The 113,440-nt window shown below is 52.2% G+C and overlaps 6 protein-coding genes across 8 annotated transcripts; 4 read left to right on the top strand and 2 right to left on the bottom strand.

Annotated features, from left to right (window-relative positions):
- The first annotated feature begins 7,833 nt into the window (after nucleotides 1–7,833).
- On the top strand, nucleotides 7,834–23,571 carry EFHD2 (EF-hand domain family member D2). Its single transcript, XM_079776895.1, has 4 exons — nucleotides 7,834–8,230; nucleotides 19,830–19,977; nucleotides 20,980–21,114; nucleotides 21,991–23,571. Exons 1-4 carry the CDS (start codon nucleotides 7,914–7,916, stop codon nucleotides 22,120–22,122), a joined length of 732 nt encoding a protein of 243 aa, XP_079633021.1. The 5' UTR covers nucleotides 7,834–7,913; the 3' UTR covers nucleotides 22,123–23,571.
- Nucleotides 23,572–26,064: 2,493 nt separating this feature from the next.
- CTRC (chymotrypsin C) lies at nucleotides 26,065–33,114 on the top strand (the record flags this gene model as incomplete). The annotated part of the gene is made up of 8 exons (XM_079777881.1): nucleotides 26,065–26,921; nucleotides 28,356–28,447; nucleotides 28,548–28,645; nucleotides 29,790–29,915; nucleotides 30,713–30,849; nucleotides 31,576–31,721; nucleotides 32,338–32,490; nucleotides 33,100–33,114. Exons 1-8 carry the CDS (start codon nucleotides 26,834–26,836, stop codon nucleotides 33,112–33,114), a joined length of 855 nt encoding a protein of 284 aa, XP_079634007.1. The 5' UTR covers nucleotides 26,065–26,833.
- Nucleotides 33,115–39,879: 6,765 nt separating this feature from the next.
- LOC307103536 (chymotrypsin-like elastase family member 2A) lies at nucleotides 39,880–51,738 on the top strand (the record flags this gene model as incomplete). Its single annotated transcript, XM_079777880.1, has 8 exons — nucleotides 39,880–39,919; nucleotides 40,182–40,270; nucleotides 41,277–41,374; nucleotides 42,973–43,101; nucleotides 45,041–45,177; nucleotides 47,109–47,254; nucleotides 48,248–48,400; nucleotides 51,721–51,738. The coding sequence occupies 8 exons, from the start codon at nucleotides 39,880–39,882 to the stop codon at nucleotides 51,736–51,738; spliced, it is 810 nt and encodes a 269-aa protein (XP_079634006.1).
- Nucleotides 50,958–63,566, bottom strand: CASP9 (caspase 9). Its single transcript, XM_079778002.1, has 9 exons — nucleotides 63,385–63,566; nucleotides 61,002–61,368; nucleotides 60,602–60,636; nucleotides 59,563–59,739; nucleotides 58,931–59,020; nucleotides 58,701–58,848; nucleotides 54,649–54,828; nucleotides 53,936–54,045; nucleotides 50,958–53,073 (listed from the first exon to the last, which is right to left on the bottom strand). The coding sequence occupies exons 1-9, from the start codon at nucleotides 63,514–63,516 to the stop codon at nucleotides 52,981–52,983; spliced, it is 1,332 nt and encodes a 443-aa protein (XP_079634128.1). The 5' UTR covers nucleotides 63,517–63,566; the 3' UTR covers nucleotides 50,958–52,980.
- A 2,304-nt stretch (nucleotides 63,567–65,870) lies between these two features.
- On the top strand, nucleotides 65,871–95,985 carry DNAJC16 (DnaJ heat shock protein family (Hsp40) member C16). 2 transcript variants are annotated; one of them, XM_079777746.1, is made up of 15 exons: nucleotides 65,871–66,042; nucleotides 68,099–68,292; nucleotides 72,985–73,051; nucleotides 74,273–74,603; nucleotides 76,829–77,013; nucleotides 79,498–79,602; nucleotides 80,293–80,451; nucleotides 87,077–87,207; nucleotides 88,048–88,231; nucleotides 88,965–89,147; nucleotides 89,298–89,374; nucleotides 90,246–90,326; nucleotides 90,429–90,527; nucleotides 92,092–92,259; nucleotides 92,697–95,985. In XM_079777746.1, exons 2-15 carry the CDS (start codon nucleotides 68,126–68,128, stop codon nucleotides 93,079–93,081), a joined length of 2,322 nt encoding a protein of 773 aa, XP_079633872.1. In that variant the 5' UTR covers nucleotides 65,871–66,042; nucleotides 68,099–68,125; the 3' UTR covers nucleotides 93,082–95,985. The 2 variants fall into 2 exon arrangements, with proteins under 2 accessions (XP_079633872.1, XP_079633871.1); XM_079777745.1 differs by having other exon boundaries at nucleotides 65,873–66,042; nucleotides 92,089–92,259.
- A 330-nt stretch (nucleotides 95,986–96,315) lies between these two features.
- On the bottom strand, nucleotides 96,316–104,896 carry AGMAT (agmatinase (putative); the record flags this gene model as incomplete). 2 transcript variants are annotated; one of them, XM_079778411.1, is made up of 7 exons in its annotated part: nucleotides 96,316–96,928; nucleotides 97,627–97,711; nucleotides 99,246–99,425; nucleotides 100,131–100,326; nucleotides 101,342–101,414; nucleotides 103,027–103,229; nucleotides 104,625–104,896. In XM_079778411.1, the coding sequence occupies 7 exons, from the start codon at nucleotides 104,894–104,896 to the stop codon at nucleotides 96,855–96,857; spliced, it is 1,083 nt and encodes a 360-aa protein (XP_079634537.1). In that variant the 3' UTR covers nucleotides 96,316–96,854. The 2 variants fall into 2 exon arrangements, with proteins under 2 accessions (XP_079634537.1, XP_079634538.1); XM_079778412.1 differs by having other exon boundaries at nucleotides 101,342–101,390.
- Between the last annotated feature and the right edge of the window lie 8,544 nt (nucleotides 104,897–113,440).

Here is a 113,440-nt window from a genome sequence, read left to right as displayed (position 1 = left end):
AGCCTGCTGCTGTGGAAACCAGTCCTGAAGTGTCTGCAGGAAAAACAGCTTCCAGATCGCATTCCAACGTGCGCTCCTGGTACGCGGCGTGGTTTCCAAGTTTTGGGGGTCTCAGGAATGAAAGCAGCGCCCTAACGCTGAGAGGAAACCCAAACCTGCCCATGCTAATGGGTTCCTCTGTTCCGTGCGGAGGCCTCCGAAGCAGGAGTCAGGTCACCGGGGAGGGGAAACTATTTCGGCTTATCAGCTTGGCCTCTTTTCCATCAAGATGTGCCGCTTGCATCCGTCTGCTCAGTGTCCCAAGTTATTTTGGGCCAATTCATGACCTTATGTGCCTGCTTTTGTTTTTAGGCATTTTTTTCTTGGCCTACCTGTTCCCCAGGAATCCATCACCCTGTCCTGTCCTACAGCGGGAGGTCTCAGCAGCCTCCTTGCCTTGAGTTCCCTCTCGGCTTCAGCACATTGCTTTCATCCTAAGACCCTAAGATATTGGAGGCAGAACACTTTATCTTCTGGCTAATTGTGGTCTTCTCATCGCAGGAGCCAGAGGTGCTCTTTGACTGATAAATCGTTTTTGTGGTTAAACCACCAGCCTTCATTCATTCAGGCAACCAATACTGGGGACCTACTATGCACCAGGTACTCATGGGTACTAGGCTAGACCTCAGGGCCTTGACCTTTGCTCCCCTTTCTTTTCCTGTTCGGATCTGCTGCTCTCCTGAAAAGGGGATCATTCGTTTACTGGGTATGTTGCAGGGAGAGCCCGCCTTTGGCGTTCACATCCTGCTTTTCGGCTTTCTACGGGACCACTGCTGGGTATTCTGTAGCGAGAGCTGCATGCAGCAGTGACCCTTTTCTGGAAGTTTCTCTCTGCCTTCCAACAGTTGAAGTTCAGTAGCTAATAATAGCAAACCTTTTTTTCTTTTTAAATATATTTTTACTAGAGGCCCGGTGCACAAAATTCATGCACGGGAGAGGGGGGTTGTCCCTCAGCCCGCCTGCACCCTTGCACAATCTGGGACCCCTCAGGGGATGTCTGACTGCCAGTTTTGGACATCCCTCTCACAATCGGGGACCGCTGGCTCCTAACCGCTCACCTGCCTGCCTGCCTGCCTGCCTCATTACCCCTAACCACTCTGCCTGCCTGGCTCATCAACCCTAATCATTCGCCTGCCTGCCTCATCACCCCTAATCACTTGCCTGCCTGCCTGATAGCCCCTAACCACTCTGCCTGCCTGCCTCATTGCCCCTAAACACTCACCTGCCTGCCTGATAGCCCCTAACTGCCTCTGCCTGCCTGCCTGATCACCCCTAACCACTCGTCTGCCTGCCTGATCACCCCTAACTGCTTGCCTGCCTGCCTGATCTCCCCTAACCACCTCTGCCTTGGCCCCCACCACCATGGCTTCATTTGGAAGGATGTCCGGAATAACATCCAGAAGGTCATTCGGCTGTCCGGTCTAATTAGCATATTATGCTTTTATTATTATAGATTGATTTCAGAGAGGAAGGGAGAGAGAGATAGAAACATCAATGATGAGAGAGAAACATTAATCAGCTGCCTCCTGCACATCCCACACTGGGGATGGAACCCACAACCCAGACACGTGCCCTGACTGGGAATCGAACCGTGATCTTCTGGTTCATAGGTCGCTGCTCAACCACTGAGCCACGCCAGTTGGGCAATAGCAAACCTTTTACAGTGCCCTTGGCAAGCCCTCAGACACTGTGCTAAGCACAGTCCAGACTTGGGTCGCACTCACTATGGGTATGATTCCTGTTCTACCTATGAAAACGATGAGTAGGATGTAACCGGCTCAAGACCAAAAGCGTCAGAACCCAGGCTTCGTACCCTTAACTGCTTCACTATCTCTCTTTCTTCAGTGAAGTCCAGGACCCAGCAGGTTATCTACTACTCCATGAGGATGGGGTCAGAAACCTTTCCTGTAAAGGGCCAGGCATTTAAAGCCCTTTTCCTGTAAAGGGCCATTTCGCTTTGAGGACCAGAGAGTCTCTGTCATCACTGCTCAACTCTGCCATCGCAACATGATACCCAAACAAATGAGCATGGCTGTGTTCCAATAAAACTTTATTTATAAACATAGGCAGTAGGCCAGACATGCCGGCCTTGTATTAAACTCTCACCCTGACTAGATTATTAATGTCTGCCCAGCTAGAGCCTGCTGCATGGCTACCTGGGAGGCAGGTTATCAGCATCTCCACCACTGAGAGCATTTTGAGATTTTACATAAATGTTTTCATTTAATCCTCTCAAGTGTTCCAGGAGGAGGTAATTATTGCCATTCTATAAACAATAAAAGGTCACCCACTGGGATTTTCAAACTCCTAACCACGACCCCACATTGCCTTTCACCACACCGATGCCCGGGCAATTGGGAGTTTGGCCAGTGAGTTTGAACGCCTGCTTTCCGCTGGACCCAGTGTGAAAGAGCTGAGTCTTCACAACACACATCCTTCCTCTAGGCCAGTGGTGGTCCATGAGGTCCGAAAGGTTGGCAACTGCTGCTCTAGGCAACCTGGTTCACTAGCCCCCTTCTGAGAGTCACCTGCTTTCCTTAGTTAAGACCTCAGGACAGGTGTCCCTGGCCTAGGTTCGGGGCTCCCTCCCTCTCATCTGACTTCGCCCATCTCTGCATGGTGCCGATTTTACGATTTCCCTGTCAGTTTCCCAAATTCTCGGGTGCCCCTGCAGCGGCCACATGCGGTGTTTATCTGCACCTTCCACTTATTCCTTCCACCCTGTCTGCTGAGCAGAGAGCTCCAGATGACCTCTGGGCCACCCTGATGCCCACGGACCAGCAGTCACCGGCCTCAATCTGACGCCGCTGACACTGTCCTCAGAGGAGTAGGGGACGGACACTTGAGAGGCTTGTTTTCTCAGAGCTCCTGTTATCTTTTGTGTTGAGTCATGTGGGTGCATAGAGGTGTCACTTTAGCAGCTTCTCTTTCTTGGCAGTGACCTTGAGACCTAAAAATGGGCCACCGATGTTCTGGAGGGGACACTGAGAAAGCACCCAGTGTGACCCCAGCCCCTAGACAGAGCAGACCATCTTGCATTCATTCATCAGTGATTTCTGCCAGGCCAGGCCCCATGCTGGGCACTGAGGAGCCAACGTTGAACCAAAGGGACAGCTCCCTCCCCCAGGAAGTTGTGTTGGGCTCAGTGGGGTGGTATCAGATTTTCTTTTTAATCCTCACTGAAGATATGCTTATTGATTTTAGAGAGAGGGGAAGGGGGAGAGAGAGAGAAACAACGATGTGAAAGAGAACATCAATTGGTTGCCTTCCATATATGCCCCCAACCAAGGATCAAACCCACAACCTAGGTATGTGTCCTGACCGGGAATTGAACCCACAACCTATCAGTATACAGGACTGACACTCTATCCAACTGAGCCACCCGGCCAGGGCAGTGTCAGGTATTTTATTAGCAGCTTCATTGCAGGTGTAATACGTGCTGAGTCCCAGTTCCAGCCACAGGCCGTAGCCTCGCCCAGCTCCCCAGCATGGGGTCCAACAAATCTCACTCTTCCAACTGCCAGGTCCTGCTCCTCCCCCACTCCTGCCCATGACCAGAATTCCAGGACCAGCGCCCGTGCCCAACACACCGAATAAATATGGCTTGATTGCCTGGATGTGGACGCGCAGTGCTTTCACGGTGTAATATAACAATCATAATCGGCTGCGCATATCATTGCCACTTCCGGAAGGGGTCCCCAGGGCACCTCAGGTGCAGCACTGCTGGGTTTTAAGCCACACACACACACACACACACACCCTTTGAGAGTGTCTAACCACTCACCTGCCTGCCTGATAGCCCCTAACTGCCTCTGCCTGCCTGCCTGATCGCCCCTAACCACTAAAGCCCAGGCTGTTAACCTTGGACAGTGAACTGCCTGGGGTTTAACAGAAGCAGAAAACACTCAGCTTTTTCCCAGCCTGCCCAGCTGAGCATATGCAACTAATTTGAAAGGGGAATCTCAGTTTTCAGGTAGATTCTTCCCTTCCAAGATAACCACAAAAGGAGAGCTCTATAGATAGATGCCCGGTTTCTAATGACCTGCCAATGGGGCCACTGCAGCTGTCCCCAGCACGCCCTTTCCCTCCCGCCCCGCTCAGCGGGTCCCTCAGCGCGAGCCTGACATAGCTCCTTCCCCGGGGCACCCTTCCCACGGCTTCCAGACTCGGCAGGAACTGAGAGCCTCTGAGACCCACCAGGCTGTGACCCGTTCCCTGTCATCTCCCCTCCAATTGCTCCAGATGCGGACTTGGACTGTCCCTAAATCTGGACCTCTGTGCGTCTTCTCACTCCCTCAAGGGTTTCCTGGTGACCACAGAGTGCCTTCGACGATTAATCAGTAAGCTGGTATTTACAAAGTGCTGAGTGTGGACTGCACTTTGAGCCAACTTTATCTCGGCGGCCTCCCTAATCCCTTCTTATTTCCCAGCATCTCAGGGTGGAGGGACCACCCAGTTCTGATGGGGCAGATTGCAGTGAATATCTGCCCCATCAACCACCATTTCTCCCCCCTCTTTTTATATATAGAGATAGAGATAGAGATAGAGATAGAGATAGAGATAGAGATAGAGATTGATTTCAGAGAGAAAGGGAGAGGGAGAGATAAAAACATCAATAATGAGAGAGAATCATTGATCGGCTGCCTCCTGCACGCCCCCTACTGGGGAATCGAGCCTGAAACCCAGGCATGTACCCTTGACCAGATTCAAACCTGGGACCCTTCAGTTCACAGGCTGACACTCTATCCACTGAGCCAAACCGGCTAGGATTCTCCCCCTTCTTTTTCAAAGTGCTGTTGTGTTTTTTAATACGGCTTTACCCCTCCCCAAAAGACAGTTACACAAGTGGATGTGGGAGGAAGAAGAGAAACAAGTCGATGATGACTAAGCCAGCCAAGCTGCCTCGCTGCTGGGACGCTGTCAGAATTGGCTCGCGCCGGCCCCGCCTCTGTAAAAATCCTTTGCCGAGGGTGTGATTTTTCCTGAAGATCATTCTTTCCACATGACCACATGCTGTAACGCGTAACCAGTCCAGATCGTCTCTCTCTGCCCAAATCCATGCTCGGGGTGCGCCGCCAGGGTCACTCAAAAGCGGTTTCCCTAATGAAGAGGCCACCAAGAGTTCCTGGGAGATTTACAACCTAGTCAGTGCTCAGCAGTTAGCCCTGCCTTTCCTTTCTTCACCCTATCTTTGATTTCTAAATAAGTGACTTCAGTGAAGTCCAATAGCTCAGAATGTTCACATAAAATGTAGCCCTCCAGCCCCCCACCCTGGCCAGCATGGCTCAGTGGTCAGTGCCGGCCTGCTCACCGGAGGGTCCCGGGTTGGATTCCCAGTCATGGGTACGTACCTGGGTTGCAGGTTCATTCTACTTCAGGTTGAGGTACGTGCAGGAGACAACTAATCGATGGGTCTTTCTCACATTGATGTTTCTCTCCTCTCTCTCTCTCCCACCTCTCCCCTCCCTTCCACTCACTCTAAAAATCAGTGGTAAAAAATATCCTCACTCCTTGGGTGAGGATTTAATTGATTGATTGATTGATTGATTGATTGATTGATTAAAATAAAATGCAGCCCCCAACACGCATCTCTGGCTTTAGAGCAGATCAACAGTTGTCTTTTATAGGCAGAGCCCAGCCCAAGGCCTGCAAATGGGGCCGAGCGCTGGCGGCGTGAGCTCTCACCCTGCAGCCACAGAGCCTCGGAACTCGAAAACCCAGGGAACCTGTGCAGAAATCAATCCCAGGTGTGCCAAGGGCTCGCCCTTCCAGGCAGCTTTTCCTGAGCTCTGCCTGCGTAAAACGGCAAGTCTGCGCGTACCACTCCCCCGTTACAAGATGAAATAGGTAATGGTCGGAACTCCCCAACCTGTGCACCATGGAGCCCGCGCTGCCTCCTGAGAGTGGTGTCCACACAAGCCAAATAGGTAATTGATTGGGGTGTTTAAGACATACAGCCCGTGGGAATAATTCAAACTAAACAGGTTTTTCACACACATAAGTTGTTTTTGAAGAACTCAAACCCTCTTCCCTGTTAAAAGTGTGCTCCCACATCAAGCAGATGCAGAGCATTTCACCATAAAGGCAGCCCTGCCTCATGCAGACCCATTGCAAATCATAGGTTAAGGCAAGTCGAGGTTCATCCGATTTTTTAAAGCTATTAGCCGCTTTGTGAGGAAGGCTAAGAATTTGGCAAACCCCAGCCTCTGTAGACACACTTTTTGAAGTTTCAGTCTACACCCTGTCCCTAGTCTTGTGCATTCAATATCAAGCAAACGATTGTACTTCTTGTTAGGTCCTTCAAGGTCACATGTGGGAGATACAGAAACCTGTCTCCTGCAAGTAGCTGGGCCAAACTGCCCAAGACCACCAGGAGCGTAATTCCAAGCTTTTAAAAACACACACACACACACAAAATCATGTCATTTAACATGAGCTTCTTTATTGAGTACAGAAACAATCTCAAAAATAAGTTAATGAAAATTTCATGTTTTCTGAACGCCAAGGTTTTTTCTCAATTTTGTTCTTTTTAAACTGCCTTTTAAATTAATTCAGCAATATTTTTAAACTCTGGCAAATGGACAAATATCAATCGAGAGGCTGTTCGTTCAAATCGCTTTGGAACAGCTGCTGGCTTTCCCCTCCAGGGTGCTGCTCTGCCTCCAGACACGGTTTCCTAAAACCCTGTCCATCTTTCCTCTGCACCGGGGCTGGTGGGCGGTGTTTCTGCACATGGGTCTTCAGCACCCCCTAACATTTTAGAGAATAAGCACACCCCTCCTTCTAGATTAGTGATTCTCTAACGTCAGAGAGCAGAACTCCCTGACATACAGAGTTCTACCCCAGAGATGGGGGTTTGTCTGTCTGGATCGGAGGCGGGGACTCTGATTATTAAACATCACCCGCCTCCTACCTGCTCGGCCCCGTCGTGGGTTTCTCTGGCTGGAGGTCCCCAGCTTTGCAGTTTGAAGGTGACGGGCCAGACCACAGAGAGAAACCGCATCCTGTGAGGCTTTGGAGAGGACGCGTCTCCTCGGAGGCCCTCAGCATTGAGGTCGCTGAAGCAGACAGCGTGGCCCAGCACCTGTTCTGCCAAGTCATCCCTGCGATGAGCTGGGCCGGGGGGGAGAGGCCCAGCCCCTTCCCCGTTCGCTCTCCCCCCACCCCCCCCCACCCCCACCCCCCACCCCGCCACCCCCGTCTCCGGCACCTTTCAGGGCTGAGGCCCAGCCCCATCTCCCTCGCGGCCGCTGGTTCATCCTTTTCTAAAAGACGCAGCAGCTTAAATCTAAACGGGGGGGGGGGGGGGGTCCCTGCTCACCGGGCCCACCTTCTTCATACCCATGCAACCCTCCGTGACAACGCCAGTGTGTAACAACGAGTCGTCTCCATGACAACCGACAGGGTGTCACGGACACAGCTGTGATTACGACTCCACCGCGTGGAGATTCCAGAGCAAGGGCTTGGGGGCGGCGACCCCCGCAGCCCTGACCCACACCCAGGCTGCAGAGCGGGGAGCCCCTCTTCCTTCCCGCCGGGCTCCGGGCCCCAGCCCGACCGCTCCCGCCCCGGGGCCGCAGGGAGAATGGAGCCGGGGCCGGATCTTCTCGGAGATCCCCAGCTCCCGGGGTGGATGCGGGCAGGCTCGGCGCCACCGGCTCGCTTCCACCCCAGCGCCTGACTCCCAGCCCGCGCCCGCCGCGCAGGGCCGGGAGCGGGGGCGGGGAGCGGGCGGGCCCCGAGGGGCGCAAGTCCCACCCCCGGGGCGGCGCCGGGCGCGGGGAGTGTCAGGAAGAGGAAGAGCGCGCCAGAGGCGGTGCGGGCGCGCGGCGAGCGAGCAGGGGCCGGCCAGGGCGATCGCCGCGCGGGCCACCATGGCCACGGACGAGCTGGCCAGCAAGCTGAGCCGGCGGCTGCAGATGGAGGACGAGGGCGAGGGCGGCGGCGAGACCCCCGAGCAGCCCGGCCTGAACGGGGCGGCGGCGGCGGCGGCGGCCGGGGCGCAGGACGAGGCGGCCGAGGCGCTGGGCAGCGCGGACGACGAGCTGAGCGCCAAGCTGCTGCGGCGCGCCGACCTCAACCAGGGCATCGGCGAGCCCCAGTCGCCCAGCCGCCGCGTCTTCAATCCCTACACCGAGTTCAAGGAGTTCTCCAGGAAGCAGATCAAGGACATGGAGAAGATGTTCAAGCAGTGAGTGCCCCCACCACCACCCCGCCGGCCGCTTCGGGCCCCCACCCCGATCCCGCGCCGCCGCGGGACCCCTCCTGCCCGCCTAGCTCCCCGAATCCCCGCACATCAGGGATGGGGACCTGGCGGCCCCTTCCAGATAAACACGAGCTGCAGAACCCTCCACCCCACCAGGCGAATGGGTCTGGGCATCCCCAGGCCCTGGGTCGCTACCCCTCCTCTGGGAGACGCCGCCCCCGGTGCACCAGACACATGCACAGGAGTGGGGGACCCGGCGGCTCCTTCTAGATCATCACGAGCCCGGGGAGCCCCCACTACCCCTGCTTACATGGCTCTGAACACTCCGGGTCGCTGGCCTAGGACCTGCCCTGTTAGTGACGTCCCCCCCACCATCTGACACTGAGACTGAGGACTCCCTAGGCGTCCCTTCCGCCCCCCACAAGCTACTCGAACTCCCACCCCCACCCCAACACACACCCCAGCTCCTCAGCAAAGATAACCCTACCCTGCACCCCATGCCACGCACATTCCTCACCTTGGGGTCTCTTCATTCCCTCTGCCTGTCTCAGATCCCATCCCCCTCCCCCTGTAGTTATTCAGCACCTGGTAGCAAACTATGATCAAAACCCTTCAGCCCCTCCCACCCCTACCCCCTCCACTCTGTTAGCCAGGACCCTGAACCTTGACCTCCGGTGGTCTCCCTAGGGAGGGACCCCTCAGTCCCTGCCCCTCCCCATTTTGCAGGTATGTGCAACTTCTCCCCCCCCCCCCAAATATCTCCTAAGGGCTCAGTCCCCTCCTCTCCCCACACACTGCCCCTCCCTCCTCTTGCCCTCACCCCAACACCCACCCAGCCGATTTGCCATCACTGCCCCCCTGCTTCCTGTCAGAAAGTCTCATCTCTCCTCACCCCCTCCCCTGTGCCCTCCTGGCTACTGTGTGTCCCCTTCCCGCCCCACACACAGGGTCCCAGATGCCCACACCTTCCTCACTTCCCAGTTGCTCTCAGCCTTACCCCTCACTCCACATAGTACCACACCTGTGTTCTCAGCAGGTTGGACAGGCACCCTGGTGGGTGGACTTAGCCCTTCCCCCTCAAAGAAACACCCTTACTATCTCTGTTGAAGGAGAGAAAGGGTGCCAGGTCCCCTCTGGTCATCCCTGATTCAACCCCGTTGGGATTGAGATGGTCAGCCACACTCCCCTCTAGCCCCCCTCCCTTCAGCACCCTTCCCACGTCCTGTCCTGCCCTTGGCTTCTGGAGGGGACCCAGCCCAGGAGTCCTGGTCTGGAGTGGATCTGGGAGGAAGTGGAGACCAGGTCTAGGGTGGAGGAGTCAGGAGGTCTCTGGCCGGGGACAAACAGCCCAAGGCCAGGGAGGGGTGCCGGCCCGCCTTGCCCGGAGGTAGAGCCGGCTGGGGCTGTGTCTCAGCCACAGACAGCTGGCTGTCCAGCCGGCGAGCAGGAAGCCCAAGAAGGTGGGGTTTTGCAACCTCCGAGCTGGATAAAGCTCTTCCCACTTCTCGCACTTGCTGCAGCTGCTGCTTCTGCATTTGGCCCCAACCACACAGGGGAAGAGGTTTCTGGTTCCCAGGCCTGGAGGGCTGGGTGCCCCCTACTTTTCTAGGGGCCCTCCTGGGGGGAAACAGTCCTTGACTCCCCTCTGGGCCTCTGCATGCCGGTCCCGGCGGCTGCCTCTTTGACTTGTTGGGAGTTCTAAAGTTTCTTCCCAGCCACAGATTGGCACGGTCAGGAAAACAAGGAAATCGCCCAACAAGGAAATTTCCAGGATTTCCAGGAGGTGAAGATTTCCCAAATTCTGGCAGGAATAGATTGACAGTTCCTTGAGCCCAGGATGGGGTGTTGCTTCCCTGTCTGGAACTTCCTTGTAGAGGCTGCCCGGAGTGCAGGCGAGGTCACTCAGCGCCGCCCAGATCCCTGCATCAGTGGCATCAAGGCACTAAGGAGCTCATTGCTTCTCTGAGCCACGGGGCCATCATTGCCATGGCACAGTTGGGGAGTTTGGGCACAGACGTAACTTGTCAGGATCAGAACCCACCGGGTCTCTGATTCCAAAACCCATGTTCTTCCTTTCCGTGTTTCCCGTCACAGCCATCGGCTTCCACGTGGGAAAACACACTCCTCCAACACCCCTTCCATGTTCATGGGTGATTTTCTGCCTGCGAGCCCACCCAGCACCAGCCCCCTCCTTTCCCCTGGAGCCCTCCTTGTCTTGGGGTTCCACAGCATCCCTCCCCGCCCCCCCCCCCAAGAAAAACATGAGCTGGTTGGGAGAGCCCAGCTGCCCGCAGAGCAGGGCCCTGGGGCCGGGGCTGGGGGGAGTGGTCTGCGTTTGCAGAACAAGCTGGCTTTTTGCAGAGGCTGGTTTTGGTGTTAGTTTGAGGAGAACTTTGGTGAAGTTTGGGGGAGTGGAACCCTGGCAGGCCGCCTCTTGGCCCCGCTGCTGCTGGCTGCTGGGGGCGTTGGGAGGGGTGAGGGGCAGGAAGGGGCCAGGGAGCTGGACTTCTAGGGAAGGAAGTGCTGCCCGCCGGGGGCCCTGGCCTGAATGGAAAGCTGCAGATTTTGTATTCAAGGAAACAAGGCTTCACTGTGCCAGCCGAGCCCAGCCCGCCCAGTCCGGTGGTGAGCAGCCAACAGCCAGGCTCTCGTGGAGGACAAAACCCCCGTTCTGCTTCTGCTGCCTGAGAGGGGCTGCAACCCGCTGGGTCCCAGCAGGGCCTCAGGACCGCAGCCAGGGCTCTGCTGAGCGACTTCCACCCTGGTCCCCAGCTCCCGGGCAGGGAGGGGGGTCCGGCCGTCCACCAGAGCCCCGTGCAGGGGACGGGAGGTCAGAGGGAGCTGGGAGCCGGCCTTTCCTTGGTGGCCAGGAGCCTGGGCGTCTTGTGCCTCTACCCCTGAGTTACCTAGTGTGCCTGCTCTCCCTGGGCCTCAGTCTTCCCACCTGTAAAGGAGCATGCTCTCTCTGATTATTCGCAAAGGGGATTCGGCAGTGACCTTATTACCGAGGGGTCCTGAGCCCTTCTAGGTGGCAGAACTGCCTCCCAGGGTCTTGCAGTCCATCCATTCCGTGTTCGTCAGCAGATGCTTCCTGAGGAGGGAGGTGGGGGAGAGTGAAGGGGACGGGGAACATGGGCTCTCCACCCCCATCACTGACCTCACGCCACAGCCATGCGGGTTCCAGCAGGGACAGACCTTGAGGGTTGCCTCCAGCCCTTCTCCCCATTTTACAGAAGAGGAAACTGAGACCCAGAAAGGTGTAGTGATTTGCTTGGGGTCCCAGGGAGGTTTTCAGTGGCTGAAGCAGAGCGCCCTTGTCTGGACAGCGGGGACAATGGTGCCCACTTCTGGGGCTGAAGCTCCGAGGAGGTGACGCATGTAGGGCTCGGGCACAGGGCCGGCACGTGGGCGCACCGCGTCAGTGGAGCCTGGACAATCAGTCCTCCCTCCCTGTGCGGGCTCAGGCTGCGTCCACTGTCTCTCATCCACCCTCTCCCCACCCCCACCCCCACCCCAGGGCTGTCTCAGGAACCTCCAGGCAAGGGGGGAAGGCGTGGCCCCAGAGAACGTCAAGGGGGCCCCTCTGGGCTGGCAGCAGCCTGCGTAGGACTCGGCAGGGTTTTGTAAGCCGAGACCTGCCAGAGACGTAGGCAGCGTGTAATTCTGAACCGGCTGTGGAATCGGAGGAAGATGCCCTAGTTCCCTGCCTCGCCCAGCCCCGTCCCCAGCCACCTTATCTCATGACCCCTTGCGTCAGAGGCAGGCTTCCCTCTCCTGGACTCCACTTCCCTCCCACCCCGCCCTCCCTCCTCTTCACCTGCTCAGATCCTTGCCGCTCACAGCTCCTCCCCTCCTCTTCCTGGAAGGCAGTGTGGTGCAGTGGTTAGGGCAAGGGCCTTTGGACTCTGCGGCGCTGGGTCCTGGGACGGGACACTGAACCCTTCCTGAGCCTCAGTTCCTCACCCCAGAACAGGGAGAGTCACGGCACGCCCCTCACAGGGGTGGCACGTAGTACTTAACCCAGAGCTTGGCACGAAGTAAGTCCTATCACCATCAGCCCCAGCCCTAGCGGTGGTTGTCTGAGCTGTCACCCAGCTGCCTCCGCCTACCCCCAGGGAGCTCCTGGGCTGGCAGCGAGCCTCCTGCTTCGGGCCAGAGTGACAGGTACCCAGCAAGGCAGACGCCCCTGCTGACAGACGCTCTGATTGACAGCTCCACGTGGCTTTGATAAATAGCAGAAATGGGGACAGGAATTCATTATCACGTAGTTACGCGGAAGGCAGGTGGCGGAAAAGGGGGAAGAGCAGACAGCGGCTCCGGAGTGGTACAAAAGCGGCACTCCGACGCCCGATCGGATGCCCAGCGTCTCCGAGCCTCAGTTTCCCCCGGGGCTGCAGAACGTGCCAGGTGAAGTTCTGAGGATTAAGTTCCAAAAGTCTTAAGCCTTTGTAGAGTCCACCATGGGGTCTGGTCTGTGGGTCTTGGGGAGCATAGGTGGTGATTCTGGAAAACCTCGAGTCCCCTCTTTGGATCACTCATCTAACAGACGTTACATTAAGGTCCCGCTGTGTGCAGGTCCCAGCCAGAAACTACGGGAAGAACCCCGTTCCTGCCCTCGAGGAGCCTAAAGACTCAGAGAGCAGCGTGTATAGGGGGGCCTTTGGGGAGAGAGGATGGCCACTGGGCTCGAGATGGGAGGTTCCATTTCTCTATTTCTCCCGCGAGCACTGGAAGTCCTAAGGGAATGCCGTGACGCTGGCTCTCCTCAGCCAGTCTGCCTCCACACCCTCTCCCTGTTCAAGGGAGCCCCCAAGGCCAGTTACTCCCAGAGGAGCCTGTGTGTGCTATTTCAGAAACGGAATTTAATCCTCACTCCCACACAGCGAGGTGCGTCCTGTCCTTGTGATCCCCATTTGCCAGATGAGGACATTGAGGCTCAAGGCGGTGGCAGGATTAGAACCAGGCCCGGGGACCTCCAGAGGCCGCGTGAGGGCTGTGTTTATGGTTGGGGGACAGGGGGACTTTCAGAGCCTCAGGGGGAGACCCTCTGGGGGATGCAGAGGTTGGGACCTCCCACCAGCAGCAGCCAGAAGCTTGACTCTCTGGGGAGAGAGGATTTCCAACCTCAGTGTTCGCCCTCTGCTCGCCCTCCTTCCCTCTGGCTCTGAGTCACCTTTCTCCTCCCCCGGGGACTTTTAGTTCCCGTTTGGTTGGCACCTTCCCTTCCCGGCAGCCTTCTCTCCTCCCTGCCCTCTGGGCCCAAGGCCGGCTTGCTGTCCAGGCTCTGGGAGGCCAGGGCCTGCTGCCTCAGGCAGGTTAAAGGCCTTTCCTGCAAGGGGAGCCCAGCCCAGCAGAGGAGGGAGTCTCTGCCACCTCATCAGGGACGGTCCCACACCCTCCAGCAGCTGAGTTCCCGCTGGCTGCCGGGCAGCCTTCTGCTGCGCTGACTTCTGCTTTCCAAGGCCTGCAGAGAAGTGGGGGTTCCATGCCAGGAAGGAGGCCCCCCTCCCCGCCCCCCTGCCCACCCCGGGTTCCTGGCCTGTGTGGAGACCCAGCTCCAGCACTCCGCCTTCCTCTGATTGAAAGGGCCACTCCTTTCCAGGCGCTGTATCTCTTTAACACCCCGTGAGATTCTCATCACCCATTTCACCGATAAGCAGACTGAGCCTCCAGGAGCCTCACATGACTTGTCCAAAGCATGAGACAGGACTTGAAATCAGGTCCGCCTCCACGCCAAGTCCCTTGCTCCCAGGGGACCCAGATAGAGCAGCACCCGCATCGCTCGGGAGCTGGTAGAAACGCAGGTGCCCAGGTGCCGCCCCAGATCTACTGGATCAGAATCTGCATTTTAACCAGATCCACCGGGTGTGCATGTTGTTAAGAGCGGGCAGGGAGGGAGGCGGTTTAGGGTGAGCTGGCAGGAAACCCACCGCTGACACTAGGGGTGGAGGGTGTTGCCCCTCCCGGGCCAGTGTGAAGTGGTTGAGCCCCCACTTAGGATGCTCCCCAGCCCCGACAGCCCCCAGCAGGTTGCCATCAGCCTCGGGTCTCCCACTTGATCCTCAGAGCAGCACACGCCCACGCGCACACACCCTTGGCTGACGCAGGGCAACAGGTTACCTTTCAGATCCTGCAGATAAGACAAGAGGAAGTGGTGAGCAGCTGGGTTTTCCCTGCATGAGTCAGGCAGTCTCTGGTGGGGGCGTGAGGAACGGATGGGCACTGCCAGGCCGTCATCACCCACATGAGCGCATCCACCCCCGTGGGGGGGAGGCCGCAGGGCCAGGCTGGCTGTATGGAATAGCAAAGCCAGGATTTCTCTCTCTGGCAGAACTTTCCTGCCCCAAGGGACCTAGGTTCCCATTTCCTAGGACAAAGAGTAGAGGCCTAGGAGCTACTGGGACCTCCCCAGACAAGATGGGGGAGGACCAGGTCTGTGAATGCTGAGACCAAAGCCGGGTGGGCCTGGGGGGCAGGGGGACGGGGAGAGGGGTTCTTGGTCCATGAACACCGCCTCCAGTTGTCTGTCTTCCTGGACTCCCGTGGGCAGAGGGCCATCAGCAAAGGCCTAGGACAGGGATCAGAAGAGACAGATTGGGGTCCCCTGTGCTCCCAGACCAACTGCTCCTGCCTTCCCCTTGTGCAGTAGCTGCCATAGCTCCTCACCTGCCATCGGGCTGTGCAGCACAGCTGACGAATGGGGAGGGTCGTGTGTGAGGGTCAGCTTTCTACTGCAGTTCCTAAGCCAAAACGGGCTGCCTGAAGGAGGCAGGGAGCCTCCCGTCCTCCGTATATTTAAGCGGGAAAACCACATTTAGAATCCGACCCTCACAAATGGCTACATGAAGTGGCCTCCAGCATCCCTGCCCCAACCTGGGCTTCTCTGCTACAGGGTCTGTAGGCGTCAGAATGCAGCACAGCCGTTAAAAGTGCGTGTTTTCCAACAGGCCAGGGTTCGGACCCCAGCTCTGTTCTTGTGAACTGTGGCTTCAGCCAAGTCGCTTCCACCCTGAGCCTCAGTCTCTCCATCTGTAGTATGGGGATATTTATGCCTGCTTCACAGAGTTCTTGTGAAGATCTGGTTCAGGACACTGGCACAGTGCCTGGCACATAGTAAGTGCTCAGTAAAGAGCAGACACTAATAATATTCTTATGAAATGGGGACAGTACTGCGCACCCCCATGACTCCTGGTTATCAGAACCAGGGGTGGGGGCCGGGGGGGGGGGAGAAGCAGCCGGCTGGTGGGACCTGCTCTTCCCAAAGGGCAAAGTCCGCCTGGGTGGTGCCCGCTGTGCCACTTTCAAGGACGGATGGGAGGGGATTTTGTCACCAGCATCCGGGGCAGCAGCTGCCGCCCTCCCTGTTGAGAACTATTCAGGGGGAGGCGGGGAGGAATGTGGGCACGGTGCCAGGTGCAGCCACCTCCCTCCAGCGCTGGAGAAAAGTGCTGAGCTCCCAGCCCGGGAGCTTTGTTGCCAGTCTCGCCAATGGAATTGGGCCTCCCAGGCAGGCCCCACGCCCGGCTCTCAGCCCAGCCTCCCCTAGCCCTGCAAACTTGAGAATTCAGGACCCTCCATGGGACCAGGAAGAAGAGGGAGGCAGGCAGGGAGGACAGATTTTGGAATCTTGCCATCTGCCAACTGGGTGACCCTGGGCTGGTTGCTGCCCGCTCTGGACCCCAGTGTCCCCACATAACATGAAGGGGGTAGACCAGGCTATTCAGATGGCTCTGCTGTGCCAACTCTTTCCCTGGATCCTCTGAGCCACCTGCGGCCTCCGTTCCAGCTCAGGGAGCGGGCTGATGGATGAGAGGCCCTCCCCAGCCAGGGGGATGCCTGTTGCCCTCCCGCCTAGAACATGGTTCTCTCCTGTGTGGCCAGTCGCCCACCTGCTGTGGCACAATGACAGTCTCTGCCTTCGTCACGTCACTTCCCTCCCTGTAGGGGGAGGGACAGGAGAGTACTCTAGGGCTGGGACTCCTCTCTCCCTCTGCCCAGCACGAGTGTGAAGGACTGTGTCCTGCTGTCTTTCCACCTCCCCCGGGGGCGGGGTCTTTGAGTCAGGCCTAGTGGGGGAAGTGGTGGGACCTTCAGAGGAGGGGGAGATGCTGGAGGGACCTCGGGGACATCTTGTCCACCCCCTGCCTCCCGGCCAGTCTACCACAGGCATGTCCGCCCAGCCATGCCCCATCAGGCCTGGTACCAGGGGAGAAGCGGTTGTAATTTTGATTATCATTAATGTTATTGTCACCATTATGTGCAAAGTACTTAACATAGTGTCTGGCTCTCAAAAGGTTCTCAATGGCCACTGTTATTATAATGACATTAGCAGCTTTCAAGCACTTACTGTGTATGAGGCGTTTTATATCTCTAATCTCATTTAATCTTTGATCCTAAAGGTAGATATGAACAATAATAGATTTATTTTATTTTTTAAATTATTTATTTGTATTCATTAAGTGCTTACCATAGGCCTGGATCTGTGCGAAGGGTCTCTTTTAACCCTTTCCTCAGTCCTGAGACGGGTCCTCTGATACCCAGGATGGGGAAATTGAGGTTTTCAGGGACAGGTGATTTGACCAGGGTCACCCAGCCAGCAGGTGGTGGGTCAGAGGTTCAGACCCAGGTCAGTCTCAGCAGAGTTGATGTGAGCGCAAACCTTCAAGGTCATCTTCAGGTTAACCCTGGTACCTGGCTGAGCCCCCACCCACGTCAGAGCCCAGGGCACATGTGGGTGCCCGCTCTCCGGGGATCTCATGGGAACAGCCTTCTCCGATGTCACCTCTGGGAGCCCAGCTCCCACCCTGACCTCCATCACCGTCCCCCCCCCCCCCCCCCCCCCCCGCTTGGCTATCAATCCACTGGCACTTTGGCCAGTCCCTGCATTGCCCCCTTGGGGGCTGGAGCCTGCCCAGGATGGAGCCCAGGCTCAGTAATTGATCGACCTTTGATTGATGCCGGCGGCGGTTCAAGCTGTGGTTTAGGCTGCAGCCCAGGCAGGCCCAGGAGCTGCCAGAGACCAAGAGATCCAGAGCCCAAGTTTCCGTCCAAGTTTGGACACTTTATCTGCACTTCCTCTGAACCGGAGCCGCCACTGGCTGCGGGAGCAGTAAATAAAGCTGGGCTCAGGAGAGGGTGGGGTGGCGGAGAGTGGAGTGTGGGAATCAGAGGGAGGGGGTTCAAATCCCCGGCCTGCTGGTTCTCGGGCCAGTGCCTTCACCTCCACAGCCCTGGTTCCCTCCTCAGTCCCATGGGGACATACTGCTGACCTCCCAGGATGGCTGAGCGCAGGGGGTGTAAAGAGAACGTGCCTGCTACGTAGTAGGAGCTTGCTCAAGGTAACTACATCTTGTTATAGGGGTGGCGGCTGCCATTTCTGGAGCCAGCTCTGTATGCAGGTGCTGAGTGCCGGCGTGTATGAAGCCAGCCCTCACAGTGACCCTGTGCGAGTCGCCAGGATGGCAGGGGGTCTCAGCCTTGGCTGGAGGCTCATATGGCACCGGCTGCCGGAACCCAGGCAGCCTGCACTGGCCCTGGCATGCCCCTGACCTTCATTGGAGCCCAAGTTCAGGAAGCAGTAGGAGCCTTGTTTTCCTAGGAGGGGGGTCCCTAGGAAAGCTGATGTCCTCGCCAGGCTGTTTCCAACCTGTCACTAAGGGCCACGCAGCGGCCGCCCAGCCCCTTCCCAACTGGCAAACAGGCTCCAAAGAGGGAAGGAGGGGCCGCTGCCTTGCCCCCCAAAAGGTTCCTCCAGCTCTAAGTAGAGCCTGGACCATGGGATCATGGGCCTGCCCAACCCTCCAGACTCCCACAACCCTCTACACACCCGCATCTGCTTCCAGCCCAGCTATGGCCACTACCCTAGGGACCGCTGGCCCGTCTGTCCCCATTCCACCCGCCCGCATGGTGGGGAGGAGGCCGCAGGACCCTGTGTTCCCTGCGCCGCACCATTTCCAACCACTGACTCACTTGCTCGGGAACTATTTATACCCCTCGCACAAATGCTCCGCTCAGCGCTCCAGGCAGGCGTCTCTGTTCTGCTGGCAGCCCCAGGACATGCGGAGGGGGCTGGGCCCAGAGCAAATGTGCGGGTTTATGAGCCTGACGTGTTGTGGGGGGAGGGGATAGGCCAGCTCTTTGTTTCACTGCTGTGTGACCTTGGGCAGGACACTGAACCTCTCTGAGCCTCCATTATAAAATACGTGCTTTTTAAAAAATTTTTTTATTGATTTCAGAGAAGAAAGGAGAGGGAGAGAGAGGCAGAAACATCAATGATGAGAGAGAATTATTAATTGGCTGTCTCCTGCACGCCCCCGGGGATGGAGCCCGCAACCCGGGCATGTGCCCTGACTGGGAATCTAACCGTGACCTCCTGGTTCAGAGGTGGATGCTCAACCACTGAGCCATGCCGGCCGGGCAAAAATAAGGTTATTTTGAGAATTAAGTAAAATAGAGTATGTCAAGTTCCTGGCACAAGGACAGATTTCAAAGAATGGTTGCTGTTAGATGTCCGAAGTCGTGTGAGGTTCGTGTGTAACCAGAGAAGGGAAGGGGGCCGGGAGCCCTGAGGAGGGCAGAGGATGGAGATGTGTGTTTAGGTAGCCATGTCCAGTCTTCAGCACAGGTTTCTGGAACGCAGCCCCTCGTCACCCAGCCAGCTTGAGGCCTTGGGGACGGCACCAGGTTTCTTTGGGCTCAGAAGGCCCATCTTCCCAGCCGAGACCACCCCCAGCCCCGCAGGAGGCAGGCAGGCCGTGTCTGCTTAGCCCGATAGAGGGCCCGGCTGGTCTGTGCGAACAGCACCCACGTCTGCCGAGCTGCGCGCTCCACGGCAGCGCCTCCCCCGCCCGGGGCCCCCGGCCAGGTCTGGAGGCCAGCTCCCACCCAGGCTCCTACACAGGAGGCCAGTTGAGAGGGACGCTTAGACTCCACTCCCACCCCATCCTGTCTGTGCCGGGTGCTGGGTGGTAGAAAGAGACCTGAACCGTCATCTAATCACAGCTCGCTGCAGGCGCCCTGCACAGCTCGGTCCCTGAGCACACCCAGCCGCCCCTGGGAAAACGACTAGTGGCCCTCCCTCCTGTGACCTCTGGGCCTGCCCTGTGACACGTGGCACCTTCTGCCTCCCTCCTGGGAGGGGGTATGGATAGGAGAGAGATGGGGCAAGATGCCCCCAGGTAACCCTGAAAATGGTCAGTGAGTGCTAACATGAGAGCCCACCCCACCCCCCAATCCGTACCCCCATGGTATTGCGAACTTCTTCTCCCTGCTTGTTCATATGTCATGCAGGACAGAGGGGCTATGGTTTCAGTTTCCTTGTACAGCAGGCTTGCCCAAAACAGTACTGTTAAACATGCAGGAGGCTACCAGGCCATGTAGTGAGTTCCCCATCATCAGAGGTAACCAAGCACTAGTTGGGCCATAGATCAGGACCCCGCCTGGGCTGAGGTCCCCTTCAGCTGTGAGGGGATGACATGTTGGTGGGAGGTGCCCTCTGAGCCCTGGCGCTCTGGCTTGTGACCGCTCTGCCTGGTCCAGTCTGCCGTGTCAGGACGTCCTTAGGCCTGTCTCCTTGTGCTCACAGATACGATGCCGGCCGGGATGGCTTCATCGACCTGATGGAGCTGAAGCTCATGATGGAGAAACTTGGAGCCCCCCAGACCCATCTGGGCCTGAAAAACATGATCAAGGAGGTGGACGAGGACTTTGACAGCAAGCTCAGCTTCCGGGAGGTAAGACCCCCTTTGCCATGGAGTGGCATTGTCCTTGAACACAGGGGGTTTGTCTTCAGTGAGGAGGGGCATCCATGTCGTCCTGTCGTGAGCACTTTCGGAGTGACTTCTGTATACCCGGCCCTGTGGGGGCTCTGGGGGTGCAGCGAAGGCCCTGTGCCCCACCGGTCCTAGAGTGTAGAGTGGGAGAAGCCAGCGTGAAATGGCACGCTGCTGTGACTCAGGAGGAGAGAGGGGCAGGCGGAGGGAGCGACGGGTGCTGCAGGTCCGAGAGGAGCTGAGGACTGGGGCACTTCGCACTCCGGATCTCGCTCAGCCTCACTCTGAGACGGACGGGCAGGCCTGTCCTGTGGAGGGGGGCAGGCCCCCACCAGTGGCAGTGACCCCAGGCAGCATAGGGTTAAATGCCAGCAAACGGGGCGCGACGGGGGGGGGGGGGGGGGGGGGGCGGGTGGCCTCCAAAGAGCAAGGGCCAGGCCTCGGAGAACTAGCAGGCAGCATAGAGGAGGCGGGGCAAGAGAAAGGGCCGGGCAGTACAGGATAAGGGTTTGGACTCAGGACATGTGTTCAGATCCCTCGTCCATTTCTGGGGCTGAGATTTGGGGCCGGTTTCTTCTCGTCCCTGAACCTTCCTCATTCTGTGAAGTGGACACCGTCATGTCCTGTTAGGACTCAGTCAATGGGATGTAGAGTGAATTAGTCTGGGGAACGTTGGAGACTACGTTAAGAGGTAACCCCAGGCCGAGGATCAAGACTCTTGATAGCAGCTGAGTGTGGACAAGCAGGCCTGCCGTAGCCCCGCATCCTGGGAGGGCAGGAGCTGGGTCCCCTAGTCTCCCATTGTGCAGATGGGCAGACCGAGGCCCAGAGCGGAAAGGCAGAACCCAGACCTCCGGCCCCCAGGCCCGTGAGCACACCTCCTTCCTCCCAGGGAGGCCGGGCTGGGGCTGGGTGGCTCCTTTCCCTCTCGCCCTGACCCCCCTGCTTTCCTCCCCGCGGCAGTTCCTCCTGATTTTCCGCAAGGCGGCGGCTGGGGAGCTGCAGGAGGACAGCGGGCTGCACGTGCTGGCCCGCCTCTCCGAGATCGACGTGTCCACCGAGGGCGTCAAGGGGGCCAAGAGCTTCTTCGAGGCCAAGGTGAGGAATGGGAGGAAGTACCGAGCCCAGGGTGCCCCCCTGACCCCGGCTCAAGGTCGGGGGTGGCCCGGGGTGTAATGGGCCCTGGGTTAGCTCGAGGGTCAGCAACCCTTCCTGCCCTGAGAGGCTGCAGAGGGAGATGGGGAGCTGACGCCCAGGCTGATCCTTTCCCGCTGCCCCGGGGGTGGGTGAGGGTGTGTGTGTTTTTGAAGAGGGGACAGTGGCCCCTGGCCACTAACTCAGGACTGGGCCTTAAACGGGAGGCCCAGAGACAAGAGAGCAGGCCCAGAAACACCCACTGGCTCTGGGGCCTGTGGGAGACATTGGCCTCCCCTGGAGGAAGTATGGCGCACCCCAGAGGCCACTTACATGCACAGCACCCTTTCAGCACACGCTCAGATGGAGGGGACCGTGGTTCCTGGGTCCTGCCCTCCTAGGGCCGGGATGCCCACCTTCCCTGGTTTCTCCCTCTTCCCATGTTAGCCAAGGACATTCCTTCAAAGGTCGCCTTCCGCCTCCTTCTGGGCTTCTGGGGCTGAGGGGGTGTTCAGGTCCATTGGGGGACCCTGTGCAGCTGTCTCCCCGGGACAGGAGACAGGTTAACGATGCAGCATCAGAAGCCCCCACGTATAGGACCATGCTGTGCAGCAGCCGCTGAACCTGTGTTCTCTCTTTCAACAAATCCACGAGGTCAGAGTTATCGAGCATCAGGCTCTAAATGGAGAAACTGAGGCTCCAGAAGTGACTGTAGAGCCCAGCCCAGGGTAGTGAGAGAGGGGAGCTGTGAGGGCATTGCTGGGCGGGCCCCAGAGAAAGCCCACGTGGAGCCGTGGAGACCCCTGCAGCCCTCAGCCATCTCCTCCTCCCTCCACCCAGGTCCAGGCCATCAACGTGTCCAGCCGCTTCGAGGAGGAGATCAAGGCGGAGCAGGAGGAGCGGAAGAAGCAGGCGGAGGAGATGAAGCAGCGGAAGGCGGCCTTCAAGGAGCTGCAGTCCACCTTCAAGTAGCCGGGGCTGGGCCCGACCGCCTGGCTCTGGCCCGGAGCCCAGTCTGGCTGGCGAGGGAGGTTGTGGGGGGGCAAAGTGGAGGCTGAGCTGGGGTCCTCCCTGTGTCTGAAGGGACCATACTGAAACCTACAAACGTCTGTGAACACAGCCCGTCGAGGGCCTTGCGGGGGTGGCCTGGCCTCTCCCGCTCTCTGCCACGTTCCTGAGGCCGTGCCCCCAGCGCTGGCTCCCGGCCTGGCCCAGCCCCCCCTGCGTCCCCGCCTCTCTTGCACCCCTGGCTGTCCCCTGCCTGCTCCAGCGCTGCTCTCTGCCCGTGAGCCTGCCCGCCACCCACGCCTCTCCCGGCCACCTCCTCCCCTGCCCAGAGGCCACCTGCCCTTAACCGGCAGGCTGCACCGCCCCTTCCTAGATGCGGGGGAGCGACAGATGGCAAGAATTTCGGCTGGCTCGTAGAGGGGGACCTCAGGGTGCTCCATGCCCTGCACCTGTTCCTCCAGCCCCGCCTCCTCCCTGCTGGCATAGAGTGGGGCAGGGGAAAGGCTTCTATTTTTGTGAAGGGACCCAGGCCCTGGCACCCCACGCAACCCCAGTGCTCGGCCCAGCCAGGCAGGGTGAGGGGACAGCTGTGTCAATCTACCTCACTCTCGCAGCCGTGGCAGGGAAGGCTCTGGGGGCAGAACACCACCTAGTTCCCCGGGGACAACCTGAGGGTCCCAGGGGGCTCTGGAGAGAGCGGGGAGGGAGGTCAGGGGGGCCCCTCACAGGAAGGAAACCAGCGACGTCTCCGCTCTCCAGGAGGCGCCCAAGAAGTGCTTTAAGCGGTTTGCACGGACCAGGCCGTGGGGAGCAGGGCACCTCCCTGGGCCTTTCACACCCTCCTTCCGCCTTGTCACCAGCGACGGGACTATCCTGTCACCCCCCACCCCGAGGAAGCATGGGGACCCCCGCCTCCCTGTGCCGCCGGCCCGGTCCCGCGCAGCCCCCATGTGCTTGCTCACGTGTGTGCGTGTCTGTGTGTGTCTGTTGCTGTGTCGTGAAGCTGTGCCCGTCACCCAGTCCCAACCAGCGAGTGGCCACCGAGGCCACCGTTATGCAACTTTCAGTGTGTGTCAGGACAGCGTCCCTGCTGTTCGGGCCCGACAACTTTATTTTAGTAAAGACGCCCCAAGAGTCTAAGAAGCTCCCGTCGGACATGCAGAGGTTTTATTTTTTTGGCCTTAGAATCTACGGAAACTCGGGGCACTGACCCCCCGCGGCGGCCCTGGCCCTGGATTGCGTTTGCCTTAGCGGATCTGTTTACACAGATGAATATAAGAAGTTCTTTTTCTTTGGCTTATTGCTTTTTTTTCTCTCTCTCTCCCTTCTCACTCCTCCCCACCCCCCAAAGAGCTACTTCTTCATTCGGTGGTACAATTATTTTTTTTTAACTAAAGTAAGATAAAAATTCTATATTCTTACGTGCGTGTGGTTCTTGTCGGTTGGTGGGGAGGGAGGGAGGGAGTGGGGAGGGGGAGCGGGCTGAGGTCGCCGGGGTGCCCGGGGGCTCCTGGGTCATGTCAGAAGCCAGGGATGAGGGACCCTTCCTAATGGGAGAGGCGGAGTCTGATGTCCACCTGCTGTCGCTGGATGCAGATTAACTCATTTAATCCTCACAGCCAGCCCATGGCGGGGGTGCTATTTCTTTCCCAGACAAGAACAGGGAGACCCAGAAAATGTCCCACAGGCACACAGGCAAGCAGGGTGCAGGCCAGGGCCACTGAGCCCCCAGCCCATACCCCCAGCCAGTTCAGGGGGGGGGCATACATGTCCATGGGGCCGTGGTGCACATCACTGTGGCTGGAAGTGGCATCAAAGCCATCGAGATTCTAGCCCAGGGGTCCTCAAACTTTTTAAACGGGGGGCCAGTTCACTCCCTCAGATCGTTGGAGGGCCGGACTATAGTTTAAAAAAAACTATGAACAGATTCCTGTGCACACTGCACATATCTTATTTTGAAGTAAAAAAACAAAACGGCAAAAACACCCGCATGTGGCCCGCGGGCCATAGTTTGAGGACACCTGTTCTAGATTGATGTACTCTAGAACCCTCCCCCACCCACACACACACACACACAGATACCCCAAGGCTCCCCAGCCTCGCACACAGGCGGGGGTAGTGGGGTGATGAGGACAGAGCCAGGGTACTCCCTGTGTGACTTTGGACAGATCACCATCACACTGGGTCTCAGCCTCCCCATCTGTGCAATGCAAGGGTGGGCTAGGGTCCCCAGGCCTTCCCAGCCCTCTGGTTTCCAAGTAGAGCACCCCCTCTCCCAGGTCCAACCCAGGGTCCCTGGACTTTGGGTTTAGGCTGGGCATTACTGCCCCTGGGTGGACATCGGCGGTACTACAAAAGCCAGGATGCCCTGAGCCTGCGCTGTCCCACGCCAGGGCCCTCCCCAATGGGTCTCAGCTGGGAGGGGGCCCTGCACAAGACCCCCCTAACTCCCAGCCTGGGCAGAGGGCACAGGCTGAGGAGTGAAGAAGCCTGAAGTCATTTTGGGGTCAAGAGTGAGAAGGGAGCCCTAGCCGGTTGTGCTCAGTGGATAGAGCATCGGTTTGTGGACTGAAGGATTCCAGGTTCGATTCCGGTCAAGGGCACATGCCCGGGTTGCCGGCTCAATCCCCATAGGAGGTAGCCAATCAATGATTCTCTCTCATCATTGATGTTTCTATCTCTCCCTCTCCCTTCCTCTCTGAAATCAATAAAAAAAAAAAAATTTTTTTTAAAGAGTGAGAAGGGAGACAGCTCCTTAAAACCCTCCCCTGGTCCCATTTCTCAATAAGCCTTACCCCCACTGAGTCCTGGCCACAAACCCCTCACAGCCCCCAGACCCTCTCTGAACTCCTAGTATTCCATCCTGGGTTTGGGGGGGGGGGGTTGCGAGGGCGTTAATCCTTACCCAGACAGAGAGAAATATTGATGTGAGAGAAACACATCAATTGGTTGCCTCCTGCATGAGCCCTGATCAGGGCCCGGGCCGGGGATGACCCTGCAACCGAGGTACGTGCCCTTGACCAGAATCGAACCCAGGACCCTTCAGTCCGCAGGCCGACGCTCTATCCACTGAGCCCAAAGGGCTAGGGCCATCCTATTTTAAGGAGAAACCCTGCCAGCCCCAAGGCCCGCCCCCTCAGGGACCTCACCTGAGATGTAACAGCTGCCACCAGCACACCCTGTCCCAGCAGGGAGGAGATATGGTCCCCAATCAATGGCACCTGCTGTTTTTCAGACTCACCACTGCCTCCCTGACCTTGGCCTGCCTCTCCTGAGGTCCCCCCTCTTCGGAGCCCAGCCTCCACCGAGTCATCCTGGGTATTTTTCCATCGCAGTCTGACCCCGAGTGGCTGGGGGTCATTGAGGTCCCAGATCCTCCGAGGCCCCGCTCCACCCTGGAAAACAAGGCTCAGCGGGATGGGGCCTGGCCTGGGACAGCATCCTCACACGCTCAAGTCCTCGAGTGCATTTTGGAATCTGTAGAGAAGGAACCCTTTCCAACCCGCACCCCATCACGCTCCCACCCAGAACGAACTTCGGGTTCAGGGACACTCCCAGGAACACTTATCACCCTGCCCAGCAGGGGGCTCCAGCGATGCTGAACTGGGTCTTAGGATCCCTGAGGTCCCAGCCCTAGCACAGGGCCTCCACATAGGAGGTGCTCAGCGAATGTGGGACAAATGAATGAATGAAGGAATGAGTGGCCTCTGTGTGCATGGTATACCAGTGCCTCACCGTCTGGGCGTACAAGAGCAGAAGCTAACCCCCCAGGCTGAGGTCGTGCCTTGGGAAAAATGGATTAAACCAGATGCTCTAAGGGACAGAGTAACCCCAAACTGCTGGGGCTCCGGATGGAACCGCTGGGCACACCATAATGAGACCCACACCAAGGGCCATAGACCCAGATCTGCCACTCAACCTTGACGTTCCAGTCATAGAAGCTTAGGACTGATAGGAACCTAAGAGTGTGTCTGGTTCTAATTGCCCATTTTAGAGATGGAGAGACTGAGGGCCTTGCAGGGAGACAACTGAGCTGGCTCCAGGTCGGAATTTGGCCAGGAGACGCCCACGCCTCAGCCTCTGTTCTCAGCCCGGGAGGAGGTGCTGGAGAGCAGGGATGCCCCAAGCCCAGACAATACTAGTTGAATGAGGCGGGAAGAAAAAGAGAAACAACAGGAAGAGAAGAAAGAAAATGAGAGGAAGCTATGACGACAGAAGGGATGGGTGTGTCGGCAGTGTGAAGCCCTGGACCGGTTCTGTTGTTGCCCAGCTGTGTGACCATGGATGGCCCCAGACCCTCAAGTCTCAGCTGCCTCATCTTTAATGAGCGGGTGAGAGTGTCTATTTCGTGTTGTTGGGAGAATTACGTGCGTGCAAGAAGCATTGAGCACGATGCCTGGCACCTAGTGGGTGCTCAGTAAATAGTAGCTAAAAGAATGAGTTAGGGGGAGAGAAGAACACACTCCCAGCAGAGTGGTGGGGGCCCCCAAAACCTGCACACCTCAGAATTTGCTCTCCCCGGTTATTGGGAAAATCCATGCCTCGAGCCAGCCCTGTCTCCTGCCCAAATTAAACAGTAACCACCCAAGGTCAGGGAAAGGGCCTTGCAGGAGCAGGTTTCTTCCAAGAGGTGGCTCAGCCTTGACCGGTGGGCTCACCCCGCTGCTGCCTATAAATGTGCCCTTCCCGCCTGGACCGGCCACTCACTCCTGAGCACGCAAACATGCTGGGCTTCACCGTCCTCGCCGCGCTCCTGGCCTACGGTAAGCTGTGGGTCAGGGACCAGCTGCAGCCCACGGGCCGTGAGCTCGGGCCTCCCAGGAACAAGGACCGGAGCAGGGGGCCCTCCTCTCTTGTGGGGGTCCAGGAAAGGAGCTTTGGGGTCCTATGAGAGTTCAGATACTGCTGACCCGCTGTGTGTCAGATGAGCCACTTGCCCGCTTGGCAACGTGGCTTCCATATCTGCAAAATAGAGCTGATGATCTGACCTCCCAGCGCGAGGATAGAGCTGAGGCGTGGAGAGCCGCAGGCCCACGCTCACCCTGGGCACTCAGGGACCGCCGGGCTTGCCTTTCCCAGCGTGGGCATCTCTCCCTTGGGGATTCTTTCCTTCCCCGTGTTGGTGGCCTTCTGCCCAATTAGGAATCAACAAACGTGGCTTGTATGGCACTCACTCTCGGCAGGACCTAGACAAGCCACTTCACCTCTTTAAATCTCACTGGCTCTTTTGGCAAAGAGAGCACTTGATTAAGAGTCCTGCCCTGGCTGGTGTGGTTCTCCTGCACCTAAAAGCTGCTGGTTCTATTCCTGGTCAGGGCACATGCCGGGCTTGCGGGCTCAATCCCCGGTGAGGGTCATGCAGGACAAAGCTGATCAATGTTTCTCTGCTCTCAAATCAATGTTTCTCTCTCTCGCTCACTCTCGCTCTCTCTCTCTTTCTCTCTCTCTCAAAATCAATTTTTTTTAAATCTTTTAAAAATTATTTGTAAAAGAGTCCTTCCAGCTAACAACCACGGCAGAAATAATAATAGCACCTCCTGTTTACTGCGTGTTTACCATGTGCCAGGCCTGCGCTAAGCCCTTCACATGCAGGAGCTAACTTGACCTTGGGAGGCAGGGTCTATTAGTACGCCCACTTTACAGATGAGACACTGAGGCTCAGTGAGGCTCCATATCTCGCCCAAGATCACGTGGCTGCTCGGTGGTAGAGCCAGAATTTGAGTCTGGGTCTGTCTCCCTGTGGAGCTCATTCTCCTGACCACTCCACACAGCTCCCAGCTATGACAGTCTGGGCCTCTATGGACTCAATGCTCACACACACACACACACACACACACACACACACACACACATTACGCTGTGGCCTAAAAACGAACAGCAGGGTAAGGATGAAGGACCCTGGTGGTTCCGGGCACTCGCACGCATGCCAGCCACCTTTTGGTCCCTCTGCACCAGGCCTTTCGCTGAACTCTTCGCAGGCATTGTCTGATTTGTTCTCAGGACAAGCACCCCAGGTCGGTGCTATTCTTCCCATTTCACAGACAGGGAAGCTGAGGCCCCGAGAACTAGATGGCTCCCCCAAAGTCATCCAGTAAAATCTGAATCCGTGTCTGCCCAGCCCCAAAGTTCCACCTGCCCCTTCCCCAGCGGGGATGCCAGCCCCCTCACCTGTGCTCTTCCTCTCCTGTCTCCCCCAGCCTCCAGCTGCGGGGTCCCCACCTTCCAGCCCAACCTCGCAACCCGGGTGGTGGGCGGAGACAATGCCGTGCCCCACAGCTGGCCCTGGCAGGTAAGTACTGTTGCAGGCGTGGGAGGTGGGAGGTGGGAGGTGGGAGGAGAGGGGCGTGGGATGGGGGTCCCTGTGGACTGACACGTGGCCCCTCCTCCAGATCTCCCTCCAGTACCTGAAGGACAACACGTGGAGGCACACGTGCGGTGGCACCTTGATCTCCAGCAACTTCGTCCTCACGGCTGCCCACTGCATCAGGTGCGCGGGGAGGACGCCCAGAGCGGGGGCCTGAGTGAGGGGCTGCTTTTAGTGAGCACCTATTACACACGCGGGCACTGCGCTAAATAAGCCGCTTATCTCCAGTAACCGCGCTTTCATTTCTCCATCCAACAGTATTTACTGTGCACCTACTATGTGCCAGGGGACACAGCAGACAGGATGAAATCTGTGCTCTCAATGAGCTTATATTCTAGCAGAAGACAGAGCAGCAGACCATTACACAAGTGAATATATAACATATCAAATGTCAGTGAAGAGAAAAGGCTGGAAGAGAATAGAAAGATAAGGGGTTCTATTTTAAAGGAGGCGGCCAGGGAAGCTCTTTCTGCAAAGGGGACATGCGAGCAAGGACCTGAAGGAAGTGAGGCCACTAACTCATGTGGTCTGGGGGAAGGGTGCTGCAGGTGGAGGGAACAGCCAGTGCAAAGGCCTGGAGGAGGGAACTTAGTATGTCTGAGGAATGATGAGGGAGCTGGGGTTGCAGAAGCAGTGGGGGCGGGGGGGGGAGGGCAGCGAAGGAGGGGAGTTAGAGAGAAACGCAGGTGAGATGATGCAGGCAAGAAGCAACCGATTCTCACAGCAGTCCTGCAAGGGAGTTCCACTGTTATCTCCACTTTACAGATGAGAAAACTGAGGCCCGGGGCTACGCACCTAGGAGCCAAAGTGGACTTGGCCAGGGCCCTTCTCTGCACCCGGGGAAGGGTCAACGGGGATGGACGCTCCCTTCCCCCAAATGATTGCATGTGGCCACAGAGCTGAGTCACCGAAGCTCCAAGTTCCCTCTCCTTTTTTTGTTTTAGTTTTATTTTATTTTTATTTTTATTTTTTTGTTAATCCTCAACCGAGGATATTTTTCCATTGATTTTAGAGAGTGTAAGGGAGGGGAGAGACAGAGAGAGAGAAACATCGATGTGAGAGACACACCTTTATTGGTTGCCTCCCACACAAGCTTGACCAGGGCTGGGGATCAAGCCTGCAACCGAGGCGCGTGCCCTTTTGACCCTTCAGTCCGAGAGCCGGCGCTCTGCCCACTGAGCCAATCCGGCTGGAGGGAGTTCCCTCTCTACCCCACCAGCTAGCGGGGACGGGAGGCCACCCTGACCAGTCCCCTTCCCCTGTTTAGCAAATCCAAGACCTACCGTGTGGGCCTGGGGAAGAACAACCTGGCGGTGGACGACGAGGCGGGCTCCCTGTTCGTGGGTGTGGACACCATCTTTGTCCACGAGAAGTGGAACTCCTTCCTGGTGCGGTGAGTGCCCAGCTGACATCTCACGCCCCTGGGGGCAGCGCGGAAGGAGGAGGGGATCCCAAGACAGAGCTGCAGAGCCTGCCCCCACCCTGACCCTGGGCCCCATCCTCACCCTGCACAGCCAGCAGATGGCTCCTTTACGCAAAATGGCAAAATGCTAAGTGGAGACAGACACCCTTCCCATCTCCGTCATGGGCCAGGGTGCCCCAGGGGTACGCAGGGAATCACCCCACACCCCCATAGGTCTTCTCTGAAGCCTCCCAGTCAGGGCTGAGCTGGCACTCGCCTTAATTGAGTGCCTACGCATTGCAATAAGCATTTTATGTGCCATCTCTTATTTAATCCTCACAACAGCCCTGCAGGAGGAACTCAGAGAGGTTAAGGAATGTGTCCCAGGTCACACAGCCCGTACCTGTCAGACCTAGAAATCAAACCAGGTCTGCTAAGGTTGCCAGCTCTCATCCTGGTGACAGGAAAACATTTTAAAAATTGTATCCACAAGCGTCCCTCTTTTATCCTTGTAATTCCCTACTTACCTTTGCTTAATTGCTGGTGGGTACTTAACCTGCTGGTCCCACAGGCTTCATCTACATCTAAAGGGGCGGGCGGTGACGGTGTTAGAAGGCAGATCATCTGTCCTCCGACATCTCTGTCTGCCAGTAAGAAGCTGGCAGTCAGGATGTTCAGGGAGGACCCCAGTCACCCTGGGCCTGACTCTCAGCTCACAGCTGGGCCTCTTAGCCTTGGCGGGGGAGCCAAGACCTCCTGCTCAGTCAGTCCTCCGCCCTGAATTCCAGCAATGACATCGCCCTCATCAAGCTGGCGGAACCCGTGGAGCTGAGTGACACCATCCAGGTGGCGTGCCTGCCCGCGGAGGGCGCCATGCTGTCTCGGGACTATCCCTGCTACGTCACCGGCTGGGGCCGCCTCTGGAGTGAGTACCGCCCCTGGCAAATCACGGGAGCCTTCCTGGAGGAAGTGGCTCTCCCAACAAGCACATCAGCCACTTTGCCCATCACTTTTCCTCTTCAGATTCTCTTAACGTTGTAATAACAACAGCTGATATTTATTAAGCACCTACCATGTAGCAGACACTCTAACAACTGTGTAAGAAGGGCTGCTACAAGGATTGAATGGGTTAGAATTGGTCAAGTGCTTATACAAGGCTTGGCACACACTAAATGCCATATAAGTGACTATTCAATAAGCTCAACAACCTTTTGGGGGTGGAGGGTTAGATCTTATGGTACCATATGCCCAATAAGTTCCAGCCAAATTAAAAGGTTAAATGTAAATAGATGAAACTGTGGAAGACTTAGAGGAAAATGCAGATTAATACTTGGAAAATCTTGGGGTGAGAAAGACCCTTTACTGTGCGACATCACGGCAGAATCTCACAAGGAAACGAGTGACAATGGAACCCCGGAATCTCCTCCAAGGGCTTTCTGTGATTAGTCCCGCCTCCAGCCTGCTCTCCCCTCCCCCTCCTCAGAGGGGCCCCCAGCCACACAGTCTGAGGCCATTGGCTCAGAGCCGCTCCTCTCCACTAAGGGCCTATGTGTGGTTCCCACAAACTCCCTGGGGACCTATCCCAGCCCCGCTCACCCGGAAGGCCTGGGCTGCCTGGGCGGACGCCCGCTCACCACTCTTCTCTCCGCAGCCAATGGCCCCATCGCCGAGGAGCTGCAGCAGGGTCTGCAGCCCGTGGTGGATCACGCCACCTGCACCCAGAGCGACTGGTGGGGCGCCATGGTGAAGGACACCATGGTGTGTGCCGGGGGTGACGGCGTCACCTCAGCCTGCAACGTGAGTGCCCGGGCCCGCACCCCATCCCTGTCCAGGTGGCCAAGTAAAAATACGGACATAGAGTGAGCATCAGGGGTTGCCGTGACGACTAAAGGAGTCTAGCAAGTGGAGAAGGAACTTCATGGAAGTCTCTGTACATGTTCCGTCATGCCATCAGCTCCATCGTCCAGAGAGACAGGGGACTCGGGGAGCCTGACACAGACCCAGGAAACACCTAGGACAATCAGGGACTGTCCCGTTTTCAAACACACGACCCCTCTCCCCATCCCACCTGCCTCATGTTCCCGGCTCTCCAACATAGTTCCCAGCATCCTCATCCCTCTGGGCATCTCTCTCTGGACATGGTGACCTGAACAGCTAGGGAAACTGAGGCACAGAGAGGGTTACCATCATCCCAAGATCACACAGCACATCAAGAGCTCATTTGACACCCCAGGGCCTCCTAGAAGGAGGCCAAGATAGCCCCACGCCATCTCTTCTCTGCCCCCCTCACCATGGACAGGCTGAGGCCAAAAGAGGGGGTACGAGGCTGTGAGGAGCCCACACCCCGACTCGCCCTGGCTTCCCAAGCCTGCCTGGGGGGAGGCCTGGGACTGATGCCGCCTGTCTGGTGCAGGGGGACTCCGGCGGCCCGCTGAACTGCCAGGCTGAGAACGGCGCCTGGGAGGTGCGGGGCATCGTGAGCTTCGGCTCCGGCCTGGGCTGCAACACCCACAAGAAGCCCGCGGTCTACACCCGCGTGTCCGCCTACATCGACTGGATCAACGAGGTGCGTGCCTGCCTCCCAGCCTCCTTCCGGCATGCGCCAGCCCCTCGCCCTCACTGGCCCTCACGCCCCCATTCCTTACCAACTCATACATTCATTCACTCATTCATTGGCTGATTCCATCATTCATTCATTCACGTACTTGTTCCCATAGTCATCCATTCATGTACTCACTCAATCAAGAAGTACTGCATGCTTGCTGTACACAGCCTGAGTCAGATGAAGGACATGGTCATGACCATTCGTCCCTTTGCTCCAGCAAATACTCATGTCCTGATCCCGGGCACCACACCAGTCCCCCAAAGAGAAACGTGGCCCCAGGAGAGCGGGGTTCAGCAGAGGAGAGGGGCAGCGTGGCCGGCCATATAGGCCTTGAGGACAGGGGAGCAGAGGGTCACTCGGACTGCAGCTTTCACGTGGGGGGCGGGGGGCAGATGTGTTCCGAGTCCCATTTGCACTGCGGCCTGAAGCCCTGGGGGGAGGGGTACGGAGCCCTTGGGCAGAGGCGAGGCTGGCTTGTGAAGTCCGGGGCCTGCCCTACTCCCCCGGCAGCAGGGGACACGGGCGCGGGCGCAGGCGCACACACGCTCACCCTCTTCTCTGCTCTTGCAGAAAATGCAGCAGTGATTCGTCCTCGGGAGCCACGGCCACAAATCCCCGCAACCACAATAAACCTCCTCTGCCCTTGAGCCAGCGCCTGCACTCTTGATTTGCGTCTCCGCAGCAGTTCCTGGGTCCTGTGTGTGTGTGGGGGGGGGGGGGGGTCATTCCACATTGGGATGCAAAGAGAGCCCCCCCAGCCCCCAGCCAGGCTGGTCAGGCCTTGGAGTTGGCTCCTGGTCCTGGAGGTGCTAGTGGAGGGGACCCCAGGAGGCCCCCTGGTGCCTGAGGGGATATGAGTGAGGGACACACCAGACACTTGCCCTCAACGTCTCACCGCTGTGACCCTGATCAAATCACCATCTTCCTGATCCTTCCCCCCCGCCCCCAGAGGAGCCTGGTGGGTCAGCTGTAGGTGGAGGATGGGGTCTCCCCAAGGACAGCCTCGCTGGCCCCAGGAGGGTGCCCACTGCTCAGGGACAGCTGCCCCAGAGCGGCTGGCACGGGGAGGGTGCAGGCGGAGGGGGGAGCCTGGCCCAGCCCTCAGGGGTACAGGTTTGAGGAAAGCAATGGTTGCCACACACGGTCACAGCAGTCAGACCTGGGAAAACTTTCACCGTATTAGACAGGCCGGGAAACTGAGGCCCAGAGAGAGGAGGGAGCCGGGCCAGGTCACAGGAGCAGAGACCCAGTGATGCGCCTGCCACGGCGGCCCAGGGAAAGGAGAGCCCTCCTGAGGCCCATTGGGGGGCAAGTGTGGCCAAGAAAGAGAGGGACCCAGAGTCCAGTGAGGGAAAGACCAGGTGGGGACCCTGACCCCTGACCCCAGCACTGCTGAGAATGTGCTGGTCCAGAAAGGGAGGTGCCCCCGACCCCCCGCCTCTGAACTCCCAGCTCCTCCTGGGCGAGCCCGCGGCTGCACCGCCCTGTGGCTGGTCCATGAGCTGCCCAGCTTTCCCACGGACTTTGGCCCGGGAGGAGGGACGTGGCGGACCGCTGCTGCCTCACTACGCCAAGGCCATTCTAAGGAAAGACGGCTCCTTCAACGAGAAAGACAGCTCCAAGCAGCCGGTGCTGCCAGAGCCCGAGGCACCGGGCAGGGAGGGGTGGCCGACAGTCCCGGTGCTGAGTCCTTTCCTAGGACGTGAGGCTCTCAGCGCCAAAACCAGGACAGTCCCAGGCACGCTGGGGTGGCTGGTCACCCTGGCAGGGAGGGGCAGGAGATGTGACAGGATCATGAGCAAAGAAAGAGCCATGGTAAGGGGTGTTGGGACTTTATTTGCAGGGTAATAGGGAGCCATAGAGGGTTTTAGATAGAGAGGCAACCGCTATGGTCCAGTGCACACACTGGAGTGTTCATCCGACAGCTGGATGGAGGGTGCCTTGGAGACAGGAAGGCCAGCTGCAATGGTCTAGGCCCGTGGTCGGCAAACCGTGGCTCGCGAGCCACATGCGGCTCTTTGGCCCCTTGAGTGTGGCTCTTCCACAAAATACCACGGCCTGGGTGAGTCTATTTTGAAGAGGTGGCATTAGAAGAAGTTTAAGTTTAAAAAATTTGGCTCTCAAAAGAAATTTCATTCGTTGTACTGTTGATATTTGGCTCTGTTGACTAATGAGTTTGCCGACCACTGGTCTAGACTAACATCACTGTGGCCCCGACCAAGGCCATGATAGAAAGGAGAGAGGGGGCTCAGGAATTCAGTAGTAAGACCAGACTTACTTAAGAGGCACATGTGCAGTGTTAAACAGCAGCCCCCAGTCCCCAATCTATACAGCTTTTGGGAATGTGGTTGGATTAGCACACCTAGTTGTATTCGCTAATAAATGTTGAAACATAAGCCATGGTTCTGTTTGCCCGACGAGAACACAAATCTGAGATTCAGGGACAGGACCCACTGTTGTGTCCAGGGGTCAGTGTGTATGTGAGGTGGACAGACGAACAGCCTCCGAAGACGTCCAGGTCCCAGTCCCAGAACCTGTGAGGGTTAGCTGACATGGCGAAAGGAATTAGCAGGTGTGAATGATTTAAGGATCGTGGGACGGGGAGTGTCCTGAACTAGGCAGGTGGGCCCGATGCAATCACACGGGCCCTTATAAGAGGGAGGCAGGCGGGTCAGAGTCAGGAGATCTAAGAACGGAAGCAGGGGGTCCAGGTCCAGGTCCAGGTCCAGGTCCAGGTCCAGGTCCAGGTCCAGGTCCAGGTCCAGGTCCAGGTCCAGGTCCAGGTCCAGGTCCAGGTCCAGGTCCGGGTCCGGGTCCGGGTCCAGGGCCAGTTCCGGGAGATGCGAAGATGTTTCCCTGCTGGCTTCGTGGACGTGGGAGGGGTCACAAGCCGAGCAAGGCAGGCGGCCTCTAGCTAGAAGCTGGGAAAGGCGGGGACCAGGGCTCCCCGCTGGGCCTCCAGAGGGATCCAGCCTGGTTAGCCCAGGGACACTGGTTGTGGCCCTCTGGCCTCCTGAACTGTGAGAGGACACGGGTCTGCGTTTTGAGCCACTGAGTCATGGTAAGTTGTTGAGGCAGCAACGGGAAACACATACACCCTCTCTCCTCTCTTCTGGTGAAACCTGGAGTCTGCGGTGGGGGTCAGCGGGGGAGGAAGGGCAGGGCAGGAAGGACTCCCTGGGCTCTGGCTGCGGTGACGGCAAGGATTTGTGCACTTGGCCCAAGAAGTCACAAACCGGTGGTTGGGAGCGAGGGAAAGGGGGCACTGAGGCACTGACCTGCCGCCCCCGCTTTCTGAGAGCCCCGTGCCAGCAGCCCGCTAGAATGCCATCGTGGGTACGTCTGATGCCGTCGCCATGGCTGGCGCGCAGTGAGCCCCAGGGAATGTGTGCCAGGCACCATCCAAGGACTTCCCATACACTGTCTCAGTTAATAACCATGACAGCCCTGATTACTATCCCCCTTTACAGATGAGGAAACTGAGGCTCAGAGAGGTTTAGAAACTTGCCCACGATCACACTGCTGGTGATGGGCACCAGGTCTTGAACCCAGGTAGTCTGACTCCAGAGCCTGTGTGGCTAGCAACCATATCATTCTGCCATTAATCCCCAAATCTTAAGGCGCCCCTCTACACTGAAGCCCTCTACTGGCCCTGTCAGAGGGGAGGGGGTGTAGGCTGTGGGTGTGCTGAGCAAAGCTGGCAACGAGCCCAGACAGACAGAAACCTGAGCGGAGAATTATTGCTCACAGATGTTCGCAAAGGGCTCGCACCCACTGTACCAGCTACTGCTGGCACAATTAATAATGCTGCGTAACAACCAGCCTCAAACCCTCCGTGGCATCCAATGGCAGGAGTTATTGCTCACATGTGTGGGGGCAGCTGGGGGCCAGCTACATGGCCCTGCTGATTGTGGCTGGAATCCCTCCTATGTCCAAGGGCCTGGGGGTTGGCTGGTCAAGTCTGGGCACTCGCAGGGTTGGAGTGCTGAACTCTGCCACTGACAGGCAGCGACAGTGACTGAGTCACTTAACCTCTCAGAACCTCAGTTTCCTCATCTGTAAAATGGGCACCTGCCTCCCTCTCCGTTTCCCAATGAAATCACAGCAGCGTGTGATTGGAGTAATTACGTCTACTGGCCCCCCACCTGGGCTCCTGTTAGCAAATCTTCCCTCTCCCTTTGTTCCTAAGGAGAGAGAGCCTCATTCCCAGCAGGCCTTGGGGGCCGGTTCCCCCACGCTCCCTCTTCTGAGGTTGGGGCATATGTCTGCAAAACTTCTCGTGGTGGTGGACCCAAGAGGGGGGCATGTAAAGACAGAGAATAAACACGGAGCATCTACCCAAAGCATCGATTTTCCGTGAAGATTGGGTGGGAAGAAAGAGAGTTGACATGGAGCCAGCGATACTATGAAATAAGCTACAAAATTCAGGCGAGGTTTTCCAGATGAAGGCTGAGACTCTGGAGACATCTTGCTGCTGTGGAGACTGCTTCGCGCTAGACCTCAGCTCCGGAGCCCGCGAACCAAATCTGTTTTGTAAATAAAGTTTTATTGGAACCCGGCTATGCCCAGATGGCTGCTTTTGCAAGGTTGACTAGTTGCAACTGAGACCATATGGCCCACGAGCTAAAATATTTACTGTCTGGGCCTTTACAGGAAAAGTTTGCCAAGCCCCGGTCTGCTAGGATTCTTTGATGGAAACGTTTGAAGAGTTCTGTGCTATTCATATCCGGGGCCCACAGTCTCAGGATTTGAGAGTGAACATTGTATTGCACATTTACTGCTGTTTTAAGTGAATACGCTGTTGTTTCATTTTACCCACAAACCTACGAGACAGGTGGGATGGCGGTAACGAAAGTGAGAAAATGGATGGAACTTGCCGTAGCCCCGTTCTTCCCAACTTGCCACGTGCGGAAGAACCGCCCGGGTATCTCACTAACCTGCAGACGCTGAGCCGGCGGTCTGGGGTGGACAGTCTGCACTTCTCACCAGCTCCTAAGCTGTGCGGATGCTGCAGGTCCACACCGCTCTGAGTAGCCAGGACCCAAACCACAGAGTCAGCACACGGAAGCCCCGGGTGTGAACCCAGCCCCTAACCACTGAGCCACACGGCTTCCCAGAAGAGTGTTTTTGCACGAATGAGTCATAAACCCTATGAGAAGTTCACATCTACGTCTCCCTGCCCCCACTGAGACCTCCAGGACCGAGCCCCGTTCAGAACTTGACAAACACCCTCGTTGCCCAACAACAGACAAATGGGGAACTGAGCACTGAGGGGGAAGTGGGCTGAAGTGGCTGTTTTCTCTCTTCCTCCCCGACCCCATTTCCACTCTAGAACCCTGGATTTTTGTGTCTGTGCCACCCTTTCCCCACTCCTCTTACAAGTGATCTGGGTAGAGCCTCATGCCTAGATTTTGGGGTGGGACGTATGAGGCCTGGCCAATCATTGTGTTGCATCCCCACCACCACCACCACAATTGGCTCAGGGATGGGCATGTGACCTAAGGCAGGTCCAATCAGAGAGAGCTGTGGGACTCCTGAACCCTAGAAGAAGGCTCTCACTCCCTGCTGCAGGGTGGGGAGGTGTGAGGGCACAGCAGCAAGAGGGAGAGAACGGGAAGAAGGGGTGATTTTGTTTCCCTGGGGAATAATCTTGGCAATGTATGGAGACATTTCTGGTTGTCATGAGTTGGGGCTGGAGAGGAGGGTGGGAGCCAGGGATGCTGCCAAGCCTCCTACAACGCAGAGGACAGCCCTCATAGCAAAGGATCATCACCCAAAATGTCATAGTGCTGCAGTTGGGAAACCCTGGGTCCAAGATCCTATAGCCGTCCTGTTCCCACGGACGGGAGAACCTGCTGCTCCAGGCCACTCCGTGGAGCCGAGAAGGGACCCTCAGATCAGCTGAGCCCTGGGGACACCCTGGGAGCCTTGGGGACACCCTCGGAGCCCTGGACCCGGCTGAGCCTCAAGCCTGCACTGCTCCATGCTTTTCCATTTTGTGGCCCCATCAATGGCCCTATGGCTTACGCCTGTTTAAGTTTTCTGTCACTTTCAACTCCTCAGAGCAACGTGGTGGGCACATGCCCTTCTCTCTGCTTTATAGATGGGCAGTCCGAGCCCAGAGAGCCTCTCTGACTGGCCCAAGGTCACACAGCAAGCTCATGGCATGAGCCAACGGGTATTTGCTCAGTGACCTCACACAAGACAAACTGTATTTTATATTAAAACAAACACAGCTTCACGAAGCAGAATGCCAGATTCACATTAACTTTCAAGATAGAAGAGGAGACTCCAGAAATAGTTTGTTGTTGTAGTGACTCCTACAGACTAAACTGAGTGGCCAGAATATTATGATCTCTGAACGCAGAGATCCTATATAATAAAAGGCTAATATGCAAATTGTCCCCTCCACCAGGAGTTCGACCAGCAGGCAGGCCAGCCAACCGCTCATGTCCCCTCCCGCTGGCCAGGCTGGCCGGACCCCACCCATGCACGAATTCATGCACCGGGCCCCTAATAAACACACACACACACACACACACACACACACACACTGAGAGTCCAGATTATTATGTGTTCAGAGATCATAATAATCTGGCCACTCCGTGTATAAACAAGAGTCCAAATACTCGTGGGGAGTTGGGGGATCTGTCTGGTGCTTCTCCTCGGTAGGCATGTCCCCCTTTTTTTTTTAATCCTCTTCACAATGTTGCAAAACAGTGGGCACATCTTCCTCTCCCTGTGTCACAGATGGGCAGGCCCCAGGCCCAGGGGTGTACATGACTCATCCAAGGTCACACAGCAAGTCATGGCCTGGAACAGCATGCCTCAACCTTGGCACCATCGACATTGGCAAGGAGATCATGCCTGTGTGTGGTGGGATGTTTAGCAGCATCTCTAGTCTTTACCCACCGAATGCCAATAGTACCCCTCCCGAGCCATGACAGCCAAAAATGTCTCTAGACATTGCCAAATGTCCCCTGGGGGGCAGTCCCAGCCCCAGGGAGGACCACTGCCCAGAATGCTTTTCGTTCGGCATGCCAACTTTGTCTTTGAGAACTCAGCTCCAAGCACCAACAACCCATCTTTTTCTTCTTCCCCGGCACATAACACAATCTCTTGAAGGCAGGTTGAACCCGTATTTCAATATCCACCTCTGGCATCTTTTTTCAAAGTCTTTCCAGGGTGACCGATGGGAGAAAATGGAAAAACAATATTTGAACACGGGCCCTATTTTCCACTGGGCTTTGAGAAAATCCCCACCTGGTGCACTCTTCGTCTATCTCTGGCCGATAAGACCGCTCATAAAGCCAGGGCCCCGGCCACATCCAGGATTCCTACGGACTCACCATGATCAGGGCCCTGCTGCTGTCTGCACTGGTGGCTGGAGGTAAGCCCCGCCACCCAGAGGCACTCCCAGCCCCGTGGTGGGACTGGGGCCGGGACTCCCCTGCCCACACTGGGCTCGGTCCTCTGGTTGTAAGAAAGCTGCAGTGACATTCCAAAGGCATGCAGCCCAGGGCAGGACTCGATGACCTCTCGGGGTTCCTCTAGAACAGGATTTTCTCTCTGGAGTTGGGGAGAGCAGCAAGCGTAGGTGAGACTATCAGGGTCACTGCTTCCTGGACTCACAACCCTTTCTCTTTGCACAGCTCTCAGCTGTGGGCTCCCCACTTACCTGCCCCATCTGCCCAGGGTGGTTGGCGGTGAAGACGTGAGGCCCAACAGCTGGCCCTGGCAGGTGAGTGGCCCGCACTCCACTTCTTCCCTCCCTGCCCGCACCACCTCACACCACCCCTGTGCCCTCCACCATGGGGTCTGTTGCACTGGCAACGATGAGAAAATTCACCAATAAAATACATTTCTGTGGCCTTGGTCAACCTTGGAGGGGAGAGGAAGGGGTACCTTCTCCAGCTGCAATGAGGAGCCACCCCATCCAACTACCCGTACATATGTGTGTCCATAAGCGCATGTAGTGTGGGGACATGAGTGTGCACATATGCATGTGCAGGGTGGTCATAGAGGTTTCCTGGAGAGGATAACCTTTTTTAAAAAATATGTTTTTATTGATTTCAGAAAGGAAGGGAGAGGGAGAGAGAGATAGAAACATCAATGATGAGAGAGAATCACTGATCGGCTGCCTTCTGCACGCCCCCCACTGGGGATCGAGCCCACAACCCGAGCATGTGCCCTTGACTGGAATTGAACCCAGGACCCTCCAGTCTGCAGGCCGATGGTTCTATCCATGGAGCCAAACCAGCTAGGACTGGAGAGGATAACCTTGACCACACACCTGTAGGAAGTGAAGGAGAAAACGATGCTAATACCAGGGAGAAGAATATTCCAGGCAGGAGGAACAGCAAGTGCAAAGGCCCTGGGGCAGAGTGGGCTCGGTGTATTTTTCCATGCCCCAGAGGTCGGTGTGGCTGGAGCAGAGGGGAGTGGGAGCCGATGAGGTGAGGGCGGTCATGTAGAGCTTTGTAGGCCTTTGTACAGATCTGGATTTTACACTGGAGGGTCTGGGCAAAGAAGAAACATGGATATTTTGTGTTAATTTTATTTTTTAATGTTGCATTAAAATGTGATTGATCCCAATTCCTGAGTTTCTTGGTGCCCCTTACACTTCGCACCTGAGATGAGTGCCTGGCTCACCTGGCCCTCACCCTGCTCTCAGGGGTGGGGGTGGGACGCTGACGAGCAGGAGGCCCAGTTCTTTCGGCTACCAGAGCGCCCATGCTTCTCCCCAGGTCTCCCTGCAGTTCAGCTACAATGGCCAGTGGCGCCACACCTGCGGAGGGACCCTGGTAGCCCAAAACTGGGTCCTGACGGCTGCCCACTGCATCAGGTAAGTGCTGTTCCCAGACACCCACGGCTCACCCCGCAGCCAGCATTCATCTCCGAGAGTTCAGCCCCAATGCCCGGAACCTCCCATATAAAGGAGCCTTGCAAATATCCTCTTGTCTGGCCAAGAAACTAGAGGCCTGGTGCACGAAATTCGTGCACAGGGGGGGGTGTCCCTCAGCCCAGCCTGCACCCTCTCCAATCTGGGACCCCTCAAGGGATGTCTGACTGCCCTCTCACAATCCAGGACTGCTGGCTCCCAACTGCTTGCCTGATTGCCTGCCTGATTGCCCCTAACCACTTCTGCCTGCCAGCCTGATCACCCCCTAACCACTCCCCTGCCAGCCTGATTGATGCCTAACTGCTCCCCTGCCAGCCTGTTTGCCCCTAACTGCCCTCCCCTGCAGCCCTGGTCACCCCTAACTGCCCTCCCCTGCAGGCCTAGTCATCCCTAACTGCCCTCCCCTGCAGGCCTGGTCACCCCTAACTGCCCTCCCCTGCAGGCCTGGGTCCCCCCAACTTCCCTCCTCTGCCAGCCTGGTCACCCCTAACTGCCCTCCCCTGCAGGCTTGATCACCCCCAACTGCCCTCCCTTGCAGGACTGGTCCCTCCCAACTGCCCTCCCCTGCTGGCCATCTTGTGGCGGCCATCTTGTGTCCACATGGGGGCAGGATCTTTGACCACATGGGGCAGCCATCTTTGTGTGTTGGAGTGATGGTCAATTTGCATATTATTCTTTTATTAAATAGGATTAGATAGGATAGAGGCCTGGTACACAGGTGGGGGCCAGCTGGTTTGCCCTGAAGGGTGTCCCGGATCAGGGTGGGGGTTCCCTTGGGGCATGGGGCCTGTGGTGGTTTGCAGGACAGCCACGACCCCCAGCGACCCAAGCAGAGGCCCTGGTATCTGGGATTTATTTATCTTCTATAATTGAAACTTTGTACCCTTGAGCAGAGCCAAACCTCCTGCTTGCTCTGTGGCTGCAGCCATTTTTGTTGGGATTTATTTATCTTCTATAATTGAAACTTTATAGCCTTGAGCAGAGACCAAGGCAGGCCAGGCAGGTGGAAAACTTGGCTTCCTCCATCGCTGGGGGCAACTCAAACCTCCTGCTCTCTCCAGCTCCATGGCTGCTGCCATTTTTGTTGGGATTTATTTATCTTCTATAATTGAAACTTTGTAGCCTTGAGCAGAGGCCAAGGTAGGCCAGAGCGGGCGGAAAGCTTGGCTTCCTCCATCGCTGGGGGCAACTCAAGCCTCCTGCTCTCTCTGTGGCCACAGCCATCTTGGTTGGGTTAATTTGCATACTCGCTCCTGATTGGCTGGTAGGCGTGGCTTGTGGGTGTAGCGGAGGTATGGTCAATTTGCACATTACTCTTTTATTAGCTAGTAAAGTCATTATGTTTTACTATAACTAACCAATTGCCCCAGGGAAGAAAAATTCCCAAGTGCCAACTAGTGGCATCCTTGGGCCCATCCCAGCGTTATCCAAAGCCAGGCTTCTGGAGACCGTGCATTGGGGTGTCCCTGCCCATGGGGGTGGTGGGGGAGAGGACCAGACAGCCAGGAGCTAACCCTCTCTGCTCGCCTCCCTTCTCCCAGCTCCTCCAGGACCTATCGCGTGGTGGTGGGCCGCCACAGCCTCTCCGTGGACGAGCGTGGCTCTCTGGCTGTCAAGGTCTCCAAGATCGTGGTGCACAAGGACTGGAATTCCAGCCAGCTCTCCAAAGGGTACCTCCTGTCTGGGCGCACTTGGGGGCGGGGGTGGCAGGGGCACAGACAGGAGGGTGTCTCCCAGAAGGCACCCCCTCCTTTGCTCCTTCTGTAGGGAGGGGCGAAAAGCTCTGACCTTTATATGACCTTTAGAAGTAGAGCCAACCCCAAAGATGCCTGGGATGAGGATGTGAACTGGGGGAGGGAGAGGCCACGACTGTCAGGGCCCCCCAGGTCTCCTGCCAGTGAAGCCGGCAGATGCCCCATCCACCTGGGCACTCACTGACAAGGTATCGATTCCATGTCAATCCCTGGGGACACAGGGACGGGTCTGCAGGCTCCATGACTGTTCAGTGGAGTAGGACACAGTGTATCCTGCCTTCCCCCACCCTGTACCCCTCCTTACAGGCCTTTTAAACTTTCAAAGAGACCCTGAGAGCCTGCGGGGGCAGCCTGGGGGTAATGGACACAGGCAGGTGACAGGGGTCTCTGAGCTCTCCAAGGCCCACAGTCATTACCCCCCCTTTTCCTCTCAGATGATCAGATGCCGTCCTATGCCCACCCCAAGCCTTTACTGACCCCCCATGTGCCATGCCGTGCTGGACACCGGACTCTGGGTGCGGGACGCACAGAGGCACAGGCCGCCGTGCCAGGTCGCAGGGAGCTCAGGGCGTGCGTGTGGCCGTGGGGCAGTGCGGGGCGGTGGTTAGGAATTGAGCTTCTGGAGCCTGGTGGCTCAGTGTGAATGATGACTGCGTGACCCCGCCTGGGTTCCTCAGCTTTTCTGCGCCTCGGTTTCCTCTTCGCTAAAAGGCGGAGAGTAACAGGACCTGCCTCTGGGGTTGTTGTGAGGATTAAATGAGATACTGTATGTAAAGCACTTAGAAAGCGGCCTGGGAGGGGGGTGGCCCAGACTGCCTGGGGAAGGTGAGGAGGAGGAAGTGAGGAAGGAAAGGGTCCCCTGCAGAATCGACCACGCGCTCCCCTCCCCCCCAACCCCATCCCCACCCCCAGTTCCTGCTCTCAAGGGGCAGGCCCAGCGGAGGCACATAGCTCGCTGCTTTAGGAGTTAGCTGCATCATGTACAAAGCTTCCTCCCTCGCCCTTGGGGGTCGATGCCCCTGCTGGCTGGGACTGGTGTCCGGATCCTCCACACGTGGCCTCTCCGTGTGGCCTGGCTTCTTCGTGGTGGAGGCCGGGTTCCAAGGACCAGGCGGAAGCTGCATCTCTTCTCACGTCCTGGTCTCAGATGTCACCTGGTGTCACTTCCTCCACATCACAGGCCCCGGGCCCCCTCTCAATCCAGGGGGAGAAGCCCAGACCCCACCTCCTGAGGGCTGGAGCGTCTGCATCACCTCGTAGCTAGTGCCTATGGGCCGGAGAGCCCATTGCAGCCATCGTGGAAAAGGCACCTGCTTATCACTAACGGTCTCCTAGACAAGCGCGTGAGAGTAGGGGCGAACCGGGGGCAGACGCAAGGTGGGCGGGAGAGCACAGAGCAAGGGCAGAAGGCCTTCGCATCGGAGCATCTCCTGCCGTTGGCTCACTGAACACAGGAAGTAGAAGGTCAGGACAGACATCACCAAGCAATCGGGACATGTGTCCTCGCTGATGCGGGACAGAAGCTCGGGATCCTTGTCAACACAGCCCAGCAGGCAGCCATGACTAAGCCATCCGAGTGCACATCGCAAGACAAAACCTCCCTGCCCCCCCTGTTCTACATAATCCCCCAAAGGCTCTCAGGGGGTACAGGGCTCCAAGCTCCACCACAGACAAAATGCAGCCTGGGGTTTGAAGGCAGCTGCTCCCCAGTCCCTCGCAGCCCTGGCAGGAGGAAGCCTCACCGTCAGGCTGGCCAGGGAGGGGCTCAGCGGTTCCAGCGGGGGCCAGACCAGAAATGAAATTAGGACAGGAACAGCCAGCCCTCTCTTTACGCTCTCCCTCTTCTCCGGCCCAGGAACGACATTGCCCTGCTCAAACTGGCCAGCTCTGTCCCCCTGAGTGACAAGATCCAGCTGGGCTGCCTCCCTCCCGCCGGCAAAGTCCTTCCCAACAACTACACCTGCTACGTCACAGGCTGGGGAAGGCTGCAGAGTAAGTGGGGGCCGGGAGCCCCAAGGGTTGGGAGGGAGGGAGGGAGGCAGTGTCACCCTTGTCCAACCAGGGGCTCTCTCCGCACTCTCATCCCAGGGTGTCCGGGAGAAAGGCTGGCTGCCTTGGAGGGGCAGGGTAGCACAGACTGATAAGCAGTCGGGCTGCCTGGGTTCGAATCCCAGCTCCTCCACTTGCTAGCTCTGTGACCTTGGGGACATGACTTAGCCGCTCCGTACCACGGTTTCCTCATCTGTAAAATGGGAATAATAACAGCACCCACATCGCAGGCACTTGGGAACACAGGGACTGAAGGAGGGAATCCATGGGAAGCACGTAGGACAGTGCTTGGCGCATAGTAGGTGCTGTGTGACAGTTGTCACTGTCACTATGACAGAATGAGGGTACTAGTGACCACATGACGTCTGGCTAAGACGTTTCTCTGTGTGGCCCCAGGCCGGAGTCCAGAACAGCATCCACTCTGTGACCTCAGGCTTCACAAATGTCCCTGGACCCTCATTGCACCCTCCTCTCCACACATCAGACTTACCCGTCCACGTGCCACCTGACTTCACTGCTCAGACCTGGCTTCGTGTGAGTCTCCTTTTGACATAAACGCCAAGGTCAGAAGGCCAGTGATGGTAGGCCCCAAGACACAGAGGGCCTGCCTGTCCCTCGTCATGTCATCAGAGGTCTGGAAGGCTCGTGCAGGTGTCCCTTTCATAATGACGTAAACCCATTCGTATAAGTGAGGTGTTTTTCCAGAGGTACGTCAACACACATGCACTCCAATAAATTACTGCCGCCCTCTGGACGGGCGTATGTGCAAAAACAAGGACACGTGGAAACTCCGCAGAAGTGAGAAGCAGGGGAGGCGTCACAAGCACGGCCTCTTGTTCATTTACCCAGAAAGCACCGGGGCAGAAGGCATTTCGCTGGAGACAGCGAGAGCCAGGGAAAGGTCCACAGACTTGCCTCTCAGTCCCAGCTCGGTGGGTGAGCTCTGTCAGCCTGGGCAAGCCACTTGGCAGCCTCCGTTTCCTCATCTGGCAAAACGGAAATACAGTTGGCAAGCTTAAAAGAGATGACAAAAGAGAGATGACAGTGCTTTAGACATTGCAAAACATTATACACGTTAATGATTTATTCAAGTGGTCTTGGGCAAGCTGCTTAACTTCTCTCAGCTTCAAGATCCCGTCTGTCATACAGGAAAATACATTTACTGTGAGGTTTAGCATGTTTTGAAAAGCCTAATAAAGCACAGGTGTAGAATTATAATACTGTCAATCCTTGCCATAAGTAGCAGTGATAATAGTAATGGAGGTGATGGTGACAGTATCATTTAGGAAAGCTCTACCTTAACCACATTAGAATATTTTTCCCAACTGGGGCTCGAAATGCCAGGAGGTTCACTGTTATATTTAAGGTAAGTGATAGAAGCCCATGAAAATAGCCAGTCTCAACCAAGAGCAGAGACACAGCCAGGCTTCAGGAACAGAATAAAATCAGGGGCTGGAAGACTAAAAAACTCCAGAAACCCTCTCTCAAAATGTCTTTCTTGGTAGATCCACTTCATTCTTCTCTCCCTAGAAGAAAATGGCAGCCACTGCCAACAGCTCCCAGGTTTACCACCTCTCTGCCTGGGATTGCTGAGTTCTAATCCCAAATTCCCAGGGAAGGAGCTCATTGGCTGAGGTTGAGTCAGCTGTTCACCCCTGAACCAATCATCAGTGGCCAGAACACTAACCAATCAACTGTGAGGACACAGGATAAACAAACATGGCTGCTCCCCTTGCAACCATGGATGGATGGGAAGTCAGAGTGACCAGAAAAAAAAAGGGCTGGGCAGAAACCCAGCAGGCGTCTACTACTTCCTTAATTCTCAGGAGTCCCTTTGTCCCTGTAACGCCTTCTCTCTTCTCTTGTCTCATCAGCCAACGGGGCTACTCCTGACATCCTGCAGCAGGGAAAGCTGCTGGTTGTGGACTATGCCACGTGCTCCCGCCCTGACTGGTGGGGCAGCTCCGTGAAGACCAACATGATCTGTGCTGGCGGTGATGGCATCATCTCCAGCTGCAACGTGAGTACAGAAAGTGGGGTGCGGCCCCTCCACAATGAAATGGGGCTGGGGGTGGGGAGAGGCTCGCGGGGTCCTAAAATCTGTCCCCTGCCTGCTAGCAGAAGCACCGGAAACAGCTCCAGACATTTCAGTCCCTGACCTTTGTCCTTGTCGTCTCCAGAAAAGATGTTTGAGATGTTCCTTGTAGTATCTGCCCCCTCCCCCCTCCTCACTGCTGGGAAGTCCTTCCTTGGGTCTCACTGGGGTCTCTCATCACCGTCATCTCTCTTATTCTGTCCTCTGTGTCGGAAGGGAGCCAAGGGGTGTATGCTCTGGGTCAGGGCCTTTCTAAGGTGACTTCGGGTTTATCTGTTGAATTAATTGCACTCATGGCCCAGTGTGTCCCCTTAGGGTAGCTGCCACCGAGCCTTCCTAGAGACAGTGTCCTAACCGAAAGGAATTGCTATGGGGTGGGCCTTGTATCAGAGGGAGGGCAGAGCAGGGAGGCTCACAGGTCCTGACAATCACACTGTGCCCTACACACTGCCCCCATGCAGACCAGCCCCCGGCAAGGTCCCTCATCCTGGGTGGAGATGGCCGGTGGTGGCTGAGCGCCCGCCATTCTAACTGTGGGTCGCAGTCTCTGCTCCTTCACTTACTGCCCGTACAGCCTCAGGCAAGTCACCACCTCTGGGGGCCTCAGTATTTCCTGTCAGTGAAATGGGAATACTAACACTCACCACATAGGTTTCGGTGAGGATCCGTGAGATAAGGAGTAGGAAGTGCTTGGCTCAGGTCCAGGCACCCAGGAAGGATAAATGTTCGCTCTTGTTGGTATTATGGGGCCACCTTGAGCTGTGACCACAGGGGCTGGTCGGGGACCACGGCGACTTGTGGCGGAACAATATAAACATTCTGCAAGCATGGGAACCCGGGTCTCTAGGGGCAGCCCCTCCCGCTCCCAGCACCCGCCCAAGCTGCCAGGCCCTCCTGACAGAGCCCCGCCTTCCCCAGGGAGACTCCGGAGGACCCCTGAACTGCCAGAAGGCCAACGGCCAGTGGGAGGTGCACGGCGTGGTCAGCTTCGGGTCCTCCCTCGGCTGCAACTACTACCACAAGCCCTCCGTCTTCACCCGCGTCTCCAACTACATTGACTGGATCCATTCGGTAAGAACCGGCTGCACCTTGGGCCCCATGGGCCTGCCCTCTGACCTGGCTCCATCTAGGGTTTGAGAACCCCCTCCTTCCTCCTGAGAGCCAGGCCGGAGCCCCTAGAGGAGGCTGCAGACCTGGGTAACCCCTGTGCAGCCCCCTGTGGGCCCCACAATTTCTGAGTGGATGAAGTGGAATGAAAATGCACATAGAGATGGAAAACAAAGCACAGTCCTCAGGCACTCAGAGTGGGTTCCTTAGGATTAGTGGGGTGTTCTGTGTTTGCTTATCTGCGTGTAAGCCCAGACCCCACCTTCCAATGCTATCAGCGTGTTTATCTGCAAAGGCCAAAGCCCGATAGGCTGAGACCCACCACAGTTGTCATCATGGGAAACTACTCCCCCAAGAGGGTCCCCTAGCTACATGCATCCGCAAGCGCAGACGGTAGGTGCCGACCGTCTCGCTCTGCCGGGACTGGAGGTTTCCTGGGATGCGGGACTTTCCATTTTAGATGGGAACAGGCCAGACAAATGGGACTCTGTCTCCTGGCAGCTCAAAACCAGTGCCTCATAAGCTTCCACACCAGCTCAATTCCTATTTTAACGAAGAACATGCATCTTCTATAACAATAAAAGGGTAATATGCTAATTAGACCAGACGTCCTTCCCAATGGCCTTCTGGACGAAGCCAGAGCGGCAAGGGAAGCCCGGGTCCTGGGTGCCAGAGGGAAGCCGGTGCCGGCAGCTGGGGGAAGGAAGGCCTACTCTTGCACAAATTTTGTGCATCGGGCCTCTAGTTTATAATAATGACCATAAAAATTATTCTTTAAAAGACTGGCACCAATCTTGGAAGAAGTGGGGGTTACAATCAGCAGCAGGTCTAAGCAGCCCCAAAGGGAAGAGTCATCACAAGGAAGGTGGACCTGGCCATGGCGTTTGCTCAGTGGTTAGAGCATCAGCCCTAGGACTGAAGGGCCTTGGGTTGGATTCTGGTCAAGGGCACATACCTCCGTTTCAGGTTCAATCCCCGGCGCTGGTCTGGGCAAGTGCAGGAAGCAACCATTCAATGTGTCTCTCTCACATCAATGTTTCTCTTTCTCTCTCTCCCCCTCCCTTCAACTCTCTCTAAAATCAATGGGGAAAAAATATCCTCGGGTGAGGATTACAAAACAAAAAAAGGAAAAAAAAGAAAGGTGGGCCTGGGGAATGTCGGGGCATGGGAGGAGGAGGCATTGTGCCTAGTGATGGCTGCTGGGAAGGAAGAAGACACTCTATGTTGATTAGAGGCACTTTTACCCACCTTCTGGCATCACCCCCGCCTCAGTTTGCTCTTCTGTGAAATGGGACTTGAACGAGACCAGGACTCCTCCATGGGTTTAGAAGCCAGAGCAAGTGGGAGCCGGGTGTTTGCGGCCAAGCCCCACAGAAGGGGAAGCTGGCATCTGATTTCATTATTTTAATTTTCAAAAAACTATTCAACCGACTCCAAGTGACACCGTTATAAAACCAAATACGAAACCACAGCCATGAGCATGTGGTCACAGGGGGGAAACTGCGCCATCAGACGGGCCCTGTCAAAATAAGCAGGTGGCCGCCTCCACGTCTCCCATTCACACTCGCCGGCTCCTTGCTCGTCCGTCTGCCGCTGGCACCGCTTTGCCAACAAGTGTCACAGACACCAGAGATTCCAGGCAAGTTTGCTGGAGAAAAGTGTAAAATCGAGAACAGAGTGGCTATTCACGGGTAGGGTTTTGTTTTTGTGTTGCGTTGTGTTGGGTAAATTGGGGGAAAGCACGATTCCGTTTTGGCAGAGGAAAATGGGAGTCTGGCTGTTCAAGCGTCACCAGCATTTCAAAGGAGCCTGGCCCAAGACCGGCTGGACGGAAGGATGCTCAGAGGACTTTTCCCAGACACATCCCAGGATCTTTCCCAGCCCCGGCCGCTGCGTGAGTCACCGGGCAGCCGGTCCTGGCAGCACCTTGAGGGCCCAGAGCAGAGGCCAAGGGCAACTGTCCTTCCTGAGTTTTTGTCCCAGCGTCAGCTGTTCCCAGGGACAGACACAAGCCCCACAGAGGACGCCACAGCCGAAAGCATGGCCAGACGTCAGAGGGGATCAACGGGAAAGGAAGCCTTTCGAGGCAGCGAGGCGGAGGTCCTGGGTTCACGGGACAGCGGCCAGGCAGGCGCATATGCCTGTCACGGGTTCCAGGAGTGGCAGAACCAAGCAACCAGCTGCCCCCTGGTGGAGGCTGCCCGGCAGCTGCCGGAGGCTGGTGAAACCTTGCAGCAGTCACAGCCCAGCGGCACGCCAGGTGTCACCCACAGGCGCTTGGGAGCACCAGCCCCGACAAACCCAGACAGGTGTCCAGGGCAGGAGGTTGCCATGGAAAGGCAAGAGCCGGACAGTGACAGGAGGCAGGTGGCCGAGGGCAGTCACCTTTTCAACTAATGTTCACTGAACGACAGCAGCACACGAGTCTTCAGCATTCACCACTTTATTTTTATTTTTACTTTAGAAGGTAATACATCCTCTTTACAAAAACATTAAAAGAATATAGGAGTATATCAAGTAAAAAAATACGCCAAAAAAAGGGGGAGGGGGGAGTACACGTGCCCCTTGTCTCGCATCTCCAATTCCATCCCCGCCCCAGAGATCATCATTGCTAACAGTGCCATCTTCTGGGCTTCGTTATGTCCACATATACACACTGTCTTCTAACCCAAAATAGGATTTTCCTCTTCATACTGCTCTGCAACTTAGTTTTTTCACTTAACACCATACCACATTTACCCGTGAGCACATAGTATATATTTATGGCATCCTCTTGAACAGCTACATAATATCCCATAGTGTGAATACAATGGACGAAGCTTCCCCCTGCTTCCTGGTTCCCACCCCTACACGGCCGCCAGGGACATCCGGGACATGCATTCTTACACACGCGATGAGCATCTGCTCTAGCCATCCAGCAGCATCTCTGGGTCATGGATGGCGTGTGAACGTGTTTCAGAGAAAGCTGCTAAACCGCCTCGCAAAACAGGCTACAGCAGCGCTCTGCAAACCGCGGTGCCTGTGAACAAGTCCAGGGCTCTCGAACCCTCTGCGAAACCCATGGGGTCAGAAAGGAGACGTCATTTGTAGGCGTTCTCACGCGGGCCGGTGGAAAGCTGTGATAACTAGAACTCCTCGGGCGAGCCGAGCGCTGCTCCACCCCGGCCGCCTCTGGCTGACCGCGCAGCGCAGAGCCTGGAGGAGAAAGCCGGCTGGCGCACTGCCACGCGCAGCTCTCCGCCCTGCTGGGTTAACCTGCCTGTTCTCTTGCGTGTGTCCTGCAGGTGATGGAAAAGAACTAACCACCAGAAGTTCCCAGCACTGTTTCAAACTTGGACAGGCCACAGAGAAAAAGAATAAAGTGACAACAACATGAATCACACCTGGGTGAGAGTCTTATTCACAAACCATCCTCACATCCAAGGCTCTAAAAGCAAGAAAGAGGCCAGATCAGGATCATTAAAAAAAAAAAAAAAAAACCTCAGGGTTGGGGCCTTCTCTGGGGTGGCCGATCATGTCCCCGTCCCCAGCACGACCACCCTGCAGTGCCGGGCCCTCTGTCCAGGAAGGCACCTGGAGGCACAGGCTGGACTCAGAAGTCCCGGGTGCGGCCAGGCCTCTCCGCTGGTTAACGGGGTTCCCCTGGACAAGCCACCTGATCTCCCTGAGCACGTGGTTCCCATCCCAGTCACCTCCTGGGATGGGGTAGGGGTGGGGTTCAAATGAAATGTTTTGAAAAAAAGCAAGTCTCCTTTAAAAGGAAGGACAAACGGTTGAAGCAAAATGAGGGGGCAAACAGGCACAAGAGAGTCCATATTCACCTGAGGTTTATTTTGTTAAGAATATTGCAATGCAGGGAAAAACAAGTTTTAAGACTTCATTTAAGATTCACAGATGGCAGCTATTCAGACCCCAGTAGTCCCAAACTCGCTGACCTAAGAGATGCTGGTTTGTTTGTAGCTAAGACATCCCCACAGGTCAGTGGTTCTCAAGTGGGGGCCCACGGGGGACATCTGGCGGTGTCTGGAGGCATTTTTGGTTGTCACTGTTCAGAGATGCGACTGGCAGTCCTTGGAATAAGGGGCAAATGTCACCGCAGGCATCTCGTGGGCAGACGCCAGGGATGCTGCTAAACATCCTACAATGCACAGGACAGCACCCCGCCCCCAGCAAAGGAGTACTGGCCCCAAATGTCAGAAGTGCTGAGGCTGAGAAGCCCTGATTTCTAGAGGAAATACAAGGATCAGACCCGGTCACTAGCCAGGCAGCCAGCCACGGGGGGAAGTGGGCGGCTGGAAAGCCACACGCCGTCCACGGCATTCTTCTGCTCCTCTCCCTCCATCGTCGGTTGCTTGTCTCCAACTTGGAAGCTGCTAAGAGCCTGTCTGCCCCCAGCTGAGAAAGAGCGGACCCCCGACGGCTACAAGATCCTTCCACGGGGGACAGCCGCAGTTGAGGGAAAGGCCAGGCCTCAGTAGACACCGGCGGGCGGGGAGCAGGAAGGTGAGGGGGTAAAAGGTCAGGCAGGGTCGGGGGCCCTGGCGTCATGAAGTTTTAAAGAAGAGTTTTTTCCGGAGGAAATTAAAACACCCAGGAATCTGTTTGTAAATCCCTTTCTCCGAAACGGCATTAGCGACCTGTGAACACACGACCACGGGGAGCTCTGTGAGTCCTCTCCATCCAACCAAGAATTCCTCCCGTGTCCGGAATCCCCGAGGGGTGGGGGGATGTCTCCTAAGGAAGCACTTTTAAACGGCTCAGCTGCAGCCTCCTCGGGCGGCTGGGGGCGGGTAAAGAACAAGCATCTCCACCGCAAATTCAAAAAAACTCAGCATTCAAAATTTCCAAATTCAAAACTTACCAAGTTCACCTGCCTGCACCTGGCTTTTCTTCCCCTCTGCTCAGCAAAGCAGAGCCAGAGGCTACGCAGAAGACAGGGGGTCCCTGCCCAGACACCCCCTCTCACGGCACAGACACCTGAGCAGAGCGGGCCCCGTGCTCTGGGACCCTCGGAGGGAGCCACTGCTCTGAGTGGGACCTCACTCAGCGAGGCTGGGCCTCTCAGGACATCCTCCCTGCTCTCTCGCTGGAGCCTCATCCTAAAGAGGAGTCATGGTTCTGGAGGGTCAGGAGTATAGGACCAGGCAGTGGGGCAAAGGGTGCAGGGATGGCCCCGTGCCCTGCCTTCGGGATGCCATGCTCTGTCCACTGAGCCAGCCAGCCCCGGTGCCGAGGACCGGCTCCGTCGGGGGAGAGGGGAGCGGAAGGTGTCGGCCTGGGGACCTCAGAGAAGCCGAGGAGGATGTGGCCCTTGGCCTGAGGGGCCAATGTCACCACGGGTAGTAACATCTCGCGTTAGAGACGTGAAAGCACTGTCGCGTGGCAAGCCTAGGTGTGGCCGGGACGGGGTTTCACAGCTTTTACCTTTGGTCTACAGGCTCCCCCACCACCCTGCCCTCCCAGCAGCCTCCCCTCTCCTTCCCAGAAGGCGGGGCTCACCCGGAGCAGGAGGCTCTGCAGGTCTTCCGAGTGAGCCCACTGCTCCAAAACGCCATCCAGGGTCTCGATGTACCACGAACCGCTCTTGGTATCCCTCCAGGAGACAAAACCTTGGGAAGGAGAAAAGCCGGGCGTTGTTAGAGCCTCCCCGCCCCACGCATGCAGGCAGGGCCGCCCCGGACTCTGACCCATTCACGCATCCAGCAGGAGCGGCCCACCGCTCTGCGCCCTGTCCCACTCCCCTGTCCCACTGCCATCTTATTTCATCCTCACCACCACCTCCTGATGCTGGCTCTGACTCCAGCTTCCCAACAAGGACACCAAGGCTCAGAGAAGGCAAGTGACTCCTCCGAGGGACCCGAAAGGAAGGACACTAACTCCTGCCCCACCTGCCACGTGCCAGGCACTGCGCTCAGCGATGTGCCAGTCACCTCGAGAATCCCCGTGACAAGTAGGATCATTAGTCCCACTTTAAAGATGAGAAAACTGAGGCAAGGCCAGGATGCGGTGAGGCACACAAGCCCCAGGGCGCATTCCTCCATAAATTTTGTATCCTCGGCGCCTCGCCTGCCTGGACCCGCGGCTCAGAGAGGTGAAGTAACTTGCTCAGGGCCACACAGGTGGCAAGAGGGGAACCGAGACTCAGGCCCAGGTGTTTCCTTTCACAGCTGATTCAGGGACAGATGGGGGGACCCCCTGGCGGAGGCACTCACCTGGGAAGGTGGAATAAGACACAAAGATGTCACTTGGCGTGGGCAAACTAGACACGGCGTCCGGCTGGTCGTAGCTGCCGGGGTGGTCCTGGAACGGGAGGGCGTCTGGCTCGGGGTTCCCGCCAGGGGCTCTGTCCTCGGGGGAAGTGGAGACCACCTCAAACCCATGGTCTTTCTGCCCTGCAGGGAGCGCAACCAGACAGCACGCGTCACTGAAACACACGGGCCACAGCTCGGGCCCCATGTCGCCTGTCCCAGCCCAAGGCCCGTGCCCTCTAGAGCGGGGTTCCCGAGCTGGGCAAACACGCGTCGGAAACCGAAACAGAAGCTTTACTGTTGTCCACGACAAGAGTTTTACACATTCATTAAGTAAAATCTGGGGGCAGAGGGTGGAAAGATGCAGAACTTTAAAAAACAGCTGTAAAAAGTTACAAGGCAGGCACCCCAAAGAATTCAAAACAGGTGTCCAAAGGAAAACGTGCACCAAAGGGTCACAACAGATGGAAAAGATGGAAAGAGCGCACGTGTCCGTCCACAGATGACGAGATGAAATGGGCAGAGACGGCGAATGGAACAGCGCTCGGGCTCGGAAAGGAAGGGAGCGCCGATCCACAGCACAAGTGGGTGGACCCGGGAGCGTGCCGAGTGAAAGAAGCCAGACACTAGAGGCCCCGGGATACGACTCCATGTCCAGAGTAGGCAAATCCACGGAGAGGAACGCAGGTTCACTGTCGCCAGGGGCTGGGAGGGGATGGGTACGGAGCTTCCTTTTTGGGTGATGAGATAGTTCTGGAATTAGATGGTGGTGACGCGAATGTACTCCATGCCACTGGACTGTATACTTTAAAATGGCTAAGACAGCAAATTGTATGTCATTAAGAAAACAAGTCACATTATTTCAGCCTTAAACATGGGGAGGAACTTGTGATACATGTTACAGTTTGGACGGGCCTTGGGGACACCCTGCAAGGGAAAACAAGCCGGTCACAGGAAGAAGGCAGCTGAAAGGGCTTCGGGAAAGAGAGGTGGAGGTGGAGGCGGAGTGGCCAGAGGGTCCCTGAGGGCGGGGTGTCTGGAGCAGGAGACTGGGCCCCAGCCTCCGATGTGAGACGGGAGGGTAGTCCTGGTGGGAAAAACGGCAGGCAGTTTGGGTGGCTCGAACTATGATGGGAGATCACAGCTCACCCAGGAAGTCCCATCTGCAGGAACAAAGATGAGACAGAGATGGTTCTGGCAACCCCATAGCAACAACTCCAACGTCTGCTGACCCCTCAGCCCACACGGTAAAGCTCAGAAACTTGGTAATGTGCGTGCTCACAGCTCGTGGGCAGGGGCCAGGATTCTGCCTTCTATCCTCCTGCCTCTCAGCCCCCTGCTGTCCTCCAGGGAGGCCCCCACGCTGCCAAGGGGGCTCGAGGGGGTGGAAGCTGGACTGCAGCTTTCTCAGGTCGCTGCGTCTGGTTATCTTCTTGGTTGAGATTCTAGAATCTGGGACTGACCTGAGTGGACCAGGGGCGGGAACCTAAGATGTGAATGCGGGACTACGGCTGGGGCCGCCTGGGCAGCCGGGTGCGGGAGGGGGGGGGACGACACTTCAGTGGACAGTGGGGGATGACTAAGAATGGCCTAAGGAGACAGAGGTGGGCAGAGGGACTGCCTGTGACAATAGGATCCGAGAGGGGACTCTGGGGGGAAACGCGTGGGTCGGACAGGGGACGCTAGCCGTGTGTATTCACGTGTCATCCTCATTCTACAAGTCTGATGCAAAAGCCTAGCTCCCGGGTTATGCACTGTATGCACAGCTTTGTTCTGAAGGAGCCACGATCAAATCTCACTCACAGGTACTTGTATATGGTTCTATTTCAAATTCCGAACTCCCCGGGAGGCGGGACTAACTCCTTCCCCCTAAGCAAGGACATACAGTGGTGAGAGGAGCTGTGGGCTGAGCGCCTGAAATGCACAAGCACTGCAGCATCCTGCGCCACCTCCAGCCTTCTGGGCGGGAGCTCTAACCGTACAGGCCGCTCAGCGTCCGCCACGGGCATCGCCACGCGTGTCACCGGCACCATGCTACTCACTAACCCTTCACACCAAAGGTACCCACTTGGACACGGTTTCCGCCCCGGTGCCCGCACTGCCTCTCCGTGAAGAGTGTTAGAGGATTTTTAAATGGTTTTACATTGCAACAACAGTGGACTCTAAAATAGCAACCAGAATCCAGGACAGACTTCCTGCTGCATGTCAACAGGACACCCCGCCAGACACACTGAGAGATGGGAGACATGTCTGTTTCCGTGCTCAGCTGACAGGCCGCCCCCGTGTGGCCACAGCGATAATCACAGGCTCCTGAGGGGGCTCCGCAGGGACCAGGACTCCACAGGCAGCTGCATTCCAGCGCGGGAACCTTGCTCTTCCCAGCGAGTTGTTTTGGTTTGTTTTTTCATGGCGGGAGTCTACATTATTTCAGATTTCACTCGCAGATATTTTTATTCTACTTCAAGCTCAAATAATTAGAATCTACATGAGATGCAACCAAACTGTGAGCTTTGTGCCAGGCGAGGGCCCGGCTGCAGGGCAGACAGGCCTGCCCCTGCCCTGGGAGAGCTGACCAGGGCATGAGGCTGTCTCGACACCTCAAGAAGGTGCTGTGACAGGGAAGGACAGGAGCGGCCGGAGCACAAGAGCCAGCTAACCCTGAGGTTGGAGGAAGCAGGTGTTCAGGGAAGACTTCCTGGAGGCGGTGACAGTGAGTTTTAACCAGAAGGATGGATGGTCAAGAGTTGGCCAGGAGACAAAGCAGAGGATGGCACAAGGGAAGGCAGAGGAGCAGGCCAGAGTCTGTGACACCTTGGGAAGGTTGAGCAGCGCTGGGCAGGCACAGCATGCCGGGCTTGGGGAGGCAAAGTGGCCGGGGCCAGATCACCAAGGGCCTTGTAGGCCCCACTAAGGAGTCCAAAGATCCTCCGTGCTACTGAGAATGGGTGTCGGAGCGGGCACAGAGCTGGAAGACGGGCTAACTTTCCCAGAACGCTGGCCTCCCTTTCTCGGGGGCAGGGGGAAGAGATCTGGTTGAGGGACCTCAGGAGAATGACAACAAGGAAAATGAAGGAGTTTTTAGAAAAAGGAGAAGGGAGAGAGAGACAGAGAGAAACATCAATGTGAGAAACATCGATCGGTTGCCTCCCGTGCATGCCCTGACCAGGGATTGAATCTGAAACCTAGGTACATGCCCTGACCGGGAATCAAACCCGCAACCTTGCCCTAGCCCGGTGGTCGACAAACTCATTAGTCAACAGAGCCAAATATCAACAGTACAACGATTGAAATTTCTTTTGAGAGCCAAATTTTTTAAACTTAAACTTCTTCTAACGCCACTTCTTCAAAATAGTCTCGCCCAGGCCGTGGTATTTTGTGGAAGAGCCACACTCAAGGGGCCAAAGAGCCGCATGTGGCTCACGAGCCGCAGTTTGCCGACCACTGCCCTAGCCGGTTTGGCTCAGTGGATAGAGCGTCGGCCTGCGAACTGAAGGGTCCCAGGTTTGATTCCGGCCAAGGGTACATGCCTGGGTTGCGGGCTCGATCCCCAGTAGGGGGCGTGCAGGAGGCAGCTGATCAATGATTCTCTCTCATCATTGATGTTTCTATTTTTCTATCCCTCTCCCTTCCTCTAAAATCAATAAAAATATATTTTTTTTAAAAACTCCACAACCTTCCAGAATACAGGATGACACTCCAACCCACTGAGCCACACCGGCCAGGGATAAAGGAGTTTTTCTTTCTCCTCCACTTTGTTTATTTTTGTCAAGTCTCTGGCGTTGAAGGTGCCAGAGCTGCAGGAACCTCTGCGTTGAGACCTCGAAAGGCTGGACAGAGCTGACACCTACTCTAGCCAGACGCAGGCGCTGCCACTGGGACAACAGCGACCATGTCTGGGGCCCTCTGCCTGCCTGCAGAGACCCCCTGGATATCGTGAGCGGCTGGACGGAGCAGGAGGCAGGCGGCGGCTCCTTCCCCACCAGCTCCTTCCGCGGGGAGGCTGAGGGCCTGCTTACCTCCCCCGCAGGCCTGGATGAAGAACAGCTTGGGCTTCCCTCCCAGGCTGGGGCAGCCAGTCCCGTTGAAGATGTTCACGATTCTCTCCACGGACACCGAAGACCCATCTGTGCCATAAACAGCCCCCGGGAACTGGAGGTGGCTGGCCTAGAAGACCAAGAACCCTGGTCACCAAACCAAGAAGCCGGGGCGGACTCCGACAGCCGGCCCGGGAAGCTGAGGCCCCTACCTGGCAGCCGTGAGAGAGGATGACCACCACGCAGCAGTCCAGGGCCCCGTGGTCCCGCCGCGCCAGCTCCGCCAGAGCCTGCACCATTTGCTGCAGAGAGAAGGGTGCAGGTGAGCCAGACACCAGCGGATCGGGTCCCCATCCTGGGCACCTGGGCAGAGCACCTGCCCTGCTCCCAGGGCCAACACGGGAGTAATGACACTCGTAGCAGTCACAGCAGCCACCGTTCTTGGGGCAAAGGTGCTGTGCTGGGCAATGTTCACTTAATCCTCACAGCGACCCTAGGAGGTGAATCCTGTTCTTGTGTCTAGACCAGTGGTCGGCAAACTGCGGCTCGCGAGCCACATGCGGCTCGCGAGCCACAGTTTGCCGCTCTGTTGACTAATGAGTTTGCCAACCACTGGTCTAGACTCTGAAACTGAGGCTTGGGAGTCACCCGCAGGGACCAGGAGGGCCAGCCCTCCACCCAGGGCTCTCTGAGTCTGACGCTTAAACTGGAAACCACTGGGCAGCACTGCCTCTCATGGTCCTACAGACCTAAGGGCTAGTCTTGGGGTGTCCCCTGCATTCAGGGTCCCTCGCAGGGAGTCTGCCCAGCCTCGCCCATCTCTCCGCAAGTACAGGGGCCGTACCTTCGCAGTCAGGTCACTCTCCACCTCCACCGCGAAGTGCAGCAAGCGGAAGCGTCTCTGCAGCTTCTCACAGTCCACGTGGGAGCCGGTGCGGGTGCTGAGCCCCGACTTAAGGCAGAAGTTCACGTTGTTGATAATGAGGCAGTAGCCACAAGGGTCTGCATTCAGGACGTACGCCTGCCAAGCACCGGGACCAGAGTAAACCGGGGTCTCACTGTACTCACCAGGCAGGAAGGCGGGAAGGCGGCCCCTGGGTTTCAATGGGGTGCTGGGCAATCGGGAGCAGTGAGACAGGAAAGGGGTCTGCCCTGCCTCTGAAGGAACAGCGGGGTCTACGCCCAGCATCGCAGGGCTCAGCAAACACACTGCAAAGCAGACTGAGGGGAGCAGTGGGTGTGATGTTCAAATAGCGCAAAGTGGGGGAGATCAGTTCTCACTACCGTGCTCAGGGGTGGGAGCTGCTAGCTTAGAAATCCAACACTATAGACACGCACCCCCAAAGGACCTTACAGACCGCCCAGTCCAGGGAAGCACTGAGAATCATGTGGGTGACTCTGTGGGCAGACTCGTGCCCAGGCCCACCTTGGAGCATTGACACCACTTCCTCCCAGGCTCAGCATTTCCCGTGTAATCCTCTCTCCCATCAGCCTGTTCATTTTGTTTATGGTACGTAACACTCTTTCTACTTATATATTTCGTCCTAGAAACATATAAGGTATCCCAGCACAGAGGCCAGAGCTGGCATCCAGCAGTCACACAATAAATGCTGTGAATGAGCGAGTGACTCGGTCTGGGGCGGGTGCCACAGCCGATTCTGACCCCCTGACTTCACAGATGAGGAAAGGGCAGGGTGGGCCAACCTGCTCCAGAAAGAGCTGAGCCAGAGTCAGGAAGCTGTAGGGGCCTGGGACCGGGACCCTCTCTCCAGCTGGGCTGGGTTCCCTGAGCTCCCGACACAGCTGCAGGGAAGGGCCTGGGGAGTAAGGAGCAAGAGGGCCCAAAGCCAACGCAACTGGCCCCAAATCATATGAATGCTCACCAAATCAGCGTTTCCCCTCCGGCTCCCATGAGCACCTGGAGAGAGAGACAAAGAAGAAAAACATGAATGTCAGGGTCCAACAGGGAAGGGGCAAGGGACTCTGGAGCTGAAGAATACAATGAATAAAATAAAATAAATGCAACAGAGAACATCAATCTCAGACTTGATCAGATAGAAGAAAGAATCTGTGAAGCAGAAGACGAGTCATTTGAAAGTACCCATTCAGAAAAGAATACATGCTTTTCAGAGGAGAGGCTCCCAAAATTAAATCTTCTGTAGACTTACCAGAATATTCCACCCATCCCCTATGAGTATTCAGAAAGGCAAAACCAAAATTAAATTCTGAATTTCAGCCTGCCCGGCCATACCAATGGTCACGCCCACCTCTCTCAGTACTCACGGATATCACTGAATCCTCCAGCACCAATGTCCACTGGCCTGGGCACACCTGGTCTGAGAACCTGTGGATAGAGCTCCTCTGGTCCCAACACCACTGGAGGGAGTCTGCCTGGGGCCGGCTTCGGCGGATCCTGCTTCACTACTCTTAGCTCCTCTGGTCTGACCGCCACAGGCCTGAGGTCCACGGGTCTGATGGCTTCCGGATCCCGCCTTGCTGTTTGGCTACTCGTTCTCAGCAATGAAGCCAGGCTATGCTGGCCTGTGTCCTCTAAGCAGGAGATGAACAGAGGAAGGGCCTGACTCCCTCGAGTCTCCAGATCTGTGACCAGCTGCCTGGCCTGATCGCGCCGAGACCCAGAGCCTGCCCTCTGTTGGGAAAGAAACACATGGCACTATTTATTACTCACACACTTTTTGTGACTCTCATCTTGGCCCCCTATTTCCCAGATAGCATAAATCTATAAACAATCAGCCATATGGGCAAAAATTGAGCCTGCCGTTGCTTATCTATTCAGTATTTTGGAGGCATCTACTATGTGCCCAGTGCTGTGCTAAGTGCTGAAAATACAGCAGGGAACCATCTCAGTCCTCAAGGAGCAAACATCGTGTGGGGACTGCACACAGATAAATCAATAATGACACAGCAAAGAGAGATGTGTCCCCAGGAAAGCACAAGGGACTGGGAGAGTACAGGGGCATCCAACTCAGTCCTCAGTGGTCAGAAAGACTTCCAGCAGGGGCTCTTAACCGAGGCCCTAGAGCAGCGGTCGCCAACCTTTCGGACCTCATGGACCACCAGTGGTCGCCAGACTACCAGTTGGCGACCGCTGCTCCAAACGTTTCCTTAAACCAGCGGTCACCAACCTTTCGGACCTCATGGACCACGGGTTGGCAACCGCTGCCCTGGAGAATATTAGGATGTGAATAGCAAGATGTAATGATGGAAGCAGAGGCTGGAGCGATGTGGCCACAAGCCAAGGAATGCTGGCAGCCTCTCGAAGGAACAGATTCTCCCCGGAGCCTCCAAAAGAAAGCAGCCCAGCTGACACCTTTATTTTAATCACTTAGGACTCACTTCGGTCCTTGACCACCAGAAAGGTAAGAAAATAAATATATGTTGCCTTAAAAAAAGAGAAAATAAAGGAAGTGTGGAATAGGAAATGTGACTTGGGATGGGGAACAGTAGTGAGGGATGAGGCATTTGTTCGGTCATGCCAAGGAAGCTGTGAGAAGCCACTGAAGAGTTTTAAGAAGGGAGTGACAGAATCAGATCTGCCTTTTAGAAAATTCATCCCGGAGGCAGGGAGGACAACGGAGGGAGGGAGCCACAGCCAGGTCAGGTGGTGGCAAAGATGGTGCAGCTGGAAGAGAGGAGAGGACAGACCACAGAAATAAGGAAGGAGAAGGGACAGGATCTGGCCATTGATTGCGTGGACGGTGAAGATGGAGAAATGGTTAAGGCTGACAGGTGTGGGGATGGAGAGGCAGGTCACTGAGACAGGGAGTGGGGTGGGAGCAAGAAGATACTGGTTATCTGCTGGTTGTCCTTTGAGACCCAGCACTGGGCAAGTTCCGCAGGATCCACCGGAATAAGACACCGCCCTATCCTCAAGTTCCTTCTGCAGCACTGTCCACGGGAACATTCTGAGAGGATGGAAATGTCCTTTGTCTGCGCTGACCAATATGGCAGCTAAGAAAGTGCTTTTAAAGAGAACCTCCAATGTCTGTCCTTACTATTCCCTCCATTACCTGCATAAGGCCGTTCATCTCCAAAAACCCCTCTCAAAACATAAACTCCACACATGAGGGGCTGGCCAAGGAGGACAGGGCACAGCCAACTACAACAGGTGCCCCTATTCTGTGGCTGACACTCTAGTGTTTCACACCCGTTATCTCATTTAGCCCTCAGGGACAAACTGATGTTTGTCCCCATTTCACAGCCCAGGAAGCTGGCTCAGAGAGGGTGACTTGCCCCAGGACAGGGTGCCAGGCAATCTGTCCCCCAGGTGGATGCTGTGGACCTCCATGCTAGAGGAGGGGAACAAACATGCCTCCTGCTGGCGAAAGCCCCGCGCTGCAGCAGCAACAGTGCAGCTCATGTGCAGGCGCGGAGTGGCTTCCCAAGCCCTCAGAGGAGTGTCTGGGACTGTTCGGTTCGGCTGGGCAATGCCGGGGGCTCGCTGCCGTGAAGAGAAACGAGGTTCCCCACAACGGTTTCCTAAAGGGGGTGGGGTACCGATGGGCACAGAGCGGGGATCTCGGCCATTAAGTTACGATGTGGCTCCAGCAACCCTCTCCGCGCGGCCTCCCGTCCCCGTCAGTGACTGAAGTCCGCGCGCGGCACGGGAAGTGGGGGTCCCGGGCTGGGAGGGGGCGGGGCGCACCTGGATGTCCTCGATCATGTCGGGCTTGAAGAGCTCGCGGGTCAGCAGAGCGTCCCAAAGGCTGGCCACCTGCAGCTCGCGGACCAGCTGCACCCGGCACCGCCGCAGGACCTGCCGGTCAGCTTCGTCCATGGCGAGCAGACAGTAGGACCGCAGCCGCCTCCGCCAGCTTCCGGCCTCGGCCGCCGAGCCCCGCCCCCTTCCCCAGGGCCCGCCCCCGAGTCTCCCTCGCCCCCAAGGTCCCGCCCCCAGGCCCGGCCACCTCCAGGCTCCGCCTCCGAGCCCCGCCCCGCCCCGGGACACCCCCCCCCCGCGCCAAGGCCCCGCCCCAAGCACGCACGCGCGACGCTGCGGCCGGCCCCTGGCCAACATTCAAATCCACTCGCTTTTACAGAGACGGAGTAGGTCACCCTGCTAGTCACTGCTGTGCCTGGAGCCACCGTCTGTCCCTAGAGGCCCCTCCTCTGCCCCCCCCCCTAAAACCATAAATCTGCCGCCCCCCTGCCTTGGTCTCATCGTTCGCTGTTCCAAACTCGTGTCTCATCCAACCAGGCCCACCTTACACGGTCTCCCTTTCCCTTCCCTTCCCTTCCCTTCCCATCTTCCCTCCCTCCCACAAAGGAAAAACACGGATCGAAATCTACTCTTTTGAACTCCCAGTTTGCACCGCTCATTTCCACATCTGAAAAGCAATTGCACCAGTTTATTGAGTCCCAGCCACTTGACCTTACATGACCTCATCTGTCCCTGACTACAGCACTACCAGGGAAGTACTTGCCCCCACTTGACGTGTGTGGTCGCTGGGGCTGGAGGAAGTGACGTCACCGGTCACAATCACAGAGGCAGTGAGTGGCAGAGGCGGGAAAGATTTACACTGGAACCTGACTCCAAGTCCACAATCTTAGAATGTATACTCTTGAGCAGCAAAACCTCAGCCCCATTCATTCACTTATTCCACAAATATTTATTGCAAACCTGTCTGTGCCAAGGTCTGTGCAAGTTCCAAGAAAAAAACACACACACACAAACAAAAGCCCTGACATTAGGAGCTTATAGTCTAGTGGGAGAAGACAAATCCTATATAATAAAAGGCTAATATGCAAATAGACCAAATGGCTGAACAACAGAACAACTGGTCACTATGATGTGCGCTGACCACCAGGGGGCGCACGCGGAACATGGTAGGCATTGGCCATGGTGCAGGGGCGGGTGGGGGTGGGGGAAATGGTGGATCAGGTGAGCAGGGGCACCAGACCAAGGCAGGGCGCTGGTCGCTGTCATCAGGGCAAGCCTCTGGTGGTTACTGAAAATTCTTTGCTCCCTCGTGTGCCACGGTCCCACCCTGCGCTCGCACCTGTTGCCAGTGCCAGCCCCGCTTGCAATCGCTCCATGCCGTCAGCGCGTGGGAGCAGCAGCGGGAGCAGGGCTGCCAGCATACAGGGGAGGGGGGGCTACAGCGGGAGGGGCTGGCTGGGGGTTCGGAGGATGAGCCAAGGCCTGCCCCTGTGCCCACTGCAGCCTCTTGGCCCACAGTTCTTTTCAAGGTGCATGAATTCGTGCACTGGGCCCCTAGTGATAAAATAAAAGATGTAGTATGTTAGATGGTGATAAATGCAAAGGACATAAAAATAAAAACAGTGAAGGGGGGTGGCCTAGCTGGTTTGGCTCAGTGGATAGAGCGTCAGGCTGCGGACTTGAAGGGTCCCAGGTTCGATTCCGGTCAAGGGCACATGCCTGGGTTGCGGGCTCGATCCCCAGTAGGGGGCATACAGGAGGCAGCCAATTGATGATTCTCATCATTGATGTTTCTCTCTCTCCTCCCTTCTTCTCTGAAATCAATAAAAATATATTTTTAAAAACACAGTGCAGAGGGGATATGAAATCTCTTTATATCTCTAAAGAACCTATCTCATTGGCTCAATGAAAGTTTACCCTCTTCACCTATGCCTCTCCCTCTCCCCAGCACCACCATACATCCCTTTCCCGTGCTAAGGGCAGGGGCTGGCACTCAGGGGGATCTGGCTTTGGGGTAAATGGGTTTAAGAGCCCTGGGTTCCAGGCCTTGGGAAGGTCCCTGCCCCTCTCTAGACCTCAGTCTTCCCATCAGCATATGGAGGAGTTGGACTAGAGAGAATCCCTAAGGTCCTTCCAGCTCTGACGCTCTAGGATTCTATGAATAGGCTTAAAGAGAAGCGGGACCAGCGATTGCTTCCCCACCCTAGCAACGGTTGCTAGAGCAGGCCATCTCCTGGTAGCACTGGAAACTCCTCCCTGGATCGGGGAGGTCTCCTTGGCATCCCATCTTGCACCGCGACTTAGCCTCGCTAGCCAGGCACGTTTTGCCCTCTTTGGTTACGATCATCCCTTATGATCCAGCCAAAGAGCGCTCCTCGTCCCCATGGTAACCGCGTTAGGTCCACGCGCAGACGGCGTGTGGCCAGGGTCAAAATACACCGGCGCACAAGAAGCCTTCCACACGTTCAGTCCTTGCCTCCGATGCGCTGGGCCTTTAAGTACCACGTGACTCCCTTCAGGCTGGTCCCTCTCCCTCTTCCCCTCCCCAGGCCCTGGCGAGCGCTGCTGTGGACCAGAGCCTCCCGGCCAGAGGACTAACTGGACCTCGGACTCTGCAGCCCTTGAGGCCGGTGCCCTTTCCCGGTAACTCCTTCCCGGCGTGACGCGGCGGGACCGGGCAGGCTCGGGAATTTCCCTTCGGTTCCTCTTCGTTCCGGGTCCCTGCTGGGCCTGGGGGGCATCGGGAGCCGGCAGGGCCCAGCCCACGGCTCTCGGCGGGCAGCGGAGGAGGCGACCGTCTCCTGGAGGGTTGCGACCTCCGGCGGGAGCCCGAGGCGTTGCTCCGACTCCGAGCGTGTCTGCGGAGCGGCTGCCTGGTTGAGGGGGTATGATGGCCCAAGGGCGGTTGCCTGCCTACCTGTTGGGCTGATGGTTTCCTGCCCTGAGGCCGGCCCCGGCCAGCTGCCTGCAAAAGAACCTCATGGTCCCCGCCACTTGGGCCCTCTAACTGGAGGCCACTGACACAGTGGAATAAGGCATGATTGCACAGCACCATAGAAAAAGAATAACAAGTGCCACTGATTGACTTGACCCTGTGCCCAGTAAATGCTTTCCATACATTTAACTCCCAGGTTGATCCTCTCAAGACTGTATTCTTCGCCCCCATTTTTTGGATAAGGACACTGAGGCTTCACAAATTTAAGTAACTTGCCCAAGGTCACAACGTGGTGGAGGATGGATCCTAGTCCTAGGCTGATCCCAGAGTAGCTACATCCCCATCCGGATTCGTAGCGGGCTGTGCGTGTCTTGGAGGGCAGACTAGGGTATAGGTTGCCTGAACGAGGAAGACACTGGTTTTCCTATTTTATTCAGCATGCACGCAGTCCTAAACGGTGGCCATCGGGTTAGGCAGTTTTGTGAGGACTCTCAAGCAGCATTTAGACTTCTGCCTGTCAGAATCCACCGCTCTTAGAGCTTTTGCTCAAGAAAGATGCCACAATAAGACACTTGAACCTTAAAACTTAATTTATGTATGAGAAGTCAAGGTAAATTTGGCCCTTGGAAAAACTTTGTAGGATATCACCAAGATCACAATCCTGGAGTGTAAGTGTGCAATACAGCAGTACCGTGTTCATTAACCTGCCAGGATCACTCCCAAAACCCACGATGAGTTCAGACACTGCACTCACCAGAGATGGAGCTTTAATATTTGAGAACCATGTCTGGTCTACAGTCTTTGTTATTAATTCCCCTTCACATGGAAAACTAATTTTTTTTCTCACTACTTTTTCTCAAATGGAAGTGAAAAAGTTGAGCATTTCCTGAGGTTTCCATTTCTCGCTAATGATCAAATTAAAGAGCAGCTTCATTTTTTGGTTCTAATGGGCTTGGTGAGAAAAAACAGAATTGGAGCATATTAGATCATAATTGTACCATTTTTAAAGAGTATCTCACTTTTGTATTTATTTAACTCCCAAGGATGCCACAACTATCTCATTTTGTGATTTTGCACCATGGTATATCTGATGATTTCATGAATTTATTTAGCATATACTAAGTGGGGTATTCTTAAGCCTCGTATTTTAAGTTTACATTGTTATTGTCAGAATAAGTGAAACGGTGTATTTGAGATATAGTCGCCTTGATTTTCATATATATCTTCCCACATTTGCTTATTAATTCTTCATCTTACTCATTTGTAGTCATTTCTAAAGCTTTTTTAATCCAAGGATTCTGGAGAGTTGCTACTCTTATTGCTCATCTTTTCATCTATAGTCGTTCTATAATAGTCCTTATTTGTGATGTATATAGTAGTGAGGTTGTTGACTCTTTTAAATACAGTTAAACAGCGTGCCACTTTTCCTGCAAAATATCTTTTCTTTTTAAATATATTTTATTGATTCTTTACAGAGAGGAAGGGAGAGGGATAGAGAGCTAGAAACATCTATGAGAGAGAAACATCAATCAGCTGCCTCCGGCACACTCCCCACCGGGTATGTGCCCGCAACCAAGGTACATGCCCTTGACCGGAATCGAACCTGGGACCCTTGAGTCTGCAGGCCGACACTCTATCGACTGAGCCAAACCGGTTAGGGCCAAACTATCTTTTCTTTGTTTTGTTTTTCATCTGTGTATCTTATACCTTTACCTAAAGGAAGACTGTCCGGGTTTCTAACGCTGAAACTTGTTGCCTCTTCAGTTATTTCAGCTCTGGAAAGGAAGAGAAATGGAAGTGAAAAAGTTGAGCATTTCCTGGCAGCTCTTGATAGTTCTGGTTCTGATCCTGCAAATTTTGTCTGCGTTGGCTTTTGACCCATACAGAATCCTAGGGGTCACCCGAAGAGCCAGTCAGGCTGATATTAAAAAGGCTTATAAGAAGCTCGTCCGGAAATGGTAAGTAAAACAAAGAAATAGTTTAATGTAAGCTTAGCAGTTTTAGCAAGAAAATGAAGCCTCAATTCTGATTAGAATTGTCTCTATGTTCAATAAATATATAATATATATATATCTGTCTAAAATGTTTTATTTGGGAGATCTAATGTTCATGTTTTTCTATAATTTTAGTGATGTCACCCAAAGCCTGTGTTACTGTGAAACCCCCTTAATTGCCCTAGATACCATTAGCATCCTATATAATAAAAGGCTAATATGCAAATTGTCCCCTCGACTGGGAGTTGGACCAGGGGGCGGGGCCAGCCAGCCAACCACCCATGCACGAATTCGTGCACCGGGCCTCTAGTATTTAATATTAAAGTAGGAGGGAACTTTAATGTTTAAAATACATATGTACTCAACAATGGATAAGCTACCCTTCCCATGATGTTATTCATAAAGTAACTCCTCATGAGTGTCATTGTTAAAGGCAACACCATTCAGTCCTATTTTCTAGATTATTACTTTTTAAGCTTTCAAACTATTTTACAATAAGAGCTTTTTACCCTCAATTTTTTAAATGAATATCCGGGGATTGAGTTTGTTATTTTATAGAAAAAACAGAATTTTACCTGTAGATATTATGTATGCTAGAGAATATACACATGTTTGTGAATTAGCAGGATAGCAAGAAATTTAAAATTTATTTTGGACAGACAGCATCAGTTTCTTCCACTAATACTAATACTATGGACTTGCCTGCGTAGAAATGGTGGATTATATAGCTGGAAGGGAACAGCAGGAGGGAAAGAACACGGGAGACTACAGCTGGGTGAACCAGGCATAAACAGGAAGAAGGTTTGGGATGGGAACCATCGCTGAGCACCTACATGCTAGGCTCCAAGTTCTATGTTTATCTCATTTAAACCTTATAATTACACTTTGAGGGAGGGTTTTGCTGTCCCAGTTTTATGGGTTAATTCTGTATTACCTCTGGCTTCCATAGTTTGACCTTCTGCACCGACAGGTAGTTTATTGCTTTTTTTTTTTTTTTTTAATCACTTATCCATCTGGGCAGAAGTAAGGGTGAGTAGGTCAGAGTTTGGGTGGGAAGGAAGTCAGGCAGGAGCAAAATTGCAGCATGCAGATGGCTGACTGCTGACACCATTCTTCAATGAAACATGTATCTTAGTTTTAAACTGGTTGTAATACAGGCAAAAGATAATTTTCAAATATAATGTTTTGAATGGATATTTTAGACCTTATTCATATCATGAAGAATCCAGAATTGGTTACTAAAAAGCACAATCTCTAATTATGCATGAGCTCTTTTCAGGGACTCTCTTCACAGTCTAGTTGCTTTTGACATCACTTCAAACTCTTGCCTCTTTATGTTTAAAGCAAAATTTATAAATCTGCAATGAACTCATAAGGAACTCACATTCTTTTGGACAGGACATGGCCTTTGGCAGCATTTTAGAAGCAGAAATGATCGCTTGAGTATGTAGGACCTATTAAAACATACCGTTTTGACTTTGCTGTCTTCAAAGCTGAAAAGAGTATTATATTAATTAAATGAGTCATATGATTCTCTTCCTTAATTAGGTTCTCTCTTGGAGTAATTCATCACCGTAGAAATATATAGAGTATCACCCCGTAAAATACTACAATTTTACTTTACCTTGGATTTTTGCTGTACTATCATTTTCTGCTACATTTTGGCTGTGGCGGTGTTTTATCGCTGAAATAGTCTGTCTTCTTTTGTTACGGTTTCACATGCCCTGAAAAATAGTAGTGTTTTCTGAGTTTGGCTTTTCAGAATGAACTACAGCAGGAGGATGTGGTTAATTGCCGAATTGGATTTGTAGCCTTCCTCTCCTGTGTTTTATAATAGTGTTGCTGAGACTTCTCAAGAGTTTGCCCCTTGCTTCGTGAAACCATTTAAAATTACTTTTTTTTTCCCTCAGGAAAACTGTCTTCCAATAAAGAAGTTTTATCATAGGTGCTTTTCTTTTGTCATCTACATTGGCAAAATAAACAATTCCTCCCACTCCAAAGAAAAGATGTCATAAAATTGTATTTGAAGCAGATGGGTATAACATGGTCAGTCATAGTACATAGATTGAACAGTACATAGATTTCTCTAATACTTTACTATATTACTTCTAATGTTTATTTTCACTATTTTAATTTTTTAATTATAGTTGACATTCAAACTATATTACTTTTCCTACCTTTGCTTTTATTCCCTTAGAGGTAGCTAGACCACCTGTAGATGCCAAGTACAGTATATTCTTCCCTTTGAAATTTAAAGGATGTGTATGTATTGCAGTGTGTGAAATGTTTCATACACTGAAAATAGCATTGGACAGTACTTTCCTAGAGCTGAAGTTATCTTTTTCTACCTGTTGTCAATTTTGTGCTGTCTCCCTGTGATTAGAAAAATATTCCTTACAAGAGGCCTGGTGCATGGATTCGTGCACCGGTGGGGTCCCTTGGCCTGGCCTGTGCCCTCTTGCAATCCGGGATCCCTGGGGGGATGTCAGAGAGCCAGTTTTGGCCCAATCTATGCAGGCCAGGCTGAGGGACCCCAGTGAATCCATGCACCGGGCTTCTAGTATGCATATAAGATCTTTGGTTAATCTCTTCCCGCCCTCCCCACTCCCCTTTGAGATTCATCAGTCTATTCCACGTTTCCATGCCTGTGGTTTCCGCTCCTGTGTTGAGCGTCTGCCCCCTGATGGTCAGTGCGTATCATAGCTACTGGCCAGTCGCTTAGGCTTTTATATGTGGATAAGCTGAAACTGTCCTGTAGTTTCCTCTGTTGCAGAATCTGTGCTTTTAACCCAGCTGCCCTCACAACTCTCTCTGGTTCAGCCTCTTTAAAAGTCCCTTCCTACCCTTCCCCCCTACAGAGTTTTGTCTGTTAAATCTTTATTTGTGTGATCGCATAATTTTTATCTTGTCAGCCTCTAGCCTGAGTTTGAATAGTTAAAGCACTTTTTTTTGTCATCCAGAAACATGCTTCAAAACCACCATCTTCTTTCCTTAAGTCATACTATTTTTTCTTTTTCTTTTTTAATTCTTTATTGTTTAAAGTATTACATATGTCTCCTTTTTCATACTATTTTCATTATACAAGCTGAGTTTTTCCCCATTAATATTCATAACAAGTATTAGTTAAGGAGTGATGTCCAAATTCAACAACCAACCATTTGAAGTTTGTTTATTTTTAGTGAAATCAGAATATGTGGTATAATTCATTAAAAATATGTTCCTGCTAGAATAAGTTGGTCAAGTTGTAAGCTGTTTTTATTCTAATACTAGAGGCCTTGTGCACGAATTTGTGCACCGGTGGCGTCCCTCGGCCTGGCCTGTGGGATTGGGCTGAAACCGGCTCTCCAACATCCCCTGAGGGGTCCTAGATTGCGAGAGGGCACAGGCCAGGCTGAGGGACCCCACCGGTGCACAATCAGGGCCAGTAGGGATGCGGGAGGTTGGCCAGCCAGGGAGGGACCGTGGGAGGCTCCAGGGCATGACCAGCCCATCTCGCTCAGTCCCAATCAGCTGGACCTCAGCAGAAGCTAACCTACTGGTTGGAGCGTCTCCCCCTGGTGGTCAGTGCACGTCATAGCAAGCGGTTGAGCATCCTTAGCATATTATGTTTTGATTGGTTGAACGGATGACCAGGCGACTGGACACTTAGCATATTAGGCTTTTATTATATAGGCTACTTGGTGCTGTTTTTAGTAGTCATTTGCTTCCCAGTGGATGTTCCTTTTCCAGAACCTAGACAAAATTTACCAGAAGTTAGCAGAAGTGATTACATAAAGAATAAGGTCTGTAATAGAGTTTCAATAAAATGAACGTTGAAAAATTAAACACTGATTTAGATCTTAGAGGGTTCTAAGGACATTAAACCTGGCCCCTACTTTCCAGAACTTTAAAATCCCCAAAGCTAAAATTGGTATAAACACAAGCAGATTACATAATAAGATATGACCACAAGATGGATAATTGGCTGTGTGTAATAGCAAACAAATAGTTGTTCCAATATTAGTTGAAAGCATTTTGCTTCTTAAACTGTAGACTTTGCTCACATCTTAAAACATGTGGCCTTGAAAACATTATCTATTTGCAGGTAAAAGGCATTCATAGGTAGAATGGGATAACCGGAGTAATAGTGACAACTAAAATGAGCTAATTTGAACATAGTAGCAAGATGCTATTTGAAACATGGTTGCTACTAAACAAATTCTTGTTGCATCCTTAAAGCTATTTCTTATGTCTGACTGAGAAGAAATTGATATCATTGATACCGTTCTAGCATTGGGTTGAAATGCCACCATCCCGGGAAAAGAAGTTGGTTCTTACGGATAAGTGACTTTAGCTGTGAGCCAGCGTTAGCAGTGTTGGGGAGCAGTGTAAAGGCACCCACGTTTCCCACCTTTCCTAGGGAAATGCTGCAGGACCGTCTTCTGTTGCACTTTGAAACCATGCCCGGTTGAAATACTTCTGGAAGAAATTGCCTGTTTTAAAGTTGCATTTTTTTAATAGTTATGTGAAACAATCTACCGTTCATTTTTAAGAAACTGTCCTAACAAAATAGCTTTCCACTTGCCTCTGAGGTGGTGAACCTTGTGGACAAGGATGCTAATTAACTGTATGTGAAACATTAAGTCCATTCTCACTGCCTGCCCTTTTGTGTTTCAGGCATCCTGACAAAAACAAACATCCTCAAGCAGAAGACAGGTTCATTGAAATCAGCAAAGCTTACGAGGTATTGTGTCAAACTTTGGGATGCATCCATTAGCTCTTACAAAGCATGTCTGAATGTTTAATAAAGTCCTCTCAGACAGGGCATATTCCCTATGCCCTGGACCCAGTTTCTAGATGATGGTAGACCATATTTGGCCACATCCAGTATGTCAAAACTAGTACCTGAGCACTTAAGCTCTTTTTTAAAAAATGGCCTAACCTGGCTGGTGTGACTCACTGGTTGAGCATCAACCTATGAACCAGGAAGGAGGTCATGGTTTGATTCCCGGTCAGGGCACATGCCCAGGTTGCGGGCTCGATCCCCAGTGTGGGGTGTGCAGGAGGCAACCAATCAGTGAGTCTCTCTCATCATTGGTTTTCTATCTGTCTCCCTCTCCCTTCCTCTCTGAAATCAATAAAAATATTTTAAAAATAAAAATTAATAGTAAATGGCCTATTTTAAAGGCTTTAATTAGAATTGTAGAATTACCGTGAAGGTATATCTCTATTTCCTCTTTAGAAACTTACATTATGTACTCCTTTGGCAGCACATATACTGGAAACTTAACTACAGACCAATTTGCCTGTGGTTATTAATGTGACACAAGGTTGCAAATACATTTAAACACACGATTTTCAACAGTTTTCTAACATGGCAGCTTAAATAGTGTGTCCGGAAGACACAAAAGATAAGCTTCCCGCTTTGGGCAGGGTAATGCTCTTCACCACACAGCTCCGCTCCTAGAATGACATCATCCTAAAGCAGGGTCTCAAATTTCAGGCGTCAAAATTACTTCTAAGTAAAACAAAGTCGGCCAACACACAAGACACTGAACTCAGTCTGGGGTTACTTTTTGGTGTCCAGCTTTTCATATTTTGGTTTGAATCATTCCAACTTCAGTGGCATGACCTAGTCAATTTTCTTGTGGTTGAGCCCTGGTGGTCAACATTATGTCAAGTTTTATTTGTTTGACTGATGTGCTTAGAATTATGATAGTTCAAAAGTCTTTAAATCCAAGATGAACATGAGTAAGGGACTGGAGTGATTTGGTCTTGAAATACTTAATGTTTCTATTGAGAGAATGTTCTGGATGTAGAGTGACTGATTTAGAATATCTAGTCATGTCATATCTACATTTATTTTCTTCTCATATCTTCCAAGCTGCTTACAGGAACATTCTTTGGGTAAACTTTTTTTCGTTCCATAGATTTCTTTTTTTTTTTTATCTTTCTTTCTTTATAGATTCTTTCCCACGAAGGAAGGAGATCTGAGTATGATATCTATGGACATGGTGGAGAGAACCAGGACTACCCGAGGCACCATGAGAATCGCTTCCGCCAGTACCCCGGAAACTTTTATTTTGAAGAATCTTTTATGCACTTCCCCTTTGGTTCTGAGCATCAGGAGCCCATTGATGAAAGACATTTATTGCACTTTTCATATTATGTGAATAAAGTGGTTCCCGATAGCTTCAAGAAACCCTACCTCATTAAGATCACCTCAGATTGGTGCTTTACCTGTGTCCACATAGAGCCTGTTTGGAAAGAAGTAGTTGAAGAACTAGAAGTATTGGGTAAGATAATTTTATTCACTGGAAGATGTTTATTTTTTGTTTATTTTTTTTTATTGAGGTATTATATGTGTACATATCTTACCATTGCCCCCCCTCACCCCAACTGGAAGATGTTTATATGGGAGGACGTAATTTTCTAAATCTTGAATTTTATGGGATGTTGGGGAGAATGAAGGTATGATTTCTCTTCACAAGTTCATGGTGACTAGTATTTATTTTCCAAGGACACATTTTCAGGGGAGAATGAATCAGCCACTTTCACTTTGCATTATTAATTTGAAGCTTTATCTATATAGTCTTCTAACATCTAGTTGGGGGCCTAATACATAGGAGAAGCTTAAAAATGATTGGTGAACAATGCAGTTCTCAAGCATCACTGTTAAGGCTGGTAGGATTTTCAGATTATTCATATGGGATTTGTGATTTCATTCTGTATATTAATTCGCTAGGGCTGCCATATCAAAATGCCACATAAACAACGGAAACTTATTTTCTCGCAGTTCTCGAGATTAGGAAGTCCAGGATCAAGGTGTTGGCAGGGCTGGTTTTTTCTGCGGTCTCTCTCCTTGGCTTGCAGATGGTTGCCTTCTCCTTGTGTGTTCACATGGTCGTCTCTGTATGTGTGCATGGTCTGGTGTGTCTCTTTTTCGGTGTACTAAACTTTTTATAAGGACACCTGTCATATTGGATTAGGGCCCACCCTTGTAAGGCCCCATTTTAACTTCAGTACTTCTTTAAAGGCCCACTCTCCAAATACAGTCACATTCAGAAGTCCTGGGGGTTAGGGTCTTACGGGAGGGGGCGGGGGGGGACACAGTTCAGCCCATAACATTAATGGTCATGCGTTACCATTCCTGATCGCAGGTTAGTCTTTCCTTTGTTTATCGTTACCTCTTAGTGCCAGGAAGACTTTAGTGATCCAGGGAGGGTATTTATTTTAATAACGCTGTAAAGTTAGAATTACTGAACTAAATTGTGTGTGTGTGTGTGTGTGTGTGAGAGAGAGAGAGAGAGAGAGAGAGAGAGAGAGAGAGAGAGAGGCATTAGCAAACCTATTTTGAGTAACTAAAAAGGGACAGACTCAGCCATAGGGCCCGAGGGGTGTGTCTCTGGAGAGGGCCTGCACTCTGAAACCATTGGTTCATTTCTTCTAAAACAGACATTTCAGCCTGTCGCTCAGAAGCACTCAGATACTCAGATTTGCCAAAATGCTTTCCTGAGATTGAATATTAAATGACAGTTTTTTTGTTAAGTGCCTGATATATAGGAAGCACTTAATAAATTAACCTTAGGAATTGTCTGATTAACTAGGTTTTCTAGTTTACCAAAGTTAAATTTTTGAAAGCACCCATTTTATAAGCTTCTTTTATTTATTTATTTTTTAATATTTTATTGATTTTTTACAGAGAGGAAGGGAGAAGGATAGAGAGTTAGAAACATCGATGAGAGAGAAACATCGATCAGCTGCCTCCTGCACACCCCCTACTGGGGATGTGCCCGCAACCAAGGTACATGCCCTTGACCAGAATCGAACCTGGGACCTTTCAGTCCGCAGGCCAACGCTCTATCCACTGAGCCAAACTGGTTAGGGCTAAGCTTCTTTTAAAAATATTTCTGAAATGTATTAGTTTACTTTCTTCAACTCACTGACCATCAAGCACCAACTTTTTACTTATTCTTTTGAAAGGTGATTAGGAGTTGGTTGGGCAGGAAGCGGGGGAGTAACATTAGGGCAGAAGGAACAGTGCCATCATAGCAACATTCTCAGAAGAGCCAGCAGCACAGGGCGTGACTGGGTGTAGTTAAGGCGCGGGTGTGTGTGGGTGGGGGGGGAGAGGGGGTGGGCAGGAACATCTGGGAGCCAGGTAGTAAGGAGCCTTACTGTCCAGGCTAAGGAAGCTGGACTTTATTTTTTAATGTGCAATAAAGCCAAGAAAAGTTTTTATATAGAGGGGTGACCTAATCAGATATACTCTAGAAAAAGCTGACCACTGTTAAAGCTACGTGAAGGACAGGTTACAGAACGTGAGAGTAGAGGAAGGAGGTGACCAGCCCCGGCGAGGCAGCAACCACTGGCCTGAACGAAGGCAGAAGGAATAGAGAGAGGTGGACAAGTGTCAGATACCCCCTTCTGCTCGGTCATAATTTCACACCAAAAAATTACTTAGCATTTCTCCAGCTGCCAGGGACAAAAAGGCTTCATGTAGGTCTCCCATACTTTGCAGGTGTGGGGATCGGCGTGGTCCATGCTGGGTACGAGAGGCGCCTGGCCCGTCACCTGGGGGCACACAGCACACCCTCCATCATCGGAATCATAAACGGGAAAATCTCCTTCTTCCATAACGCGGTTGTCCCGGAGAACCTGCGACAGTTTATAGAGAGTCTTCTTCCAGGGAACTTGGTGGAGAAAGTAAGTACCTGGCTGAGAAGTAGTTGGCGAGGTGCCTGGGCCTGACTGCTTGAGCAGGGCAAGAGACGTGTTAATTAATGTATCATTCACAAGAAGTATTTTCCATGAAGTCTGTCAGAGACTGAAATTGAACAGATGAAGTAGAGAGACCCAGAGTTCCTCCCTGTTAATAACCACTATGCAGTTTTACCGTCCTAGGACTCAGAGCCTAAAATGACAGTGACTCTTACTCCCTAAGCAAAAAGTTGGACCACAACATATAAGATAAAGGATTTCTTTCCGACTCATGTCCTTGTTCCTCTGAAGATACTTTTCTTATGAGGCTATTCAAACTAAGCTACATCTAATTATAGATTTAATGACCATATCTATAGAAAATACCAGATTCCATGAAAACAAGTATTATTTTTGGAACTTCCAGAACGTATAGTGATGCAACATTATGATGAAATTTCACATACGAGGGGTTGAGCTAAAGAAGCCAGGCACAAAGAGTTCATACTAGTTGATGGTTTTTATATTTAAGAAGCATTTCCCCCCTGTCTCTTAAGTTAGGAATCAGAGGAACTAAAACAGGATTCTTGTTTTCCTTTAAATGATTCGTTCCTGTAACAATACCAGGGAAAGTGAACATGCAGACATTTCCATCAAATTTCTACCTGCACTGTTCATAGTCTGTCCTGCAAGATCATTACCTGCAGGAGAAATACTTGGTGGAATTATCTGGAAAGGAAATTGTCAGAGAGCATGGTAGGCTCCTGAAACCATCGGAGGTTTTCCTGCTAGTTCCTCAAGCCTTTACATAACCTCTCTCCTATGCCTGGCACTGGACAAGTGTTGAGGATAATTTTCAAGGAGTTCACAGTCTAGTGAGTGCTATTTTCCTCCGGTATGTTAGAGCTGGGAAAGGCTTCCTGGCAGAAATGACCCTGTTCTGAGTTGACCAGGTGAGGAGAGGGAAGTAGAGAATGAGTTCCCGGCAGGCAGCGCTCCAGGACAGGAACAGCCTGCTTCGTATGAAGTAAGCATCAGTGAGTGGGAGAGGGCTCCTTTAGAGCATGAAGAGGAATCTTTAAGGAACCTGGGCCTTGGCCTGCAGATGATGGAGCCATTGAGCAATGGGGAGAAATGATCAGATTGAGGTTTTATAGAGATCATTCTAGAAGCAGAGTGGAAAGATACTTTTTTGAATTATTAACATATTTCTAGATAGAAATTTAATTATTCATGCTTTTAATTTGTCCTCTCAGTAGGATTATTTTAAGGCATAAACAGGGAAACACAAAAGTAGCAATTCAGATGACAATAAATGAAATTATGTAATGTATAGATGAGGTGGGCCCACTTATTTTTATCATCTGTTATGTTTTTGGATTCGTTTCAGTTATATACCTGACCCCCTTCCTTTACATGCCTTCTACTTTTTGTTTTGTTTCAAATATGTGGGTGTTTTTTTTTATTTGAGAGAGGAGAGAAAAGGAGAAACACCGATCGGTGCCTCCTGCATACCTCCTACTGGGGATCAAGCCTGCAACCCAGGCATGTGCCCTGACCGGAAATCAAGCCGGCGACCTTTTGGTGCATGGGACAATGCTCATCCAACTGAGCCACACTGGCCAGGGCCTCCTACTTTTGGATACTAGATAGTGTGCATTTTACCTGTTGGGTACTGCTATTGGGATGTCTTTATTTTCCTATAAATATCCCTGGGCTTTGTTCTGGGATGTGGTTAAGTTCCTTGGGAACAGTGGTCTTTTCAGGTCTTGTTTTAAATTTCTCGAATTGAGGACAGAGCAACATTTAGTCCAGGGCCAATTTTGTGTCACCAAAATGACAAAACCCCATGCTCTGTGAGTGATGGGAGTTTTGACTCTGGCTCAGGCCCACTTATTTTTATTTAAGCTATTTTAAAAGCACAATTGTTGCATTATCTTCTGCATTAGATTAAGGTTAATTAAGAATTACAGTCTGTAATTAAGCAAGAAACAACTTTGAAAGCTTATTTTTTTAAATATATTTTATGATTTTTTTTACAGAGAGGAAGGGAGAGGGAGAGAGTCAGAAACATTGATGAGAGAGAAACATCGATCAGCTGCCTCCTGCACACCCCCTACTGGGGATGTGCCTGCAACCAAGGTACATGCCCCTGACCAGAATCGAACCTGGGACCCTTGAGTCCGAAGGCCGACGCTCTATACACTGAGCCAAACCGGCCAGGGCAAAAGCTCATTTTTTAAATAATATGGTCAGTAATTATTTTAGAAAAGATTATGCTTTCAGAGTTGGAACCACATGAAAATATGAAATCAACATCTTTCTTTTTAATAGTTTTAGTCAAATGAAGACAAAAGCTTAGTTGCCTGCATTTCTTATTTTTTACAAAATATTTTGCACATTTGATTTTATGTAATTATCTGTTGATTGAATGATAATACAGTGGTTAAAAATTCAATATTGAAATTAACATCCTCTTTTCAATTGAAGGTTACAAATAAAAATTATATCCAATTCCTCTCTGGCTGGCAGCAAAAGAATAAACCACATGTCCTTCTGTTCGACAAAATCCCGGTTATACCACTGCCATTCAAGGTACTCTGTGCGCTGGGGTAATGTTTTCTCTTATTTCCGTGGGAAGAACTTGTAGCCTGAGTGTCCTTTTGTAGGTAAAAGCTTATCCCATGAGAAATGTTCAAAGACCAGAAATTTGCCTTAAACCCTGAGCAGCTCCTGATGCTATTGCAATGCTGTGCTTTCCGCACACATGACACATTGAATCTTCAGAAGAACCCAAGGACCTAGACATCATCCCTGCTTTATAGACCAAGATCCTGAAACTTCGAGTGGTTTATAACAACCAAGGTCTCCCGGCAGTATGGGGAGTATTGAGTCCCTGGAAGCCTGACTCCACACCTGCCCTCTGAGTGATACCCTAGTCTACACTTCAGCACACCTGGTTGTCACGGTGGCATGAGATGGTCACTGCCATCTTACATAGTTGGGGTACAGGTAATTCCTCAAACACTCCCTGCCTTTCACCCAGTGTACCTCTCAGTAAGATGATGATTTTTCTCTATCTGAAAGAAGAGTTGTGTTGAGCTTTGTTGGTGCAGGTTTCATGCATGAACACCATAGAATACCTACAAGTGTACAAGGGTGTAACAGCCCATGTGGGGCTATACAATAAGCTAGTGTTCATCTGATGTAAGAAGTCACACTTGATTTGTAATTTACATGCTCTGCTATCGATGTCATTTCTTCCTCTCTGTTATGCCCTAACAGCTGACTGCTTTTGCACACAAAGACTGTTTTTTATTTGGATATGTATATGTCGGTACGAGAGGGGCGGAAGAGATGACGAGGCAGTTCAACGTCAACGTCCATGTTCCCACCATCTTGATCTTTAAAGAGTACATAAACAAGCCTGCAGACGTTATCCAGGTACGTGAGAGCCAGCTGGTTTCAGCATTTTATCTCGGGCCTTCATGTCAACACTGAACAGCAAAACTGAGCAAAGCAGGTGAGGAGAAACTAGCTTTTCATTTCTTCCTTCAGAGACACAGAATTTAAAAACAAGTTTGTTTTCCATCTGATGGGTACTCTTTTGCTCTAAAAGTAATCTTTTTTTAAAAATATGTTTTTATTGATTTTTAGGGAGAGGAAGGGAAAGGAATAGAGAGATAGAAACTTCAATGAGAGAAACATCATCAATCAGCTGCCTCCCACACGCCCCCTACTGGGGATAGAGCCGGAAAATCATGCTGTGCCCTGACCCAAAATCTAACAGTGATCTCTTGGTTCATGGGATGAGGCTCATCCAATGAGCCACACCGGCCAGGCATCTAAAGATAATCTTTTGACAGAAAGTAGAATGGCAGTTTCCAGAAGCTGGGAGAGTAAGGAAAGGGGAGTTAGTCTGTGATGGGGACAGTTTCCATTTGGGAAGATGAAAAGGTTTGGGAGGTGGGTAGCAGTGATGGTTGCAGAACAATGTAAAGATACGTAATGCCACAGAATTACACACTTGAAAATGGTTAAAATGGTAGGTTTTATGTTGTGTATATTTTACCACAAAAATCAAATAATAAACTTTTTCCCAAAAAACGGGCTAAGAATATGAACAAAATTCTGAGAAGAGATTCAAGTAACTAATAAACTCTTTTAAAAATTAAATCTTATTGCCCTGCCAGTGCGGCTCAGTGGTTGAGCATCAACCTATGAACCAGAAGATCACAGTTCAATTCCCAATCAGGGTATATGCCCGGGTTGCGGGCTCGATCCCCAGTGTGGGACATGCAAGAGGCAGCCGGTCAGTGATTCTCTCTCATTGATGTTTCCTTCTCTCTCTCTCCCTTCCTTTCTGAAATCAAAAAAAAAAAATCCATTTTTTAAAAAAATTAAATCTCACTAATAATCAGAGAAAGGCAAATTTAACATTTTCTTCTCCCATCAAATTGTTAAAGATTTTCAAAATAAAAATACTCAGAAGTGTTGAGGATAGAAAGAAACAGACACTCTTCAGAAAGTTGAGGATAGAAAGAAACAGACACTCTTAAAATTTTCAGAAAAGCGTTTGGGTGGTAATCAATCAGCTACCTCAGTTTATTCATCAAGAGTACTCCTGAGTCCCTGTCATGTGCCAAGCATTGCGCTGTGTACGGGGATCCAGCCCCAAACAAAATCAACAGAATTCCTCGTCCTGTATTCTAGTGGGGACCACAGACAGCGTAACGTACTCTGTTATGGAATGTTAGTGGTAAGTGCTGAGGAGAAAAATAACGCAGGCAAGAAGAATGTGGAGTGTTGGGGAAGAAGGTTTGCATTTTAAGGTAAGGTCATGCTTGAGTAAAGACCTAAGGGAGATGAGATTACCTTTTAGGAATCTCTCCTAGGGGAATAGGAACTTAGACAGAATTACATACAGAGATGTTAAGTATCACTCATAATAGCAAAGTGAGGGGAAAGTATAAATAACCAACAGCAGGATAATTATTGGTACATTTCAAGCAGGGACCTTATGTAGCCATTTAAAATGGCAATTCAAGAGTATTTAATGGCCCTAGCTGATTTGGCTCAGTGGATAGAGCGTTGGCCTGCGGACCAAAGGGCCCCGGGTTTGATTCCAGTCAAGGGCACATGCCTGGGTTGCAGGCTCTATCCCCAATAGGGGGCCTGCGGGAGGCAGCCGGTCAATGATTCATCATTGATGTTTCTATTTCTCCATCCCCCTTATTCTCTGAAATCAATAAAAATATATTTTTTAAAAGAATACTTAATTATGGGGATTATTTTCATAATAGAACATTAAAGAGCAAACAGGATGCAAAATTGTATATTCAGTTTAAACACTGATCTCAAGTTTATAACACCAGTGTGTGTGTGTGTGTGTGTGTGTGTGTGTGTGCGCGCGCGCGAATAGGTGAAAACATTAGTAGTAGTTATCTCTTGATTATATGTTAATATTTGGATTTTCAAAAATCCCTATAATGCCCTAGCCAGTTTGGCTCAGTGGATAGAGCCTGCAGACTGAAGGGTCCCGGGTTCAATTCTGGTCAAGGGCACATGCCCAGGATGTAGGCCTAGTGTGGGGTGTGCAGGAGGCAGCCGATCAGTGATTCTCTCTCATCATTGATGTTTCTCTCTCTCTCCCTCCCTCTCCCTTTCTCTCTGAAATCAATAAAAAAAGATGTATATTAAAAATATGTATATATATCCTCGGGTGAGGATTTTTAAAAATTTGTTTAAGAAAAAAAAGGAAATCCCTATAATGAACATGTATTCTTTTATAATTTTTAATGTTATTTTTTAAAAATCAATGACCCGCCGAAACCGGTTTGGCTCAGTGGATAGAGTGTCAGCCTGCGGACTGAAAGGTCCCAGGTTCGATTCCAGTCAAGGGCATGTACCTTGGTTGCGGGCACATCCCCAGTAGGGGATGTGCAAGAGACAGCTGATCGATGTTTCTCTCTCATCGATGTTTCTAACTCTCTGTCCCTTTACCTTCCTCTCTGTAAAAAATCAATAAAATATATTTTTTTAAAAAATAAAAATCAATGACCCTTTGACTGGCCTTCTCTTAAGGCTAGAATGAAAAGAATGAGAAATTCTATTTACTGACTTGAGAGAGAGAGAGAAACATTGATTTGTTGAGTCTTAAATGTGCCCTGACCAGGGATTGAACCTGCAACCTTGGCTTATTGGGATGCTCTAACCACTGAGGAACCCAGCCAGGGCTAAGAAATTCTATTCAATTTTTTATTTCATTCAGTAATGAATGTAGTACAGCTATGTAATAAATTCAGAGCCAGCTCTGACATCCAGAGTTAGTCTTTGTCCTTGAGCAACTCACAGTTGGGGAGGAGAGAGACCTAATGGCAATTCCTGTCCACTGTAGTAGACGTCTCACTTAGATGGGTGCCATGTGAACATGGAAGACAAGCGCCTGAGACTAGGGGGGTAAGGGAAGGTGGATCAGAAGGAAAGAACAGGTGTATGAGGAAGGTAATGAATTCAGCTGTGGACATAGTGAATTGGGACTGCTGACGGAAGTCTGAGGAGAGTTGTCCATCAGGCAATTGGATACAGGGATCTAGATCTTAGGATGAGCTGGGGATAGAGGTTTGTGGGTCATCAGTGAATGGTTAGAAGTTGGAGTCCTGAGTATGGGGAGATCTCCCAGACATCGTATGTGAAGTAAGAGAAGGGGCCAAGGACAAAATCTGGACAACCACCAGCAAATGAAAACGGGTGCCTGACGGTGACTGAGCAGAAGCTGAGAGAGAGTAGCAAGAAAACAAATGCCATTGAAGGAAGAGGCAGAAGGTCCCGTCAATGGAGGTTAATCTGTGAAGATCGCCTCAATTGCTTTTTAGTAATAGCTTCTACTCTGGAGACTTGTTATTTACTCCTTCCCCAGGGAAACTTGTAAATCAAATGCAGTTGCAAAATTGCTGATACGGTGGATGCTTCACCAATTTGCTCTTTAAGGATGTAAAAGTGCGTGCTCAACATAAACCACGTTCTCCCAATGATGAGTGGCTTAGTGGGATTCTAGGAGCACCAGTTATTTCGCGGGGCTCTAGTTCATTGGGTACACAGTATTCACAGCCACGTCGTCATTTCCTCATGCTCCTGTTGAGGGACCTTCCGTGCCTGAGGATCAGCGGTGCCATGACCAGGACATGTGTGCAGTGTCCTGCGCTCAAGTTTCTCTAGCACCAGTTTTCAGAATGTGGTTCACAGACTCAGGGTGGCGAGTCCCAAAGGCCCTTGAAGAGAGTCTGTGAGATCAAAACTGTCTTCATAACCTTAGACATCATGTCTCCTCCTCTGGGTTGACGCTGGCACTGATGCCGGCACCAGTGGGTAACGGCGCGTAAACCCCGCCACCAGTGACCATGCTTTTCTTCCTCAGCCCTGTCCATAAAAGCAAGCAAACACTCATTTACTTCATGGCCTCGATAAGCAGTAAGGAGTCTTAACTTTATTAATAAATAAATCGGCCCTTGAGGACACGTCTTTTGGTGTTTTTAATATTCTGTGTGACAAAACGGGAAGTTTGCATAAAACAGTCTGCTTGACGTCGAAGTGCAAAGGTGGTCTTGAGGACAAGTGTCAGTGTGATTGTGAGATTTGAACTAGAGGGAATTTTTCTATTTCATCCAAATTTTCCAATTTAATGAACTTCTTTTTTTAACTTTGCGACATAGGTAGTGTTCCCCCTTGACACACTGATAATGGTTATTCGAGTCTTCTCTTGTTTCCATGATTGGTTCTACCAGAGATTTGTCCATTTTATTAGCTCTCCCAAAGAACCAATTTTGGCTTTGTTAATTCTTCTGTTTATTCTTATTCTATATTTCTTGTTTTATTGATATCCATTTTTATCTTCATTATACCCTTTTTCTGTGTTTATCTTTTTGCTGTTCTTTTAAACTTCTTGAAACAAATATCTAATTCATTAATTTCTGTTATATTCATTTTAATATTACCCTCTAAGTACTACTTTTATCTTCATCTCAAAGTTTTGATAAATAGTATTTTCATTAATCATTCAAGTTCAAAATATTTTCTAATATCTGATATATTTTCTTAGATCAATAGGTTATTCAGAGTGTGCTTCTTAACATATGAGGATGTTCTGGTTCACATTTTATATTGATTTCTAGATTGTGGTCAGAGAACCTGCAATATATGGGATGGGCAAAAGTAGGCTTACAGTAGTTTGTATGAAAAAAATATACAACACAAGAGTAAATAATATAAGAATAAACTCTGTTTCGTATACACACAACTGTAAAACTAATTTTGCCCCCCACACCTGTATAATTGCAGTCCTTCAAAATGTATGAAAGCTACTAATAACAAAGTGGTCATACAATTTTGTAGTCTGTCTTATATACTTAACTAGAGGCCCAGTGTACAAAATTTCATGCAATGGTGGGGGAGTCCCTCAGCTGGGCCTGCGCCCTCTCATAGTCTGGGACCCCTTGGAAGATGTCCCTGGAGCGGGCCTAAGCTGGCAGGTGGACATCCCTCTCGCAGTGCAGGACCCCTCGTTCCTTACCGCCCACCTGCAGTGGAGGCAGGAGAGGCTCCCACAACCACCACTGCACTCACCAGCCGTAAGCCCAGCTTCTGGCTGAGCAGTGCTCCCCCCTGTGGGAGCGCACTGACCACCAGGAGGCAGCTCCTGCGTTGAGCGTCTGCCCCCTGGTGGTCAGTGCGCATCATAGGGACCAAACGTTCTGGTCATTCTGCCATAACGGTCGCTTAGGCTTTTATTATGTAGATAATAAAACCCTAATATGCAAATCAACCAAATGGCAGAATGACCCAGTCGCTATGACGCGCACTGACCACCAGGAGGCAGATGCTCAACGCAGGAACTGCTCCCTGGTGGTCAGTGCGCACCCACAGGGGGAGCACCACTCAGCCAGAAGCCGGGCTCATGGCTGGCAAGTGCAGCAGTGGTGGTGGGAGCCTCTCCCACCTCCACGGCAGCGCTAAGAAGCAGCAAGCCGAGTGGTAAGGAGCAGCAAGCAGGCGGGCGGTAAGGAGCAAGGGGTCCTGGACTGTGAGAGGGCACAGGCCAGGCTGAGGGGACGCCTCTCTACCTCCCTTCCCCCGTGCACGAATTTTGTGCACCAGGCCTCTAGTATAGGATAACTTTGTTACTTTGGCGTTTATTTAATTGTTCAGTTTGCTACAAATCTTAAATGAAAGTAAATTTGGCCGAAACCGGTTTGGCTCAGTGGGTAGAGCGTCGGCCTGCGGACTCAAGGGTCCCAGGTTCGATTCCGGTCAAGGGCATGTACCTTGGTTGCGGGCACATCCCCAGTAGGGGGTGTGCAAGAGGCAGCTGATCGATGTTTCTCTCATCGATGTTTCTAACTCTTTATCCCTCTCTCTTCCTCTCTGTAAAAAAAAATCAATAAAATATATTTTTAAAAAAAAATGAAAGTAAATTTGCCTAAAATGATTGGTTTTTTTAATCTGCTAGCATAAAACAGTATACAGAGTTCTACAGTGGAAGGAGCACATGGCTATTATTTGACCTGAAATAACTACAGCATTGCCCCAGCCCTGCATTGTTGAAGGTCACATGTTTAGTTGCTCAAACAGATCTTTCTTATTTTGTTACATTACAACTAGAGGCCTAGTGCATGAAAATCGTGCACTCAGGGGGTCCCTCAGCCCGGCCTGCACCCTCTCACAGTCCAGGACCCCTTGAGGGGGTCAGACAACCTTTGCACTGTCTCGGAGGCAGGAGAGGCTCCCACCACCACTGCTGCGCTCGCCAGCCGGGAGCCCGGCTTCTGGCTGAGCAGCGCTCCCCCTGTGGGAGTGCACTGACCACCAGGGGGCAGCTCCTGCATTGAGTGTCTGCCCCCTGGTGGTCAGTGCATGTCACAGCGACCCGTCTTTCTGCCATTTGGTCAATTTGCATATTAGCCTTTTGTTATATGGGATAGCCAGGGTGAGCCTTGTTTTTATTGAGTTGTACGTAAAGCTCATTTGCAGTGATAAAACGAATAAAGTCAACTATTTCTTGGTTTTCTTCCAGGCCCCATATATGAAGAAAGAGGTCATTGATGACTTTATCACCCAAAACAAGTATCTATTAGCAACCAGGCTCACCAACCAGAAGTTGTTCCAGGAACTCTGCCCCGTGAAGCGGTCTCACCGACAGAGGAAGTAAGGCCGGGCTTTGCTCTGCTTGTCGTGGCCGGGGAGGGGCCACAGCACACTCTCCTAAGGCCATTCACACCTCCCCTGTGGCAGTCGGAGTTTATTCTTTATGTAGCAGATACTGACTGACAACTGTTACAGGAGTGGGGCGTATTAACTCAGGGTCCCTTAGGACTAAGTTTTGGATGTGCCAGCCTGCCCTCGGGGTCAGAGAAGATCTCCCTGCCGTGTAACACTTCAGCTGAAACCTGAAGGATGAGTAGACTTCAGCCAGGTGTCAGAGAGAGAGAGGTTTCTTTAAAGAAGCATGGAGTACGAGAGAGTAACTATTCCCACAATAGTGGGGTGAGTCTGCGGGTCTCGAATAGAGGCTCCACAAGGGCACGATCATAGGAAGTGCTCAGGAAATCTTGGGAGAGTGGATGAATGAATGATAAGCTAAACTTCCCAGTGGAACCATTGCAAAGGAAGCCCTTCAGAATGAGGCTCAGGGCCTGTGAGCTGAGGGGTGAGCGGCCCGGCCTGCAGTGGAAGAACCAGACCAGATGGCTTCTGAAAGGCCCGTCTGCATCCAGGACTCCATGCCCATTGCCTCAGAAGACAGTCCGAGCGCGGTAGAGGGTGGTCTGGGAAAACATCCCCAGTCTGGGAAGGAAGCATGTCGGGAACGACCTGGAAATCTTGTCCATTAGACTTTGACCATGGAGTTCCTTTAGTAAATGTATTCACGTCTTTAGTAAATGTAAACGGGGTTCCTTTAAGAGCGCGTCCTCTCCTTCACCCTCACTTGCCATCACAGGTTCTAGTGGCCTCGGGAGTGCTTACCATGTCTTCTGTTGTGTGCAGGTACTGTGTGGTTTTACTGACTCCGGAGGCCGCCAAGTCGACTCAACCCTTTGAGGCCTTCCTGTCCTTCGCGCAGGCAAACTCACAAGACACACTGCGATTCATGCACGCCTACAGCGACCGGCAGCCGGAGTTTGCCAACGCCTTCCTGCCAGACAGCGAGACGTTCCGAGGGAAGTCGGTGGTGAGTCGTGGTCCCCGTCCTGGTCCTGATCCCAGCTCTTCACGAGCACTGGCACTCGATTCTGTGTCCTATTTCCTCGGGAGTTTTGAATACAAACTCCAGGAAACCCAGAAATCTCTGAGCCTGTTTTGAACACCTGCTCTTAGAAGTCTTTCACCCTGGTGACCGCCTCCTAGATTTTCGGCCTTTGACCTTCACAGAAAGTACCTTTCCTATGAGTAGAGGTTGAAGAGCATCAATCCTTTTCACCAGTTTTGCCTATGGCAGGTCTACTTTTGAGTATCTAGTTTGCAAAATCTTCCTTAGGCTACCAATAATGCGCTGCTGAAATATCCCCTCCTGTACTCACAGCATCCTAATTGATCTCTCCTTCCGTTCTCCCCTTTGTCATCACTCTCAGATTCTCTTCATCCTTCTGGTGGTCGTGGAGAATCTCTCTAAAAACAAAGCGTTCCTGTATTATAAAAATTAGTAAGAGGTTGTCGAACAAAGCTTATTAAAAGGAAGAGCTTTAACTTTAACAGAAGCTTCATAAAGTCACCATAAAAAGCCACCACAATTTCTTTTGTCAAAAAAATTTACATCTTGTAAATGTTTTATACTCATCCACATCTGTGTTTGAGTTTATTGCTAACTTCCCTAGACCCTTTTCCCCATCCTCTCTGAAAGGAAACCAAACAACAGTGACGTACCATTCTTTGAGAATTCTGACGGTTTTTCTCTTTTCTCCCAGGTGTCTATCTTAGAAAGGCGCAACATGGGAGGCAGGGTGGTCTATAAGACCCTGGAGGACCCCTGGACAGGGAGCGAGAATGATAAATTCACCCTTCTGAATTATCTCGAGCAGCTGCGGAAAGACTCCACTCTTCTGTCCTCGGAAGCTGTGCTCCCCGACTTGATCGATGAACTTGCCCCTGTAAGCGTGTGGCCCGGGAGAGTGGGTGCTGGGCAGGGCTGTGGCTCCCAGGGCCACACAGAGGCTCAGCAGCAGCGCTGTGTTGGGGTGAGGACTTCCCGCGCTGGGGCTCAGGAGCTCGGTCCTGACCGTCATTCATTCTCTCAATAGATGTTCCTCGTTCGGTGGCTTTTCTCTGCTTCTGCCTACATCGCTGACTGGTTGGAAGACCTGTATTACAACAACTGGTAGGAATGTTGTGAGAGTGCATTTCTTTTGCTCTATTAATGGCAGGACCGCTGCTTTTCTTTTGAAAAGAGTCTATTCTTCTTTGACTTGAGGTATATTCAACATAGTGGGTGGAAGAATGTTTACACATTTTCAACACCGTTCCCCTCTTTCTTTCTTTCTTTATTTCCACAACTTCACTTTTTTATATTTGCTGATTGACTCATTCCCACTGGCTGCCCTTCCAGACAACAGAGCCTGGGACTGTCCTCATCGGGGCCCAGCCCAGAGCCTGACACACATGTAGTCCAATGTGTAGGTGTACAAGCCAGTCAGGAATTGATCGTTCCCTGCCTGGTACATCGTAACTCCCCTTGACAGCGGAATGTTCTTCCCGGCTCACAACGTGTATTTTTCCTTTTTACTGAATTTATTGGGGTGACACTGGTTAACAAAATTTTACAGGTTTCAGGGGCACAGTTCTTCAACACAGCGTCTGTACCTGTATTGTGTTCACCACCCCAGATCAAGTCTCCATCCATCACCATTTACCCCCTGTTCAGGCTCACAACCTAAATCCTTTATTGCCCCCTTACTGTTTCCTTCTGCAGGATATAGTAGGCACAGCCTGTAATACGGAGACACAAAATTAAACTTAAAATAAGCAATCTGTGAATCCTAACAGTCCGAGGGGACTCTCTGCTTTCCCCTCCCCCAGGAACCTCTCTTCCTATGGAAATAGAAAGTGTTTATTGATATGAAAGCTTTTCGGTTTGTGGTGGTTGGGGGGTTTGTTCTTTTGAGCCAGAGAGAGGAAACTTAAAAGCAGTCATTGATGTCACAGCAGCCCATGTAGAGGGAGCAGGCGTAAGCTTGTTGTCTTCGTTTTAGGCGGGAAATGATTCCCCTCCTGTCCCTGGCCTTCTCCGCCATCTTCGTCCTCTTCGGCACCTTCATCATCCAGGCCTTCTGGTGAGTCCTCCACGGCTTCTCAGCGTGGCTTTCTGGAGGAGGGCCCAAGCCTCATGGTGGTTTGTCCTCTTTTTTTGTAAAACTCCTTTTTTCTCACTTTAGTGACTCAAACTATGATCGAGAGTCAAAACATCCAGACAAAAGGAAAGCCCAGGAGAAGGCCGGGAAGACCGTGTCCAGCTTCACCAAAGAGAGCACCAGGTTTGTCTAACACGGGTGGGGAACCTTTCTCCCGCCGAGGGCCATCTGGATATTTATAAGATCACTCGCGGGCCCTACAAAATTATCAGCTTAAAAATTAGCCTGCTCTATTTGGTCAAACATTTAATTAACTCACCCCTAACGCCTTGAGAGGGCCAGGCCAAATGATTTTGAGGGCCTTATACGGCCCTCGGACCGGACATTCCCCACTCCTGGTCTAACAAAACACCACGCCTACCTCCCTGGCTGCTGACCCACAGCCCGTGTGGTCTCATAAACCAGAGTTTGACTACATGTGTATCTAGAACTCTGGTTCCCCTCCAGCTGTGGGAGGTGGGAACAGGGAAAGTCGCCGTTGAATCCTGTTCACTGAGACCCTCTCCCCAGGCAGACACTGGACCTCCTGCTCAGTGTCATCAGTTTCTCAATCTCAGGTTTAACAATGAGGGCAGGAGCCAAAGAAGCACATCAGAGAGATGCTAGATGAGCTGGAGCAGAGAATGGTGCGTCCTGTCCTAAAGTTGCTCTGCTCCGACTGAGAATCTCTTTGTAGGCCCAGGACTGCCAAACAGGGACCACCCAATCCTCCTAGTGCGTTGGGCTCTCGAATCTATATATATATATATTGCAAATTGACCAGATGGCAGAATGGCCGGTCAGCTATGACGTGCACTGATCAACAGGGGGCAGACGCTCAATGCAGGAGCTGCTACCAGCCCGCAGGCCCCCATCAATTGCCGATCAGGGCCTGCTGGCCAATCTCTCGGTCCCTCCCCCCGGCCAGCTGGCTCCAATTGCCCGAGGAAGGTGGCAGCACCAGGGCCCCAATTGCCCTGCCAGTCACCCCAGACACAGAGGGCCAGGCCTAGGGACCCTACCCATGCACAAATTTCATGCACCAGGCCTCTAGTATTAAATAACATATCTTGTCTGGTTAGAACATAGTGGGTTTTTGTTTTTTTAATATATTTTTTAATTCAGAGAGGGAGAGAGAGATAAAAACATCAATGATGAGAGAGAATCACTAATCAGCTGCCTCCTACAAGCCCCACACTGGGGATCAAGCCTGCAACCTGAGCATGTACCCTGACCAGGAATCAAACTCTGACCTCCTGGTTCATAGGTCAACACTCAACCACTGAGCCATGCCGGCTGGGCCCTTTTTTTTTTGTAGAGAATTTTTATGAGTTTATTTGAGCCAAACTGATGACATATCCTGGGGAGCAAGATCTCAAATGTTCCGAACATAGCGTTTTCTTCCGCTTTTTTCTTTTAAATGTAATGGCATTCCACTACCCTGATAATATTTTTTTTAATATATTTTTATTGATTTCAGAGTGGGAGGATGGGAGGGAGAGAGAGAGAGAGAGAAACATTGATGCAAGAGAATCATTGATTGGCTACCTCCTGCACACCCCCCAGTGGGGACTGAGCCTGCAAACCAGGCATGTGCCCTGACCGGGAATCGAACTGTGACCTGGTTCATAGGTCAACACTCAACCACTGAGCCACTCTGGCTGGGCCCCTGATAATATCTTAACTCCTCCACATTCCTTCACAGCAGGGTCCCTAAGAAAGGCTTTGTGGAGGTGACCGAACTCACGGATGTAACGTACACCAGTAACTTGGTGCGCCTGAGGCCAGGCCACATGAACGTGGTCCTCATCCTGTCCAACTCCACCAAGACCAGCCTCCTGCAGAAATTCGCTCTGGAGGTCTACACGTTCACTGGGTAAGCGCCTGTGAGAGGGAGGGACGGGGAGGCAGCAGGCACATCTGGGCAGGAGGGGACTGGCGGGAGTTACATCCTCTCCTCTTGGCCGGAGGAGCTTTACCCGTGCAGCGCTGTGTTGGCTGTGACCTTTCGAAGCCAGCAGTCGGAGCCATCCTGAGGCGCCTTCTTTCCCCCTTGACTTCATGCCCCCTCGGTTCTTCCCGGGGCCCTTTCAGGAAACTGACTATTCCCCAGCTCTTGTGTCTTTTCCTGGAGCGGGACACTGAGAGTGACGTAAGTGATACCCAGCAAGGGGCCGGAGGGGGGGGGGGGGGGGTGTCTGCACCTGGCCCCGCCTGGCGTGAAGCCTGTGCTTATTGGAACTGACAGGTATTTGTGTTCCCTGCAGCTGAGTGTGTCAGGAAGCCCCTGAGTCCTCTCTCTTCCCTCCACAGGAGCAGCTGCCTGCACTTCTCCTTCCTGAGTCTCGATAAACACAGAGAGTGGCTCGAATACCTGTTAGAATTCGCTCAGGACGCAGCCCCGATCCCAAACCAGTATGACAAGCACTTCTTGGATCGTGACTACACGGGTTATGTGCTGGCTCTGAACGGCCACAAGAAATACTTCTGCCTCTTCAAGCCCCAAAAAACAGTGGAAGAGGAGGAAGCCTTGGGGGCATGTGATCTGGACTCCTCCCTGCCCCTGGGGGAATCTCGAGGGAAACCCGGCAGCCTGGGGCTCAAAGGGAAACTGAGCAAGCTGTCCTTGTGGATGGAGCGCCTGTTGGAAGGCTCCTTGCAGAGGTTTTACATCCCGTCCTGGCCTGAGCTAGACTGAGGGGCAGCGGGGAGAGACGGGAACTCCCAGACCCTTTGCAGGCCCTGCGCACAGGTACTGGCAGGACTCCAACTATCAAACGGACAGAGTCTAGATTTTAGATGATTCTTCTAGAGCAGTGCGAGAAGAACCTCTCCTTTGTCCTGCTTTGTCCTGTTCTAACCTAGGAGTGAAAATATTTTCCTTTGGGGTGTTCTTTCCTGTCTGAATGCCGCACTATTTAAAATAGACCGCTCATTCCTCTTCCCTACGGTCCTGTCCCGCGCTCACAGCCCCTCCCCGTCCTGTGTCTGTGCCCGGAGAAGCACAGATGCTCGCCCTGCAGCAGTACCAGGACGGAACCTCAGGAGCCTGGTGTGCTGGTCGCTGGCCGGGTGTTCACCCGCCTCCCCCGTGCCCCCACCCCACCCCCCAGCCGCTGTGCTTCTGCTGCGGTGCATGCTGTAACAGTGGGGCAGCCCACAGCAGCTTCTGACCCACGGCCTGAAAGGGGCCTGGATCCACGCAATCTTACGTTTAGCAGTCTTTCTGGCAGTAAGTGGCTAAAGGATATTTTGGGGGTATCCCCCTGCTGCAGTTTGTCAGCCATGGTTTTAAAAGCATAGGGATGAGCGGGGGTTCTGCATGTGAGTGGGTTTCTTCCCAAGGCAGGAGAGGGGAGGGCTGGGCAGTGACCGAAGTGACCCCTTCCTGAGCGTACCCTCAGCCGCCTCCCCAACACGAGAAGTAGACGAGAGGGATCCGCACGGCAAGAAGTACTGTACCGACTTGAGCCATTTATGCGTATGTTTTAGATGCCTTTCTGCCTCTGTCAGTCTTAGGGTATGGAGATTAGGAGCCATAACTTGAACCTTGTTCTCTGAACGTAGAGATAAGCTGCTATAAGCCAGTAGATGTTAAACTGAAGACACATTATTCCCACCTGCCACGAGCGGTGTCTCTTTAGTAAAATACCAGACACGTCTGTGTATCAAGGAACCTAACGTTTCTCAGCAATCGTATTTTGAGCAGTTACCCCAAAAGTGCTGTATCTTCAAGTCCTCATTTGTGACAAGTGAACCAAGACTTGTTCTAGACTCCTGTTTTGCAAAAGGCTTACTTTGAGCTCCTGGCCTGCATTTTGATGTCTCGTCTTAATCATCTCACTCTTAACTTACAGCTGCTCCACCAGTAACAGGGCCGTTCCTGGCACCAGCTTGCTGAGCTCAGGGTGAGATGGACGCCAGGCTGGATCACTCCAGAGCTGGAGAGCTTACCTTTTCTCTTTAGGGCAGAACTACCAGTGGGGTGTGGACAACCTCAGAGTGGTCTATTCCATTGTCAAAGCGGATGGCCCTTTAAGGGCAATTTGTAAAGTGAAAGGTCAAAATCAGTGATGGGACAAAATAAGTTAGTATTTTCTTTAATCATAACTGCTTTAAGCCATTTGGATCCCAAATGACTGAAATACCGAGCTACGGTGACAAGTAGTAAATTATTTGAGCCCAGGGATTTCTGTAGTTTCCATGGAATCTACAGCTTGATGGAAAAGGTGAAGAATCACTGCCAGGCTTCCTTCTCCACGTGGTCCTCTAAAAGCGGGTGCTTGCTCTGAGGGCCGCCTCTGAGGGCACCTGACCAGGTAGAAATGATCACGGGATTCATTCGGCTCCTTGATGCATCTGTTCTCAAAGTTATTTCCTGGGTCTTTTATGGCCAGGTTACTTAAAAGAGTATGCTTTGCTTTTATGGTAGATTTTAATTTCTGGTACTAATGGGATTCCTGACCATAATTTCTGAAAACCAAAACCTCACCAGATTGGATTTTAAAAATTTTTATCATTAAAATAAAAAGCACCTTCCATTTTCACTAAGAAAGGAAAGATAATAGGATTGAAAACATTCCTGGCAAATACTTCAGTCCACCAGTTCTACAGAGCTCTCTGGGCAGGCATGTCTGCCAGGAGGACACTGGGAGCTCTTACTTTAAAACGAACTTTACCCTTGGCCACCAAGCCTTTCCTCCTGAATGTTGTTCCCATTCATTCGTTTGCTTTTGTGTCAAATGTATGAGCCATAGTCTGCTCAGCCAATGCCACCATTTCTCTTCCTAGTGTATGTAACCACACAGACCCAGTTTTGGTTTCAACTTCCTAGTTGTCGAATACGTATCTTCAAAAGACAACATGGATGATTTTAGAGGTAGCTTTTTCTGGTTGATAGAGTCTACACATCATGTTTAGCAGATGCGGATGAAAACTGGACTTAAAAGTCTGTGTAGAATACACACCCACTTACCAAATATTTTTTTCTTGCCAAGGTGTCAGGGCGCGATTTGTCTAACACAGAGGTGGGCACCCCCAGCTAAGCTGGTTCAGTGAGCAAGGCTGCCCTAATTTCCACTGGCACCATGGTCTCGCTGCCATCACTCAATGACCGTGAAACTTGATTGTGGTTTTCAAATATTAGGTTGATTTCCTCCTCATTCAGTACATAAATGTTTTCCTGATACAAAGAGAAGTGGGATCGGAATGTGTTTGGATGATTTGCTTTGTTTGGGAAATGGGATTAGAAACAAACACTCAAAAAAATTTTAAGGAAAACTCTTTAAAAGCTGATGCAAAACATTTTACCAAATGAAATGTTGCTCACATCCAAATACCTGCCATTGTCCCTTGAAAACAAACGCAGCGCAGAACTGCTGACTCTATCTGTTCAGTTTGTAATTAGACTTCTGAGACAGATCTGAAAAGAAAGTGGATATTTTGCACTTTTGATATTCTTAGGAACAAATAACTTATTTGGCAAATGGTGTCCTTTTTATGTTGTTTTTGTTTTGTATTGTGAACATAACTAAAGCTGATGTTATTTTTGTTTTAAGAATATGACCGACTGGAAACAGAAATAAACTATTTTAATGTGTGATGATTACGGGTAGCTCCTGCATGGAGATGATTTATCGTGGACACATTCCCAGCGAAACTGAGTTTGCATGTAACTCAGCACATGCTTACGGTCAGCACTTGGCCACTGCAGATTTCAGGAACTCCTGTCCTGGAGGGTGGCAGCTGGAAGAGCAGATGATGCAAAACAGCTTGGGGAAGGGTCTCAGAGGGCTCTTGGGAGGCCAGCGGGTGTCGGCTGGTTTAGAAGGCATTTTGCGTACCCTCCTGAGCTTTTGAGTGGGAAGTTTATTAGGATCTTCGAGTGACTTTCTTTCAACGCCGCGGTGGGGAACACCCGGCCCCAGGGCTGTATAAGCCAGAGAAATAATCTGGTCTGGCCCTGCCAAGGCAACCGCAGGCAGGACTCAAGATTCAATCTCAGCTTTTTTCATAGCGACATAAATTGATATTAAGTGAATTATATTAAGCGAATGATGTTATAAATATCCAGATGGCCCTTGGCAGAAAAGAGGTTCCCACCCTGCTTTAAAGGAAGATACTATAGAAACATGGAAGGTTTATACAGCATTATTTCATAGTCTTTTTATTTCATTCCTCCAATTTTTAGATAACTTTGAACTGACGTCTCCATCCCTTCCCCCTTTATCCTTCATCATCTTTCATTAAAGGAAGAAATCAGCACAGCACAAGTGCTACTGCTTTGTTAAGTTAATTCAGACTCCTTAGAAATGTTAGCTGTCTGGATTCGAGTTCTGCTTTGTGCCCTGATTGTACAGCCACCAGTGACACTTGGAGCAGAAAGTTTTATTGGCACAAACACTTTAGTACTGGCAGATGCTTGAGAATTTGTCCTCGATGCGATCTGTTCTATGTTGACGAGCACGAGGTTCAGACGACTCTCACTTTGGGGAGAACACACAGCATCTCAAACAGCAGGTTGGCTGCCAGGAGGGCCGTGTTTCCTACAGAGAAGTACGCCCAGCGTGAAGACCACCTCCCAGGCCGCCTCTCAGGACTGCTCAGCCTCCTGCCCTCTGTCTTCCTTTTCGGGGTCCCGCCTTCCGTATCTTTTCAGGGCTGGCCAGCCACCCTACAGACACGCTTTCCCTGGCATTCTGCTCCATCAATCACTTGGAAATAGTATTTTAAAATACAGAAGGTTCTTTGTTTACTCTCAGAAAGGAAACCTATCATAATGGCATGTATTGTATTTATTATCCATCCTCTGAGGCTAGTAGGCCTAACTGTAAGGTTTTCTAAATTAAAATTATGAGGCTGGCATCTGCTTTGAGCCTCTCTCCTAAGCCAACTAACTCCCCACTTTATTAATTAGTAACTAGTATTTATCCTTCGGGAATTCACTTTTCCTGAACTATCAGGAGGATGGCCATGCGCCACCCTGTCACTAAACTGCAGGCTTGTTCCTGCCTTTTGCTGACGAGCGGGCAAGCTAATAATACTTAGCAACCTCCAGGGGTTTTGTTAGGGCTCATTAGCTGTGCCTGTAAGGTGCGCAATAACAGGTTTATTTTCTTCACTGCAGGACGTACTCAGCAGGTTCCTGAGTTACGCACAAGGACCCGTCCATCTGCTACCTATTCACTAGATTAATAAAATCTGAACTAGCAGCCTCCGGATCACAGGTTTCTTGTTTACTCACCAAAAGGGTCGTATGGCGGTGAGACTTCCACAAGGTCACAGCCCACCACGTTCAGGCCTTGACAGCCCCGGATGATCTCCAGAGCCTGTCCACAAGCAAGCCACGTGGGAATCATTGACCACGAAAGAAAAACAGCGGAGGCCTCCGTGGCTTTCTCCCAACACGTGCCCACCTTCTGACTCGGAACCATTGCTTTCCCTCAGTAAGCATTTACCGGCTGCCAGGCGCCCTGGTGGGCATCACAGCTGACCGATGCCCAGTCCCTGCTCCCGGGGGCTCCACAGTGTGGTGATGGGGACAAGCAAGCCAATCATTTCAATGGCACGCACTGAGGACTTCAAGAAAAACAAGTGGAGCATAGGATAGGAACACGTAACAGCCGGAAGAGGTGGGGAAGGCCTCCCCAAGGTGGAAACACTTGGCGCAATAAGTTGACAAAGCAGCTGAGCAGCGGAAGGGCAGCGCAGGCAGAGGGCAAAGACGAAGAAGTACCCCGGGTCGGACACGGCCGGGAGACGGGGGCAGGAGGGAAGGGTAGGAAGAATCGCTCTGTCTCAAGGAGTTTCCATTGTGCAGGTGCAAAGCCCAGAAGGACGAGACGCTGAGGAATGAGGTCTGTGTTTTAGAAATCTCTGGTGGGAACGGAAAAGGGCTTTGAAGAGGCGGTTGTCACCATCCTTTCTTAGAGGGTATAAGACAATGGATTGGGTTTAAGCAATCTTCATTTCCTCACAAGAGACATTCGAGTACCTACCATTTATCTATCAGGCACTACGCTAGGCTCCAAGGACAGGGTAGTGCACCAAAGGCCTGCACCTCCTGCAGCTTACCTCCTCGCTATAACCACGCTCCAGGCCTGCCGCCCTGCCTTTATGCTCAGCACATCCTATGGGGAATTATTTAGGTGGTTCTAAAACTCTTGAACTACCTTGGTAGCTGGTTAATCCCACTGTGCATACTTTTTTAAACTCTAACCCCAAAATGATAGGCTTAATGTCCTTGAGAGGGGTACTACAACATTGTTCCCAGGGACCAACTACAGCAGGACCAGCAGCAGGAAAATCAAGTGAAGGACTGTAATATCCCGATAAGAAATGAGGGCCTTGCCCGGCCAGCGTGGCTCAGTGGATAGAGCGTCAGCCTGCGGACTGAAGGGTCCCGGGTTCGATTCCGGTCAGGGGCATGTGCCTGGGTTGCAGGCTTGATCCCCAGTGTGAGGCCTTCGGGAGGCAGCTGATCAATGATTCTCTCTCATCATTGATGTTTCTCTCTCTCTCCCTTCCCTTTCCTCTCTGAAATCAGTAAAAATATATTTTAAAAAAAAGAAAAAAGAAATGAGGGCCTTGGTTAAAACTCAGTCCTCAGGGAGTCAGTATTCAAACCTAGGGTGGCCCCGAGAACAGTAAAGGCCGACGTGCCTGGCTTTTAAAACCCTATCCTGGGAGGGGAAAGGGGATAATGTAATACTTTCAACAATATATTTTTTTTTTTTTAATCACTACTGTAAGAAAAGGAAAAAAAATCCTGTCCTGATTCCCAAAGATTCACCACAAGGCCCAGGAAAGCAGGGCGTTAAAAATCCTCACCCCCAGGAACGGTCACCGGTGGAGCCTCCGTACCTGACTAGGGGTGAGACCAGCAATTTCCGGTGTCCCTGTCCCTGGGGCATAGGCAGGATCCAAGCCGTCAATATCAAAGCTGATATACATGGGTTTGCCTCCCATCTGCTGCCTCACTTCCGCCATCAGAGGAACCAGCGACTTCATCCAGCAGTCTTCAGCCAGGACCACCCGGAAGCCCTGGGGACGGAGGCATGGATGAGTGGCAGGTCATGGCTTCTGCAGGGCACACTGCCTGGGCATTTCCCTGTGCCAACCCCAGGCTACACGCTACGCGCCCATCACATTGGACCCTGAACCTTCATGAGGAGGGAACTATCACCCCATGGTACAGGTGAGGAATGAAGGGCCGATGACGGGTGAGGCAGGGAGAAAGTCAAAGCTGACCTACGGAGACGGGATCAGAGAGAAGCTTGGGGCTAAAGCAAGAGCGAGAAACTCGGGACAGCTCCCCCGAGCACTTCTGAACAGCTCTGTCCACAAGACCGGCCTTTGCATGGGGACTTGGACTTTTCCTGTTGGGTCTTGTCGTATGTTCACCTGGGAGCCACTCTGCCCAGGGGGTATGAAGAGGAGAACTAAGGTGTCCCCTCGCCTCGGGTGGGGACCTCCCCAGCTCTTTTCCAAGCCAGCAACACCCCAGGGGTTGGTTCGTCCCTGCTAGTCTCCCCACCCCTGCAACAGGAGGCCTCCCCTGCCCCATGAACTAGCACCCTCGCTCCTCTCTGCTGCACATGACCCTCCGGGTGTAAACGCAGCCTTCCTCCCCTTTTCTGAACTTGCTTATGAAAGCCCCTGTGGAGTCCATGGCTGCCGCTGAGTGAGCAGTGGAGAGGAAGGCACTGTGCAGGCGCGGGACAGAGGGCAGGGCATGCAGTCTGTCACCTGGTTCCGGCTGTATCTGTAGGGATCCAAGGTCATGGAAGAGCCCCTGATGCCAATCTGTACTACGCGCTTACAGTCCAGAAGTTTCTCCTCCACGCACCGGCGGAAGGGCGTCCCGTGATAGATCTTCTCTCCCAGGGCCTTGTCAGCCGTGTCCGTGTGAGCGTCCACGTGCAGCAGCCCCACAGGCCCGTGCCTGGTGACAGCGGGCAGCTCAGAGGCCAGGCCTCCTCCCGGGGACTGAGCACAGCCACCCTCCAGCCCAAACCTCGATGCGGGTGCAGAGCCCAGGAGGGGAGACCTGGCAACAGTTACAGGCCTTGCAACTGGTTTCTGTCTTCAAATGACTTAGCATCTCAGAGCAATAAACTCAGACAAGTGAGGCCCAAAATAGACATGTGCTTCAGCTGCCACCCACTACCTATCACCCGGAAGTTCCTCACTTATAGATGGGGAGAGCTGGGCGGCTGACACCGAAGGGTGAGCTCAGCGGCCATCCTCCAGCTGTAGCCCCGAGAAGCAGCCTGGACCCAGCTCTCCCACCATCATCTTCATCAACCCTGCTAGCCACCCAGAAGAACTATACCATCCAAAGCAATGCTAGGCAAATGCAGCCTCGAGAAAAGACTGCACCCACCCACCCCCAAATCAGAATTCTACCCACATGTCTTCCCCCTCTCTGAATTCTGGAGCTGCCACCAACGTGGCCCATCTGTCCCTTCTCAAACTAATTCACAGTTAGTCAATCCCTGGTAGATTTCTGCTACGGGGAAAGCCAGCTTCTCCCAGCTTCTCTGGGGCAGGGGCCCTTGCAGGAAAAAAACCAGCGCCGCTCCTCCGCAAGCAGCACCATTGAGCCTGTCAATGTTTAGGGTTGGCCTTTGAGCAAAACAGAAACAAGTTAACTGGGGTTTGGGGCTCATCTCCCCAAAACAGAGGCAAACCCTGAGCGTGCATCCCAGAGCAGACCCAGGCCAAGGGCAGGCGGCCAGAAGTGTTAATAATAGTCTCGACTGCTAGCGGGTGACTGACAGGGACGCCTGGAGCCCGACCTTAATTTTGATCCGCAACAGCACCTCAGTCGGGAAGTTCCAATCACCCCCGATAACTTGAGCCAGCAGAGGGCACCTGATGCCATCTGGCAGCAAACAACTCATTTCCCAGCTCCTGGATTTTGAAACCTTGCTTGGGCCCAGATAGTTGGGACTTACTTTTTTGCCATGGCTTGCAATATAGGATATGTGATTGTGTGATCTCCACCTGCAACGAGAAAAAAGAAAATACCTGAATGTGGATAGGAGGAGAGGACTGTGCATTACACAGAACAATCCTCAACTTGCCCAATTCTGCCCCCCTTTCTATTAGACTGAAGAACTACAACCCCAGCTAAAATATGATTTTATTCCGAGAGGAAAGGGACACCGGGTGTTTGAAATTACATTGTCATTTAAAAGAAGAAGTTAAACAAATTAAGGCTTACAAGTGAAATGCCCAGAACTGCTCTGTCCAATAGAACTTTCTGCAATGAATGGACATGTTCTGTAAATGCACTGGTTAATATGGCGGCCACTAATCACGTGTGGCTATTAAGATGGGGCTGATGCAACTGAGGAACTGAATTTTTATTTTAATTAAAGCAATAATTAATAATTTATTAATTATTTAAATAATAGTTTAAGTTAATTTTAATTTAAATAGCCACATGCAGCTAGTGGCTACGGTATTGGATAGCACAGGCCTAGAAAAGTATTCCTATGCATACCTATTAGTCATAATAGGCAACATTTATTGAAGCTCTAAATATGCCGAGCACAATGCTGGGCTATTTGTATGAATTTTCAATATATGTCTCTCGCACAACAGAAAATGGTAGGTGTTGTTATTATTCCCATTTTACAGATGAGGGAATGAGGCCTAATGCAGCAGCAGGTGGAGCTGCAACTTCAAACCAGGCCATCCAGAAACCACTATGCTCCGCAGGCTCTCTGCTTTGGCAAGCATTCATTTGCTATCCCGGAAAAGGGCGGTGTCCTTTTAACTATTTGTGACCCAGAGAGAAGTAACTGCTGCAGTGAGAGGGGGCGGGGAGGGGAGGGGAACGGAACGCGTCCAGATACACTGATGCAGACCCTGCGAAGGAGGAAATCGCCCTGTTCTCTCAAAGTCATTAGCACAATGTCCTTGAAATAGTTCAAAGGTCACAGCGAGCCCCTGTTGGCCGCCTTCCCCAGGCCTGGGATCCAGGGCTGGGACAAAGGAGAAGTGGGTGAGGTAGGTGATGCAAAATTTAAGGGATGCCGAGAAACTCAGTAATCAAGAGAAATACTCTTTTAAGGTAACATTAAACCAAAAAAAATTTCATGAAAAAAAAAACACCCTGATCCTGTCCCCCAGGCCCCTTTTCTCTGACTTTCCAGGGAGCCAAAGCAGCCGCCTGCCCCCCCACCCCCACCCCGGGCTCTCCTGTTGCTTTTTCTATCATAAGCCCCTCCTGGTTTCACTGTCCCCAGCTTTAACAAACATACTTTTAAAAAAATAAAATAAAATAATCCATGACGAATTTTAAAGAAAGATGGGACCAGTAACAGTGCTGTCCTAAGCCATAGAGGAGCCTGAGGCAAAAAAAAGGAAAATCCGGAATACTGTTGCCTTTTGGGGCACCCCTTAAATTTTGCACAGAGGCGAATGCCTCACACTGATCTAATCCTGCCTGTCACACTAGTTCAACATTTACATACCCTCTCCCCGGAGATTAGGATACATGCATTAATAATGGGCTCCGTGCTCCTGTCCCCACGTTCCCAGTGGCTTGCCCTGGAGAAGCAGCTGTGTTGGACGACAGGCTAAGCTCTCCCTGAGCACAGCCAGCTGCCCTTGCCCTTGCAGATGCCATTACCCAAGGTCAGAGGCACGCAGCCAGCAGCCACGATTTTCTGATAGGCCTCTTGAATTAGGCGGCAGCTGTCCTGAAGGTTGTAAAGATTGACATTCACATCGCCAAGGTCTGCAACCATGAGGGACTGGAAGGGGAGGGCCCCCGTGCTGGGGTTGATTGTCCGAAGCATCACTGATTCTTCCCGGATCCGCCGGGGTCCAAATCTGGAAGAAGATGGAACGTCCTGTGAGCATCCCTAAAGGCTTAGAGGCCCCATCTAGGGAGGGGCTTCTCAGCCTCTGGCCTGGGGGCATTTGGGGCTGGATGTTATGGGGGCCCATCTTGTGCGTTGTAGGATGTTTAGCAGCATTCCTGGTCTGTTCCCACTAGGGACCAGTAGCACCCCTTCCCGCAAGTTCTGACACCCAAAAATGCCTCCAGACTCTGCCAAAAAAAACCTGGGGGCAAAAAACAAAAACAAAACCCTGATCAAGAATCACTGTTCTAGCCCGGCTGGTGTGGCTCAGTGGATAGAGCGTCAGCCTGTGGACTGAAGGGTCCCAGGTTCGATTCTGGTCAAGGGCATGTGCCTGGGTTGCAGGCTTGATCCCCAGTGTGAGGCCTGTGGGAGGCAGCTGATCAATGATTCTCTCTCATCACTGATGTTTCTCTCTCTCCCTTCCCCTTCCTCTCTGAAATCAATAAAAATATATTTAAAAAAAAAGAATTACTGTTCCAGGCTGCATATTGAAGAGATTAAAAGGTGGGGGACATGTAATATTCTCAACAATAAAGATAGTTTTTTTTTTAAGAGAGAAAGAATAAAAGCACAGATTTAGAAGCCCACCCTTCACCAACTTACTAAATGGTATTGGATAATTTCCTAACCTGTAAAACAATGACAATACTTACCTTACCTCATTGTTGTGAGTTAAATGAAATTACCTATGCAAATGGCCTTGCACTTGGTAGACTTTTAATAAAGTGGCATTTATCATATAGACCGGCAGTCAGATGTATTGCTGCTGAGCTGAATCAGAAATAGCTGAAGCTCAATAATTAGAAAAATGAATTTTACTGCCTCTGACTTGAATTTAGAAAAATTGATTTAATTTGAGCAATTCTTCTTTTTTAAATTGATTGATGAGAGAGAGATCAGTTTATTGCTCTACTTATTTATGCATTCACTGGTTGACTCTTGTATGTCAGGAGATGGAACCTGCAACCGTGGTTTATCAGGTCTCACGCTTTAACCAACTGAGCTAACCGGCCAGGGCCTTAATCTGAGCAATTATTGCAGCAGGTGACCCCGGGTTTAGGAAGGGGCTACCAGCTTCTTCCGTGCTCAAATGGACCCTGCCACTGTGCGCTGGCGTTACCCCCAGCCTCCACCCCCGCAAGGCTGGGGTTCACGGCATGGAGAGGCTCGGGGCGGAGAACCCCCTTTTCTATACCAGTGAAGCCAGTCATGCTTGATGAAGAAAAAGGGAAATCAACTCTCAACCCATTAGGGGCCCTTTGGAGCCAGGCGCCCCTTCCAACCTGACCCTGGGTGAGCAGAGGCACCCGTGCGTCTGCCGGGTTATCCAGCCACGTGTCCCTTAGTCCTGGGGCCTTACCTCGCCCCGGGCCGGTTGGAAGTCCCCGTGTCCAGGGGCACCCCGACGAAGGCGGCGTCCAGCCCCTCCGGGGAGGCCTGCACCGGCAGCCGCATCATGGAACAGACGCCCACCGGCCGCGCCACGACCTCGGAGCTGGGGGGCAGGTTCCGGGGGGCGTCGGAGGCCTGGCGCCTGGGACCGCGGCTGTGGTCGCCGAGCCCCGCGGCGGGACGAGCGACCCCGCGGGCCCCGGGGCCCCGGGCGCAGCGGGACGCCAGCAGCCGCAGCATCCCCCCGCCGCCTGGCCCAGCCGGTCCCCGCGGCGACCAGGGCGCCTGTGCCCGCGCCAGCGCCGGGCTCAAAGGGCAGGGGCGCCGGGGATCGAGGGAGGGGGAGGGGCCCCGGGACCGGCCGTCTCTCCGGCACCCCTTCCTGGACTTTGGCCTCTGGCTTCTCTGATGAATGAAGCCAGGCCAGGGCTCCCTACGCGCGCCCACCGGCCCTGTCCGGGTGTGTCTGCGCCCCCCAGGACCTTGGCAGCTTCTTCTACTCAGAGTAAGAGGTTTTTGTTTTTGTTTTTAAATATATCTTTATTGATTTCAGAGAGGAAGGGAGAGGGAAAGAGAGACAGAAACGTCAATGATGAGAGAGAATCATTGATTGGCTGCCTCCTGCACGTCCCCTACTGGGGATCGAGCCCGAAACCCAGGCATGTGCCCTTGACTGGAATCGAACCTGGGACCCTTCAGTCCGCAGGCTGATGCTCTATCCACTGAGCCAAACCAGCTAGGGTTTTTTTGTTTGTTTGTTTTTGTTTTTTTAGAGTAAGAGTTTTTAAAACACGAGAGGTTTGAAGGGAAACGACTTGTCTCTAAGCGAGAGCAAGTAAAAATGCCTTTTTAAAAATAATGTCCGGGCCAAAACCGGTTTGGCTCAGTGGATGGAGCGTCGGCCTGCAGACTGAAAAGTCCCAGGTTCGATTCCGGTCAAGGGCATGTACCTTGGTTGCGGGCACATCCCCAGTAGCGAGTGTGCAGGAGGCAGCTGATCGATGATTCTCTATCATCGATGTTTCTAACTCTCTATCCCTCTCTCTTCCTCTCTGTAAAAAAACAATAAAATATATTTAAAAAAATAATAATGTCCGTAAAAAAACCAATAAAATATATTAAAAATAATAATAATAATAATGTCCGGGTGGGATTCTCAGGAAGCAGCGAGCCCTTCTAAACAAACTTTTCAAAAGGTCTCACTGGCAAAGCCCATTCGTCTGCAGTCCTATTTCTTTGGGGGGCTGGGGGAAAGAGCGTCCTGTGGGGGAAAAGGAAGTGATTTGTATGAGGTGACGACAGCCACTGGGTGGTATTTATATATTTTTTAACTTCCAGAGGTTGAGATGGAATGGGAATGAAATCATAACCTTTGCGGTGGGGGGAGGGGGCGGGGCGTAGCACATCAAGTCCCACCCACCGGCCTCCGCTCTGCAGGGCGGGCAGCTTCCTAAGGGTCAGTGAGGGAGGTTCAGGGTTGGAAGAGGCTGCTAGGAAGTAGGTCCCCACATTTCCTGGAACAAATACGACGATCTCTTGGTTCTGCCAGATCCCACCACTGTTTCATATCGCTTGTCCTGCGTTTCCTTACTCCTGGCTTTTCTTTTATTCTTCTCACAAATATTTGAGTGCCTACTAAGTGCCAGGCACTCAGGGACAATGACTCCAACCTCTATCGTTAGATCTCCCTCAGGTGGCCTCCTGGGCCAGGTGAGCCCCTGCTCTCCTAACACCTATCTGACCTCCAGTGACAGTTTTCACCTGTAGGCAGGTCACTCACAGCCCAAATTTCAGTCATTCAGTCACCCATTTGCTAACTCGCCACCTGGGTGCCTTTTCTTTTTTTTCTTTCAGAGAGGAAGGGAGAAGGAGAGAGAGATAAAAAACATCAATGATGAAAGAGAATCATCAATCCACCTGGGTGCTTTTTGGTTTTGTTTTTTATATTTTTATTGGTTTTAGGAAGGGAGAGGGAGAGAGAGAGAGAGAGAAATGTCAATGATGCGAGAGAATCATTGATTGGCTGTTTGCAACCGGGGCATGTGCCCTTGACCTGGAATTGAACCGTGACCTCCTGGAGTGGGCTGCAAGTTCAGCGGACTTCCCACCTCCGCGTCCTGGACCCTGCTCTCTGCCCCGTCCGCTGGTAAGTCCTGATGGTTTCCTGCACGCAAGCCCTCCACTCCTTCCCTCTGCAGCTACTCTGGTTCAAACCTTCCCACCTCTAGCGTCTAACCCGGTCTCACCGCTGTTGTTATCACACAGACTTCTCTGCCAGACCACCAGGGGTCAGATGCTCAACACAGGAGCTGCCCCCTGGTGGTCAGTGCGCTCCCACAGTGGGAGCGCCACTCAGCCAGAAGCTGGGCTCATGGCTGGCGAGCGCAGCAGCGGTGGCGGGAGCCTCTCCCGCCTCCACCTTGAGGAGCTAGAGGAGCTGAGTCCCAGGGACCCAAAGAGGAAGAGCAACAACTCAAGGTGAGTAAGGATTGAGCAGGCGGGTGGTAAGGAACAGCAAGCCAAGTGGTAAGGAGCGAGCAGGCAGGTGGTAAGGAGCGAGCAGGCAGGTGGTTAGGAGTGAGGGGTCCCTGATTGCAAGAAGCCGCGGGCCAGGCTGAGGGACACCACCACACCCCCCCACACCCATGCACAAATTTTGTGTATCAGGCCTCTAGTTGATAAATAATAGGTAGTGTTGTCATTGTATGTTTTATCTCCTCTACCACAGAGTGTCCTGGCCAGTGGTCATTGCACACAGATTTAATTATTTAAATAATAGTCCCTGGTGTATTGCAGTTGGGTTACAGGTGGAACACAACATAAAGATCCCACAGCCTTTGGGGCACCAGCGAGGCCAGTCACTTCTGGGCAGTCCAAGAAGAGGCTGGTCCAATCAGAGTCTGACATCCTGCCCTGCGATCCCCACGAGGAGGCAGCAGGATCAGTGTCATGTGCTGCTTGCCATGTGTCCCCACCTGGACACTCACCTCAGAGGCCAGCTGCAGAGTGCACCGCAGCACATCATGGACAAGGGCCCGGGGCCTGCTAGAGGAGCTGGGTCCCAGGGACCCAAAGAGGAAGAGCAACAACTCAAGGTGCAGGAGGGAAGGGGCTGGGAGACTGGTTGGGGGTCTGGCCAGAGCAGCCCCGGATGGCTGGCCCAGATCTGTCTTCACGTAGTATCAGATGCTTCCATCCGTTTTTGTCTGGTGTCCAAGCTAACGTCAGGGTGGCTGCTCCAATAATGCTTCTGGGCAGGATGAGAGTGAAAATAGTTAACATCTGAGATGGCGCAGACATTGACCAATCAGAACACAATCCAGCTAGCCATAAACAGTGAATAGCAGTGCATACCAAGGGGATATCAACCGTGAAGGAACATGCTTTAAATCAGAGCTCTGTCATTACTTAAAAAGTGTTTGACATGAGTTTGATTGAATTTAAAATCCATTAATGTTATCAAAAGAAATTTCCATTGCATAGTTGTTAATGAAAGACAAATAAGACATTTCTTTAAATACTTTAGCTTCTGTAAATGTTTTCATTTTTTCTTTAAATCTATTTTTATTGATCTCAGAGAGGAAGAGAGAGGGGGAGGGAGATAGAAACATCGATGATGAGAGAGAATCATTGATCGGCTGCCTCCTGCACGCTCCCTGGGGATCAAGCCCACAACCTGGGCATGTGCCCTGACCTGGGATTGAACCATGACCTCCTAGTTCATAGGTCGATGCTCAACCACTGAGCCACACAGGCTGGACTAAGCTCAATATTTAATGCTGTCTCTAATGCTTTCATTTTATGTTTCAAATCATAATTAAACAATATGTAGAAAGTGTAATTAATTTTTTTTTTACCAAAACAAATACAAATGCCCCCAAACCTACTCCCCACTCTTTGTCCCCAGTTTCCCTCAGTGGGACATACAAATTGTATGGTTTTCTCTGTGTACCAAGACAGAATAAAGGCTCCAGAGCGCCGTTCTAGTGAACTGTAAGTTCCAGTACCTGCTTCATCCTTTCAGCCAGCCTCTAGGTGCGGTGCCTTGTAAAAACACAAGTAATAGCCCTAGCCGGTTTGGCTCAGCAGATAGAGCATTGACCTGTGGACTGAAGGGTCCCAGGTTCAATTCTGGTCAAGGGCACATGACCAGGTTGCAGGCTCAATCCCCAGTTGGGAGCATGCAGGGGGCAGCCGATCCATGATTCTCTCTCTCTCATTGATGTTTCTATCTCTCCCTCCCTCTCCCTTCCTCTCTGAAAACAATTAAAAATTAAAAAAATAAATAAAACACAAGTAATAAAATAAATGTTTGATGAGCAAGTGAATGATTGAACAGATCTGCTGGAGGCTGTGGAGAGCAGCTCCGGGGAGATCACTATTTCAGCCAAAACACTGTGACCGCCAAAGTATGAGGAAATCACCATGTACATCTGAGCCGTCCGCCTGGATCCCCTCTGGCCTAGTGCATGATGCAAGGGCTCCACAGGAGGCAGCACTTGGAGCGTGTCTGTGCTTGCACAAGCTCAGGAATGATCTGGTTCCACTCCAACCGCCCGAGACCCCTGACATGTACCTTTACCTTCCTTGTACCCTGGCCCTAAAGAAAAATATATTTTTTAGCGTGTTCAAAATACTTTCATCAAAGTTTGTCGAAATCTCCGCTCTTCTACTTCTTTTCCCTGTAACTTCCATCCTCAGCAATGCCTCAGGGGATACTTCACACACTCACGTGGAGTTATCCCCAATAATAGCATTATTTCTGAATACAGGAAATAAGAACATGTACTGTTTGGACATGAGATCGGTTGTGTAGACTCTCTGTTCAGCCTGTCGAATGGACATCTGGAGCCTGATGCATCTGACCACTTTTATCCAGACACCCAAGTACTTGGTCCTCTTGGGCTCTCTCTAGTCCAAAATGAGAAAAGGAGGGCAGAGCATAAATTTATCTAAGGAAAGACCCGCCCAGTGAAGCTGAAAGAATATCATGTTATGCAGTTTCAAAGTCAAGCCAGGAGGGGGCACAGGAAACTTCTGCTTGACCAGCTAATGAAGAAAAGAATTCAGGAACGGGGAAGAGCGCTCCTTCCAGCTCCATCAGGTGCCACACAGTTTAGGTTGCTTAGTCAGACTGATTTCATCCTGAGACCTCAACAGTCCTATATAATAAAAGGGTAATATGCTAAGTGTCCGGTTGGCTATTCAATCAAAGCATAATCTACACTAATAAAAGGGCAATATGCTAATTAGACCGAGACGCCTTCCGGGAGACCTTCTGGATGTCCTTCCAGACAAAGCCATGGTGGCAGGGCCAAGGTAGAGGTGGTTAGGGGCGATCAGGCCAGGAGGGGAGGGCAGTTGGGGGCGAGAAGGCTGGCAGGCAGAGTGGTTAGGGGTGATCAGGTTGGCAGGTGAGCAGTTAGGAGCCAGCAGTCCCGGATTGCAAGGGGGATGTCTGACTGCCGGTTTAGGTCTGATCCCGGTAGGGTCCCAGATTGGAAAGGGTGCAGGCTGGGCTGAGGGACCCCCCCCCCCAACATGTGCATGATTTTCGTGCATCAGGCCACTAGTATGCTAATAATATGCTAAGGCAGCTCAACCACTTGCTATGATGTGCACTGATCACCAGGGGGCAGATGCTCCAACAGGTAGGTTAGCTTGCTGCTGGGTCTGGCCAATTGGGACTGAGCGAGGCGGGCCAGACACACCCTGGAGCCCTCCCACAGTCCCTCCCCGGCTGGCCAACCCCCTGTGTCCCTCTCCAGCCCTAGTCGTGCACTGGTGGGGTCCCTTGGCCTGGCCTGTACCCTCTCGTAATCCAGGACCCCTCGGGGGATGACAGAGAGCCGGTTTCAGCCCATCCCGCAGGCCAGGCCAAGGGAACCCACTGGTGCACAAATTTGTGCACTGGGTCTCTAATTTTATTATAAAGCAGGCTATCCTTCTTTTAGTTGGCATCCTCTTGCCTCGCTAGGGAAGTCAGCTGCCTGTGAGTAGCTCCTCTTCATCTGCAAAGTGGAGACTGGAAAAACTAACCTTCCCTGACTTCCTGGTGATGATCTGCAGCTGAAAGTACACGATCAACCTGTCCTTAGAGAGAGAGGCATTAGACAAATGCAAGGGCTGATTATTCATGATAAACTGTACACTCTGAGTAAATAGATCTGGCTCAAGTCATTAATAGAACCGAATATTCAATAATTAATGACTAAAGGGACTGTAGCTTAAAACTGAGGTTCTAAAGTGACAGCAAGCCATGGGACCCTTGGGAAAATGCTGTTTAGACAAATCCATCTCTGAGCCAACTCATGCTAGGCAGTTCAGCATCATTATACATGTCTGAAAGTTAAGAATGAATGCTTGAAATAGAGATCTCATGTAAATAAAGCCTGCATGATACAATGTATAAATAAAACCAGTGGTATGATAAAGTATTTGTTGTTTTAATATGACTGGCTTTTACATCATAATTTCCTTCTGAGTTCAACACAATATATATTACATCTCACTTGTCCTCCCAATCATCCTAGAAAATAAATAATACAGATTATTTATATCTGAAAAGGACAGTGAAGTGCCAGGCCAGTGATGTCACTGTATATTGCACAGCAACTTCCTGTCCAGGATCCAGAATTAGAGATGGTTTTACCTGTCAAAGGTTTTGGACAGACTGGTTGGGAGGTAGGGAATGTCATCATTTATTGGGTAGCTAAAAGGTTACAAAGAGTCCCCTGTACTGATATCATTCCCATAGCTGCTATCAAAATTGCTTCAGAGCTTCACTGAAGTTTCAGATCCAAGCTCCAAATGTTCACGTCGTTGCTTAAAACTGGTTTCTGGAACCATGGCCAGCAGCTAAATAATTTCTCTCAGCTCAGAGTTCAAACAACAGAATTGGAATTCCTGCTTTCTGATTTCTATTTGTACATCATGTCCACTACCTTGTGGGTGGGGCAAACAGACACTTTTTTTTTCTTGGTATTGCCCTTTATTTTCTGTCTTTCAATTTAAAATGTTTAATCTTCCTTTTAAGGGTTTTTTTTTTGGATTACAAAAGCAATACATGCGTGTTGGACAAAGTGAAAGTCCACCATGGTCTACAACCGTGGTCGGCAAACTGCGGCTCGTGAGCCACATGCGGCTCTTTGGCCCCTTGAGTGTGGCTCTTCCACAAAATATCACGGCCTGCGCGAGTCTATTTTGAAGAAGTGGCATTAGAAGAAGTTTAAGTTTAAAAAAATGTGGCTCTCAAAAGAAATTTCAATCGTTGTACTGCTGATATTTGGCTCTGTTGACTAATGAGTTTGCCGACCACTGGTCTACAAAATCAAGGCTGTATTTCAATGCATGTAAGGCTTTTGAAAAAAAATCAAAGCTGGGTTTAGCCTAAATAAGTTGGCAACTTCCTTTTACACCTTAAAATGTCTTGGAAATCTTTAAGATAAGCTTAAATATTTACCTATTTTTAAGTGAACAATTCAATGATTTTTATAAACTGATGTGACCATCACCACAACCCAGTTTTAGATCATGTTCATCATCCCCCAAAGTTCCGTCCTGCCTGTGAATGAGCTTTTTTAAAGGGTGCATTTTTGTGGATAATTATAATCATGAATAACAAGTCCCAGAAATGTCCATTTTGCCTAGCTTTCATTTCCTGCTGACAGACAAGAAGAAAATTGCAGAAGCCCATCAACAAATGTTGGAAGAAAACACCATAAGCTGATCGACAGCTGTTTGCTCAAAATAGTTTCTTTACCCACTCCAGCTTCCCTGAGTGTCAGCCAAGGGCCAGCCTATTGGTGAAGCCTGCAGTGATACAAAGACAGGATAATAGCTTCTTCTCCTGGAATGAATCGGATGTCAATGCTGAGTTTGATAGTGTGCAACCTAACTCAAGAGTTCCCATAGCCAATGGTTCTGAGGGGTAAGTGGTCCAGATGGGAATGATATTTGGACGTCCACTTCTAGAAGTCAAGAGAAAGATCCAGGGACCAGATTTACTTTCCCACCTAAAACAGCCAAAAGAGGGACAAAAAAATATATGAAACAGCCCTAACTGGTTTGGCTCAGTGGACAGAGCGTCGGCCTGCGGACTCAACGGTCCCAGGTTCGATTCCGGTCAAGGGCATGTTGCGGGCACATCCCCAGTGGGAGGTGTGCAGGAGGCAGCTGATGGATGTTTCTCTCTCATTGATGTTTCTAGCTCTCTGTCCCTCTCCCTTCCTCTCTGTAAAAAATCAATAAAATATAAAAAAATATGTGAAACAATGAATTTTCAATACAGTGGACATCAGGCCACCAATGGCAGTAATCCTCGAGAAAAGGAACACAAATGAGGTGAGCCCTAGCACTGCCCAACTTTACTGCCTTGCGTTTCCAGGTTGCAGTGCTGGGAAGAAAAACTGAGGCAGACCTCAGCGGAGTCCCCGATTTGAGGCGACAGTGCTGAGAGTCCAAGGAGACCAAGGCAGGTAGAGTACCAGAGAGGAGAGAGTTGTACAAGGAGAGAGAGAACCCCGGAGACCTGCAGAGGGTCCTCTTCTAGTATTCAGAAAAGTACTGCTTAGCACATGTGAGAAAACTACCTAAGGCTGCAGAAAGAACCAGTGGAAAGGATAAGAGGGAAAGGTGCTTGATGCACACACGGGGCTGGAGATAGTGCGTATTCCCACGGCCAGATTAGAAAAATTCATCATTCATGGAGCACTGGGAAGAGTACTTGCCTTGGGGACAATAATTGGCCCTAGAGTTGACACAAATTTTAAAATCAAGACCCAA

Source organism: Cnephaeus nilssonii (assembly GCF_951640355.1).
Source record: "Cnephaeus nilssonii genome assembly, chromosome: 7".
Lineage (NCBI taxonomy): Eukaryota > Metazoa > Chordata > Mammalia > Chiroptera > Vespertilionidae > Cnephaeus > Cnephaeus nilssonii.
The sequence above is the reverse complement of the archived record's forward strand: the minus strand, read 5'-3'. Positions and strand labels throughout refer to the sequence as shown.

Bases quoted from the DNA above. Each gene is read 5' to 3' on its own strand.
- CASP9 (XM_079778002.1), bottom strand. From the start codon at position 63,516: ATGGACGAAGCTGACCGGCAGGTCCTGCGGCGGTGCCGGGTGCAGCTG. The intron at 61,369-63,384 runs GTGCGCCCCGCC...CTTTCCCAACAG, and splicing joins ACATGATCGAGGACATCCAG to AGGGCAGGCTCTGGGTCTCG. The intron at 60,637-61,001 runs GTGAGTACTGAG...CTCTCTCTCCAG, and splicing joins TGGAGGATTCAGTGATATCC to GTGCTCATGGGAGCCGGAGG.
- EFHD2 (XM_079776895.1), top strand. From the start codon at position 7,914: ATGGCCACGGACGAGCTGGCCAGCAAGCTGAGCCGGCGGCTGCAGATG. The intron at 8,231-19,829 runs GTGAGTGCCCCC...TTGTGCTCACAG, and splicing joins ATGGAGAAGATGTTCAAGCA to ATACGATGCCGGCCGGGATG. The intron at 21,115-21,990 runs GTGAGGAATGGG...CCCTCCACCCAG, and splicing joins AGAGCTTCTTCGAGGCCAAG to GTCCAGGCCATCAACGTGTC.
- DNAJC16 (XM_079777745.1), top strand. From the start codon at position 68,126: ATGGAAGTGAAAAAGTTGAGCATTTCCTGGCAGCTCTTGATAGTTCTG. The intron at 89,148-89,297 runs GTAAGCGTGTGG...TTCTCTCAATAG, and splicing joins TGATCGATGAACTTGCCCCT to ATGTTCCTCGTTCGGTGGCT. The intron at 90,327-90,428 runs GTGAGTCCTCCA...TTCTCACTTTAG, and splicing joins TTCATCATCCAGGCCTTCTG to TGACTCAAACTATGATCGAG.